Genomic DNA, 144179 nt, shown 5'->3' on the forward strand with positions numbered 1-144179 from the left:
TTATATCAGGACATTCAAGACTATTGAAATACAATCAGAACATTCTATATTTTTGGACTTGTGATAGGACATTTCAAATTACATGGGATTTAATTCACAAACTATAAGTGTATCTTGAAATTTCTCTTTGTATTGTTAAAATAAATATCTTGTTGAATTTAATTAAATTGTTTCACTTCTTTCTGTTACATATTTTAATACCTAGAGACATAACACTTTAATTATGAGCCCTTCAATGAGTTTAATTTACACCATTCCACATTATCTGTTGTTTCTTAAGGTTCTTTCATCCACATTATCATTGCCTGTTTTTTATAAGGTCCTTTTATCCACATTATTATTGCCTGTATGATTTTTAAGGCCCTTTCTTCCACATTATCATTGCCTGTTTTTTTTAATAAGGTCCTTTTATCCACATTATTATTGCCTGTATGATTTTTAAGGTCCTTTTATCCACATTATTATTGCCTGTTTTTTATAAGGTCCTTTTTATCTACATTATCATTGCCTATATGTTTTTTACAGTCATATTATCTACATTGTGGATAAAAGGACCTTAACATCTTAGCACGACTTGGTTGCTCTAGGAAGTTCATTAGGATGATCCGACTTTTCCATGATGGCATGATGGGACTCGTTCTCTACAACAGGGATGTCTTCAAACCATTCAATGTTTCTAACGGCGTTAAGTAGGGTTTCATTCTTGCCCTAGTATTATTCAACCTATTCTTCACATGTGTCCTGAACCATACTACACATGATCTCCAGAAAGGAGTGTGCATGAAGTACAAACTGGATGACTCTCTCTTCCACCTTCACTGACTGAATGCCCAGTACAAAACAATGGAGAAATTTATTCTTGAAGCACTTTTTGCGGATGACTCTGCTCACATGGCACACAGAAGCAGATCTCCAGATCATCATTACTCGCTTCGCATTAGCCTCGAGACTCTTCAGACTCACTATCAGTCTGAACAAGACAGAGGTACTTCTCCAACCTGTCCCAGGCACCATAGCTTGCCCCCCCTCCCATGATTGTGTCTATCGAAGACACCCAACTGAAAGCTGTTGATCACTTCAAGTACCTTGGAAGCATCATATTTTCGCTAGACAAAGAGATAACGGCATGCATCAGCAGCAACAGTCAATCATTAGGACATCTCCGCTCTCACGTGTTGAATGACAGGAATTTCAAACTGTCCACCAAGATAAATGTATATAAAGCAGTGGTGCTAACAAACCTCCTGTATGGATGTGACACCTGGACAACATACAAGAAGCACATCAAGCAACTTGAGCGCTTCCACAGAAAAGCCCTGCGCTGGATTATGGGCATAAGATGGCAAGACAGAGTGACAAACCTAGAAGTGCTGGATAGAGCACGCTTTACCAGTATTGAAGTGATGGTCATGACAGCCCAACTCCGGTGGATGGGTCATGTCATCCGTATGAAGGAGACTTGAATGCCACGTCAGATTTTGTATGGAGCTCTGTCCTTGATAGAGTCTTTGAATCTTTTCTTTGGACGACCTGAGATGCTGCTCTATATCTGTGACAAATCTAGAGTCCTGCACCAAGGATAGACTTGGTTGGCATGCAGCTGTTAGCATGGGTGCAAAATCTTTGAGGATGCCTGCACAACAAAAGTCGCTGACGCCAGGGAACTCAGGAAGGCCTCAGTGTCAGGAATCAAGCTATGCCTCCAGTGTACACACTGCTCCAGGACATACGCATCTTGTATCACACTCATCAACCACATGAGAATCCATCAGCATAGAGCAGCACAGGATTGATTTCATTGAGCCCAATGGTCAACCAATGATATGTTTTTTAAGGTCCTTTTATTCACATTATCATTGCCTGTATATTTTTTTAAGGTCCTTTTATCCACAATATCACTGCCTATTTGTTTTGTGTTTGTTTAAGGCCCTTTTGAACAAATTGTGAGGTCTTCTACTATGCATCCATTGTAAAATACATGTACTTCTATTTTGTTATAATTTCACTCTTTTGAACTACTCTAATAAATTCACAAATGATTACCAATCACATGACTAGCTTTGTAGCTTCACACATTCTGTCAAGAACTACTTTAAATGTGGGTAGGGCTGATTTATGAACATTACAAGTATCAGTGGCAAAGCTTTATTTCTTGACATTAGTGTTCATTCTTTGAAATTTAATAGATAACGATTTCATACTCATTAATAAATCTTTAATATTTACAGTTTGCACCACGTGTCCATTCCCTCAGTGCAGAAACAAATGATAAAAACAATCGTATTTTATTGATCAGGAAACAGATATGCAAATAAACAGAGTAATACATTTTTAGCAGCAGTTATGTTTAATAATTCACGGTTGTGTAAGATCAGAAAACTTTAGGCATTTCTGATTTATTAAGTTGTTCAAACAAAAAAGCACTCTCCATTACGGATTACTGCCATCTCACCTCTGTCTGCGTGGGTTTGAGTCTCCGATTTGGCCAATGTGGGTATGTGAGAAAGCTTGCCAGTAGCTTCTCGTGGATCGGTGGTTCTTTCCGGGATGTCCCCATGTTCTTCCTCCACCATTAATACTGGCCGCCATGTATAGCATATCGTGTGCTGAAAAATGGCATTAAAGCCAACAACAACAACATCAAATGCCGATAATAATCTTTAAAACAATTCATCAACAAAATTAAATTGTTTTTATAAGTGTATTGTCATCAGCTTTTGCATCACTAGAAGATGGCAAAAATCTCACAGTAAAACTGTCAAAAGGCCACAGTTCAACGTGACATGAATGAGTAAAAATTTTAAACTTCATTGATTTCTATATCATGAGACAAAATTAAGAAAGTCTTAAAAACAGATAAAATGCTTCACAAACTGGAAGAGGTATTATTTTCTTATATTTATAGTTCTGTATTTACAAAATACATGTGTATACATATAAAGCACCCAAATATGGGATATATTACTTACTTTCAAATCATTTTTGTACATCCAACTGATCCAGTGTTATACCTTCTTTAATAACTAACTTGATTTCAAGTGTAGTATATGAAAATATCAAATCTTCATCTATTTCTTATAAATAAAATGTACAGTCAAAGAAGCTTATCATTAAATCTGAGATATCAATATTTTAAATACCTTTACAATTCCATTGCCATGATTCCATAGCTGTTCACTTACAAAAAAAATTATAGAAAACTTATCTGACTTTATCACAGAAAATGCAGCATGGTTCCTTGTATTTAATACTCCTTGATTTCTGTATAATGTTTCCTTCATTGTAAATATAAAAAAATTGCTCTCATTGTTCATTTTGGTTTAACTTTAACATTATGCTTCTGCCACTTTGTGAATTTTGTTTATCCGCTGAATAATTTGGTTTTCCTTGTCTCTCAGTTTGGCAGCAACTTCACCCTGGAATGACAATGATAAAAAAATAGAATATATAATGACTTGATTCTCACTGAAAATTTTCAGTAGTAGCCAAAATTCCATCAATAATCTAAATTTTTGATGTTTAAAATTATTTAATTACATTAAACATACAGTTTAGAAAAAATACTTGAATAAATATTGGCCTTATTTCTAAAATAAGAAAATTGGCTTGTAGAAATTACAAATGAGTCTCAGTGACCTAATTATCAGAGACATATCCTTTGATTGGTGTGAAATAAACACATGACCTAATTATTAGAGGCATCCTTTCTTTGATGTGATATAAACACTGAGAAGTATACAGTCTAGTACAAAACAAGAGCTAGATGAGAACAGTTCTATGTCCTGTCATGAAGAGGAAATTTTCACTGTAACACATTTATAAAATAACATGTATATTAGTGAATTAGGTCACAGCAACACAAACATGACCACTGACTGAGTAGTCACTTGCAATGGATGGTTACATTCATAGAATTTAAATAAACTAGAGAAGATAGTTAGGTTCTAAGGTCAAAAACTTCACAACTTAAATAGTGTTTCCGTAAGAGACATAGAGGCTTTGACATGTCAAGTGAGTTATGTACATGCTGCCATGTGTGTGTTCAAGATCTACCAAATGAAAACTTCTTAGGTCTTGTCCTAAATGGTATGGAATTTATCAAAATGCAACAGAAGAACTATTGTTTCAAGTGGGCATTATTGTGCTCCTTTGTTTTATAAATGATTTAATATGGAAGTCTGAGGTTCTAGGCTTGAATGCTTTATGCTTTCACATTCGTACATCTTCATTCATCTCTTGAAATCAGAAAAAAATGTCAAAAAATAGAAGATTTACCTGCAGTCCTTCCAAAACCTCCTTGACCACACTCTCAATAACTTCCTTAACATCCTGGGGAGTAAGTTTGGAAAGCATTTCAGACTCTGCCAGAGACTGATCCAGTACCTTTGAAGGCTCGGGTGGTTCCTCCACTGGCTGTAATGATTGAACAAACAATGTAGTTTGCATAATGAGCTGGGCAAGACCAACCAGTCCTAATTTTTGAGAACTTAGTAACACTTAATTAATAACTTGCAGGAGAAATATTTATTTCTTGCAGCTTCTTCATTTTTTAAGACTATCATATGACCCTTACCATTTCCCAATATGCATCACTGTTAGCACAGCTTGTGTTTATATTCCTACCATCAAATAATTTTTGTAAAAATTTCTCTCTTCAGAATAAGATAAATATTTATGCACATACGTATGTAGTGGACAATTCAGATACATATACAAACAAAGAGATATATATCTTGGAGTAAAGAAAAGTTGATCTTAAAAAGCAAAATCTTAATCCTCTAAATGTACACTGCTAGTCAAATATAAGTCATACACTGATTGATAAATGTATCAAACTTGAGTTGGCATCATACACTGATATAAAACTTGAGATGGTATCATACACTAATGTAAAACTTGAGATGGCATCATACACTGACATAAAACTAGAGATTGCATCATACACTGATGTAAAATTACTCTGCATGGTACTAGGGATTTCATTAATAAGGAAAGTTTAGTATGTCTACAAAATATTCTATACACCAAAAATAACTTACTTCTGGATGTCCTACAGTACTGTATATTACTAAAGAACTTTGATCCACCATACTTTCCTATCTAACAAGATTTGAAATTTAATGTAATGGAAATAACAATCAACACACCAAGCTAGCTACCATGATTAGTCATCCAAAATTATATCCCTTAAACTGACCAGGTATTGCACAAGTAAGGTTGGATGGTGACCTAATTCCATACACAGGCATGTACCAATATTTATGGTTTTACCGTTACTAGTAATTATATTTAATGAAATTCTTGTAGTCTCATAAACAATGGCATCTTATCAGCTCTGTAATTTTTATCACCTGCTTGGTCTGTGTTTATGATGTAATTACTGTTAATTCTATTTACTAAAATTCTTGTACTGGTAGACTCATAAACACTGGATTTTATCAGCTCTATAATTATCACCTGATTTGTCTGTGTTTATGATGTAATTATTGCTAATTCTAATTAATGACATTCTTGTAGACTTGTAAACAATCATGTATTTTATCAGCTCTGTAATTTTCAACTGCTTGGTCTGTGTTTATGACATAATTACTGTTAATTCCGTTTAATGCAATTCTTGTAGACTTTTAAACACGCATGTATTTTATCAGCTTTAAAATTATCACTGCTTGGTCTGTGTTAATGTAATTACTATTAATTCTATTTAATGAAATTCTTGCAGACTCATAAACACTCGCATATTTTATCATATAGCTTTGTAATTATTACATGGCTGGTCTGTGTTAATGATGTCTTAAGTTATCAGTAAATATTTTTTTAGATTGATGAATGTCAATCTGTAAGCTGATTAACAACTAGACCTCTACAATCCTACCAAGTAGTAAAAACAGCATACTCAAACTGTTTTCTGAAATTGAAGAGTATCTGTCTACAAAGAGCATTACTGAAATGAAAGCTGAAGATAGGTCTGTGTTATCTCATTGACCTTTCTAATAGTACAAAGATGTCCTTCACCATTAATAATATTGCTCAACTAACAGAAGCTGAGAAAGAAAAAAGCGAGACTATTATCAGAAATTAAATTGTTAAGCTTCATGTTCTTTTAAATGCAAATTCTTGGCTAAAAGGTGAGGCTGCAGGATGATGTATTTATTAAGTAATTAATTTATTATTTTGTTTATTAATTTTTTCATTCATTCATTTGTTCCTGATGATGTTTCCCTGAATACACAGCAAAACTATCCTAAACCATTCACTGTTGGACTAAATTTGTGGCTGTCTTTCAGCAATGGGTAGTGTAAAGAGGTTTAATCTGTATATAGGATGGTCAATATACAGTGAAGGTAAATCAACAGAAGTGTTACTGTACTCATGTGACTGTAATGGCCTACGTACAGCGAAGCAAGTCTAAGGAAGTGTTACTGTACTCGTGTGACTGTACTGGCCTATCTACAATGAAAGCAACTCTAGAGAAGTGTTACTGTACTCGTGTGACTGTACTGGCCTACGTACAGCGAAGCAAGTCTAAGGAAGTGTTACTGTACTCATGTGACTGTACTGGCCTATCTACAATGAAAGCATGTCTAGAGAAGTGTTACTATACTTGTGTCACTATAATGGTTTCTAATGCAAGTTTATAAAGTATAAGAAAAAAAACATAAGTAAGAAGCTAGTTCCCAGAGAAAATTGTAAGCTTTTCTTTTCTTGATTATTTCTTGCTTTTAGAGAGATGATTTCCATTCAATTAATGATGTTTTCATTTTATTTTGCTTTTTTCTTTTTCAAAGCTGCAGTAGATCTTTGAGCCTTGAGCTCAATGTTATGAAGGTAGGATGGCAAATATGTTTATCTATTATGTGTGATAATCATAGCATACAAGTTTCTGGGCAATATTCCTTTGGAAAATCTTGTAATTTTACATGTGAAGAAAACAATAAATACTTTTTACATGTGAGAATTACACAAAATAAATAATTTTCAATACATGATCAATCCATAAAAATTGTAAATATTTTCTGCCCTCTAATTGAAAGTCTGACATTGTAAATCCCTAATAAAGTTATCATCTACAATTATTTTACCTGTAATCAAATAATTGCTAAATAAAAGGTGAAATAAAAATTAGTCACCATGGTAATGAGATTATTACTGTACTCTGTACTACACTTCCATATGACGGTAATGTGTATAGTACTGCACTTGCATATGACAGAAATGTGTATAGTACACTTGCATATGACAGTAATGTGTATAGTACTACACTTGCATATGACAGTAATGTGTATAGTACACTTGCATATGACAGTAATGTGTATAGTACTACACTTGCATATGACAGTAATGTGTATAGTACACTTGCATATGACAGTAATGTGTATAGTACACTTGCATATGACAGTAATGTGTATAGTACTACACTTGCATATGACAGTAATGTGTATAGTACACTTGCATATGACAGTAATGTGTATAGTACACTTACATATGATAGTAATGTGTATAGTACTACACTTGCATATGACAGTAATGTGTATAGTACACTTGCATATGACAGTAATGTGTATACTACACTTGCATATGATAGTAATGTGTATAGTACTACACTTGCATATGACAGTAATGTGTATAGTACTACACTTGCATATGATAGTAATGTGTATAGTACTACACTTGCATATGATAGTAATGTGTATAGTACTACACTTGCATATGATAGTAATGTGTATAGTACTACACTTGCATATGATAGTAATGTGTATAGTACTACACTTGCATATGACAGTAATGTGTATAGTACACTTGCATATGACAGTAATGTGTATACTACACTTGCATATGATAGTAATGTGTATAGTACACTTGCATATGATAGTAATGTGTATAGTACTACACTTGCATATGATAGTAATGTGTATAGTACTACACTTGCATATGATAGTAATGTGTATAGTACTACACTTGCATATGACAGTAATGTCTATAGTACACTTGCATATGACAGTAATGTGTATACTACACTTGCATATGATAGTAATGTGTATAGTACACTTGCATATGACAGTAATGTGTATACTACACTTGCATATGATAGTAATGTGTATAGTACACTTGCATATGACAGTAATGTGTATAGTACACTTGCATATGACAGTAATGTGTATAGTACACTTGCATATGACAGAAATTTGTATAGTACACTTGCATATGACAGTAATGTGTATAGTACTACACTTGCATATGACAGTAATGTGTATAGTACACTTGCATATGACAGTAATGTGTATAGTACACTTGCATATGACAGTAATGTGTATAGTACACTTGCGTATGACAGTAATGTGTATAGTACACTTGCATATGACAGTTATGTGTATACTACACTTGCATATGATAGTAATGTGTATAGTACACTTGCATATGACAGTAATGTGTATAGTACACTTGCATATGACTAATGTGTATAGTACACTTGCATATGACAGTAATGTGTATAGTACTACACTTGCATATGACAGTAATGTGTATAGTACACTTGCATATGACAGTAATGTGTATAGTACACTTGCATATGACAGTAATGTGTATAGTACTACACTTGCATATGACAGAAATGTGTATAGTACACTTGCATATGACAGTAATGTGTATAGTACTACACTTGCATATGACAGTAATGTGTATAGTACACTTGCATATGACAGTAATGTGTATAGTACACTTGCATATGACAGTAATGTGTATAGTACACTTGCATATGACAGTAATGTGTATAGTACTACACTTGCATATGACAGTAATGTGTATAGTACACTTGCATATGACAGTAATGTGTATAGTACACTTGCATATGACAGTAATGTGTATAGTACTACACTTGCATATGACAGTAATGTGTAAGTACACTTGCATATGACAGTAATGTGTATACTACACTTGCATATGACAGTAATGTGTATAGTACTACACTTGCATATGACAGTAATGTGTATAGTACTACACTTGCATATGACAGTAATGTGTATAGTACTACACTTGCATATGACAGTAATGTGTATAGTACTACACTTGCAAAAGACAGTAATGGGTATGGTACTACATCTACAAGAGACAGTAATGGATATAGTACTCAACTTGCAAATGTCAGTAATGTGTATAGTGCTCATTTTGCAAATGATGGTAATGTGTAATAGTACTCCACTTGCAAATGATGGTAATGTGTATAGTACTCCACTTGCAAATGATGGTAATGAAGACATTACTTACTTACAAAATGATAGTAATTTCATGGTTATGGTGATGATAATGGAAAAAAATATTGGTTTATTAGAGATACAGCACTTGCACACAACAGGGCCTTTCATTACAACACATTACTTGTTACAAGGCAATTAGACCGCTCCCGTGGCCTTAACGGTTTGAGCATCTGCCTAAGATATGGGAGGTTGTGGGTTTGAACCCCAACAGAGTCATACCAAAGACTTGTAAAAATGGTACTAACAGCTGCCTCACTTGGCACTTAGCAATAAGAGGTTAGTGATAGGACTGGTCGGCCTGGTGTCAGGATAATGTGACTGGGTGGGACATGATGCTACATGTCTTCGGCATGATGTCCCAGTGCTAGACATCACTATAAACTGCCACACAGCAGACATCATAGCGATATAAAAAAGTTTAAAGCTATGTTAAAAATCAAAATCACACACACATACTCTGTGACTCCCATGAACAGCTTTGTTGCTGTGGGTTAAACACCATTTTTCAGCACATGATAGGCTATACATGGCAGCCAGTATAACTGGTGGAGGGAGAACCCTGAACATAAGAAAACCCTGCTAAGAAACACCGACCCATGGGAAGCTACTGGCAAAGTTTCTCACATACCTACATTGGCTGAGCCCGAGACCTGAACCCACGCAGACAGAGATAAGATGGCAGTGATCTACAACAGTGGGCATTCTGGACCAGAGCCCCAAAAAGCATTGTAAGCATGTTGTATACAGATTAGAGATTGAAATCATATATGAAAAAGATTAAGCATATAGCAAAATGGACGCGCACTTTTTACTGGATCTCCTGTACCACAAAATATTTTTAGGGCGACTCAGTCGGGAATGAATCCGAATAAAAGCTACCTTTGCAACACTCTAAGCTAATAACATAACTAATGTTAAAGAATCAATCTAAAACAGTGTAATTTTGAAACTGGTTTATCATAAGGGAACAACCTATATACTGTAAAGCTTTTGGAACGAGTGCATGACTAACAAGTTTTTGAGGAAGAATGATAATATGCAAGTGTGGACACTTCAGTGTAGATACAGACTAGAGTTAGTCAGCTAGACTGTTATTAGTACCCTTTACTAGAAGAATTTTTTTTACTCTGACAAGTTTCAATCTTACCACACCTTTGGGGTGGGGGAAGTGTGCTTGGGAGTTGAAATTGTGCTTGGAGAGATTCGAGGAGACGTGGATGATTCGACAGTAGTCTCCAATATTTTTTCAACATGCTGAAAGTCAGACTGATTACATGTACAAATATTGCAATGATATAAAATTGACTAAAATTCTAGACTCACTGATGACAAATGCTAATATAGGTTACTGTACACGTTTGGATGATACATGTACAAATTATTTTGCTAACATTAGCTACTGTACACTTGTGGATGATATACATGTATCGATTATTTTACTAACACAATAAGTTACTGTTCTCCTGTGAATTATACATGTACAATCTGTTTTACTTATAATAAGTAGATAAATGTACATAATACTAAATAATGGATTATTTTGATGCTTTAATTGTTTATGGAGGAAGAAATTTTTTATGCTAGTTCATAAATTATTGCATTTTCCAAGAGAAAATTCTTTGATAATTCACTGGAGTGAATTGTCGGTTAAAATTTTTCATTTTAGACAAAAAACACTGACATTGAGAAGGCCTTATTTCTCATGCACACTGTTCTCAGTGGTATCAGGAAATCAACAAGTATATTTTTATTCCATTATTTTGCTATTACACATCCATACATATTGCACATCTATCTTTCACATCTAACTAAATCTTATCTCTCTTATACCTCAATCTCTTCTACCCCCAGTCCTAGTGACGCTGCCTTCTCATCTCAGATCATACCTCCATTAGATCCATAATTAACATGGGTCTGGGGCTCTGTGATATTGTTAAGATTATAACCAAAAAATTTCACCCCTCATGTTGTTAATTGTTTAGTCTAATGGTAATCACAGCAACCTGTCATGCAGAAGTACTGAGCCAATCAACACTAATTTTATTTTGTATTTTTTTAAAATGTTCTTTCCTTTATACCTTGAATTAGGAAAGATAATTATTTCACTACTCATATTTTCTGTACACATAACACAACATAAAATAAATGGCAAACAGAAGACATTACCATACAAAAACAATAATTCAGTCTGTTAAACATTTTAGCTAGCAATATGTTTGAGCATAAAATAAAAAGAAAATGGCTTGTTCTGAGCAAATAATGTATACTTCATGTTGAGGGTGATTAACTATAGTATTTTCATCAGATCAATGAAATATGGCTATTATTAACTCTGTATAGGCAAATGCACTCTAATTTTTACATGTCAATTTTTACATGTTAAGGGATTAAGCATTCATGGATCATGATGCATGTAAATGGGGGGATCCATACAGAAAGACTAAATGTATACAAATGTGAAGACTATGTAAATACTCCAATAATGATCTGTCATTATAACATAAATGTATGACAACTACAGAACTTTCATCAATCAAATTACAATCTAGTCCTATCCATTAAAAACCATCCCAGCTTGAGCCACAGGATCATGACCATATGGTGTGAAATAAACAGGTAGAATTTTGAATCATTTGTAATCATTGTATAACAGCTATTTCCATGAAACAATCATAAAAGATGGGAGGGTATAACCCCTATGCAATAACAAAAAAAAGGCAAGGATTGGAAAGGCTTTACCTCTGTATACATATTACAAAAGCAATAAAGCAATGTTAAGGGCTAGGAGGGCTTTACTCTTGTGTACAGATTACAAAAACAATGGTACGGGCTAGGAGGACTTTACTCTTGTGTACAGATTACAAAAACAATGGTACGGGTCGGAGGGATTTATCCCTGTACCAATTACAAAAACATAGTTATATGCTGGAAGGGCTTTACCCCAGTTTACAAAATAAAAAACAACGATAAGGATTATATGGGCTTTACTTCTGTGTACCAATTAGAAAAGCAATGGTACGGTTGAGAGGATTTTACCCTATGTACAAATGACAGAAACAGGCAAGGGTTGTAATTGCATTACCCATGTACAAATTACAAAAACCGATAATAATTGGGATGGATTTACCTCTGGAAATTAAAAAAAATGAAGCCCAAGTTTTTTTGTGTGTTTTTTTTTGACGCTGCCACAATTAGCCTTATACTGTCTGGTATAAATGCAATAGCAGAAATACATAATCAACATTAATGAGAGGGAACTGTACAAATATTTATCTTCACTGTACAAGCCAAACTGAGGTAAACATATAAACTGTACTTGTATGCAATCAGTATTTTCACTGTACAAGTCAAATTAAGCTAAATATATCAACTGACCTGCATAATCTGCAAGATATTTTTAAATTTTGGTTGAGAATTACTTTGGTCAACACTTGCAACAAAAAAGTATTATTGTGTTTTATTTTACTTTGCGTTATAATCAAAGAAAATAGGACACAATGATAAGAAAACTGTCAGACCTTACAGATTGTATCATTGTGAATTGTAGATTGTATCAATGTGTATCTTTAGAATGTATCATGATTGTCTTTAGATTGTTACATATCTTTAGATTATATCATTGCATATCTTAAGACTTTATCATTGTCTTTAGACTGTATCATTGTGTATCTTGGAAATCCAGACAATACAACTTGATAATCTTAAGGAGTTATGTGTTATGCAAAGCATTCATATCCATACATACCTCTGGTGTTGGAGTGGGAGGAGGAGTAGCTATGTAAAAGTTGTAGATTTCCTCTGCGACTCCCTCATCCAGCGGAGGGGGGAATGGAACTTCTGCTGCTTTTGCAACCTCAATTTGAAGCTATTCAAAAGAGTCTAAACTGTTGGATTTAAGCATTCCAAAACGAATATGTATATATTTAATATTGAAATTGCACACTCAACATATTTCAGTAGATAACAAATTGATATTACAACACAGCTGCACATGTGATGCGCTTTGAATAATCATGTGACATGCTTTGATTGTTCATGTGATATGCTTTGAATGGTCATGTGATATCCTTTGATTGTTCAAATATCAAAATTTACAGCAATAAAATCCAGTACAGACTTATGAAATATTGATGTCATTTTAGTTTATGGACTGCCTTTGATATGTAGCGCCATACATAATATCATTTTCACTTATCTTCTGACAAAAATGTTTAAACACGTGTTAGAACATGTACACCAGACTTATGTGTGAGGATTTGAGGATCTCAATGCAATAACAATATTTCTAATATCCATTCTACCAGCTCCACTAATGAGGACCTAATGTGATAAGACTGTTTCTAATATACATTATACCAGCTCCACTAATGAGGGCCTTAATGATGATTAGATTGTTTCTAATATCCATTCTACCATATCTACTAATGAGGACCTTAATTATGATAAGGTTGTTACTAATGTCTGCACTACCAGCTCCACTAATGAGAACCTTAATGGTAAAGAGATTATTCCTAATATCCATTATACCAGCTCTACTAATGACGACCTTAATGGTGAATAGATTTTTCCTAATATTAGTTCTACCAGCTCCACTAATGAGGACCATAATGGTGATGAGGTTGTTCTAATATTCTACAGCTCCACTAATGAGGACCATAATGGTGATGAGGTTGTTCTAATATTCTACAGCTCCACTAATGAGGACCATAATGGTGATGAAGTTGTTCTAATATTCTACAGCTCCACTAATGAGGACCATAATGGTGATGAGGTTGTTCTAATATTCTACAGCTCCACTAAAGAGGACCTTAATGGTGACAGGATTATTCCTAATATTCATTCTACCAGCTCCATTAATGAGGATCATAATGGTAATATGATTTGTTCCTGATATCCATTCTACCAGCCACACCAATGAATACCTTAATGGTGATAAGATTGTTCTTACTATCCATTCTACAAGCCACACCAATGAAGACCATAATGGTGATATGATTTGTTCCTGATATCCATTCTACAAGCCAAACCAACGAGGACCTTAATGGTGATAAGATTGTTCTTACTATCCATTCTACCAGCTCCACTGATGACGACCTTACTGGTGATAAGATTGTTCCTGACATCCATTCTACAAGCCACACCAATGAGAACCTTAATGGTGATATGATTGTTCCTGATATCCATTCTACCAGCCAAACCAACAAGGACCTTAATGGCAATAATGAAAATTTAATAATGCTTAATGATAATGATGACTTACTTCAATTAGTATAGCATTGATTAACTGAATCAAAATTAACCTTTAAACAATGAAACCAATCTTACATCTGTTCCAATTATCTCTTCAGCTTGTGTTTTGGTGAACATATACTGGTACAGCTTGTAATGTTGGAAAAGGCTGAAAAGAAATGTACATGTTTACATGAGTGGTTATCATTCTATTCAAACATTACATGAAAGCACTAGGATAAATAGTTGCAACCAATCTGTAAAACCTTTCTGACTGGTTAATTGTCAAGCTGATGGATTTAGTAAACTTCAATGAACTGTCATAAAATGTTGTCATATACACCCTTCTTGTGATGCCATTGATGCATTTATATTTATTTCTGCATGAAACTAGTAAGGGCTGTCCAGTTTTAAAATATTTAGTTCCAAGGGAAGGGTGTTTGTTAAAAAAAATGTGTTGTTGTTGTCTTGGGTTTAATACCAATGCTCAGTTCAAGGTAGGCTATACATGGTGGCCAGTATAAATGGTGAAGGAAGAACACAAGAAAACCCCAGTAAGAATCCCAAACTCGTGGGAAACTACTGTCAAGCTTTCTCTCATACCTACATCATTACCAAGCCTGAGGCTCAAACCCACGTGGACACAGGTGAGATGGCAGTGATTAGTAAAGGTGAACACTTTAGACCACTTAGCTACCTGGGGTCCCTAGAAAATATATGCTAAGGTACTGTGATTATCAAAAAGTTTATATTAAAATAATACAAGATTCTGATTTGCATCTATGATCATTGGGTGACTACTCCATGTTAAAAGTGTCTTCCTTGGGTCCCAGACGGAACAGTCGTTACACTTGCAACAATGACAGTAACAGAGTTATATTTTAGAATATGAGAAAATGTTATGGCTGCTTTAACATTACAAGTATCATTTTTATCAGTAATATCTAAACAGTAATATCTAAATTTCTGTGAAAGAGTAAATCTGCCATTAACATCCTGCTTTCTTCAAAATATAAATAATTATTCATAGTATTCATTACCTTATTAAAACAAAATGACACGTTTGTTAATGAATGACACTTAAATGGGGAAAAGATCTGGTAAAAACAGTAAATAAGTCTTGAATATGAATTTTATCATGTCAGTATTGGTAACTTTACTGTTTAGTAAAATTTTGTACATTGTGTATTAGAGTTAAATGTTCCTATAAATATTATGATGTGACAAGATGTGTTGTGATGTGATTTGGATTTTTAACGTAGCTTTAACAATTTTTCAGTCATATGTGGCAGTTTATAGTGATGTCTAGCACTGGGGCATCATGCCGCAGACATGTAGCATGATGTCCCACCCAGTCACATTATCCTGACAGCAGGCCGGCCAGTCCTAACGCGAAGCTTTTGATGCTGAGCGCCAAGCAAGGCAGCTGTTAGTACCATTTTTGTAAGTCTTTGGTATGACTCTGCCGGGGATCGAACCCATGACCTCCCACATCCGGATATGACAAGAAGATGAATACCTACATGTATCTTGTGAGGGCATAGTTAGATATCATATATACCTATCTTGTGAGGGCATAGTTAGATTTCATGTATACCTATCTTGTGAGGGCATAGCTAGATATCATGTATACCTATCTTGTGAGGGCATAGATTTCATGTATACCTATCTTGTGATGGCATAGCTAGATATCATATATATATATATATATATATATATATATATATATATATATATATATATATATATATACCTTGTGAAGGCATAGATATCATGCACACCTACCTTGTGAAGACATAGTTAGATATCATGTATATATACCTTGTGAAGGGATATATATCATGTACACCTACCTTGTGAAGACATAGTTAGATATCATGCATATATACCTTGTGAAGGCACAGTTAGATATAATGTACACCAACCATGTGAAAGCATAGTTAGATATCACGTACACCTACCTTGTGAAGGCATACATGTAGTTATCATTTACACCTACCTTGTGAAGGCATAGTTAGATATTTTTGAAGCCTGTGCCACATTAAAACAGTCTAGACTGCCATCTTTGACATCATCTAGACCTATTCCAACCATCATCTTTTTAAATTCTCTTAAGTTTTCTACCATTGACATATTTTTATCTGAAATAAAGAGCAATAAAGTTTTCTGAACAACATCTACAAGCAAAACTAGCAGGAAAAAAAGGTGGTTAAAACAGGAATATTTTAAATTCAGAAAGCATTTAATTCAAATAATTATCTCTCACAGATGCTAAATTATGCTCAGATTATTTTATAAACAAGGTTTTATTTAATTAAGTTCAATTCTTTTAACTAATTAACCAACTACAATGGGAACAAATCATTGCAAATTTTTCCAAATTGTATTTGCTTCTTCTCACCATTGGCCGTCTAGTAAATACATGAAATAAGAACATAATACAAATAAAATAAGTTGAACTGTGTGCAACATATACTTTATTTATTACTCTTGGTCCATATACTTCATCTGAGTTTGTAAAAACCATGAATGAACCATTTGGTCAGCTTGAGTCTGCCGACAGGAGTTTTTCCAATAACATTATTTTAGACTCTTAGTGCTATTAACCTTCTTTAAGTTAATTTGTTATTTAAAAAAGAAAATAAAGAAGTATGAAACTGAGGATATTAATGAGTGTTTAATTCAACTGAAATTTATGAAATTTGTTGAGTAATTTGCATGAGCTAAGAAAAAAGGGCATTTAACAACAAAAAAATCTATGAGAAGCCCCATTTCAAGTTTATAAGATACTGCGTAGTTTTTCTAGTCATTGTAAATATACAGTAAGAATGTACCTGGTTTTATGCCAGTTGCAGAGAAATGAAAACAAGTCTATATTTATCAATTTTAAATTAATAAAATGCTAAATACACAGCATGTTCTGGTTCATTTTCTTTTATACTTAATAGAACTGACAAATGAATATGAAAATGAAATTTCTTTTACCTTATTTAGAACATGTAATGAGTGACTTGGCAAGAAATCAAATCTGTTGTTTTAACTGTCATTTAGATTGACTAGAAATCTGGTAACATGACTTTTGTCAAGATCCTTTATACATGCTTTTACGTTGGAATGGTTGATAGTAACCATGTGTGACACTTCAGTTAGAAACCACATGTGACACCAGTGTGTAACCACATGTGACACTTCACTGAAGAAAATAAATGGATCCTTAATATTCTTTAAATAATGAATCCTTTGCCTGAGTTATTCCTGAGGGTATGATAATCCTTTGCCTGAGTTATTATTGAGGTTATGATAAATCCTTTGCTTTAGTTATTATTTAGGGTATAATAATCTTTTGCCTGAGTTATTATTGAGGGTATGATAATCCTTTGCCTGAGTTATTATTTGGAATATGATAATCCTTTGCCCAAGTTATTATTTGGAATATGATAATCCTTTGCCCAAGTTATTCTTTGGAATATGATAATCCTTTGCCCGAGTTATTCTTTGGAACATGATAATCCTTTGCCCGAGTTATTATTTGGAATATGATAATCCTTTGCCCGAGTTATTATTTGGAATATGATAATCCTTTGCCTGATTTATTATTTAGAATATGATAATCCTTTGCCTGAGTTATTCTTTGGAATATGATAATCCTTTGCCTGGGTTATTATTGAAGGTATGGTAATCATTTGTCTGAGTTATTATTTAGGATATGATAATCCTTTTGCCCGAGTTATTATCAAGGGTATGATAATCCTTTTGCCTGGGTTGTTATTTAGTATATGATAATCCTTTGCCTGGGTTATTATTTAGGATGTGATAATCCTTTGCCTGGGTTAATATTATTTAGAGTATGATAATCCTTTGCCTGAGTTATTATTTAGGGTTTGGTAATCCTTTATCTAGGTTATTATTTAGGGCATGATAAATCCTTTGCCTGAGTTATTATTTGGAATATGATAATCCTTTTGGCTAAATTATTATTTAGGATATAATAATCATCTGCCTGAGTTATTATTAGGGCATAATAATGCTTTGCCTGAGTTATTATTGAGGGTACAATAATCCTTTGCCTGAGTTATTACTGTGGGTATGATAATCCTTTGCCTGAGTTATTATTTGGAATATGATAATCCTTTTCCTGAGTTATTCTTTGGAATATCATATCCTTTGCCTGATTTATTATTTGGAATATGATAATCCTTTGCCCAAGTTATTATTTGGAATATGATAATCCTTTGCCTGAGCTATTACTGAGAGTATGATAATCCTTTGCCTGACTTATTCCTTGGGATATGATAATCCTTTGCCTGGGTTATTATTTAGGGTATGATAATCATTTGTCTGAGTTATTATTGAGGGTATGATAATCCTTTGCCTGAGTTAATATTTGGAATATGATAATCCTTTGCCCGAGTTATTCTTTGGAATATGATAATCCTTTGCCTGAGTTATTCTTTGGAATATGATAATCTTTTGCCTGGGTTATTATTGAAGGTATGATAATCCTTTGCCTGAGTTATTATTGAGAGTATGATAATCCTTTGCCTGAGTTATTCCTTGGAATATGATAATCCTTTGCCTGGGTTATTATTTAGGGTACAATAATCATTTGTCTGAGTTATTATTTAGGATATGATAATCCTTTTGCCTGGGTTATTATTTAGTATATGATAATCCTTTGCCTGAGTTATTATTGAAGGTATGATATTCCTTTTACCTGGGTTTTTATTTAGAGTATGATAATCATTTGTCTGAGGTACTATTTAGGGTTTGGTAATCCTTTACCTGGGTTATTATTTAGGATATAATAATCATTTGCCTGAGTTATTATTAGGGCAAAATAATCCTTTGCCTGGGTTATTATTTAGTGTATGATAATCTTTTGCCTGGGTTATTTAGATATGATAATCCTTTGCTGGGTTATTATTTAAAGTATAATAATCCTTGGCCTGGGTTATTATTTAGGGTATGATAATCTTTTGCCTGGGTTATTTAGGTGTGAAAATAATTTGCCTGGGTTATTTTTTAGGGTATGATAATGATTTGTCTGAGTTATTCACCAACAAGTGAGACAGGGAACTTGAAAGGCAGTTCTAAACACAATGCATATGAGTAAGCTGACTGATAAGTGAAAAACACAAAAATACCATCAACAGTAACTTTTTTTTCATACTATTTAGAACAAAGTAAAGTATGTACATGTAGTCACACACACAGCAGGATATGAGTAATATGCCTATATGTGTGTATGTCATTTTATTACTACATATATGTATGCATGCATGCAAAAACATGTATGCAGTATGTACATTTGGCATATAGCAGCTCTCAGGAAATTAAAAATTGCCTGGCTTGGTTGTAATAGGTTGTATTAAAGAATGGAAGGCTGGAAGCTGTTATTCAGTACTTTTATATTCCCAGAAAATTTTAACCTTAAAAGTCTAAACAGTTTTAAAAAAATAAAATAAAAACTCTTTATATTCAATTATGTAACATCATAATCAATGCTTTTAGTCACCTGATTTCTCCAACCAATATTTAACTATTTTAAATAACTCATTCCTCTACTTAAGTCATATGAAATAAGTCCAAATGCGGTATAACTGATGATAAGATGGCATAATATACACATGTGATAGACATTTTAATGTGAATAAGACAAACTGTTATTACTAATATAACTGAAATGATTAAAATATGAGTACATGTAATATAATAAAGACACTTTTTCAAACCATAACACCATTTAAATGACCACTCTGAGAGATCATATCCATAATTAGAATAAGTCCATTTTGTGAAATATTAGGCTGTACAAAGACGTTCCATGGAGTCCAGCCCAAAAATGACAAACTGGATTGAATAACTGATGTTACATAGGTACATTGTATTTATTACTAAAAAATAGCTCACATACATAATTATCATGGGAAAAAAAAAACTGTGGTATTAGATTATTTGCATTTAACTTCACATGTAAATCCAACATGGCGGATAATATGTTCGTATCATATCTCATGTGAAACAGCAATGCATAAATTGTAAATATTAATACGATGTACTAATTTTAATGCTCCTAATGTCATATGACAACGTTTAGTCAAATGTTATGCTACAAACCTTTAATTTTTTCTAGGAGTGTGTACATGACAGTAAAAAAGGCTGAAATTTGTTGCGCTGTGTAGTTTTGCTGTGAGGCCCACCACAGTGCTGCTGTATAGTAATCCAGGATAGCTGCATCCTTGAGATCTGTGTCATCATTTTCTATCTTAAAAAACTCCTTCAGTTTTCTGAAATAAAGAACAGTATAAATCAAGACAAACTGCATATTTAAGTGAAATAATAATTTATAAAACTGATGATTCAATTTATTCAAATGCTTGACATTGCCTGAGCGATTTGTTTAGTCCCAGTGTAAATTACTTCTGTTGCCTCTGATTTTAAAAGACTCAAAACCAAACTCTAAGGCAAAATTTGAGCCCATATCTGCATAGAAACAAGTTTCCTAAATTCTGCTGTATTGAGATAATTGTTTTTCTTGACTACAGAAATATTTGAAATGGTAATGGATACAAATCAACCATGTAAGAAAACAACCTTCAAGCAAAAACTCACATTTTTCACATTCTATTTGAATGCGAAAAAACTTTCCTGAATATAATGCAGTTTATTTCACACAAATATCAAGCATATTAATTGAGAGACAAATGGTCTGAATGCATAATATGACCAATGTTAATGGTGTTAAACATTATTTTATTTAATATCAGTTTTTGACGATGATGTAATATTTCTGAAATGCTGTTTTAGTGAGAATGTGAATGAGATTGAGAAAAGAGTTATTCATTGTTCCTATACATCATGGGTCCAGGTAAAAAAAAACTCTGTGGTAATTTCACTTTATTTCAACTTAAAACTGACAGGCACTTCATGTATAGTTCAACATCTAAAGAATTTTCATATCTAAATAACAACCTCTTATATCTTATAACAAACCATGTTTGATTTCACTTTTCTTAACTTATATGTATGTATTTAACCATTTAAACCATCTCACTACCTATTACCTGGACCAAATTTACCATTAGTGGTTGCTCAAATGTAAAGCATGATTACTTACAACTGCATCCCTTCCACCTGAAGTGTCATGATCTCCTGACACAGACTCTCTGATAGAATCTTAAATGCAAAGACCTCTCGTCCATCCTGTTCATCCTCCTACAAAGAAATATCACAGTAGGCCAAGCAAAAACATATATTTCTTGCAACCCAAACAGCCCTTCTAAAATCTAGCCAACTCCATTCTTTTTCTCGCATAGCATTTTGAGTGAATGTTATTTCCATACAGATCTGCATCTGGTCAGTTCTAGATTATGCAATAGTTAGTACTGACCACTCAAAATTAGTACTGACCACTCAAAATACTTTATAGTTCTTCAATCAGAACTAATCAAGAACATACATGTTCACATATTAAACAAATTCTTCTTAAAAACTGAATAATTTTTCAAGCAAAACAATAGTATTTGTATTTTGCTTAACTACATTAACATTTCTATCCAACTGAAACTGAAGGGCCTTTTGTAAAATGCTAAATAAAAAGTTACTAAAGCAATGGAGTTACTAATATTTAAAAATAATCCAAATTCAGTTATTTTTTTCTAAGTGAAATTCTCTTCAGAACAGGAGCCCTGTATCTTGCTTGAATATCATATGGTGTTGTTCATGTGCATCTGCAAATATTTTTTCTCAGGTGTAACATATGCATGTATGGATACATGGTATCTGATATCACAACAGCACAATCCTGGTCAAAGTGCCAAGCAAAAGCTAGTTATCAAAAGTGGTGAAGTCAAATATGTTGCCAGAATTACCAGGAAGACAAACCATTTCAAAACAAGAGTGATGTGTGTGATGTGGTTTTGGATTTTTAACGTAGCTTTAACAATTTTTCTGTCATATCGCTACGATGTCTGCAATGTGGCAGTTTATAGTGATGTCTAGCACTGAGGCATCATGCCACAGACATGTAGCATGATGTCCCACCCAGTCACATTATCCTGACACCAGGCCGACCAGTCCTAACACTAACCTCTTACTGCTGAGCACCAAGTGAGGCAGCTGTTAGTACCATTTTTGTAAGTCTTTGGTATGACTCGGCCGGGGATTGAACCCACGACCTGCTGCATCCAAGGCGGATGCTTGAACTACTAGGCCACCAGAGCGGTCAAAACAAGAGTAAACATCAAACAAGAAACAAAACAAAGAAAGAAAATATGTTGCAGAATTAACCAAAATGCATACAAAACAAAGATAAAAGCAAAGAAATGCAAAACCATTAACGGCAATGAATTGTAAAATAATATAATTGTCTTTTATTTTTTTACCATATAGAACAAAACCTTTTAAAAAGAGTGAGATAATAAGGCCTTTGCAATTGGGACAATATCACAGGATGCATCCCACAACAAGTTATCTCCATCCTCGATCCTTCGCCTCTTACATCACGTAGGGAGGCGTATCATTTCCCATTCTATACACCCACCCACCCCGACCTACATCAGATTTTGAGTTGGAAGTGAATCTATTCTATGTCACCACACCCACATTAGGTATTTTGAGGTGGAAATGAATTAAAAATTATTAACAAGACTTACTTTACACTGTGAAGATTCCAATCTTAAGGTGAAATATCAGCAATATAGAACAAAAATAAAATCATCAGAAATCAACTGGAAGTAAAAATGCGCGAAAACATATACCACAATATAGCGGAAAATCCTAAGCATATCTCTCTATTCAATATTAAGTTACATGTGATTTTCACCTCTAAGGTCACTTTCTTTTTCCCTCCTCTGCTATCGGACTTCGCTGACGACGCAGATGATGTTGCTTTACCAGATTTTCCAGAAAATTTAGACGAGCTTTTGGCAGACATGTTGATATAGTTGCTATGTTCACTTTCCTTACTTTCCTTTAAAGAGCACCTGCTTAGGGACAGTAACTCTTGTAATCTTTAATCTCGGTCCAATAGCCAGCAAATATCCAGTGCGCAACCTTAAAAGCCGAAATAATGCCGAGGCTACGAATCATCCACTTTGCACCGTAGCCGCAAGAAAGTGCATGTGCAATCTGGCGATTTACTATCCAATTTTGGATAATATCCCTACGCTGACCGACTCGGAGGACAAATATGTCTGTTAAGAGTAACAGAATAGTTCAAAACTCTTGGTCTCATTACGTATTTTCATTACCCGCTAAGGTGAACCTAATATATGTCTTGATCGAAATTTATCAAAGAAAAACTATCCGTATAAAAGGTGTTAACATGTCTTTATGGAAAATATAAAATAGCCCGTGCTGTACTGGAAAACTTTGGTTGTCAAATCTGCCGTTTCTAAGTTACAAGGGTGCGTAGTTTTGCACATTGTCAGTTTCAGAGATAAGTAAATCTTGGATTTAGTTCATAATCCCACAGTGCCTAAATAGAAGTATTCAGTTTTGAAAAACACCAAAATTTTGAAGTATGTCAAATCGTCTTGTGCAGGATAATCGGGACAGCTTTGGAATAATGATTGTAAAAAGAGTTGAAAACCCACGAGTTCCGATTCTTTGCAGGGAGATGGTTTTTACTCGGGATTCCAATTTAAGTTTGCAATTCACAGATTTTGATTGAGATAATTTATTTACAAATTGTATAAACAAGAGTGGTCGACTTTAATGCAGATAATAAAGATGTACATTTTCCTCAAACAATAATAATAAAGATGTACATTTTCCTCAAACAATTAAAGATTTAAAAGACGTAAGGTCCAAGTGGAACAATCAAGCCCGACATATAATTTGTACAAATTTTAGTTTTGATTCGCTATGTGCAGGTCCCACTGGACGTTAAGTGCCGTCACCATTAGATAAATAGAAGTAGAAGAAAACGGGGAAATTGCATAGCAATCTTTTTTATCATAATTTTTTTTTTTTTTTTTTACATATGTGAAATAAAAATATAGTTCGACTATATTAAACTTCCTTTGTGTTGGTAATCATTTATTTCATATTTTGTAAAATGAATGTCACACAGACATAAATACTATATATAAAATATATAGAATTCGTTTTTAATTTTTTGAACATCTGTATCATATATGTGAGAAAAAGCATACATATGTGAAATAAGTACTTTATTCAACATAGGAAAAAGACTTATGCACAATTATGGGAAAACGAATTTCACAAGTCAATAAATCTTTATTTTACATATAAAAAATATGTTTCACATATTTAAAATGTATGGAGCTTTTTCACATGTATGAATCAGCATTTCACATATGTGAGAGAAAAAAATTATTGTTAAATAAAAAGGCCCGTTTTGATAAAATGTGAATACGTACAGAATGCATTATAAAACAATATATTATTTGTATGAGACTACGTAGACAATATTGCGTAAAACTGTATACATTTATATGCATGCACAAAATACCCATTCCATTTATATGTGAATACGTACAAAATACAGCATATAAACCAATACATTTATATGAATACGTACAAAATAGAGTATAAACCCTATACATTTATATGAATACGTACAAAATACAGTATAAACCCTATTCATCTATTTCATTGTTGAATTTAATCTTAAGTATGTTGCCTCATTGCAGCATTCTATTCAACGAGCTTACCTTTTGAGATCCTTTACCTTTACGTGGCTGAAAAAAAGAAATACAGAAAGTAAATATCAGTGAAGCATAAAATATAATGTTGAACATTAACATTATCGTGCATTTTGGCCCATGCAGTGAACATGTAAGTACAGCTATACTGACATTATCATACATTTGAGTCCATGCAGTGAATAGGTACATACAGAAATATTGCCATTATCATACATTTAGGTCCATGCAGTGAATAGGCATGTACAGATAAATTGACATTATCACATGTCTGGGTCCATGCAGTGAATAGGTGCGTACTGGTAAATGGTCATTATCACATATTTGGGTCCATGGAGTGAATAGGTATGTACAAAAATACTGCCATTATCATACATTTGGATCCATGCAGTGAATAGGTGCGTACAGATAAACTGACATTATCACACAATATTAGGTCCACGCAGTGAATAGGTATGTACAGAGCTATTGCCATTATGATACATTTGGGTCCATGCAGTGAATAGGTGCGTACAGAGATAGTAACATTTTGGACCATATCGTGAATAGATACGTATAAACCTAATACGGTGTATTCTGCAGGTCTCGACGCTGACAGGACTTTGTTAATGGATGATGTACATTAATACTCGTAGGTTAGGTATTGTTATTCAATTATCCGCACACGTGTAAATGGAGAGAAGGATGAGGGAAGAGTGGGAGGGGTGGATATGGGGGAAGAAAGGTTAACTTTGTGTTCTGTGTGTTTTGACATGTAAAACATAAAATTAGAGTTATTATGTCTCCTGACTTGAATAAAAATGGATGGTACTGATTATGAGCTTTAGGATAGGTACATGTCTTATGTAGTGGATATGTTGAAGATTCAACGTTCTCTCTCTCTCTCTCTCTCTCTCTCTCTCTCTCTCTCTCTCTCTCACACACACACACATACACACACACAGAGGTCAAAAAAGAGTTAAAAATTAGGCTTATCAGTAGACAGAGGCGATCACTGCCGTCCCACCCTACCTTCGGCTATTTTACATCTTAACCACAGAAATGAAGCGATGGAGGGGGATTAGAGGTAGATTGGAGGTAGATTAGAGGTAGATTAGAGGTAGATTAGATTCGATGTCTTTCTTTCGGCATGACAAATGGTTCTAATATCACTAAACGTTTGCTTTCAGACTTTTTGTTACCGTAAACAAAACTCTATATACTTCCATCTGACTAAACCAAACCAGTCCCAATGGCATTCAATTGTAGATTCGTTAAAATTTCTAATAGACGATAGTGCCAATTTCAAAGGAGGTGGGGGTGAGAAATGTGAGTAGGCAGCGTAATAGGAAATGACAGTTGATAAAGCAGACTATTGTCATATCTTGCCAATAGATTAGAGTTACCGAAGATTAAACCCGGAATGCCAGATAACAAAGCAAGTACGTTTGCAGCTCTCTTTGCGAAAGTTTCACTCCTTATTTCAAATTCGGTTGAACTATCCTTAATAGTCTCATAACATTTTTTTTTAAATCAAACTTTACGCTGAGAGCATGGTTGGATTAATATTGTCTATGTTTCACAAACAAACGGTTCAATAGTTTTAGTTACTGTGACCCATGAATAGTTTAAAATACCATGACACGTGAACAGTTTCAAATACAATGACCCATGAAAAGTCAAAATACCATGACCATAAATAGTTTAAAATACCACGACCCGTAAATAGTTCCAATATTATGGCCATGTATAGTTTGAAATACAATCACCCATGAATATTTAAAAATACCATGACCCGTGAATAGTTCCAATATTATGACCATGAATAGTTTCCAATACGGTGACCCATGAATAGTTTGAAATGCCATGAGACATGGATAGTCTGAGATACCAGGATCCGTGAATAGTTTGAAATACCATGACCCATGATTAGTTAGAAATACCATGACCCGTGAATAGTTCCAATATTATGTCCATGTATAGTTTAAAATACCGTCACCCATGAATATTTTTAAATACCATGACCTATGAATAGTTTGAAATACCATGACCTATGAATAGCTTGAAATACCATGACCCATGAATAGTTCAAATATTGTGACCATGAATAGTTTGAAATACCATGACCTATGAATAGTTTAAAATGCCATGACCCATGAAACAGTTCAAATATTGTGACCATGAATAGTTTGAAATACCATGACCCATGAATAGTTCAAATATTGTGACCATGAATAGTTTTAAATGCCATGATCCATGAATAGTTTGAAATACCATGAACCATGAATAGTTCAAATACTGTGACCAAAAATAGTTGAATAAGGGTATGATCCATGAATAGTTTGAAATACCATGACTCTTGAATAGTTCAGAATGCAGTACATGACTGGGAATCTTTTTAAAATGGTGGAGACACCATTGTACGAATATAATACATGAAGTAAATAAACCCTAACATCAGGGTTATTCCAACACCTCATCAGCATTATTATGATTACAGGTATTGCACCTTTTTTTTAAAGAATATTAAATAAGTGTTTGCAGTTAAATTTTTAAAAAATTATATTTTAAAAAATTAACCATCCCTCATAAAGCAAAATATATAATTATATCAAACCTTAGACATGCTTAATCCACATATAGCTTGCGTCTTCAGAAAATGATACACACATCCTATTTGCAAGGTGCCCGGTCTAAACCAACATACATGTATGTTGATAGAAACCTATTCATTCGCGGCTTGCATATTAATAAAGCATTGTTCAATTTCCGTGCTGTAAATCAACATAGCATTGATTCATGTGGTCGTTCAATAGGCACTGCGAAGCCTTCATTGTACCCGACAAAGATACCTCCCTAGCTACTCATTGAAAGAATGTCATTCAACTTGAAACACTGAGATACTACTGATCATAAAAACAGCAATAATTGGTACACCTTTGTAGCATAACAATTACCGTGTACGGCATGAGAAAGAACAGTAATTACTGAGTCACAAATGGAGTTTCGAAGATACAGGATCTAAGCACAGGCACAAACAGATCATGATAATGATGACGACGATTATGGTGATGATGACAATGATGACGATTACGTTGACAACCGCGGCTGGGTGAGATGTTGACGACGACGATGTCAATGATGTGGTAATGATGACTGCCACGGAGATGAAATGGCTGAAACTATTGGCCATTATGTAGGAGATATGTTTGAGAAATGAATGTTATCCAGAGAAAATGGATATCAATATTCCTAAGTGATTAGATTTTGCGGTTTCGTGAGTTGAACGCCACTTATCAGCACATTATAGGCTATACATGTCGGCCAGTATATTCGATGGAGAATAAACCAAGTAAAACCCTTTGATGAATCACCGACCCGCGGAAAGTTACTGGCAAGCATTTTCACATCACCACTTTGGCCGAGCTGAGACTCGAACCCACACGGACAGAGGCGAGCGCCTTAGACCACACGGGAGTCCTAAATGAGTACAAATGATACATAAACATAAAATTAAATATTTAAAGCTTCCTTCGCCATCCTTCACTGCTTGCGAAACTATATTTAAATTATCAATGCTGTTAGCAGTGTAAGGCTTTTGGCAGTGTCAATGAAATTTATTTATATATTACTGTTTACACATTAGCACAACTATTCTTTTAAAATGTTGTTTTGTTTCTTGTTTTTATTTTTAATTTATTTTAATACAAAAAAATCTTTTCAAATCAAACGGTAGCCTTTAGCATACAGACAAAATTTCATGAAAAAATAATATTTTAAAAATTTGATAATAAATGTTAAAGCTGTATAAATCTGAAATTGCACGTATATTGTGCAAGCCACATAGGTATCTCCATCGCTCTTTCGTCTACAACCCTTGCTCTTCTAATCTGATGATATTATGCTATTTTCACCTTACAGTAGAGATTCGATAGGTACACGGTCCAATAGAATTTGTAATATTCAATAGTTGATCGACAACCGCGGCATGCGGCATATAAGTTAAAGTACAAAAATGTTTATTTTTTATATACAGCAATTCAGATGAATATCTTCCAAACTGTTCAAAATTCTTGTGAAATATTCTTTAGTCTGTTGCTATCTCTTGTGTAGACATAACTTCATTTTTTATTGACTTCCAGAGGAATGCGATCCATCCCAGCATTTTAATTATTCTTGGATACGTTCTATTCTTTTCCTTCAATGACCCGCATTAGCTCAATTGGAGGAGCGTCGTATTCGTAACCTGAGGATCGCAGTTTAACGCTGTTTAATTCAATACACGCCCAAGCCAGCTCGAGTCGACTGCATCGGTGTGATTGTTATCCCCATATGTTAGTGATGTCGCCTTACAGTACTGTAGCAGTTGTGGTATTCTGGTACGGCTCGAGATTTATTATTATTAATAAAAGTTTTGTTTTCTTCTGCTCTGTGTCCTTGGGAAAAGTATTTAGCTACCATTCCTCTGTATGATGTAGCCAATAATGTGCGAAAAGTGGCGCTAAAAGATTTTTTTAAGGTGCTTCAGTATTTGGTTTATTCCTCAAAAACCGTTCCGGTGGCCTAGTGGTTAGAGCGTCCGCCTCGGATGCGGGAGGTCGCGGGTTCGAACCCTCCGGCCGACTCATATCAGTGGCGCTCAGCAGTCTTGTGTCAGGATAATGTGAATGGGTGTGACATGATGCTACATATCTGCAGCATGATGCCCCAGTGCTAAACATCACTATAAACTGCCACATATCGTAGCGATATGACCGAAAAGTTGCTTAAGCTACGTTAAAATTCCAAATCACACACACACAAACACACATTGTTCTTCAATAATTCACACGTCTGCCCTTTCGAGGAGTTACAACGAATGTGTTCTCAATAGATTAAATCACCGATGTACAAGATGTGCTTGGCATCTACCCTAGTCTGGTTCCCTGCTTCGTATACTCTCTGCGCTGCATTCCGCTATAACGACAGGAGCATACGAACATAATAAACTACATCTACTCTATTATGGTTCCCTGCTTCGTATCCTCTCTGCGTTCTAATCCGCTATTTAATGCCTGGAGCATGCAAACCAGACTACATATGCCCAAGGCTATTTAGCTAGTCATTATATCACCGTAGTGCTGCCCAAGACACTCCACTAAATCACCTACGGTGATTGCACGATAACTGTTATTACAGATGAGGTAATCACTGCTATTGGGCGGTTATTTTTCTATAGACAACCAGCTTTGATAGAGGCAAGTGAAAATGATGATAAAGAACAAAATTCTGAATTTCAGAAATAAACTAAGTCTCGGATATCATAGTTCGTACTTATGATTAAACTCAAATCAGCTTGAAAGTTTAAAGATTTGTTTTGAGATTTGCATGCCATTGCCAGTCGAGGCAGAACATAGAGACGAAACGATCATCAGACAATAGCAAAAATATAGCCATAAAAGAAAGAACAAAGAGACCAGACAATCACCAGACAATAACAATTTTATTGCCATAAAAGACAGAACAAAGAAACGAAACGATCACCAGACAATAGCAATTTTATTGCCATAAAAGTCAGAACAAAGAGACGAGACAATCAGTTAGACAATACCAGCTGTAGATGTCAAAATAGTTGTGGATTTTAACTATGTTAATGACAAAGGTGTGCAACAATAACACCATTAACAACTACTAACATAACGGTGGCTGAGTGGTCATAGGCTCGCCTTACTGATCACTGCTATGATCTCATCTCCGTCCGTGGGTTCCAATCTCAAGCTCGGCCAATATTGGCGCGTGAGACAGCATGCCCTTAGCTTCCTGTGGGTCGGTTTTTCTTACCGGAGCTTTCCAGGGTTCTTCCTTCACCAGTTACACTGGCGGCCATATAAAGCCAATCAAATGGTGTTAAACCCAAAACAATAACATAAATAACATAAGGTAAAATACCGACACTGTTGCCGTTAACGTCTTATTGCATAAATAAATTAAAAACTGAGAAAACAAACAAGGTTAAACGCGATATTAATGCAAGTATGTATATCGATGAAAAATCGCTAGAACGTTCAATACTAAATTTGTAAAGGAACCATAATGAGCCCAAAGCGTATTGCAGACAGACAAATAACCGACACACGACACCGGTCGACGGTAATTCATGCAGTAAATTGCATGCAAACAAGTCCATTTATTTTAAATCTTATGAGGGATATTTGCAGTCGGTCTGTGGAATATAGATCCTCAGTATCATCATCGGAAAGAATAAAAGAAATTTCTAAAATCGTAGGATGATTGTATAGAAATAGCAAACAACAAAATCCATATTTATCGTGGAAGTAGATACCCTTAAAGTGACTTTTGATTAGAAAAGAAAAACATAATGTGAAAGAAATTGGCCCGCGTTTACCTGAGTGTGAGAGGATTTTTTGTTCTTATTTTTCGACATCTTCCTTATAATAGTAAACTATTAAGTTCTTCCTTGATACTAATAACGTCATAAATGACGTTGTGCAACTTTGTTGACGTTGCGTGGTTACCTTGCAACGTCATAGGTTCTTTCAAACGTTCGAGTCGTACAAATCTACGCCGTGAAGAAGCATCAAGTTATACTGATAATTCGGGGTTAGTGGACGTATTTAATGAAAAATTCAATATAATCAGCATTTATAAGCGATAAAGTTCAAAGATGCCGAAGATTAAGCGGTCAAAATCAACAAGTTCTGATAATCCCAAGGACACCGTCACAGAGTTCAAGGAGAAATTCAAGTCCGATGGAGAATACTTGCTGAAAAATGTGTTTCCTCAAAAAATTATGGAATTAGAGGAATACTGCCAACTACTCTGCCAGAGCAAAGTCTCCGAAATAAACTGTGAATTAAATATTCCAGTCCCTGACCCTATCTTGTATGGCTATGGTGCAGGAGGACTGCAATCCCCAGCTATGAAGAGAAAACTGGATGCAATTACTGGTGTTGGAAGCAGAGATATTCCAGGATCCAAAGTAATGGTGCTTCCAAGTGGAACAGTTCCTTGCAACACCAAAATAATTGAGATTGCTGAGAAATTGAAGCCATACATCAGGGATCTAATCGATCACTCCAACACACTGAAAATGTGGATAGCATTTCTCATTCCCAAAATAGAGGATGGAAACAATTTTGGTGTTGCCATTCAGGAGGAGACGCTGTCTGAGGTCGGGGCAGTAGAAGGTGAAGTTGAAGAATACATGAACCTAATATCGCGATATTTCATCTCGCGTGGAAAATTGATATCAAAGGTCGCGAAGTACCCACACATCGATGACTACAGGCAGTGCATCAAGGAGCTAGATGAGCAAGAATTCATGAGCCTGAGACTTATGTGTTGTGAACTGAGGAATAACTATGCCAGTCTCTATGACATGATCATCAAGAACATTGACAAGATCAAGAAACCAAGGTCAGCCAATGCTGAAAATCTGTACTGAGAAAGGGAGGCAACTTTGCATATTTATAAACGGAAAATCACATGCCCATTATTCAACATATTCAATCCTCTCATTATTGGCGTTACATGTATAGTATAAAAAACTAATATTTTGAATATTTTTCTTTGTTTTAAATTCAATATAGAAAATATAGACTGAGAAAATAATATTTAATAATTAACAAACTTCTCCATAAACACGTTATTGACACTCATGGAAACTGATGTGCAGCTGAGATATTAAAACAACTTAATGAAACTTTAAAATGGTTCCTTTTTCTATTTACTGTATCTATCTATACCCCACCATGTCGGCCAGTTCTGCGCATCGGGTAATTCTGCGCAAAGATAAGACATTCCTGTAAACATTAGATCACTTGTCGATTTTGTCGACTATCCAATCCGTATCAAGAAAGAACGATCGTCCTTCAATTGAGGAAGTGATATTCATAACGTACAAAAATAACCCACATTTCTACCCTAAATGCATTTGAAAATGTGATTTATAAGTGTCAACATGAAGACCCACTCCATGGCCTTGTTGAACTTGTAACCCAGAAAATCATATTTACTCTGTATCTTTTATAATCATACAAATAAATACATTATATAAAAGATGGAAATTTTATACCTTAAAATAATACTGCATTTTAATACAAGTTTCCAGTTTTGCAAGAAGTTGTCCCACACGTACAAAATCGTCTGCTATCCAAAATATCCACTTGCCGCTAGAACGGGATTCTCAAGAAATTCCCCGTCGTATAGTCTGTTTCTCAATTCTATATTATTTTTTCCTCATAAACGAGGCGTTGTAATCACATTACATCGTATTTATTGTTGTTTCTCTTCAACACAAAAGCTTTTTTTAAATATAAAATGTTACTAATTTTTTACAAGATCGGTTTAGTTTGCTTAATATCAATTGCCATTTATTGGCATTGTTAACTTAAATTTTGTAAAACCAGCTATAAACCTGACCTAACTACTCGAATGAAATGCTGACAGAAACAGTCCAAAGTAATGTATTTCATTTCCATAGCCATATGGGTAAACATTACATCTTTTCAAAGCTATGCGCAGAATAGGCCGACATATCGCAAGTCATGAAAACTCAGGGGAGGTATTCCGTGTGTCCAAAGCTATTATTATTCTAACAGAATATTCTGGTGACAATGGCATCTTTTCAAATGGTAAACATTGCAGTATTTTATTTTCGTCAATTGGTCGAATTCGGTATACGTTTTGCTTCAATATTGGTGACGTAAGCCTTATGTGCGCAGAAATGCCCGACAGCAGTGTATCTAAGTCTAACTTCCAATAGGTATGCTGTTCAAATTTTAAGAATACAAAACCAGATGTTTTTTAAAAAAGAGTACGGTCAATTGGAGCAGATAAATGAATATTAGTTTCATTAAAAAAAATATTTTTTGGGAGACGAACTTATATATATATACATAGTCGAACATGTATAAAAAGGTTAACAATAACAGTGTAAGATTTGCTAGCTAAAGCTTTATCATATTAACTTTTTGACAATCATATGCAAATTTATTTTAAAACTAGAGCAGGTGCTTCTGCAAGAAATTGATTTTAACGTTTGGAGGCAGTGGTGTTTCGAAAGAAGTGACTATTCAGCCTTGAGAGTGGTATGATGACTAGATATAATATATTCAAAGATCACTTTCAATTCCTTGATTTCGGACAGTACTGACCTCCGAAATTGAAGAGCTTGACATGGAGCCAAAACTACTCACCTCCGAAATTGAAGATTTTGACATGGAACCAAAACAACTTACCTCCGAAATTGTAGCGCTAGACATGGAGCAAAAACTACTTTCGTACGAAGCTAAAGATTTTACCACTGGAATGCTCCAGTGAGGATAGACAATTTTTCGTTTTGCAAAAACACATGTTGACATATTTCAACTTAGTTCAGATTGCAATCAATAAATATTATTATAAGTCCCCAAAACACAATACATAAAAGGGATAAGTGTTCAGAACTACTTTGTTAGACTCTAAACATGCATACTTGTCCGCCCAGCTTGGAATGTAAATCGCTACATAGGCATTTATTTAGCGGCGATAGTGCAAAGGGGTGTTATGTTAACATCAGATACATTTTCCTCGCCATACCACGGAAAACCTAAAGACGTTTTGATTGCAATTAAAAGTAAAACTGTACCCACAAGTTGAAATCAGTCACATTCTTGAAGAAACGTATGTTTGTTTGTTTTTTAACTTGCAAAAAGTCACGGAAATAATTAAATTTGAACAATAAAACTGTGCTTGATAACTTCGTCCGTTTTCCGTCATAATTTAACAAAATTATAAAAACCGATTGAACTAAAAATGGTGCTGACTCCTGGTCAAATGGTGTCTGAAGGTAGTAGCGAGTGTTTTCTGTTGGTAATCACCTTGCGTTTTTCTGCAGTTGCAAAAAATCCACATCAGACGTAACTGAAAAAATGTTCATATAAATGAGGCTACTTAGTACATTATGTGTGTTTTGGGCTATGTTGTGTTAGGTAAACGCAACTGTTTGAAACAGTAATAAATAGTTCAATCATGTAACATTTAACAATATGAACGAATGTATAAGCATGTACAAGAAATGCCGCGTTGATACAAGAAATCGGAACAACGATCGCTTCTTAACGTGACGTAAGAATTTACATTTTGACGTAACTGCTGCGTCATCTTAGACCGGTTTGACAACCATATATAAATGACATTCGGAACATCTCTGTGTTTAGTGAAGTAGCCGAAATTCGCCTCAGATATATTTGGTGAACTATTTGTTATTTTCGTGCAAATGTGTTTTTTTCTCTCAATACTCTCTGCAGCATTCATTATGCGAAGATAACACATATTACTGGGATCTCGCCGTTATCATTGAGCACCCTAGCAATATTTTATCATGACAGTTATGAATTTAAAAATTTTTGATATCAAACAACATGAATGAAGGCTTGAATCTGAATTAGGAACGCAGCTTTGATATCAGACATCCAAACAGCGACCGTTTCATAATGTAAGATCACAAGTAAAATTGTGCCGCATCTAATGCGTTGTCTTAGGACGGTTCGTTTCGCATATGCAAATAATAGATTTCTTATAGCTGGTTATAAGTAATCATATAACGTGTTTTTTCTGTGATAAAATGTACATGAGCTATTATGTTGCTGAGAAATGAAAACAACATACATATAGTGAAAGTCACTTGGGTCATGTATGCGCATTTACTCATTTTAAATTAAATATAAATTGTTCTTTTAAAATTTAACAACAATTTTTTTTAAAAACCAAAGTCTATTCAGTCCTGATTTCTGAATGCTCTACACCATAACTGTCATCAAGAGACTCCTTGACGAAAATTATTGATCTCTCTGGTCTTTTACAATGGTGGCCATGTATTAAACTTGGGTCAAGTAAAGAGCATGTCGAGTGGAATCATCACACTATATGGTAGTAAGAATTTGCTCATCAATATGCACAGCTTTCATTGTGACATCACAGTGGAAACATTCTATCCGGATTGTACTGGATCGCACCTTCAGGTTCATTTCGTCCAAAACTGTCTACGTACTCTAACATTGCCTTTGCCGCATGCACTTCTCGGGGCTTTTAAATAATGACCTTCCAAAGGAATCCAAATGAAGTGAATATTTGCCACATTAAGGTGTGTAGAAACAAAACCTAAAAATTGACGCCCATTACTGAAATGGTCGGTGTTGAATGCGTACACGACCTGTGTGGCCTTTACTATAGGTAGCATCAACCATTCAACCTATTCGCAAATTAATAACTTGGAAAAAGTTGGCTTGGTAGGATTAGACGATGTTTTTAAAGTCTGCGAAAAGTACAATGATAACAGATCGAACCCATGTTGGCCTGCATGGTGTGTTCTTGTTGCATTGCTTCGCTATGACGTGTTTTGTTCTCGCCATCTCAAGTAACTCTCTAAACAACTCTGCCTCATCATCATCATCAAGTAAGCAGCTATTGCTACCTTGGCGGACATGTGTGTATGCGAAAAGTCTAACAAAATAGTCCAAACATTTGGCCCCGTTGCTTATTTTGTGTCACTACTTACTAAGGTTATTGTGCAGTACAGTCATTTTCAGCATTATGTTTGAGGTGGGGCAGGGCGGAGGGGGTGGAGGGAGTTCGGTGAGAGATTGCGCAATTGTATACTTGTGTCAGAGATGCTTTACTGAAATTGAAGTTTAATCGATTTTGTTTTACTGTTATTTTATATTAAGTTTCAATATTTTCTGATATACCAACTTTCAAGTCATGTAACATGAGTGCATTTTAAAATGCATTAATAGAAACACATTGGGTGGGCGGGATAAGATTAGCAATGCAATAGATACATTATATGCGATTTTTGGAGATTTTTAGTTTTACCTTTTTCTCAGACCTTTTAGAAAAATAATATTTTGCTAGTTAGGATGTAATATCCACGACTGGAAATTTTGATCGGTCAAGTGTTAATATTAGTATTACATGAAATACATGCTCAGAGATTAGATGTATATCATAAATCACTGATTCGTTTTGACATACATTTTTTATGCAGCTATTAACTAAGTGATGTTAACATGAATAGGGTCTGCTGTTACGTAGGCGTACCTAGCCGCTGTTTTTTCCCCATAACTCATCTAAGACATTAACGTTTTTCTTCGTATAGTAGGGCATTAATGTTATTTTGACTTCAGGATAGATCTTACTTGATGCAAAGCAATATTAATATTTGTATGTAGTCTTGTAAACAGAAAATGCTGTGTATTGTAGACAGACAACCAAAATTCAAAATGCATCTTATTTTTAGTTACAACTTTCTTAAACACACACACACACACACACACACACACACCTCGTAGTGCAAATTTATAAATTGCTATTTAATAAGTTGCAACATAAATGTATCAATTGAAGTAACTCAGCATGCGTGGAAATAATGTGCAATTTTTAAAGAAATGTTCAGGTTTTTACCTTCTGTTTGCTTTTAACTTTCGTCAATTGTGCAGGAATCTTAACTGCTGAATAAACTCGCGCAGCTGAGAATTTTGAAAGACTTGCAACTACTATCTAACAAACAGGTCCGGCCTTAGGCCGATTGGACCGATCGGGCCCTGCGCTCACTTGGGACACGCGCGTTAGTAATTTTTAAAAATATATATATAGAGAGAAAGTAATTTTAAAGCGATGGAAGAAAATTTTAAGTTCAATATCACATAAACTTGTTCAAAAGTTTATTTCCAAATGCCAGGCTCACAGGGGGCCCCGCGCGTAAATCCAGGAGGCCCTGCCAAAATGATCCAAATCGGGCCCCGCGTTTGCTAAGGCCGTTCCTGCTTAGATATTGCTTATTGCTAAAGAAAGTAGTCAGTCTTTATGGAACTATTGATAAATATATATACACAAAAAAGAGAAGAAAAAAGATTGCTATCAACAAACAGAGTATTCTGTTGTCATGGTGACTATTAATATTCTGTTTCTATGTTATCAAAATCAAATTACACGAATCAATTGCACAATTTTACAGGCGCGACACTTTACCTAGATAAACACAGATATCATGCCAAAATATAAACAAATATACCCATATATTACCAAAATATAACATTGTTACTACTAAGTGTAGCTATAAGGTTACAGAGTTCTGTTAATGATTTATGATTGTTATCTCTTCGGGGTATGTGACCGTATGTCGTATAGGAAGTAAATGTGTTTGAAACTGAACCGCTGTTCGACTTTTTAAAGCATTAATAATATTCTTATTTTATCACGTATAACCTTGTTAATTCTTGTCAGCGAAGATTCTGACCAATAATTCTGCTCCAAAAATAACATTTTATAAATAGGTATATATTGTATTGCCAACCTAATTCCAGCAACCAGACCCATTATCTGTTCCATTTATGCAATCTAAAATACACATATCCGCAATGGCACGAAAATCGGTTTATTATAAAATGTTGGAACTGAAACGATTAAAAATTTTCATTCAAAAAAATGTATCTCTCAAACACACACACACACACACACACACACACACACATGCGCGCGCGCGAAAAGAACAACCATACGACTTTGCAATCTTCACCGTGAAACTCAATCATAATAGCTGAATATGACTGTAGTACACAGTGACACTTAAAATAAACACTCAGTACTGCTTTAACTGACACAAATGGGATTAATACGACGAAAATGCTAGTGGTGACACAGCTTGAAATAACTGACTGAATGCTATTTATTTATTGCCAACATATTTTTGTTTTACTTCCGCCATGTTTAGTGTTTCCATCAATATCTGTTATTCAACGGTGCGTGTCCTGTTTAATACGCGGAGCATCATGGGAGGTCAGGGTAAACATAGACTTTCAAAATATGGCCGATTTGTACAGAAATTTCTGCGCCTACTGTCTGCACGCTCCCGTACTCCAGCGATGCAAGAAAAGATTTTCTTACGCTTTCATCCTATTTATGTGCTAAATAAAAATCAAGGTTTTATATATGATGCTTGGAATGAAAAGTAGATACATTTTATAAACTACTGCGTAACCATGCGTTTGATATAGTGTGTATTTGTGAGTGCGTGTATGTGTGTGTGTGAGTGAGACATACAGACAAAAACAGAGACTTATTTTTAATATTGCCTGTCAAAGAAGACCCTAAAATTTAAATCTTAACCCTCCCTCTACAGGCCCGTCCTTTATGCATCATTTGACTTCGGATTCATGAACCGAACATACTCGAGTCCAGCGCTAGGCGTCAACAATTCCATTAGGTTATGGATTTATGGTTGTCAGTAATTTTACTCATTAAATAGTTCAAAAGATTAGAAGTCATTAAGACTAAACAGTATCCATTTATCCACGAACTATAAGACTTAAGAAGGAATTTTGAGTTACACGTGTCAATAATGCAGATAAGTTATATAAAAGTTTATGTATATTGTAAATTGAAACCAGACAGATCATTGGAGCTTTGTTATTTTTTTCCGTAAATAATTTACTCCAGTAACAAATAAGAATGAATTTGAGAATAGTAAAGTTCTACCCCGAATGCCTTCTGACTTTACGAAAGGGACATAACAAGAAATGTGTCAATAGGTCTATTGTGGGGCGTTGTTTGTGTCAAAAGACCTGTCCTTATATAGCAAACGAGTTTGGAATTAAAATGTTTAACCCAGCATGGCACATACCCGCACATAGATAGTGAACTAGTGTGTGTGTGTGTGTGTGTGTGAGAGAGAGAGAGAGAGAGCATATTAAATTCAGCCTAAATTGATTAAACAAATTTCCACACCTTTTCAGGGACAATAGCACAATAAATATTTTTATAACTTAAGTAATGACCTGATCTGTTCTGTTTAACCTCCTTGTTGACACTTTTCTACACTTCATTCACCATCTGGTTCACAACGAACTTCAATCACGATACCATGACTAACTCTTACCTCGAATCTACAGCATTTGTCCAAAACGTTGCCCTTCCAAGTTTTAAATCACGCGCTAACTTGAACTACTCTGATTGGCTATTCTGAATAAAACCCCGACGAGAGAATTATATGCACGGTGGGGTAAATATCGATAAATAATCAAACTTCATTTTAAATTGCGAGGTCTGACGAAACCCTTACGGCGAATGTTAGTAATAAATAAATCATACCCATCAGGAGTCAATTATTGCAGATAACCACGAATGTTGTGAGATCAAGGGTTTTTAGAAGTGACAAACATCGGCGCCCGCAGCATAGGTCAAGGGGGTCGGGTGACCCTTCCCACCCCCGAAGTCATACCGCAAATATAAATATAAATTCCGACAAGTTTATTCATGTAAATGAAGCTCACTGCCCCCCCCCCCTTAAAAATCATGAGGGCGCCCATGGTGACAAAGATAAATACCGACTAACGAGGAGGCAAAGACAGACGCCATTTTTAAGAAATCATGGGCTTATTGAGTTATCAAGAGTATTAATTATTGGCTCTCACACAATAGGTGTTTTTCAAGGACAATTTACACCGGATGGGTGTGATTTTGTTCTTAAATTTTCCTGCGAACGTTAGATACGAAGATCTCGCGTACTTATGCTACATGTAGATTTCCATTTATTATACATTTCATAGTGAGATATTCAAATGGGGAAAAAATGTGGTGATATCACTTTTGGAACTACATCTTCCCATTTAGGAATATATATATATATATATATATATATATATATATATATATATATATATATATATATATATATATATATATATATATATATATATATATATATATGTTATTTAAACTTATAACTTGTAGTTCCATATTTAGGCCTTTTTCATGTTTCTTCTTCCTTTTTTTCAGCTTCTTCCACCACCACCACCACCCCACCCTCACCACCCCACCCTCTCTCTCTCTCTCTCTCTCTCTCTCTCTCTCTTCTACATCTGGATGTACAGCTCTTAACACGTGTCAGATGTAGACCCTCTATAGTGTGCATTTATGTAATCAGTGTGGTGCCATCAAGAAATGTCTAAAAGGGAACTCTAAAACAACAAAAGTGGATTAAAGTAAAATTAACTTTAATTATTATTTTTCCACGTGAATCATGGAAATTGTTAGCGACTGAACTTACATGACCTGTTGCGATGTGTCACCATACACTATCGTATACCTGCAATACCTTAAGACAAACCGTACATATTTCTGAGAGGGGAAAAACCCTCGTGATTAAATATAGTAATACAAATTTTTAAGTAGAACTTTTTAACTCGTACGATAATCGTGTTGTCAAACGAATGACAAATCAGGCGTTGATTAGTATTGACTGCAAACCGAAACTAAGCGTCAGTAGTATATGGGGTCACCCTAGCGTCAAGTGGACTTACCATGCAAAAACAGTCGATTCACTCTGGCGTCAAGGGGAATTTAACATGGGAAATTTTAACATGGATGGAACTGTAGAGCGTCAAGGGGAATTGAACATGGAAATTGAACAGGACCGGTACTTTAACGTCAATGGGACTTTAACGTTAAAATATGGGGTTTGCACTTTGTCGTAAATGGAAATTGAACATGGGAATGTCACCTGGATGTCAATGGGAATTGATCTTTGGGTGACGTCATGAGGTTTATAGGGTCAAAACATTTTATAGGGATTTTAATGTATTTGTAAGGACAAAGGGTAGATAGGGACAAACATACAAATACACATTTAAACACACAGAAAAGACGACAGAAATGTTCTAAAACAAACCTCACAGAGAGAATAATGGCTCAAAAAAGAAAAGTCTATTGTATGGGTTCAAAACATTTATTCAAGTATATACATGGGCTCTCTGGCCTGTGCTTTGGTCTAAGCACTATCCATTTAATACATAAACATTTCTACATCAAACAAACCTATTTACTAGTTATTTAGTTCTTGGCTCTAGTAAACCTGTTTACATTTAATGTTCATTTATAAGAAAAAGCTAACACAAAACAAGTAACATGCAATCAAATAGGACAAAGTTCATGTTTCTCTCTCTCTATTCGTCTCACACGTTGTTAAAAATCTGGTCAGCTAGCACTTGTGTCCCAGCCTAGATATTTCCCATCACTTAATCCGTTTCATTCATAAATCGGCTGTTATATCCATCGTGCTAGGTACACTTATCAGTAAGCAGATCAAGTGCAGTCATCGTCTTCTTCCCATGGAGGTACAATGTATACCATATGAATGGTTACTTTTCCTTCGTTGATGTCAAATTTTCCTCTCATCGACTGCACGTCTTCAATAGCCCTAAAAAGTTTGGACGAAGTTATTTCTGCAGGTGTGCTAAATCCGAGACATACAGGTGAGTTCAAACTGTCGCGATACATAGATAGGCTCAAACGACCTCGATCTTTGACTTGGCAATGACATTTGAGTTCCTCTAACAGTGAGTCAAGTAGGTCCGTAATGAAACCTGCTACTTCCTCGGCTGAAATGTCAGACGCGAAGTCTCCAAATTTCACCGTGTAGGTGTAAGTTGTCGTTCTAAATTTTCTTGAGGTCGCTGTCTGAGTCATTTGGATGCTAAAATACTCCTGTAGGTCTACTGAATCCTTTCCCTTCTTGGACGCACTTTGCTGTGACGGTATGGTAGTGAAAGAGGTCAGTGATGTTTGTTCCTTCTCTTTTTTTATCTGCGTAGAGTGATTCATCTTTCTCGTTGCTTGTCCTCACAATGAAGTGTCGTTCTTGGAAGTCGTCCCTTTTTATACTGGGTGATATCAGTATGTCCATAAGGTAAAGTTTTGTGGTCTGGAAGTTTCACTAGCTGCACGTAGTTTGTCATGGCGTTAGTACATAAATAACTAAGATGTGTTACTGCATTGGTGATGTGATAGTGAGGCAAAGAATCACATCCGAGTTTCTCATTGGACTTGAGTCTTACGCTCTATACTTGCTGTTTGAAGGGATTCATTTTTTCTCAATTGGTCTTAGTAGTGACAATGAACTGTTGGTCTTGGACGTTGTCCTTTTTTATATGCTGACCAATATTGATGTGACCGTACGGCAAAGTAAAGTGGTTGGGAAGTCGCACTCGCTTCTGGTACACGATTTGATAGACTTTTTCCAAGGGTCGACTGACGATGTGGTGAGTGGGTAAACGTACAATCTTGTTCGGCTGGTAGGTGGTCACTTTAAAGTTTGCATCCTCTCCAGACTGCAATGCTTCTTTCAATACGCCAAAGTTGACCACACGACTGGTACGATAATTCAGAGTCAATCCTTTCACTTTACACTCTGTGTGCACTTCTCCTTGTGGGTCCCGGTATTCGTAGCCGTAATTTTTAGGACCGCCACTCGCGAAACTTAGAATCTTATCGTCAGGATGTTCGTCTGTCCAGGCTCCTAAACGGTCTCCTTCGATGTTAGGGTGTTGCTGACCCGGTCGATCGATATAGATGCAACTGTCCGTGTCAAAGTACAGGACGCGATCCCCTAACAGTTCTAAAGCTTCGTACAATTTTAAGCGAGCATGAGCTGTCACGTAAGCCGCAATGATGACATTTCCAAAAGGGTCGTCTTGTACAAAGTCCAGATCTTCTTCGTAATTGACCAAGATTAAATTCTCTCGAACGACGTCCACGTGTTTCATGTATTTGGTTTTGTCGTGAATCATCTGGAAGTAGCGGGAAGGTTCTGTCAAATATTCCGTCTTGGGTAAACACGGTCGTTGTGCCATTTTACCCCACAAGCAATTTAACATCACTTTGGCAAACGATCGCCTGCCTTCGTTTTTCTCGATGTGGTCTAAAGTGATGCCTTCTTGTTCCCGGTATTTCTCTTTGAATTTTATTTGGTCTTCGGGAGTGTGACACCAGGAAGGATAGCCGCTGGCTTCTTGCTTCAGTTTCAAAAAGGCATCCACGTAGTCTGCGAAAATGCCTTTCTGAGTAGGGTCACCCTTGTGGTATTGTTGTGTCTTGGGAAAGTGGCAAATTTCGTACACTTCTAACAGTTGGTATCCCATGTCCATAGCTTTGAACAATTCTATGCTGACCCAGGTTCCCGTCAAGGCCCGTTCTTCCTGGGTGTGCTGACAAGGCTGATCTTGGTTGCACGTTTCGGCACAAGTACGGCACAATGGAAACATCAGTTTGCCTTGACAATGGTGAGGTAAGACGGGATGGTATAGGTTCATGGGAGGCAAAACTTTGCACTTGATCAAGCCTTCGTATTGTCGAATGTTGACCAGGTCGATGTGTTCCGTCAGCAATCGCGGGTGCCCTGTAGGAAAGTGACAATATTTGCACACGTAGGGATACAGCGAACACACATCCAAGTATTTGATTTCTTCTCCTTTCTCTTCGTCGGCTTGGTACAGCAAACAGGTGGCATTGGTCCTTCCTCCGTACAAACTATCCCTCGGGTTCAGGGGGTCCATCAGCTTGTAACTTTCCACGACACGTTTAAACTCGGGATCGATTTTCAAACGGTGATCGTATTCGTGTTCCCACATTTCCACCACTTGGTATCCTTGCTGTTCTAACTTCAAGCGTCGCTGACAAGTGTCCTCGTACAGGTCTTCCATGGTCCGTTGTAAAAACTGATTTTTAGTGTCACGGTCAGGGTAGCAGACGGGACATCCGTGAAATAAGCAACCGTTAAACTCATACACGATCTTGGGGTTTTCTAAGTCCCAGCCATCGACCGAATACGTTCCGATGGTCCTTTCGCCTCCTCCGTTGCGGGCATGCTGAATCCATTTGCCTTCCTTGTCGCACAAGTAATGTAACCAGCATAGGGCTTTGACCGAGTATTGACGCTTGACATAGTTGGTCGTTTGAGGACTGATGACAGCCACGGTCTTTTGAGGCATGAATCGTTGGCGGTACACTAAGGAACACGCTTTGGCAATGGTGCAAGCTTCTTTCAAAGGATCGACCCCTCCGTGTTCCATGAACAGTTCTCGAAATTTTCCACAGCAACGCCGTAAAATGTCCACGTCGGAACGACAATACTTTAACATTTCTTCCTGAAAGTCGAAGGGGTCAGAGGCATGAGCCTGGTACCAAGCGTAGAAATCTTCTCGTTGTTCGGTACGCATGTTGTCGGGGTCGTAATAGTGAGCCTCAGGCAAATGGGGTAGAACGGCATGTTGATTGGCTTCCGTATTGAAAAAGTGTGGAAAGTACCCTTTAGCCATTTCTGTCATTCCAAACGTTTTAGGCATTCGACTCAAAGGCATGGCCAAGTAACTCATCGAATCTTTAAACTGCACTTGTCCCACTTGCATGAAGATGATTTTGGCTCCGTTCAAAGTGACTTTAGGACGTTCGGTGCCATGTTCCGTATAGTACCTCAAAAGAAACTGTCCATCGTATCCGGAGAAATTGTGAGCCATCACTGTGGCATGGCGATGACAATCTCGGTAACGTTCGATGTCCTCTTTGCTCCATGTCTTGTCGATAGGGTCTAAGACCCATTTGGCAAAATCGTCTAGCGTCTTTGGTCCTCGAAAGATTTTTTCACGCCCTCCAGGAATTTTGCTGCAGTGAGGGCAATAACTGAAGATAGGTTCTTGAATACACTTCTCGCACGCTCGATGAGCCACGCAGAAATTAGGAATGTGAATGCCAGTCTCTTGCATGCATTCGAAATCGAAAAAGATGAAATTGCCTTTCTTCTTGTGACCGTCCTCTTTCTCTGGTGGGGGTTGGTATTTTTGCACGTAACATTGGTGTTCCAAGTCCACGATGTGGTGACAAATGTGACATTTTTTCTTTCCTGAACATACGTGTGCCTTGACACTATTGGTACGTATGCCTTGTCCACACGCGGGGCACAATCTCAGCAGTTGACAAGCGCATTTCTTCTGTGAACCTTGCGTCTTCAAATGTTGTTGGTAACAGGTAGGGCTGACAAACGTGCGCAGACAAGTTGAACAAGGCACTGGTTTTTCGCTCAGACAGGGTGGAGAGGCCAAACATCCTGAGCATTTCCATCCACAATGTTTGTGTTGCTCTCGATTATTATAACCATAGTCACATTTCTCACAATAATAAACATATCCCAGGAATCCGGTGATACTGGTAATGGTATCGAAATGTTCATCGTGATGATAAAGGTGAATGTATTTTCCGTCCTTAAAATGTTGGCCTCGAAACAACAGAGGCCCGCGCATTTCTTGAGGGTGCACTTTCAAGGTGTAGCGTGGAGCTAGGGCATCTTGCAATTTTTGCATCTCAGGAATGCCACAGGGTGTGTCTTTGGACAGTCCGGCTTGTTGTAACAGGAGTTCTGCTTCATTTCGTTGTTTGGCTCGGTCGGATTGTTGAATAGTTTTCCAGGTTCTTTTCCATTCTACCGTGTCGTTCTTGTTGGCATAGGTTCGTCCCACCACGATGGCACGGGCTAAACACATCTGGTCATGAGGGTTGTTAATTCGGACGAGACTTGTTTTGGTGTTGCGAAGGTCGTCCACCAATAAGACCTTTTTGCGTCCTGTCCCTTGAGGAAGAGAGACGTGAGCCATTTTCAGTGTGGCTTTACCATCGGTGATGTCAAACTTGTCATTGGATTGTTGCACCTGTTGTATCTTGTCCATGACTTTGGAAGGGGTCAGTTCTGCAGGTCTGCTAAACTCGATCCAAACAGGGGATTTCAAGCTGTCGTGTTGTATGGATAGTGTCAAGCGATCGTCTTCTTTGGGTTGACATTGTCGCTTGAGTGTGGTGAGCAAAGAATCCCACATCTCGGTGATGAACCCTTCTGCTTTCTCCAACGGTACGTCGGACTTGAAATATTTAAACTTCACCGTGTAGGTGTAAGCCGTGGTTCTAAATTTTCTAGAGGAGCGCTTTTCCGTCTCTCGAATGTGATAGTACTTTTCAGGGTTGACTGGTGAACTTTGGTTTGGAGTAGACTCTCTCTGTCTGGTCGCAGACGTGGAAGGTGTTGGTTCAGGTTCGCTCATGTCTTCTATTTGAGCGAACACTTCTTTACGTGTGTGAGGCGATACGTCACTTCGCTGCCTCTTACGTTCTTCTTCTCTCTCACTGAAATCGTGCGATCGTTTCATCTCGATTGCTGATTCAGAAATGATTTAACCAAATTCATTCTTTCCATATATACCCTCTCTACCTCTCGTTGTGACAATGACTTGGTATATTTCACAAGGCAAGTGAAAGCCAAGCATATAGGAACCCAACGACAGCGTTGCGTCTTAAACACCTCATGCATCTTGACGACCCTTCGATTCAAACCCTACCACGAAAGAAAATAGTTGCAAGAAAAATAAAACAGACAGTTGGTGTCTTCAAGAGAGCTAGAGACGGCACTGTGTCGCTGGGACACGTACGTACGTACTCCAGAAAACTACGCTACTCGACAACGTGAGTGTGCTTGTCAAAATGTTTGAATAAGATTAAAAATGTTTGTCAGTTTCAAAACGCGAACCAGTACTGTGTCCGTTTAATATTTGATGTGGCAAGAAGAAATGGTACAATACGCAACAAAGGGTTTGTACGTTTACACTCCAATCTGTCTGTACTGCAATGGTAACAGCGCTCTTGCGTTGGCATTATTTTGCCACACTACCTTTTAAATAAAACAATGCATCACTCATCATAAACGATTTCATTGGCTATACTTATTTTCTTACCGCTTTCGCTTCGAATTGACTTCAGTACCTTTTCGCACAGCGACAAGATCGGACGTGTTTTTTTTATTCTGCGTCTGGTCGCTACACTACTTGCCCTGAATTTACAACCAAACAATGTGTTACACATTGTAATTGACTTCATTGGCTAACCGATATTTTACACTTCTGTCTCTGTTGATGTGAGTGTGCTTGTCAAAATGTTTGAGTAAGATTAAAAATGTTTGTTAGTTTCAAAACGCGAACCAGTACTGTGGCCGTTTAATATTTGATGTGGCAAGAAGAAATGGTACAGTACGCAACAAAGGGTTTGTATGTTTACACTCCAATCTGTCTGTACTGCAATGGTAACAGCGCTCTTGCGTTGGCATTATTTTGCCACACTACCTTACAAAAAACCCCAATGCATCACTCATCATAAACGATTTCATTGGCTAAACTTATTTTCTTACCGCTTTCGCTTCGAATTGACTTCAGTACCTTTTTGCACAGCGACAAGATCGGACGTGTTTTTTTTTTTTATTCTGCGGCTGGTCGCTACACTACTGTCAACAAGCCCTGAATTTACAACCAAACAATGTGTTACACATTGTAAGTGACTTCATTGGCTAACCGATATTTTACAATTCTGTCTCTATTGATGTGAGTGTGCTTGTCGAAATGTTTGAGTAAGATTAAAAATGTTTGTCAGTTTCAAAACGCGAACCAGTACTGTGGCCGTTTAACATTTGACGTGGCAAGAAGAAATGGTACAATACGCAACAAATGGTTTGTACGTTTACACTCCAATCTGTCTGCACTGCAATGGTAATAGCACACTTGCGTTGGTATTATTTTGCCACACTACCTTTAATAAAACCCCAATGCATCACTCATCATAAACGATTTCATTGGCTATACTTATTTTCTTACCGCTTTCGCTTCGAATTGACTTCAGTACCTTTTCGCACAGCGACAAGATCGGACGTGTTTTTTTTTATTCTGCGGCTGGTCGCTACTCTACTTGCCCTGAATTTACAATCAAACAATGTGTTACACACTGTAAGTGACTTCATTGGTCAGTCGATATTTTCCACCGCCTTAGCTTCAAATTGGTTTCACTTGTTATTCGCACCGTGAGATGATCAGACACGTTTTTCTGTACCTGACCATTAGTCACTTCACAAAGAATAAAACTAAAACACAAATGATCACGCCATGAGCGGCTCATGGAAATTATGTTAGTCATGTTACGAAATATAGCACGACTTGTTTGGATGTACTTTTCTGTGGTCACTCTTTAATTACATGCGTCTTCAGTTCACTCTTGTGATATTTTTTGTAAAGGGTGTATTTTTTCTATGGATGTGATTGTGTTATGTTCTATGTGTTCTTTTATGTTTTCAGTGATTTTACTTTATATCTATATTTTAATTTAGATGTATAGACTATGTAGTCTGAAATAAAGAATTCTTATCTTATCTTATGTAAATGGAATGAGTGTTTCTTTGAAACTTTCATAAGGAAAATGTGCCATAAAAACAAACGTACGTGTCGTCATATTTTTAAAGTAGGAATACATGATCTCTCTCTCTCTCTCTCTCTCATTGTAGTTTTGATTTATACCCTAATGGAATATGTTCCCGTTTGAAGATACCTCTCCAAAATTGTGATCAGTAGTCACCATAATTACGTGAACTGTTCGTCATGTCATTTTTTCAAAAGTTTACACTCTAAAAAATTGTAGAACGATTTTTTTTCTTCCATCAGTAAATCTTTGTATGAAATAAAAGCTTGAGTTTGCACAATTCTGGTATCTTAACTTTATCCGGTTTTGGAACTGCAATATGTCACGCAATTTTTTTTCTTTTAACGTTAGATTTACAGTTTTTCAGAAAAAGACAATCACACGGCTTTTTTAAGAATGAAACAAATGACATTGTACTGTATAACCCTGCCTATGGTTAACTCTGAATTCTAAAGTCAAAACATGGCTTCAGGAAAAAATGTAACAATGTTCGTCCTATATTCTCTCAGTTTACACTGAGGATAGGACGAACATTGTTACATTTTTTCCTGAAGCCATGTTTTGACTTTAGAATTCAGAGTTAACCATAGGCAGGGTTATACAGTACAATGTCATTTGTTTCATTCTTAAAAAAGCCGTGTGATTGTCTTTTTCTGAAAAACTGTAAATCTAACGTTAAAAGAAAAAAAATTGCGTGACATATTGCAGTTCCAAAACCGGATAAAGTTAAGATACCAGAATTGTGCAAACTCAAGCTTTTATTTCATACAAAGATTTACTGATGGAAGAAAAAAAATCGTTCCACAATGTTTTAGAGTGTAAACTTTTGAAAAAATGACATGACGAACAGTTCACGTAATTATGGTGACTACTGATCACAATTTTGGAGAGGTATCTTCAAACGGGAACATATTCCATTAGGGTATAAATCAAAACTACAATGAGAGAGAGAGAGAGAGAGAGAGAGATCATGTATTCCTACTTTAAAAATATGACGACACGTACGTTTGTTTTTATGGCACATTTTCCTTATGAAAGTTTCAAAGAAACACTCATTCCATTTACATAAGATAAGATAAGAATTCTTTATTTCAGACTACATAGTCTATACATCTAAATTAAAATATAGATATAAAGTAAAATCACTGAAAACATAAAAGAACACATAGAACATAACACAATCACATCCATAGAAAAAATACACCCTTTACAAAAAATATCACAAGAGTGAACTGAAGACGCATGTAATTAAAGAGTGACCACAGAAAAGTACATCCAAACAAGTCGTGCTATATTTCGTAACATGACTAACATAATTTCCATGAGCCGCTCATGGCGTGATCATTTGTGTTTTAGTTTTATTCTTTGTGAAGTGACTAATGGTCAGGTACAGAAAAACGTGTCTGATCATCTCACGGTGCGAATAACAAGTGAAACCAATTTGAAGCTAAGGCGGTGGAAAATATCGACTGACCAATGAAGTCACTTACAGTGTGTAACACATTGTTTGATTGTAAATTCAGGGCAAGTAGAGTAGCGACCAGCCGCAGAATAAAAAAAAACACGTCCGATCTTGTCGCTGTGCGAAAAGGTACTGAAGTCAATTCGAAGCGAAAGCGGTAAGAAAATAAGTATAGCCAATGAAATCGTTTATGATGAGTGATGCATTGGGGTTTTATTAAAGGTAGTGTGGCAAAATAATACCAACGCAAGTGTGCTATTACCATTGCAGTGCAGACAGATTGGAGTGTAAACGTACAAACCATTTGTTGCGTATTGTACCATTTCTTCTTGCCACGTCAAATGTTAAACGGCCACAGTACTGGTTCGCGTTTTGAAACTGACAAACATTTTTAATCTTACTCAAACATTTCGACAAGCACACTCACATCAATAGAGACAGAATTGTAAAATATCGGTTAGCCAATGAAGTCACTTACAATGTGTAACACATTGTTTGGTTGTAAATTCAGGGCTTGTTGACAGTAGTGTAGCGACCAGCCGCAGAATAAAAAAAAAAAACACGTCCGATCTTGTCGCTGTGCAAAAAGGTACTGAAGTCAATTCGAAGCGAAAGCGGTAAGAAAATAAGTTTAGCCAATGAAATCGTTTATGATGAGTGATGCATTGGGGTTTTTTGTAAGGTAGTGTGGCAAAATAATGCCAACGCAAGAGCGCTGTTACCATTGCAGTACAGACAGATTGGAGTGTAAACATACAAACCCTTTGTTGCGTACTGTACCATTTCTTCTTGCCACATCAAATATTAAACGGCCACAGTACTGGTTCGCGTTTTGAAACTAACAAACATTTTTAATCTTACTCAAACATTTTGACAAGCACACTCACATCAACAGAGACAGAAGTGTAAAATATCGGTTAGCCAATGAAGTCAATTACAATGTGTAACACATTGTTTGGTTGTAAATTCAGGGCAAGTAGTGTAGCGACCAGACGCAGAATAAAAAAACACGTCCGATCTTGTCGCTGTGCGAAAAGGTACTGAAGTCAATTCGAAGCGAAAGCGGTAAGAAAATAAGTATAGCCAATGAAATCGTTTATGATGAGTGATGCATTGTTTTATTTAAAAGGTAGTGTGGCAAAATAATGCCAACGCAAGAGCGCTGTTACCATTGCAGTACAGACAGATTGGAGTGTAAACGTACAAACCCTTTGTTGCGTATTGTACCATTTCTTCTTGCCACATCAAATATTAAACGGACACAGTACTGGTTCGCGTTTTGAAACTGACAAACATTTTTAATCTTATTCAAACATTTTGACAAGCACACTCACGTTGTCGAGTAGCGTAGTTTTCTGGAGTACGTACGTACGTGTCCCAGCGACACAGTGCCGTCTCTAGCTCTCTTGAAGACACCAACTGTCTGTTTTATTTTTCTTGCAACTATTTTCTTTCGTGGTAGGGTTTGAATCGAAGGGTCGTCAAGATGCATGAGGTGTTTAAGACGCAACGCTGTCGTTGGGTTCCTATATGCTTGGCTTTCACTTGCCTTGTGAAATATACCAAGTCATTGTCACAACGAGAGGTAGAGAGGGTATATATGGAAAGAATGAATTTGGTTAAATCATTTCTGAATCAGCAATCGAGATGAAACGATCGCACGATTTCAGTGAGAGAGAAGAAGAACGTAAGAGGCAGCGAAGTGACGTATCGCCTCACACACGTAAAGAAGTGTTCGCTCAAATAGAAGACATGAGCGAACCTGAACCAACACCTTCCACGTCTGCGACCAGACAGAGAGAGTCTACTCCAAACCAAAGTTCACCAGTCAACCCTGAAAAGTACTATCACATTCGAGAGACGGAAAAGCGCTCCTCTAGAAAATTTAGAACCACGGCTTACACCTACACGGTGAAGTTTAAATATTTCAAGTCCGACGTACCGTTGGAGAAAGCAGAAGGGTTCATCACCGAGATGTGGGATTCTTTGCTCACCACACTCAAGCGACAATGTCAACCCAAAGAAGACGATCGCTTGACACTATCCATACAACACGACAGCTTGAAATCCCCTGTTTGGATCGAGTTTAGCAGACCTGCAGAACTGACCCCTTCCAAAGTCATGGACAAGATACAACAGGTGCAACAATCCAATGACAAGTTTGACATCACCGATGGTAAAGCCACACTGAAAATGGCTCACGTCTCTCTTCCTCAAGGGACAGGACGCAAAAAGGTCTTATTGGTGGACGACCTTCGCAACACCAAAACAAGTCTCGTCCGAATTAACAACCCTCATGACCAGATGTGTTTAGCCCGTGCCATCGTGGTGGGACGAACCTATGCCAACAAGAACGACACGGTAGAATGGAAAAGAACCTGGAAAACTATTCAACAATCCGACCGAGCCAAACAACGAAATGAAGCAGAACTCCTGTTACAACAAGCCGGACTGTCCAAAGACACACCCTGTGGCATTCCTGAGATGCAAAAATTGCAAGATGCCCTAGCTCCACGCTACACCTTGAAAGTGCACCCTCAAGAAATGCGCGGGCCTCTGTTGTTTCGAGGCCAACATTTTAAGGACGGAAAATACATTCACCTTTATCATCACGATGAACATTTCGATACCATTACCAGTATCACCGGATTCCTGGGATATGTTTATTATTGTGAGAAATGTGACTATGGTTATAATAATCGAGAGCAACACAAACATTGTGGATGGAAATGCTCAGGATGTTTGGCCTCTCCACCCTGTCTGAGCGAAAAACCAGTGCCTTGTTCAACTTGTCTGCGCACGTTTGTCAGCCCTACCTGTTACCAACAACATTTGAAGACGCAAGGTTCACAGAAGAAATGCGCTTGTCAACTGCTGAGATTGTGCCCCGCGTGTGGACAAGGCATACGTACCAATAGTGTCAAGGCACACGTATGTTCAGGAAAGAAAAAATGTCACATTTGTCACCACATCGTGGACTTGGAACACCAATGTTACGTGCAAAAATACCAACCCCCACCAGAGAAAGAGGACGGTCACAAGAAGAAAGGCAATTTCATCTTTTTCGATTTCGAATGCATGCAAGAGACTGGCATTCACATTCCTAATTTCTGCGTGGCTCATCGAGCGTGCGAGAAGTGTATTCAAGAACCTATCTTCAGTTATTGCCCTCACTGCAGCAAAATTCCTGGAGGGCGTGAAAAAATCTTTCGAGGACCAAAGACGCTAGACGATTTTGCCAAATGGGTCTTAGACCCTATCGACAAGACATGGAGCAAAGAGGACATCGAACGTTACCGAGATTGTCATCGCCATGCCACAGTGATGGCTCACAATTTCTCCGGATACGATGGACAGTTTCTTTTGAGGTACTATACGGAACATGGCACCGAACGTCCTAAAGTCACTTTGAACGGAGCCAAAATCATCTTCATGCAAGTGGGACAAGTGCAGTTTAAAGATTCGATGAGTTACTTGGCCATGCCTTTGAGTCGAATGCCTAAAACGTTTGGAATGACAGAAATGGCTAAAGGGTACTTTCCACACTTTTTCAATACGGAAGCCAATCAACATGCCGTTCTACCCCATTTGCCTGAGGCTCACTATTACGACCCCGACAACATGCGTACCGAACAACGAGAAGATTTCTACGCTTGGTACCAGGCTCATGCCTCTGACCCCTTCGACTTTCAGGAAGAAATGTTAAAGTATTGTCGTTCCGACGTGGACATTTTACGGCGTTGCTGTGGAAAATTTCGAGAACTGTTCATGGAACACGGAGGGGTCGATCCTTTGAAAGAAGCTTGCACCATTGCCAAAGCGTGTTCCTTAGTGTACCGCCAACGATTCATGCCTCAAAAGACCGTGGCTGTCATCAGTCCTCAAACGACCAACTATGTCAAGCGTCAATACTCGGTCAAAGCCCTACGCTGGTTACATTACTTGTGCGACAAGGAAGGCAAATGGATTCAGCATGCCCGCAACGGAGGAGGCGAAAGGACCATCGGAACGTATTCGGTCGATGGCTGGGACTTAGAAAACCCCAAGATCGTGTATGAGTTTAACGGTTGCTTATTTCACGGATGTCCCGTCTGCTACCCTGACCGTGACACTAAAAATCAGTTTTTACAACGGACCATGGAAGACCTGTACGAGGACACTTGTCAGCGACGCTTGAAGTTAGAACAGCAAGGATACCAAGTGGTGGAAATGTGGGAACACGAATACGATCACCGTTTGAAAATCGATCCCGAGTTTAAACGTGTCGTGGAAAGTTACAAGCTGATGGACCCCCTGAACCCGAGGGATAGTTTGTACGGAGGAAGGACCAATGCCACCTGTTTGCTGTACCAAGCCGACGAAGAGAAAGGAGAAGAAATCAAATACTTGGATGTGTGTTCGCTGTATCCCTACGTGTGCAAATATTGTCACTTTCCTACAGGGCACCCGCGATTGCTGACGGAACACATCGACCTGGTCAACATTCGACAATACGAAGGCTTGATCAAGTGCAAAGTTTTGCCTCCCATGAACCTATACCATCCCGTCTTACCTCACCATTGTCAAGGCAAACTGATGTTTCCATTGTGCCGTACTTGTGCCGAAACGTGCAACCAAGATCAGCCTTGTCAGCACACCCAGGAAGAACGGGCCTTGACGGGAACCTGGGTCAGCATAGAATTGTTCAAAGCTATGGACATGGGATACCAACTGTTAGAAGTGTACGAAATTTGCCACTTTCCCAAGACACAACAATACCACAAGGGTGACCCTACTCAGAAAGGCATTTTCGCAGACTACGTGGATGCCTTTTTGAAACTGAAGCAAGAAGCCAGCGGCTATCCTTCCTGGTGTCACACTCCCGAAGACCAAATAAAATTCAAAGAGAAATACCGGGAACAAGAAGGCATCACTTTAGACCACATCGAGAAAAACGAAGGCAGGCGATCGTTTGCCAAAGTGATGTTAAATTGCTTGTGGGGTAAAATGGCACAACGACCGTGTTTACCCAAGACGGAATATTTGACAGAACCTTCCCGCTACTTCCAGATGATTCACGACAAAACCAAATACATGAAACACGTGGACGTCGTTCGAGAGAATTTAATCTTGGTCAATTACGAAGAAGATCTGGACTTTGTACAAGACGACCCTTTTGGAAATGTCATCATTGCGGCTTACGTGACAGCTCATGCTCGCTTAAAATTGTACGAAGCTTTAGAACTGTTAGGGGATCGCGTCCTGTACTTTGACACGGACAGTTGCATCTATATCGATCGACCGGGTCAGCAACACCCTAACATCGAAGGAGACCGTTTAGGAGCCTGGACAGACGAACATCCTGACGATAAGATTCTAAGTTTCGCGAGTGGCGGTCCTAAAAATTACGGCTACGAATACCGGGACCCACAAGGAGAAGTGCACACAGAGTGTAAAGTGAAAGGATTGACTCTGAATTATCGTACCAGTCGTGTGGTCAACTTTGGCGTATTGAAAGAAGCATTGCAGTCTGGAGAGGATGCAAACTTTAAAGTGACCACCTACCAGCCGAACAAGATTGTACGTTTACCCACTCACCACATCGTCAGTCGACCCTTGGAAAAAGTCTATCAAATCGTGTACCAGAAGCGAGTGCGACTTCCCAACCACTTTACTTTGCCGTACGGTCACATCAATATTGGTCAGCATATAAAAAAGGACAACGTCCAAGACCAACAGTTCATTGTCACTACTAAGACCAATTGAGAAAAAATGAATCCCTTCAAACAGCAAGTATAGAGCGTAAGACTCAAGTCCAATGAGAAACTCGGATGTGATTCTTTGCCTCACTATCACATCACCAATGCAGTAACACATCTTAGTTATTTATGTACTAACGCCATGACAAACTACGTGCAGCTAGTGAAACTTCCAGACCACAAAACTTTACCTTATGGACATACTGATATCACCCAGTATAAAAAGGGACGACTTCCAAGAACGACACTTCATTGTGAGGACAAGCAACGAGAAAGATGAATCACTCTACGCAGATAAAAAAAGAGAAGGAACAAACATCACTGACCTCTTTCACTACCATACCGTCACAGCAAAGTGCGTCCAAGAAGGGAAAGGATTCAGTAGACCTACAGGAGTATTTTAGCATCCAAATGACTCAGACAGCGACCTCAAGAAAATTTAGAACGACAACTTACACCTACACGGTGAAATTTGGAGACTTCGCGTCTGACATTTCAGCCGAGGAAGTAGCAGGTTTCATTACGGACCTACTTGACTCACTGTTAGAGGAACTCAAATGTCATTGCCAAGTCAAAGATCGAGGTCGTTTGAGCCTATCTATGTATCGCGACAGTTTGAACTCACCTGTATGTCTCGGATTTAGCACACCTGCAGAAATAACTTCGTCCAAACTTTTTAGGGCTATTGAAGACGTGCAGTCGATGAGAGGAAAATTTGACATCAACGAAGGAAAAGTAACCATTCATATGGTATACATTGTACCTCCATGGGAAGAAGACGATGACTGCACTTGATCTGCTTACTGATAAGTGTACCTAGCACGATGGATATAACAGCCGATTTATGAATGAAACGGATTAAGTGATGGGAAATATCTAGGCTGGGACACAAGTGCTAGCTGACCAGATTTTTAACAACGTGTGAGACGAATAGAGAGAGAGAAACATGAACTTTGTCCTATTTGATTGCATGTTACTTGTTTTGTGTTAGCTTTTTCTTATAAATGAACATTAAATGTAAACAGGTTTACTAGAGCCAAGAACTAAATAACTAGTAAATAGGTTTGTTTGATGTAGAAATGTTTATGTATTAAATGGATAGTGCTTAGACCAAAGCACAGGCCAGAGAGCCCATGTATATACTTGAATAAATGTTTTGAACCCATACAATAGACTTTTCTTTTTTGAGCCATTATTCTCTCTGTGAGGTTTGTTTTAGAACATTTCTGTCGTCTTTTCTGTGTGTTTAAATGTGTATTTGTATGTTTGTCCCTATCTACCCTTTGTCCTTACAAATACATTAAAATCCCTATAAAATGTTTTGACCCTATAAACCTCATGACGTCACCCAAAGATCAATTCCCATTGACATCCAGGTGACATTCCCATGTTCAATTTCCATTTACGACAAAGTGCAAACCCCATATTTTAACGTTAAAGTCCCATTGACGTTAAAGTACCGGTCCTGTTCAATTTCCATGTTCAATTCCCCTTGACGCTCTACAGTTCCATCCATGTTAAAATTTCCCATGTTAAATTCCCCTTGACGCCAGAGTGAATCGACTGTTTTTGCATGGTAAGTCCACTTGACGCTAGGGTGACCCCATATACTACTAGCGTCATTGGATAATTAAATAAAGCGACTGCTACTGAGCTACACCGTAAGTTTCTAAGACCACACAAAATGTTAAGTCTGAATGTAGAGGTAAAGAAAATGAAAAACGAAAATCGTTAAAAGTAAACTCACAATAATTAGAATCGGTGCTGTGCATTAAAAAGATTTCATTCCATCGGCGATAGAAGTAGACAATCTTATAGTGCCTCCTAAATTAACGCGAAATAAAAATATCATTGTTAAATTCCTTTAAAGCATGCAGTAATCTTTAAAACTGCTGGCTGATTACGTTTTCGCCGAATCCACCCTTCTGGGGTCTAGAAAAGTACAGCGGTAACAGGCTCACTTTAATTTGTACACAAATTATCTTGGGTTTCCCCCTCCCCCTCCGCAGTTGAAATACATACGATGGGAATTGATAAGTCATACACCACCTCAAATGTAACATCATACCTACAGCTTACGTATTGTTGCCTCCATGCAAAAAATGGAGTCTAAATCAGATTCAGCGCTTTCCTGCTTTTAAAGTATGGACGGGTACCTGAAAAACCGAGTTGTTCATCATTCTATGTGAATCGACAGATGAGGTATTTCAAAATAAAGGATACTATGATCATATCTTTATTTGTCTTCCGAATATACGTTCTAGTACGTATAAGAACGTGTGGTAGTCTATATATATATATATATATATATATATATATATATATATATATATATATATATATATATATATATATATATATATATATATATATATACACACACATACCATAATACCATACACGGAGAACTAAATTTGTGTAACTCACGCATTTAGATTTATAAAGGTACATGCAAATTGCGTCGAGCACATATTCAGAGAGAGAAGAAGAGAGGGTCCTTTTTGCTAATGTTAATAATACTTCAGTATTCCCTTTTAAACCCTTGAACTAAAGAAAATCGTTGGTTCTGGTAAATTACTTCCAAAGAATGTGTGTCCGACGAAATATACTCTGTATAATTACTATTACAAAAGCCTTAAATATTCGGATATGATGTAAATTATCCAGTTATATTTTATTTCTTACTACACTCTTTCGAAAGATAAAGATTCTGTTCTGGAAAAGAAAAAATTGTCACGAAACAACAATTATAATAAATATTTTACAAAAAATATTGTTCGATCCATTGTTTCTTGTATACTAAAGCACAATCATAAGCCGTACCAAGCCGGCTTACTACCCCTCTCCAGGCAAAGAAATGTTTAGGGTTTGGGTTTGTTTGTTTGTTTCAATTTTCTCGATAGAATCTTCTCAAAATAGAAAAATTATCTAAACAGTAGAAATCTTGTCGTTATTACTAAATGTAAGTTTTCAAAATTAGAAATATAACGAAAACATTTTTTTAAATAAAATTAAGATCTTGTTTTTACTAAGAAGCACACTTTTCTTGATAATGTTTTCGTTATTTCGAAATGATCTTTTAACAATAGCGAAATTATTTGTACGATAATTACACGACTTTTTTAAATGACGAAAATATATTGGTTACATCAAAAATATGAAATTTGTTACTTTCCCCCCCCCAAAAAAAACAAAAAACATTTTAGAAATAACAAACTTTCCCTTATTGCCAAAACATCCTTTCGAAACATGGGTTCCCCATCCGTAATAATCTCTTTCGTGAAAGGATAGTTAGAAATCATGACCAATTTATAAATAATTTAGATGGAATGAAAATGTTTTCCTCTACCCATCCAGCCACCAGGTAATTCATTCATTCATTCATTCACTCATTCATTCATTCATTCATTCATTCATTCGTTCGTTCGTTCGTTCGTTCGTTCGTTCGTTCGTTCGTTCGCTCGCTCGCTCGCTCGTTCATTCATTCATTCATTCATTCATTCATTCATTCATTCATTCATTCATTCATTCATTCATTCATATTTAATCTCTCTGTTAGTATTTCGTGATGCCTGGCAAGGGTAAGTTTCGTTCGTGGGAATGCTGTATTCTTCGTTATAAAATGATGGCAAACCTTTGCATCTTATCATTAATTGTTCAGTCATTTACTTATTCTAGTTTAATTTATTTTATAATTCTATGTTATGCATTCTTTTTATAGTGTGCTCATACTCAATTGCAATTTACAAATATTTACTGAAATTATAAAAATAGGGAAGGGTGGTGTATGGTCAGTCAGTGATACACAAACTTCAAATGAACAGGTAAAACTTAAAACCCGAATGAAAAGAGCGCTTTGGATTTATCGTATCAGATACTCGCGCACGCACGCACGCACGCACGCAAGTACACGTATATAAACACAGAAACGGTAAGAAAACTTGCGTTTGAGAACACGAATCGCTATCTTGTGACAGAATCCACAATACATACTTATATATATATATATATATATATATATATATATATATATATATATATATATATATATATATATATATATATATATATATATATATATATATATATATATATATATATATATATATATATATATATATATATATATATATATATATATATATATATAAGCTTAATTAAAATATAGGTGTTACACCTGTCTTATTTAAATTACTTATAGTTTCGGTTCAAGATAAACTTTAATATAACTCACTATAAATATATCGACGCTATCGCCTGTGACCAGAATTATAAACTTACGAGCAGATATAAAATCAATTTATTTATCGCTGATCAATACCGACTGCTACAGTGATATTCGTATAACTACTGTTGTTTATATTCGTCACCTGATTGCTGGAAAGTAAACATTAAAGAAACTAAATATAGTATTAAGTCTTTACGTTATGTATTGTTGTTACAAACTGAAACCTTTCCTGTTACTGGCCCATTATATATATATATATATATATATATATATATATATATATATATATATATATATATATATATATATATATATATATATATATATATATATATATATATATATATATATATATATATATATATATATATATATATATATATATATATATATATATATATATATATATGTATATGATACACATACACAAAGAAGAGTTATTAGATTTTGTTATTTATAAAGTCATCTGAGTAATGCCTTGACCCAAAAAAGAAAATAGTAAATAATGATTTATGTTTGAAGAGAAATTTCAAAAATATTTTAATTACTAGAATTTGACTACGAATATTTTTCATCCGATACCCTCACTCACAACCCGCCGCCACCATCACAAACAACGACCACCACCAACCCAACTGTGGCGGATCTAGGCCTATAACATTGTGCGCACACATCGGTGTAAGCGGTCAACATCTTACATTCCTTATGCGTGTACATGGCGAGTAACCATATTCCTCATAAAATAAAATTAAAATAATAGCACAAGAAACGTAAATATTGGATATTTGGAAAGCCAAGTCTAATGTAGTTCGAAAGAATACACATTATTTATCTTAGATTGTCAATTTTGCAAAGAAGGATGCAAAAGCATCAACAGTTACAGCAAAAAAAGTAGAAGGTTAACCTCTTTGCTAAAAAAGTGCACAAAGGTGTATGTGAAGAGATTTTGCAACATTTTCAACAGTATCCCTCCTTGCAACAGCTCATAGTGTATCTTACGTTGCAAACGAATCATGATAGAAAAATGACTTTTATACATGCAAACCGAAAAAGAAATGATGTAGAATTAATAAAAAAAGAAATTTAAAATTATTTTGATATGTATGCACTTGTAACAATAAAATTCTTTTCGATGCTAGAAAATATTTGTTCTCCTCTCTTGATGGCGGAAGTATATATTGTTTCCATATGTTGCAGAAAGTTCACCTAGAATAGCATGCCTGCTTTATCATTTAAGTTCTATGCTTAGCGAAGAGGTGTGTGTGTGTGTGTGTGTGTGTGTGTGTGTGTGTGTGTGTGATTTGGATTTTTAACATAGCTTTAACGATTTTTCAGTTATATCGCTACAATGTCTTAAATGTGAAAGTTTTTAGTAATGTCTAGCACTGGGATGTCATGTGACATGATGTCTCATCTAGTCACATTATCCTGACACCAGGCCGACAAGTCCTAACACTAACCTTTTAATGCTGAGCGTGAATCGAGACAGTTGTTAGTACCTTTTTCTATATGTCTTTGATATGACTCAGCATGGGTTCGAACCCGAGACCTCCGACATCCGAGACGGACGCTCTAACCACTTAGGCCACGGGAGGGGTTGCGAAGAGATGTTTCGGGCAAAGTTGTGCCTCGTTATTTGCGTTCATTGTATCTGGTCCAAAAATTACCGAAACCAACTGGATAAGTTCTTACCCAGTGTTAATTGGATCAAAACCTGCTTGATACATTTTTATCGTGTGTCAATTGGACCAAAACTTGCTGTATACCTTTTTCCCCGTGTTAATTCGATCAAAACCTATACCTACCGGACACCTTCTAACCCAGTGTGTAATGGACCAAAATATAATGTATGCGTTGTTAACTCAGTTTTATTTGGACCAAAACCTACAGGACACGTTCTTGCACAGTGGTAAATGTACAAAAAACTTATTAGAAAACGTTTTACCCAATGTTTATTGGACCAAAACCTACTCGATGCGTTCTTACTCAGTGTTAGTTGATCCAAAACCTACTGGATACGTTCTTACTCAGTGCTAACTGAACAGGTAATCACAGCTGGAAATGATCTTATCTAGTGTTAAGTGAAACAAAACAAACCGGACACGTTCTAACCCAGTGTTAACTGGAATAAAACCTACTGTATATGCTTGTTATTTTGTGTTATCTAGATCAAAACCCACTGGACAAGCTCATACACAGCATTAATAGGACCAAATCCTGCTGCACACGTTCTTACCCAGCATTAATAGGACCAAATCCTACTGAACACGTTCTTACCTAGCATTAATAGGACCAAAACCTACTGCACACGTTCTTACCCAGCATTAATAGGACCAAAACCTACTGCACACGTTCTTACCCAGCATTAATAGGACCAAATCCTACTGCACACGTTCTTATCCAGCATTAATAGGACCAAAACCTACTGCACACGTTCTTACCCAGCATTAATAGGACCAAAACCTACTGCACACGTTCTTACCCGACGTAATATAGTTGACCAGAACATATTGGACACGTTCTAACTCAGTGTTAAGTCTACTAAAATTTCACAGGATACGTTAACTGGACTAAAACCTACTGCACACGTTCTTATCCAGCATTAATAGGACCAAAACCTACTGCACACATTCTTACCCAGCGTAATATAGTTGACCAGAACATATTGGACACGTTCTAACTCAGTCTTACTGGACACGTTCTAACTCAGTGTTAAGTCTGCTAAAAATTCACTGGATACGTTCTTATCCAGTGTTAATTGGACTAAAACCTACTGTACACGTGCTTACCCAGTTTTAAATGGACTAAAAGCCTACTAGATGTTCTTACCTGGTGTTAATTGAGTATATATTAACATGCCTTGAATTTTGCTTGAAAAGTTTGTAATGAGATTATCGTGTAACTAAACTGGTTTTGTATGCAAGAGAGAGAGAGAGAGAGAGAGAGAGAGAGAGAGAGAGAGAGAGAGAGAGAGAGAGAGAGAGAGAGATGGATGTCAACAGAGTACATAAAGTTCATAGCTAATCTATCATGTTAAATAATTACCAAACTTTTAGAATCCATGTCTTCTTTGAATTGTCATCATTTGTGTGTCAGTTTTTCTGCATCTATTCCAATTCAAGATCGGTCTTTACTTGGTCTTAGTTTTCTTAGCACAATGCACGGGCTTAAGATCATTCGGAGACAGGTTATCACACCTTTTGGCGCGAATGTATTTACAGGTGGGTATCAGGCAATTGTGACAGGTGCACTTGTTTGTTATCAACAAGTACACGTTTACTGCGGTATTTATTTTTACTTGCGTTCTACGGATACGTAAATCACTACCTTCAGACCTTTCAATGAAAAGAAATGTTAAGTTTACGATTGCTAGCTAGGAACCTTGATGGTGTAAATAAAAGTTCGTGCAACATATAAAGTACACCTGTACATACATCTTCAGCTGGATAATAGTTATTTTTACGGCTTTTGTCTAGAATTATGCTAAGACAATAATCTGGGTAGCTTCCCTTTTCAGAAAGACTATCGTTAGTGCCATATTGTATATAATAAAATGCTCAGTTTTACTTTAATCACGACCTATCCTCCTTAAATTTTTCTAATCTTGACGAATTGAAGGTCTTGTATTTTTTCCCGTTAGTACGAATTTTTCCGCGAATCATTACAACTTAATGTTCATTCCCAGTAGATGAAAAAGTGCAATTCTGAGGCCAACCTGGATAACCTATTTCCATGACAAGGACCTTTAGGTTAGCAGACCAGCCATATTTCTTTCCCGCTATTGCACGACTAGTCGCGGTGGACGCACCAAAGGGCGACAGTATTGAAGGAACTCACGTGCCCTGAAAAGATACATGACACCAAAAGCAATTACCGCTGACACAGAGACTCTGAATGTCAAGTAAAGCTGGATTAGCCATCACAGCGTGGCCTAGTGAACGAACTCTAGTTTCAAGTTGCATGAAGCTAGTTCCATGCCTGTACACAAGATTGATATATGGTCCACAACCTGAACTTTGAGCAACACACCAACCAGTGAATGAGCGTAACCAAGGTCTATCAGGCGCTGAAGTTTGATTAGCGTACATGCAACTTAATACAGACTTCATCAAGCTAAAGAACAATTCCGTCTTCGGAAACACAATGGAAAACATGCGGAAACGGATGTGTTATTATGGTGAGGCCAGAATGTAAGGAAAACAAGCTGCGTCGTCTTATTGCAGACCCAGCCATTGAAATATATTTGACGGCAACCTTGTGATGAACATTCTAAGAATGTCAACACGAAGCTTTACCGCCTCATCTATACTGACATCATTATATTGGATTTGAGTAGGATGCTGATTTATGACTTTTACTACAATATCATTAGGACCCGCTGTTGTGACAAAGCAAACATGTTCTACAAAGATATCGACAGCCTGATATTGTTTATCCCGACATGGCTGAAGATGACAACCTCTACGGCAGGACTGGATCTCCCTGTGAGCATCAGCTACATAACACGGCAACATAGAAGGTGGTAGGCAAGTTTTAAGATTAGCATACCGGACAGGTAATTACAGAGTTCGTGGGCCTTTGTCCCAAGATAAAGGTATTCTGACGGCTGACAGCTCAGATGCGTAACTATAAGGGCATTGCGCAGACTGCATTAAGAGCCTGCCTTCTGCATAGCTTCTACCTGAAAAGCCTCCAGGAGAGAAAAGAGTTTATCATAACAACGACACCCACACGATGTGTCTACAATAATATGAGAATATACTGCATAAAAAGAACAAGACTGAGCTCGCAAGACACCAGAAAATCAACGACCCAGATGGAATCGTAACGCGAACATATGACCACTATCACATTGTATAACTGGATCAGCAACAATATTCCTTGGTAGAGTAGTACTTTGACGAGCTTTTCAGTCTTGGGTGAAGTTACCTCCCTTAGTGGGTGGTAGTTGACTCTCTTCGTAAACAATTTGCAGTTCCTCGCGAATAATGTTTCTACGCTCTGGGGATGTCAAACACATCAGCAAGGGTAAACACCCAAAGGGGCCACACGGAATCAGCGGCACGGCATTGCTCCCACCCCTCCGCATCCTTACAGCTTTCGAATTGCATATAAGTATCGTATAAGCGCATTCGAGGAAAGGGTTTGGCATTCAAAAGTCAAGCGGCAGGTACGGGCTGCACCAACTTAACACCGAATTAGCATGAATGGCATCAATCGGCCCTCGTTACCTCACTGTCTGGGACTGCCTCAGTGTCGGAGAGCCTATGAACCCACTCGGTCCTACGCTATGCAGACGTTATCGCCGTTTAGGCCGCGAACAACATTTCCTGTTCGTATTGGTGGTCATAAAATCGCGATGTGGACACTCAGCTCCCCTTGCCTTATACCAGTTTCGTGCCAGGGCAAGAGCTTCGACACATGGCCCATAAACAACATAGATAGCGACAATAACAATGTTGTCGTAGAAAACGAAGTGATGCAGGATGGGCAAAAGGCCGATGTGTAATCCTTGGCTCAGCGCAACTCCCACACACTGAAGTGATCCACGACAACTTGGTTGTTCTATTCCACGGGACTGATGTTCACGTCCTGCGAAAATCCATACAACTTGGAACGCAGCCGACATGGGCTGGATGAGTTTCGGTGTTTCTTTGGAACATGCCGAGTGCGCACCGGGTAGCGAAGGAAGAAGCAATCTAAGAATTCAAAGAAACTTTAGATTCTCTCATCCAGGTAACAGAGGTAGACACAAAGAGGCAACGTGGTTGGTGTCGAAAAAGTGCAAATGGTCATTAAGCGGGTCCGTGAGGAGCCGGCTCAAGATGCAGATGCGCATGAGTCTCTGGGCTCTGCCAGACTTTTCGAGCTGCCGACGCAGTCCCACCTAAACATCGTCTTCATCTTTAATGAAGAAGGCGCTACCCATATTCGGTCTTTCAAAACGTCCTAAGAAGGTGCAGCGAACTTTCAATCCGATTTCGAAACAATGGTGAAAGTGTTATAAAAAAGCATGGCGCGTGAGACTGGGAATGCAAAAATTGCCAATACGGCTTTACGGTCATGCAAAGGGTAAAGGTTTAGCACCAACAAAGGACAAAAATATAGATACGATAAAAGAAGAAGAGACTCCGCCATCCAAATATTGATACATCAACTAACACAACTGCAAGACCACGTACACCATTTCCACTTTGAAAGGTCTTCGACCAAGGCCCCTAAGGAGGAAACAAATAAAACCTTATGGTGAATCAAACAGAAAAAAGAAGCATTCACACTGACGCCGTAGGCTCCGGAGAAACGACTGGCAGTGGTTTGCGGGAAAATTGAGATTATTGGTTGTCTCTGAAACCTAATTGGGGCCCACGTAAAGGCGACGTAAATTTAAAGGCGAGGTAATAAACAAAGACTAAATTAGGATGTGTATGGTTGAGTTATATAACAAGCTGTACTACACACCCTAGTGAGAGGAAGTGTTAGCTAACACACTGAGCCAGCTGTGTGTGGAGAGTTGAATCAGTCTGCTGACTATCAAAGACAATGCCCATCAATGCAAAACGCAGATGGTGTCGATTAGCTCGAAGCAGCCAGAACTTTTCGTTAACTTCTGGTGCCCATTGTAGCCCCCGAGAGCGGCAGCCTCGAGATGACACTATCGTTATGGCACGTCTATTTCATTTGGCCCAACATCTGCCCTCAGCCGTTCGGCGGCACTCCGGCCAACACCTTTTTTTCTCCACTAACGGCGGCCACACCTACAAACTTGCAAGTCTACCAACGGCTGCCTACAAAACGAATGCCATTAATCAGAAAGTACAGCAGCAGATTAAAGCCAATCAGGCAACGTCACCAAAATCAAAATACTTTCCAACGAGCCAAACCTTTCCATGGCGATATAGTTTGGTTCCGCCACATGCTGTGCCGACATCGCGAGTGGTTTACTTTCAAATATTGGGGTGGTAAATCGATGATAGCCGGGATAACACTGTTCTCAGCCTGGGATACAAACTTGGGCTGAATATCATGCTGATCACGATTACCATCTTGGTGTTTTTCACGTGCGACACTGTAATGACATTCCATGTGGACCCTACCAGCTTTACCATCAATCAAATAATTGGAATGTTTCTGTCGTTTGCGCCAGTACGGAAGGTTTATTTGCCATGTTCAACCCCTCTCAGTAATAAACTACAATTTAGACCTAAGCAACGATACGCCCACCGGCCTGTCTATCGTGGTTCATTACACCCAAGGGCTCGGCGATAATTTTAGGCTTTAAAGACTGCTGTACTGGCAGTCACTGGGGCCAAGGTTAGAGCCTTAGCTCCTACTCAAAAGCAGTTGCTTTGCATATGGTGGACACTAGTAATACCATCATAGTAAAACACGCTTTACCTGCGTAGTGTGCGGCCCGTGAGGAATGAGTCATGCTTGATAGTTTCAGGAAGTTGGTTTTTCAAGCCACTAAAACGATGCCACCGCAAAAACCCGCTCTGTCTTGAACGAGATGGATAGGCAGAAGATTGCCTCCCTTTTTAAACCAGCTGCTATTCCGGGCCTCCTGTGTGCAGAAAATGTCACGCACGAGGCCAGAAAAGCTGATGGCACCCTGTTGGCAAATCTAATAAGACAGTCAGATCTTTGCCTCTCTAGTAACGACCTGGCATCTAAAATGTGATTACTTTCAGGAGCTTTCAGGATAATCCAAGATTCCAATGCACACATGCAGCATTGTTGCTAGCAAAATGTGGCATGTTTCAAAGACGCGTAAGACCCCGTTTTGGTGTACCCTGTGCTCCGTGACCTGCAGTAATTACCCGTACAAAGCTTGCGCCCCATATCAAAAGGGCACGCTTTGTGACGCAGGTGAATGATACTACGCAGTATTTTCTTCCATTGGAAACTTTTATTGAGGTTGTCGGCAATTTAAAAAGCAGATGAGAGGGCTAACCCCTGCCGAACAAAGCTGCATTTCTTAAAATCGGCGTGATACCGCTGTTTGACAGTACCCACTACCACATTCATGGCCTGACCAGCTGTAGCCACGACAGTAGTGTAGTGGAACGATTCAGCGACAAGGGGACTTTAATGTTAAAATAGGGGGTTTGCACTTTGGCGACAATGGGAATTTAACATGGGGAACACAGGATATGCACTATAGCGACAAGGGGAACTTAACATGGGAATACAGGACCGGCACTATAGCGACAAGGGGAATTTAACATGGGAAAATTTAACATGGATGGGTCTGTATAGGGGCAATGGGAATTGAACATGGGTGATTTATGTAATATAGACAAGACTTACATTATACATATACCCCATTTAAAAAATTGTTGAAGGGGTTAGGCATGAAAATCAATTTCTTTTCGAGATATAGGAGGGGCCCTGAAAAGGGCCCTTGTGTTCTTCTATGTTCTTAAATTCTTCAACCATATGCTGACTTTCTCCATGATTCCTTTCTTCTTTTTCTTTATCTCTGTCTCTGGCATCCATTCCGGATGGCCCATGGCTCTAAATTTCTCCTGTATCCTTATCAAATTGTTATTCAATTTTTCAAAGGCCTCTTTTGTCTTTAAGTTTTCCTTATCCTTTCTTTTTTTACTCCATTTTTCTTTGATCTTCTTGACTTCTACCTCCATCACTTTTCTCAGAAGTTCTTCAGCTTTCTTCAGTTTGTCCAGGCCCCTTTTGACAAATGACCAATCTGACCATTTCACCATGCCTTCCAAAAACACCTCACTTTAATAACATTATCCAGAGCCTGTTTTAAAGTTCCAACTCTGACATAGGGTGGATTAATGAACCCTCTCAACTTCTTCACTTCTTCTTCTATTATCTCCTATATCTTCTCTCTGGCTACTTTTAGTTTGTTAGCAAAGTCCAGAATGTTTCTTATCCTTCATTTTCTTTCAATTCTTTCCACTACATATTCACTATCTATCATCCAGTAGTATGTTTCCTTTAAATTGTTGAACAGGTCTGAAGCTGCTGCCATCTTCTTCTTTTAGTTATTCCGTAGAACGACGAACGCTATGAGTTCTTATATGTAAAGCACGGACGTGAAGGAAAACATCCCCTACTTTTCTCTTCTCATATTATCTACTATTCACACAAACGTAATGAGACAGTAAAAACAAACCCAAATATACTATCCACACACGGGAAGCAGCTAAAAATAAACAAAAATATACTATCCACAAAAGGTAAGCAGCATAAACATAACCATAATACACTATCCACACACGCGAAGTAGCTAAAAACAAACCCAAATATACTATCCACACGCTCGAAGAAGCCAAATCAAACCCAAACATACCATCCACACAGAAGGGAAGGTTTAATAACCACACACTATACTATCCACACTAACCTACTTGAGAGCTTACAAACCCAATAATCTACTATTCACACAAACCTACGTTAGCGCTTACAAACACAAACACACTCACAGATACACACACACACACACACACACAAAAGCACAAACACAAACACACACAATCATACCAGGAAACGAGTGAATGTTTATATTCACACTACTCCACATTCACACATTGGCAAATTGAACAGTTTGTCTTTTCTAGAGTTTTGGTGAGCCCTGAAAAGGGCTGGGTTTTTTTAAACTTCAGAGGCACCTGACTAATGTCTACATCTCCCTGGCCTGGCACCGCAGGCACATCTAAGCCTCCAATCGTTCTCCCAGTTTACTTTTGTGGCTGGGAGCGCAGAGGGAGGATGATTCGCTTCAGCACCCCAATCTTCTATCTCTGGAATATTGTAGGCTCCCCTCTCTCTTCTTCTATTCCACACTCTTGGATGTTGAATTTGTGGTGCAGCTATTGGTTGTAGCATCCTTGCCTCCTGTGCACGCAGCTGTACTGGTATTGGTTGTGGTGCTGGTAGAGGCTGCGGCACTGGTAGTGGTTGTGGTGTCCTTGTCTCTGGCTTAACCTCACACACAGGTTTTACCATGACGTGAGGCAGGATTCCTTTTTTATTTTCCCCCTCTTCTTCCTTCTTCTTCTTTTCTTCCTCTTCTTCTATTCTTGCTGCCTCTTCTACAGCCTCCATGGCCAGCTCGTCCAGTATGCGCCTGGCATATTCCAGGTGCATCTGAAGTTCTATAAGTTTTGTTAGTCTGGTGTTCATTTTTTGTTGTTAACGAATCAACAAGGGTAGCCAGACTGCCGAGTGTTTTCTTATTTATATCAAAAGCACGGACGTGAAGGAAAACATCCCCTAAGACCCAAAACTTATATTACCTAGATTATTACCAAAAACGCGCGGACCTAAAAGAAACACTCACTCACTTCTTTACTACCCATTACTATTTTAAAAATTTTTGACAAGCCACTTAAAAAAAATGCTTATACACACAATTTCTAACCAAGATAAAGAATTCATGTGCTTATATACACACTTCTATTGTTTTCTAACTTATCATAGGCAGTGGAGTGTTATTTCTTTTCTAGAATATGGGGTAGCCCTGAAAAGGGCTGTTTTTTTTGTGTGAACGAGGAGCTATAGCAATCTTTTAGGTTCTAAGATTGCGGCCTCCTCTGACGACAGGCTTTCTCACAGGATAAGGTCTGCTTCTTCGGAAAGAGAAGGAGAACTCTTTGGTGTCGACATGACAGTCGACAAAGCCTCTGTCAGGTTCAGATTGCTGCTGCTGCTGTTGTTGTTGCTGCTCTCTCTGCTCTCTCTACTGTTTCTGAAGTCTGTACTTCTCCGTCCATTCTTCTTTCTCCCTGTTAATTTCTTCTCTGAAGAGCTCTTCTATCAGGTCTTCAGTGGCTTTTAACATTCTGACATTCTCTATCTCTTCAGGCTTCGGTATCAGACTTTGTCTGACACGATGCAAATTGACGTAGGCTTCTTTCAACTTGGCTAATCTTGAGCACATCTTCGTAGGAGGATGAGTCAACAATGGATGGTCAGACTTACTTAGTTGGATTAAAGTGATTTTCGCTCCAATGGAACATGTATCACTGTTTTATGCACGCACAGCGTGCTATTTAATTACTCCTGGGGGAAGGAAGGAGAGCCACATCCCCCAGGCTTTTATGTGTTCATGGAACACTTATTAATTAGGCCGTCAGATCGATGCACTATTTAGTTCCTAGCGATCTGGATGTATGGCCGAGGTGAGTGGGATTGGACCCAGCACGCACTCATTGCTTAGGTTGCATTGCTTTGCTGATTTGAGACGAGTGGGATTGGACCCAACGCGCACTCGTGTATACTGCTATGGGGGCATGCACTGCACGCGTGGTGTTTGACGTCCTGTCGTGGCAGAGGAGGAAGAGGCTTATGGATCTGGAGGCGGTTGATGGCACAGTTTTATCTGGAGATACCCCGTTTTTATGGTCAAAGCGCGGACGTGAAGGAAAACATCCCTACGCGGTTTTCGAGTCGGAACGCTAAATTAGTGTGATGTGAGGGACAGAGAGAAGTCAAAGAGCATGAATCATGATACCTATAGCAAAACAAACGACAAAGTCATTTTTTTTTCAAAACACAACATTTTTATTCAAATAACTCATAACTAACAAGTAACATTTTTTTTTCAACATTAACCATTCAATTTAACCAACAAACATTTTTTCAAATAACACTCTATTTTGGACATGGCTGACAACGTTGTGAATGAAATTGTGATTTCCACTGTTGGAAGTCATTGGGCCATTGATGTACACTACGTTTCCTAGCTAGAGACAAAAGATAAGCATAACGGTCACAAAACCATCGATCTACATTCTCATCGTTTCTAGGAGAATGACGATCAAAATAAGTCACTAAATGTTCTAAAGAATATTCCCGGCTGCGATGATGCAGAAAATACACACAATATTGTCCACACACCAAGGAATCTGTGCCTTATAATTTCACATTATTTAATCGTGTGGTCTGAGCATTTCTTCTCATAAAGTCAATGATATCGTCTTCCAAAGGGGGCAATCCATACGAATCGAAATATTCCACACATCCTTCTTGAGGAAAGTAGACGGCTACCCAGTGGGTTCCTGGGAGATGACTTTCGTCCGTGTTGATCACATAAGCTTGATGAACTTGAGGTTTGCGATGAGGGAATTCATCTTTAGCACATACGACAGGATTCCAAGAAGCAGTATACGAACTGTGGTTCCAAAGGTAATAAAGTTCCCAGGTATCGATTTTTTGTGGTTTTTTTTCTTTCTTCACAGGTGATAATAAGTGATCAATTCGATCCTGACTTTCTCTTGGAAAATGTCCGACAAGTAAATGGGTATTAGCTTCGACTTTGTACCCTGGTCCAAGAGAGTTTCGATGCGACGGATCTCCAGAGGCGTTAATGGAGGACAAGAATATTTACGCAAGCCTTTATACCACTGATCAAACACGAATTCTTCCGAGATGATACTCCAAGCTTTTTCCAGATACTAGTCCAATTTTTCTTCTTTGTGGGCTATCACCGTGGCATGGCGATGACAATCTCCGTAAAGTACGATGTCCTCTTGACTCCACGTCTAAGACCCATTGGGCAAAATCGGCTAACGTGTTCGGTCCCCGAAAGATTTTTTCACGTCCTCCATGAATCTTGCTGTAGTGATGGCAATGACTAAAGATAGGTTCTTGAATGCACTTTTCACACGCTCGATGAGCCACACAGAAATTAGGAATGTGAATGCCGGTCTCTTGCATGCATTCAAAATCGAAAAAGATGAAATTCCCTTTCTTCTTGTGGTCATCATTTTCCTCTTGTTGGGGTTGGTATTTTTGCATGTAGCATACGTGTTCCAAGTCCACGATTTGGTGACAAATGTGACATCGTTTCTTTCCTGAACATACGTGTGCCTTGGCATTATTGGTACGTATTCCTTATCCACAAGTAGGGCACAATCTCAGCAGCTGACAAGCACATTTTTGTTGTGAACCTTGCGTCTTTAGATGTTGTTGGTAACAAGTAGGACTGACAAACGTGCGCAGACAAGCTGGACAATGCACTCGTCATTGTCCTTGGTCCAGAGAGGGTTGAGAGGCCAAACATCCTGAGCATTTCGATCCACAATGTTTGTGTTGCTCTCGATTGTTATAGCCATAGTCACATTTCTCACAGTAATAACCGTATCCCAGGAATACGGTGATACTGGTAATGGTATCGAAATGTTCAGCGTGATGATAGACATGAATGTATTTTCCGTCCTTAAAGTCTTGGCCTCGAAACAACAGAGGGCCGTGCACTTCTTGAGGGTGCACTTTCAAGGTGTAGCTTGGAGCTAGGATATCTTGCAATTTTTGCATTTCAGGAATGCCACAAGGTGTGTCTTTGGACAGACCGGCTTGTTGTAACAGGAGTTCTGCTTCATTTCGTTGTTTGGCTCGGTCTGATTTTTGAATAGTTTTCCAGGCTCTTTTCCATTTTGACGTGTCGTTCTTGTTGGCATAGGTTCGTGACACCACGATAGCCCAGGCTAAACACATCTGGTCTTGAGGGTTGTTAATTTGGACGAAGCTCTTTTTAGTGCTGCGAAGGTCGTCCACCAATAACACTTTTCTGCGTTGTCCGGTCCCTTGAGGAGGAGAGACGTGGGTCATAAACAGTGTCGCTTTTCCATCGGTGATGTCAAACTGGTCATTGGATTGTTACACGTGTTGAATCTTGTCCATGACTTTGGAAGGTGTCAATTCTGCGGGGCTGCTAAACTCGATCCAAACAGGGGATTTCAAACCGTTGTGCTGTATGGAAAGTCTCAAGAGATCGCCTTCTTTGGCTTGACATTGTCGCTTTAGTGTGGTTAGCAAAGAATTCCACATTTCGGTGATGAACCCTTCTGCTTTCTCCAACGGTACGTCGGACTTGAAATCGTTAAACTTCACCCTGTAAGTGTAAGCCGTGGTTCTAAATTTTCGAGAGGAGCGCTTTTCCGTCTCTCGAATGTGATAGTACTTTTCAGGGTTTACTAAGCGTGGTGAATCTGGTCAGGTGAAGACTCTCTGGGTCTGGATTCTGGTTCACTCATGTCATCTTCAAAATCACTGGCATGAATTTGTGCCAAGACTTCAGCGATGGTACGAGGCGATAGATCACGTTTCTGCCTCTTGCTTTCTTCTTCTTTCTTCTCGAATTGATTCGATCGTTTCATCTTGACTGCAAAAAGTCAAATGACTACATGTTAAACATCATGAGTCACTTTATATCCATGACAGAGTGTATATATAAAGGGTGTGTGACTTGCCTTCCATTATTCATTTCACTCTCAAACTGAGCAGAAAGATGGAAGAACCTACACAGATCGAACTTTTCATCAGAGCTTTGCGAGGGGTCATCAGAAAATTTTCTTCACACAAGCCGACGGACTACTCACCTTCCTTTCGAGATAAATGTCAAGATACTTGCTATATCTGTAAGAATAAAGGGTATTGGTCTTCAGAGTGTCCAGACCGTCATAAAAGCAAAACGGGTTAGAAGAGACAAAAGTCAAAATACTTGTTATCATTGTCAAGAAAAAGGACACTGGTCTCCAGATTGCCATAAGAAAAAACAGGAGCAAGAAGAAGAAGAGGGCAGTTATGAAGAGGAAGAAGAGGAAGAAAGCAGACAGGTGAAGGAACAGAAACAGGAGAAAGAAAAGAAGGGAAGAAAGAGAGGATGAAGAGGAGGAAAAGCTGTGAAAGTGAAGAAATTTAAAAAACAGAGAGAGTGAACAAAGACGGAGAAGAAGCCTATGAACTTTTTAATGTGTTATGTTGTGAATTGGATTGTAAAATTTGTACGAGAATAGACAGTCTATAAAACGTAAGTGTCTCTTGGTTTTGATTTTTAGAATAAGAATCTACACTCACGCACATACACAAACAAAAACACACACACACACACATAAATACATACCATAGGGGTAAAAAGTTTTTTTTTTTAGGTTTAATTGATATTGGCAGTTGAAATAGTATCTCTTTTCGAGAGAAATGGGTGGCCCTGAAAAGGACCTTTGTGTATTTGTTGATTCAAACAATTAACTTTAACTGTCTTAAACCTTTGCCACGGCCAAGGCCTACTTCTGGAATGCGTACTGTCGATGATGATTTGGTAGAAATAACTAAGGGTGGTATGGTAGGTGTAGTCACAGGGTTGGGTTGTTTAGCTCGGGAAGGTCTTTTTCACTTCGGTCGTAATAAAGAATTCTTCTACATTTGTTTCAGACTTCTTAACTCCGCTAAAATGTCTAACAGTACTGTGACCGTTTGACTTTCACACCCTTGTTTCTTTGCTGCATCTTCTTGTTGTTTCTTTCTTACCTCTTCTTCTTGCTGCTGTTGCTGTAGAAGAAAAACTTGTTCTGCTTCCTTTTGCTGCTGTATAAATTTCTCCAATTCTTCTTTCTGTCTCTGTTTAAAATTATCCACGTGTGGTAAAGAAGGAGAAGGTGGCGAATGTACTGGTCCAGGAACAAATTCTTGTGAGGTAAGAAAATCCACAAAATCCCAATTTAAATTCACCTCTTCTGGAAGTAAATCCGGGTTCACTTAGGATGCTATTCCATCGCTTTTCGTTGCCACGGCCGGTGCACCCCAATTCATCGTCTTCTGAGTTTCAATTGACTGTGCACAGACGCTAGCGACTCTATATAGGGAATGTGACGTCACAGACTTCTCTCTTCGGATTGGACGTGTGGTGAATGAATTTTGTAACGTATGTTTGGATTGGTCAATGAACTCAATCCGTTTCGATCCTCCCTTCCCCTATAAATAGTCGCAGTTCACTGCATTCCTTCACCTGTTCTCGTCACCAAGATGTGGACCAACGTGGAATCCTCTACTCTAGTCTCTTCAATGCTGTTTCGTACGGACTTACCGATGTATGTCCGATCATCGTGGACTATTGTCAGGATGACAGATGCAAGCATTTGGAAGAGAAAAATATACTTGGAGAGGCAAGGATGTTTAAAGAGGGTTTTAATTTATGGTCCAGAAGTGAGACAGAGTTTGAGGAAAAGAAGAAGACCTAAGCGATGTCCTCTATGTTAACATGGAATAAGGTTAACATAAATCCAAAGGCCCTTTTCAGGGCCATTCATAGTTCTGGAAAAGAAATTGATTTCCATGCCTAACCCTTCAGTAATATTTTTTAAAATGGGGTATATGTATAATGTAAGTCTTGTCTATATTACATAAATCACCCATGTTCAATTCCCATTGTCCCTATACAGACCCATCCATGTTAAATTTCCCCATGTTAAATTCCCCTTGTCGCTATAGTGCATATCCTGTGCTCCCCATGTTAAATTCCCCTTGTCGCTATAATGCATATCCTGTGCTCCCATGTTAAATTCCCATTGTCGCCAAAGTGCAAACCCCCTATTGTAACATTAAAGTCCCCTTGTCGCTGAATCGTCCCACTACACTACTCACGACCATCATGGCCTGACCCGCTAAAGTGGCCACTACGTCTGCAGGTCTAGCCCGTCGATGATGTTTGTAAAAGGAGCAACAGACAACCCTGAAGATTCTCAGCATATGACAAATCAGCTTATGCAGGCCTCGTTTATTGCTCCAGAACCTGCTGGTATGCCCGTTTGACCTTGGTTTCCCGATGCGAAGAGCAATGTTGGGTGGGGACGATGACTTTTTTTGTTTTGTGCTATGTCGCTAATTAAGTTTTGGTTTTTGCCAAGACGTTCGCAAGGTAATCTTTGGATCCAAGTACAACGTCACGCTAACCTGCACACAGTGCCAAAAACGATGCCATTTGGCATGTTGCCCGAGCGGACCAAGACCCATTCTCGGTTATACTCTCGCAACTCTCCGTTTGGATGTCAGTTGGAACTCTGCCGCTTGAGACTGAGACGAGGTTAATTTGTTTCATGGGTGGATACATTTATTTGCTTCGTAGGTGAAGGCATGAGCACTATTTATCCCGTCCATATCCACATGCAATGTTACAAGGGTGGAAAATGGCCAGTTATCTTAGCAGATAAGTACTCGGAAAGGCTTCACATCTTCAAAAGTACGTCACTATAGCACTTTGAGGCACAACACGTCTTAATACCCAAGTGCGTAACCCGACTGTGTTTGACAAACTTGGCATGAAGGAGTTGAAGCTGTCCGTGAACATCTCTCTAGACTACGCTCAGAATAACACAGAGCATGGCCTGTCCACTTAACATGTGGGCAATAAAATAATGTCGTTGGCAGACCTATCCAAGCCACAAGATGCAGAAACCCGAAATATGTGGGCGACTCGGCATTGCAAGCTGCGACCAAACTGATTTAGTTCTAAACGCTGGTGAAACAATGTTTGGCAACCTAAACATGGATGCCAACAAGATAGTTTCCTTGTAAGGTTCAGCAGAGAGAAAAATCGCAACAACAAAGATTACGTAGATACTGATATTAAGTATGTATACCGTACTGTACTTCGCCAAAGCGCTGCATCTTTTGTTTCCATAGCTGGTCGTATCATAACCAGCAATCTCAACATGGGTTCCAAGAAAATCGTGTCTTTGGCACATCATCTTATTTCAGGACGTGTCCAACAAAAAGTATATGGACGATTCGAAAGGTGGGATGTAAAATCACATCGACCTCAACAATTCTATCAAATTTAACAATTAGTGGCGACACTATACACGGTGTCCTTAATATGGATTCCAACTAAATGGCGTCTTTTACAGATCCAGTCTAACCGCAAGACACGGCCACCAGAATATGTAGACGACTCAGCGTGGCAAGCCGTGCCAGCTGGACGCAATCAGAATGATTGGGTTCTTGTCTTACTATGAGTTTCGGCATCATCATGGGTTCTAATAAATTCAGGGCTTGGCAGTCCCAGCTAAGGCCAAAGATGCAGCCACAAAATATTGCGTCGAAGTAGATGTTAATAATGCAGATAACGCTGTACTTTCCCCAAGAGCTAGATGTTTTGTTTTCAAGTCTAGTGACACCGTATCGAGCGCCCTCGGCAAGGATTCAGTCATAATCAGGGGCTTGGTGCAGCCATTCATAGCCACAAGACACTGCCACTGAAACAACATTGATGACAACTGATCAAAAGCAACATTGGGCTTATACCAACAACGTTTAAGAAAAGTAACCAATATGCACCCGGTTTTCTTTTTCATATGAGGTTTGTCGAGGAATACAAAACTTACAACATATTTAACAGCATGCAAAATGATGAATATTCTTTTGGAAATGTTCCTGGCGGTTTTGGTGGCAAAGTTGCCTAGTTTTCCATAAAACTGCCTTCTGCTTTTAAAACGTCGATGTTTTCCCTTAGAGAAATAAGTAACACAAACATGATTACAAAATTTGTATTATCTAGGTCGAAACCCTCCTTGACAACACAATGCCACGTATAAACGATTCCAAAAAATTAAGGAATAAAGATTTTTTTTTTGCTGCTGACGCACTCGTCCAAGATTTCAAGATATGCGGATTTATCAATTGCCAATGAACTTGTTTGGCTTCTCTGTAAAGTACATACCTCGTTACCAAGTAATTTTCCAAATTTGCAACAAAGGCCGACATCTCAGTGTCCCCAGCACAGTATTTAAGCTTCGTTACAGCCATTTTGAGAGCTATATTAATTTGCCTGTTTTCCTAATAGTAAAAAAAACTCGCATTGAATTTTCATACGAATGGAAGACATTAATATCTCTCAAATTGGGGCTCCACTAAATCGAGGGTCACCAAGCGCGAGACCCCAAAATTCGGCCCGAACGTGGTACCATTACTGGATATGATTTTGGTATCCCCTGCTGTTGTTAAATAAGGCCTTTTTCTCTGTCCCTGCTTTTTATATTTTTTAACCAGACGTCTATATTTATACATTTATACGCATTAGAACTATAAGATACGAGATAATATATGATTGATACAAATTTGGTTTGGACGCTTCGAAATACTACTATTCGTTAAAGACATACCAAAGGCCAATATTTATCGATAAAGGGCCATGAAAATAAGTACTTGTCCCCACTCTTTTGAACAAGAATCTCGCCATCGTAATATATATGCCTGTGAGAGCAAAGTTTGGGATCATGCCCTTTGCATTCCAATCCGGACCTTTGCCGAAAATACCCATGTTTGTTGGACTTAGGTGTAAATATTAGCATCAAATATTCTCAATTAGAAACAACATTTCAGAGATAGCGCAAGAAAGGAAATTAACGGATCGAATTGTATTCTCAGATGTTTGAAAATTGATTCTTGAAACTAATTACACGTTGTGTAAAGATATTTTTGGAAAGTTGTGACGAGGTCATTTTCGGAAAAAAGCTAGCTGTTATTAAAATTAGAAGTTTCTATAATGCCAACCAGTGGACTGTCCATGTGTGGCAAATGACCGAGAAGGACCAATGATTTCTGCAATCCATGCGGAAGAAGAATGGATAATTTTAATTTCCGTCACTTTCGTGCCATTTACCAGAAACAACATCTGCAATTTCTCAATTTTGCAAATTGCTTGGAGAAAAAAAAATCACACCTCCTCACTCCCGCTTGCCAACATTTTTTTGGTGCCATTTGGATACTCAGCTATGTTGTGTCTCTTGTATTGTAATCTCTGACTTTGGTTTGTTTTTGGGGTGGAAATTTCCTGTTGGTCAATTTTACACATACATTTGTTCGAGAATTATTCTTTTTAACTCGACGTTACACTTTGTCTGCGGACTTTGTGTTCTCTCTTATTTATAAACAGGCACGTCCATTTCATGTTCTTTTGTTGACACTCCTTAGCTCCATCCCAGCATGTCTTGCTGGTTAAAACTTAGAAGTGACACCCTGTGTTCTAAAAGTGTGTTTTGGTGTGGGTTTCCCCTGTCTACCCCATCAGTGTAGTAGTTTCCTTGTATGAAAACAGTAATGCAGATAATATAAATTTAGTCAGGGATGCTCTCTGTTTTGTTCATCAAGTCTACGAGTTAGATTTATCCCAATATGAAGCTCAGTTGGTGTACTCTCTTCCCTTTGCCTGGGCTGACAGTGGGCCTGATTTCCACCAACCTTGCTTGCACTACCCTTGAGTCTATCAAGGCTTTGGATTGGGTTCCAGTCCTATATCCCCCAGTTGTTTTTCTTTTTAGGTAGTGGCTTTGCCAGAGTCAATGTGTTGTTGTTGTTGTTGCTGTGGGGTTTAACGCTATTTTTCAGCACACGATAGGCTATACACGGCGGCCAGTATTAATGGTGGAGGAAGAACCCGGGAAAGCCCTGGAAAGAATCACCGACCCACGAGAAGCTACCGGCAAGCTTTCTCACGTACCCACACTGGCTGAATCCGAGACTCGAACCAGCGCAGATAGAAATGAGATGGCACTGATCCATAACAGAGAGTGCTTTATACCACTCGGGGCCCCCCGAGTCAATGTGTCCTTTTGTTGCGTTATTGTGACTGTAGTATTGTCGCGTGATGCATGTGAGAGATTGATGGCAGATTTACAGTGTTTTTTTTTTTCATTGGTGACCATAATGGGTAGGTAGATGAAACTACCAAGACAATAATTCCTCACATAGAAATTCTAGACCTATTGCAACATTGTATCAACTGTGAAGTAGAATACAGCATCAATTGTAGATGACATGTAACTTCAAAAAATTTAACAAAAAGCATTTTTTACAGTTATGAACAAAGCTGAAACTGAATGTTTAAGATGGTGAGGCAAGCAAAACACGAACTGATGGCAATCATAGGTCCATATAAACATTATTCTACATTTTCAGTTCTTGCAGCCACTGACGATAAAAACATATGTGACTTTCAACAAACAACAGCAACAACAAAATTAAATACTAATTAACGTACCGTGATGCTTGAACAGGGGAGACAAGCATGATCGTAACACTGTGTGTGTGTGTGTGTGTGTGATTTGAATTTTTAACGTAGCTTTCACAATGTTTGAGTCATATTGCTACGATGTCTGCAGTGTGGTAATTTGTAGTGATGGCTACCACTGGGGCAACATGCCGCAAATATGTAGCATGATGTATCATCCAGTCACATTATTCTGACACAAGGCTGACCAGTCCTAACATTAACCTCTTATTGCCGAGCAACAAACAATGCAGCTGCTAGTATCATTTTTATATGTCTTTGGCATGACTCGGCCGGGGTTTTAACCCGCGACCTCCCGCGTTTGAAGTGGACGGCCTAACCACTTAAGCCACCAGAGCGGTTAGGAACACTTAAAACTCTGACGCAAAACTTTAACATCGTTGACGTCACTGGGAAAGGAGACTATTTAATCTCACAACGCCTACGCAAGTGAGACAACACCACTTAAATAATATTAGAAACTGAAAGAAAAGATACAAATACAATTCAGATTCGAGTTGTTTAATTAGTCACTGACTGTAGTACACCAATGAAGACATTGCACATAAATTCATGTACGAATTTTTACAACACACACAGACACACACACAGACACAAATGCGCGCGCATACAAAATATGCATCCAAAACACATTGTATGATTCGAGTCGCGGGTCGGAATTACAAGTACATTTCTATACAGAAGGGAAGAAAAACAAAAAAAGTTTTTTGGATATTTTGGAAACGTTATTAAGAGAATGAAACGAAATATTTAATCGATTCAGCAAAAAAACACAAAACAAAACAAGAATAACAGAAAACAGCGGTCGTAGAAGTAATAGTAGTAAAGAATACTAATACTAATACTACTAATAATAATAATTAACGGTAGTCGTCACAGTAGTCGGCGTCGTATTATTACTACTAATAATAATAATACTAATAAAGGGGCAATTTTCGTGATCGTCGTCAAACTAGTATTAGTAATAATAAATGCAAAATTTCCGTATTTTCCATTTTTGTCTTTAATAGCTTTTTCTCTTTTCTCTTCGAAAACTCTGACAATTGCATAATGTTTTATAATTTGTGTATCTTTCTTTTGCACCTGCTGAGTAATGTCAGAAGTAGTTTGCCATTCTGTTTCAAGGGTACATATGCTCACCTTAGGCTGTATATTCTGTGCTTTGAGAGATAGAGAGAACAATAGATGGACTGACGGACAGAGAGGTAGAAATAGAAAGTTAGCTACATATATATTTAGATGCATTCAAGGATGATTTTGATATACACTGTTCGTAACTGGTCAGAAATATACACGCATAATGCGGTAAGTTAATGCAGTCGTACAATTTACGATAGTGGCTGAGGTTAGTTTCATCACTATTTTATCCTTATGCCTATAATCACGTGTGATGTCATGATATCACACACACGCATTAATTATAGAATATCACATTAGCCTGTGAAATAACATATCAATAATACCATATAATAAAATCTCCAAATAATAACATTATAAATGAAAATTACCACAATGACTTTGACGAGACACAAGCATCTACGTCAAATAACAACAATAACCACGCGCATTCCTTTGGCAAATTTACACATAACATGCATATTTATTTGTAATATGTACATCGATCACACTATACTGTTATAGGCTTAACACATTTATGTTATATGTACATAGATCACACTATGCTGTTATAGGCTTAACACATTTATGTTATATGTACATAGATCACACTATGCTGTTAGAGTGTTAACACATTTTAGAAAGATATTCCAACATCGAAACGTACATCAAACTGCATCACTACACCACTTTACACATATTCTTCTTTACAATTCAGAAGGATGCCATTTATTATTTTTGGGAGACATACACAGCACACCTAATCGCTACACTACAAAGTTTACAGTGTATATGATCTAGTTATAAAGCATAGCATTTGCTTTCAATGAAGTTATTGTATTTCGAATTTTTTCTCAAACAATGAAACCTAGTTGAAACTGTTTATAAGGAAATTGGGTTTTAACACACACACACACACACACACATACACAAAAACAACACGCACACACACACACACGGGCGCGCGCATTTTTCTCTATTGCAGACAAAATGATGATGCACGAAACAAATCCAGGGTACTCTGCTTTCTGTTTCAAAAGGGTTTCAGTGTAATTTGATATACTCATTGAAAGTATCAGTATACATTACTTATTTAAGAAATTTCTATACATATGAGACGCAGGCATAAAATAGTATTCAGAACTATATCCTAATTTTCGAAATATATGAATTTACCTTGAATGAGACAAATTTATTTCGAATAAGTCATGAAATAAACTGAAATAGTTCTCTTTTTTAACAACTTTAATCTAAAATTTTAATTGGGAAGGAAATAACTTCTCGTGTATTATTCTGCAACATACATACAAACATACATACATACATACATACATACATACATACATACATGTTATATTTTTAATTATATAATACTATAATTTATGTTGAATACATTAGCTAGTAAAATATATTATACAGGATATCCGGAACATGCAGACGCAGCCTCAGTAGTCATCCATGGGATCATCATCAGATACAGGATTGCTGCGCGTGGTCTGGTTATACGTCACATATGACACAGGACATTTTTCATTCATGATCAGACTCTGAAATAAACGTTAACTTACGTAAACTAACATAAATAACAAGAGATCCAAGTAGGCCTAAGAGAACTCATCTGGTATACTTTGGTCTAAAAGGTAAATACCGCAGTAATTAGATAACTTGGCTTGAAAGACACCTGTGTCATCAAAATTTCTAGTTATTCGTTTGAAAATGGCAGTACCTATCACGTTACTTTTAATTATATATTTAACCATAAAGTGTATCTTCTTCTATTTGTCAGGTGTGTTTTTAAAAATATTTTTTCTTATTTGTTCACATTTTGAATATCATTACTGTTTTAACCAATTGATCGTTGACTTCATTTTCGACAATGATAAATATACCATCTTTTCTTCCTTTCCTGGTGGATTTCTGAGTATCATCATCAGAGGAGAATACATGATACAGATAATTCCGATAATCCACAGCATCCTGTGGATAATAAAAAATAATCTTAGATTGACATATATACCCAGTACAAATTCTCTTTTTCCTAATCCCTTAAACTACGTGAACAGTCGGAACGCATAGATCATTGGCGCATAATCCCAAGAGTGTTATTAGTATATTGCAATATTTTAGGGATATACGGGACTCCCATGTAAGACAGGATCAAAACCTTATAGACCAAAGCAGGAAATGAACATTAGGCCGCCATTCTGAAACATATCTTGTAACAATTTAACATTATGGGTCTGTCTGGTTTCGAATATAAGTCAGATTGTGTTATAAGTTTCACATGATGGTTCTGCTTGTTTGCAGCTTGTTCTTTCTATCTTGGAGGGAAACGTACCAGGTTAGAGTGTATCATATGTAGCGTTCTCTGACCAACAACAAGAAAAGTAAAGACAAAACCTACGGTTATGTAGTGAGAGAAATGAGTTAGATTTTGGATTTTTAACGTACCTTGAACAAGTTTTCAGTCATATCGCTACGATGTCTACAGTGTGGCAGTTTATAAATAGTGATGGTTAGCACTGGGGCATCATGCCGCAGACATGTAGCATCATGACCCACCCAGTCACATTATCCTGACATCAGGCCCACCAGTCCTAACACTAACCTATTAATGATGTGCGCCTAGCGAGGCATATGTTAGTACCATTATTTAAAAAAATAAGTCTTTGGTATGAGTCGGCCGGGTTTCGAAACCGCGACCTCCAGCATCCGAGGTGGATGCTTTAACCATTTAGGTCACCAGAGCGGTCCTACGGTCTTTCATGAAAATCTCTCTCTCTCTCTCTCCAAGACACATCATATAAAACTATTAATATTATTGATGATGATGATGTAGAAGACGCAGTTTTTTTAAGTAAATAAGGTTAAGTTAGTCACCAGAATGTTACTCGTTTTTTATTTTTTATTAAAGTCATAAATGTTTCTAGTGTTGAATATTTAGTTACAAAGAATGTAAAATAAATTCTTCAGATCTCCCCATACAGCAGACAAAGAGTAATCAAATGCAATTAGTTTTTGAAATTAACATGATAAACTTGGCACAATCGTTCTTCATAATAAATATTTTAATATCTTCCCGTGTTACTTCTGATTTGCAAATTACCCTCTCTAAGCATATTAATTTGTGCAATAAAGTCTTTATATTATTATTTATATTTTTTTGACAAGTGAAGTCTATTCTCAATGACCTATAGTAACGCAGTCTTTCCATTGCTTTAATCTCATCCTGAAGATTCTGTCCAAAAATATCTTCACATCTCTTACTAGATGTTTAAGAAACGTATTTTCATCATTCATACCCTAAATAGACCAAACATTGCCAAATCAATACATAAATAAAATTGTTCTAAAATTGTTAGCTCAGCAATCACGAGTTTTCTTTTCTTAGTTGTCAATTGTAACATTGTTTAGGAATTCTGTCTTCTGGCATTTTTATACATCTGAGCCAACATTTGAACAATCGTCTGTATTTTATGTTTTGTATAATAATTCTTCCTAATTCATTAAATATGAACGCAATTGGAGTAGACTTAGATATACCAAAATTATATTTACAAAACGACACATGAACTTTTTTCAATATCGTTGGCGTAATAAAACCTCCAACTTCAAACCCGTAGTTAGGAAGGGGAATTATATTTGAGTCAAACAGACGAAACAATCCAGTTACAGGGCTCTTCCATTCAATGCAAGCACATATCTCAATTTTATAGTTTAATTAATGTATGTTTATCCTTCCATTTCTTTCCCCGATTTTCAGGCAAACCATAAAACAATAAATTTCTCTAAGGGAGTGAGTCTTCTGTTGTTCTATATTTTTTCGTTCGCTAGCAACCGTGTTTCCATTTCGTTAACTGCTTTAGACGAGTTCTCAGTTTTGTTACATATGATCATATTCTGATTTGTCTGCAGTTCCTTTTTATTTTTCAGTTCATCTAAGAAACATTATATGGAAATAAATCATTCATTACGTTCCTCACATCATTGCTTTTTTCTAGCATTCAAGTTCTCATGCTTGAATTCATTATTTCGGCTGTCTCTGTACAGGCTTCATCATTCATGTCTCCTCTTTCCGTTATATCGCGTGCTGCGAATGGGGATTACAGAAACACTAGCCCGAATTTTACTCATCTGGTTATCTTGAGTTACCTACCCATGTGATTTTGTCACACTTACCTCGATAAGTTGATGTGGTCTGGCGTTAGTGAGAGGACTATACGATAATCCCGGACCATGTGGATGAATTCTATAATCTTGATTGGTTTTGGAGAGTTTTGGCTTGGTACCTGTATTGGTCTCTACTCCGTTGCGAACAATAAGAAGGAAAAAAAGAGACACACTCCACTTTCAAAGATTCATCTATGATTTACAGTTTTGGAGCTTTTTTTCATTAGATTTATGAGATTTTGTCTTGCTGAAAGAAACATCCAATCCGGCATTTCCACTGTCCAACGCTAATACTTATCGTCAAAGCTTAACAAATGGAGACACAATATATATTTCATCTCAGTGAAGTCTGACATCAATCCACCTCTACAAGGATTTGCTGTTGTTTTTAACATTTGTGTTTAACGCAATTTCCCAGCGTAAGACAGGCTGGATATACATGAAAGAACCCGGAGAAACCTCGGTAGGAGCCATGGGAAGCTACTGGTAAGCTTTCTCACATACCCAGATTAGAAGAGCCCGAGACTCGAACTTAGGCAGACAGAATTGAGCTGACAGTGATCGGTAAAGTGAGCGCTTTGGACCACTCGGCCGTCAGGGGCATAATAATAATAATAATAATAATAATAATAATAATAATAATAATATTACTGATGAGTAATGCCTGCTTTCTCTCTCTCTCTCTCTCTCTCTCTCTTACTCCCTCTCTCATTTTTTCACTCACACACATAGACATAAAACATTTGTATAATCTCTCTTAGAGACTGAAAGAAACTTAATAATAATAATAATAATAATAATAATAATAATAATAATAATAATAGATTTTTATCGTTTGCAGCCTGTTGAGTAAGGCCTGCTCCAGTTAGAGAACAGACACATAATGTTAAACTATTACATCATACATTTCAAAATGGCGGCTTAAATTTAATTTCCAGTTTGGTTCTATGAGTAGTCGACCTTCTTTAACATGGGAGTCCCGTTTGTCCCTAAAACCTCGTACTATACCACTAAACTGCTCATGTTCCTATTTCTAACTGTACACGAGAGATACCTTGCTTTAACGCTTTTTTGTGTGACCATTTTAGTATCACCTAAGTGTTCATCTGCGACATTTCAAGATTCACAAGAATCTGTACCATCGTCAGTTGGGCCTGTTTTGCACAAATGTGAACAGTATCCATCTTCTCAGGTTTTGTTATTGAATCAATTCACCACTTACGCGCATCAGCATGTAACAGAATATTGCAATATTACAAGAATCTGACTCATTCAGAACAGCTTTTAGAGATGAAGAAACATTAAAACTGAAACGTTTATTTTCAGCTGCGTCTGCTAACTTTATCGTGCCAAAAGACAGTATCGTTGTCAACAAGATGAAATAGATTTATATAATTTAACGCATTTATTTGAAAATAATTGACTGCACATATGGCGTAGTTTGATTTATAAATATAAACCAATCTCACTTGTTTAATTTTTAAATACAGGGTCGGATCAGTTAACATGGATCAAACATCCGATGTACAGCCAATCGAGGAAGATACTGGTAAGGAATCAAAGTACAATTTATTAAACAAAAGTAAAGTTTTATTTTTGCATGTTGATCATCAAATACAAATGAAGAAAAAGGTTTTACGTCTTTAATGACTTAAATATTTCACAAACACAGTTAAGAAAAATTGTGGGGGCGTAATAATTATCGGTTATAAATGGTATTACTTTGTTTAAAGGGATTGTTTCTTTTTTTCTTCACTCGTGTCATTTTCTTTAGAAAGAAGAAGAACGATCCCCTCAACTTACATATTTATACAGATTCACAGCAATTCTGAAGCTTAAGAACACTAAATTTCCAATAATTAATCTATCTACAATAAATATATCAATCATCAACCATATTCTTAAGCTATATGCTTTACCAGATCACCTTATCTGGCTGAAAAAAAACTTGAATATTTATCAAACAAGGTTGTTGTTGTTGTTGTAGGGTTTAACGCCATTTTTCAGCACACGATGGGCTATTCATGGCGGCCAGTATTAATGGTGGAGGAAGAACCCAGGAAAACCCCGGAAAGAACCATCGACCCACGAGAAGCTACTGGATTAATTTTCGCGTATTTATTTGGAAATAATAGATAACACGAATCGATGGTACGTGTTTATTGGGAAAGAATCGATAGTACATATTTATTTGGAAATAATCAGTAATATGTATTTATTTAGCAGTAATCGTTAGTACGTATTTATTTGGAAATAATCGAAAATACGTATTTATTTGGAAATAATCGATAATAAGTTTTTTTGGGAAACAATCGATAATATATATTAATTTGGAAATAATCTATAATACGTATTTATTTCGAAACAATCGATAATACATATTTATTTGGAAATAATCGATAGTACGCATTGCATCCAATACTCTGTATACTCGTCTCCCTCTTACACAAGGGAAACACACTCCATTAGAACAATCAGAAGCGGATTACCTCAAATATCTCCCGATATACTGAAATTATGCTTTGTAATGGCTTCAAATTTATTGAAATGATGCTCATTATTGGCTTCAACTTTATTTCCACCCCCACCCCACCATCAAATATTAGTTGAATTAAACTGTTATACCTTTGAACACACACACACACACACACACACACACACACACACACACACACATATATATATATATATATATATATATATATATATATATATATATATATATATATATATATATATATATATATATATATATATATATATATATATATATATATATATATATATATATATATATATATATAACATGTAGTACAAGATGTTTGTGTACTCTTTCCACTACAATTCTGATATCAAAGAAATAATATAAATATCATTCAGTGTTAGAAAAGGTGCTAAAATTATTGTTTGCCCAATCTGCACAGTTAATACTCTTTTCCACTGTACTGAAATCATGGAAACGTGAGTCTCAATTCAACACCTATGAATCATCATATTTATTGAGCTATCAGTTATTGAACTATCAGCAGAGTGGTTTTACTCACCAGTGAAATCCTATACTCTTCACAATGGAACCGCTTAGCATAGGACCTGTAAAGGAATACAACGCAAGCCATTTGAGTGCCGGAAGCAACCTTGCATGAGATTACGCATTGCTGTTAAAATATCTGAAGCCGTGCATTTAATGTCATTACATTTGACTATGATCTCAGGGTTTTCATATGTCTCATTTGATTTACCGCTAGAACATCCATATACAGAAGGAATTATTTAAGCCAGTACAGTGTGTGTGTGTGTGTGTGTGATTTGGATTTTTAACAAATTTCAGTCATATCGCTACGATGTCTGCATTGTGACAGTTTACAGTTATGTCTAGCACTGGGGCATCATGCCGCAGCAGACATGTAGCATCATGTCCCCACCCCACCCCAGTCATATTATCCTGACACCAGGCCAACCCGCACTAGCACTAACCTCTTAATGCTGAGCGCCAAGCGAGCGAGGCAGCTGCTAGTACCATTTTTATAAGACTTTGGTATGACTTGCCCGGGGTTCGAACCAGCGACCTCCCGCATCCGAGGCGGACGCTCTAACCACTAGGCCACCGGATCGGTCGTGTTGAGTACAAGTTTGGGTTTCATTCCTGAACTATGTGCATTCTTAGTTTTTCGAAAGAATTTCAATGCGGATCTATTGCAGATTGGTGAATATTGACCGCGATTTACTTTCTTATCATATATCTATTTTTAACTGATACTAATGCTTTTTTTTAAACTTCTAAAATATCGTAATAAACAATATGTTGAACTTAACTTTGATAAAATATTACTTTGTCCATGCATGGTTCAGATACGATATTAGCTTGTTGCATGCATGTTCAGATAGACATCCGACGTGGATATGAAATTTGAACATATGAATTATCCCGATTTATTTTAATAATTAACGGAAAAGCACGAGAATACGCCATTGCATCTAATGCACATATTGTTCCATTCAATGCACACTTTTGGCGGATCGGGTCGAGCTTTCAACGTTGGGTAAAACCCCAGCTCAAATTGTGCTAGGCAGGTGTTTCTTAACTAAAAGAGGACACTTAAATTAAAAAATATGCTTGAAACCATGGCGGTTATTGGGGTCTTCACGTTACAATGCTGATCATAAATATGTATTTTTACAAATATTACACAATGGCCACATTTTGAATTGAATAAGTAATCAATTGTAAAAATTATGCAATCATAGCCTGGTTTGCTAAGGAAAAGAACCGCAATCTAATCTGTATTACATGTATGAAATATCATAGTATTACCATTTATGTGGTTGTGTAATTATCTAAACCCTGTGGTGGGTGTTTTTTATTTGTGTGTTTTTAGGCTTTCTGTATAATTCGAAATAGATACACCTTCCACAGAAGACTGAGTATTAAGAAAATACGCAGAAATATCGCTAACGCAAAGCTGGCATTTATTGATGAAGAAAAATGGCTTGGGATAGATTTAAAGACCGTATTTTTTTCTTTCTAGACCTGACGATTCTTTTTTTTTTATTCATGGCAATAGGCAAATCGCAAATTAAAGATGTAAGTAATAGAAACATAATTAATATTATCTAATTTTTATTTACGTAAGACAAATAAGGTGACGATTATTGGTTGTTATATATTGTCTTGACTGTTACATATTGTCTTGATTGTTATATAGTCTTAGTTGCTATATAAGTCTTGGTTGTTATATATTGTCTTGGTTGTTATGTATTGTCTTGGTTGTTATATATTGTCTTGGTTGTTATGTATTATATTGATTATGTATTGTTTTGTTTGTTAGGTATTGTTTTGGTTGTTATATATTGTATTCGTTGTTAAATATTGCCTTGGTTGTTATGTATTTTCTTGGTTGTTATGTATTGACTTGGTTGTTATGTATTGTCTTGGTTCTTATGTACTGACTTGGTTGTTATATATTATCTTGGTTGTTAAATATTGTCTATCTTCGTAGCATATTTTTGATCTGTCATGGGTTTCGTAAAGACGTGTAAAAATGCACCTTGGTACAAAATGGGAGTGACTTTTATCTGCTCTGCAACTAAATATACAGCGCATTTTCAAGTACAGGATATTATGTTACGTAGATAATGTAGCAATACTGTTGAACTTATTGGCCCATTGGAGTGGCTCCTAGGCGTTTCTCTGGATCTTTAAATTGCCGTCTGTTACTGCACACATAATTATTGAAGTACAACACAATTTAACACAAATTTATGAGAAAATCAATGTATGTCATAGACAAGAGAAATACAGCTGGCATATTTTTGTAATCATAAGTGGTAATTAAACATACTTCAAACATTTCCTGGATCCTTTGAAGATCGAGAGTCGGCGACTGTAAATGGATTATTAGTCATAATCCTATTGAAATTAGAATGACAGGTTTAGTAAACTTTGACGTCATTTTGTAGTCGATAATTTTTTTTATTTTACACTGTGTATCATTTAGATTGTAATCAGTACTTGGCGGACATTGATGGAATGCTATACACTAAACAAAACTTTGCTAATTTTACTCACCAACAGCGAAGCCCATTGCAAAAGCTACGTCTGCGATAGCGTAGACGTTGCCGTAAACGGAGACGTGACGTAGATCTACTAAGTAACCCATATGTGGCATCATGGATGAGTCTACCATACCTGTGATACAAAAAGTGAACAGTTCCCAAAATAAGTTCTAAAATATACGGATTTCGCATAATCATTCTATGCTCAAGTGATGACCATACTTATATATTTTCTTTTTTTCTTTCCTTCATTCTTCATTATATATCTTTCTCTATATTATTTATGCTCGTGTGTCTTTTTCTCGCTCATCCTTTCGACCTACGTAAATAAAGACAAAAGGATAAATAGACCGATGGACGGACTGATATAATGATGTTATTGTTTACTTACAGTTCATATCGTTGTCTAAAATTAATAAGCCTTAAAAATGGAGAATTCACTTAACTGCTCTTGTGGTAATGATCTTTCTGACACAGAGCCGTTACGAAATATGCGAATTTCGTGACTCTATTTAATGAACGAAATGTTCGTCATAAACATCTGTTCATTTGTTTTACTGATGGGCTGGACTCGACCCTAATATACAATATTTGCTCACCAATTGAAAATCCTAGGCCGAACATTGGTAGAACTAGTACCCCAACATGTCTACAGAATGGTATCTGAAAAGAGAATCTTCATGATTTAGACAGAAAGATTAGTGTAATAAGTTAGTATATCAAACCTTTTTTTCCAAATCTAAATAATATTCCCTGCAAAAATAATAAACGATTGAAGTATACATTTCTGTCCATTACTTTTCTACTATTTTCGAACATAAATTGATCAACGTACATGGAATGTTTACTTACTACTGGTACCACACGGAAAGTATAACTTCGAATGTGCTGTTTGCTTTCCTTACAAACTAATTAGTTTATACATTAATTAATGATCGATTGTTGGAAACAACTTATGTTTCATACATAATATTGCTTTTAAATGATATAATAAGATCTATGATAATACCCGCCTTATAAATGAAACCGCTTATATTGATGCGCGTTGTAGTCAGGGAGCATTGTATTACACTCTGTGTATGCTACTCGTGGCGTTCAACTCGTGTGATAAATTTCATAATGATATAAGTTCATTTATATATACAGCCTTATATACAGTATTGCTATTAAATAATGAAATGAGACATGTGACCATAACCACCTTATAGTAGTGTCTTGTAGTGAAGCGCCTTATTGCAAAAGAGCATTTAATACACTCAGTGCACACTGGCATATTAGCTCGTTTCATAAATTTTATATGAATGCAAGAACCTCTATAAATATAGCTCTTGTCATGAATTTCATATGGAAGTAACTCAAGAAAGCACCTTTATATACAGAGCTCTATATAAACTTCGTATTGAAGCAAGTTCGTTTATACATACCGATATAAGACATACGCCGATGACTAATATCCCTATCATTGTACTCAGCCACCTGTAACAGAATGTAGTACAGAGCATCAATCTAATTATGTCTAGCTTAAACTAATATAAAATAGGATATATTGATTTTTATACTGTACGTGTACAAAGTTTCCAATAGTGTTCACTTCGTGCGTTGTTATAGTGACAGTTATAAATGTAGACCAAAACTCATTCAAGGTTATAAGTCCTTGCATAAAAATGAAATAGAAAAATAAACAAAAACTGTACTATCAACACTATACGACTAAATTCTGATTTCATTCAAGTCCTAGTAATGCAAGGTCCCTACGATAAAAATGGCCCTGATAGTAGTATACGATATGTATGTATGTATGTATGTATGTATGTATGTATGTATGTATGTGTATGTATGTATGTATGCGCGTGCGTGCGTGCGTGCGTACGTGTGTGTAACATTTACCTGCCAATCTTGTGAGCTATTGGACCAAATATATTTGTTCCTATCATATAAGAAACACTTGCTGGTAGGAAGGCGACACCTGAAAACAAACGTTTGGAAGAAATAGGAAAAAATATTTTTTTTTTAAAAAGTCAGATTAAAATACTGTAATAAGTTAGTTTATCAAACCTTTTTACTAAATAAAATTCTCTTCGAAACATGAATTAAATACACAAAGTTTCACATATGTAATTATAGTTTATGCAGCAAAAGCTATTTTTAAATGCATGCTTTCGTGCAAATAATGTCGTACGATCTTACCAAGCCGTAATGGCTATGATGGTATGTTATTTCAACATCATTATGTAGTATAATCATGAAAAACAGGTAGCATGAAATTTCTGTTAAAATATGGAGGCAACAAAGACTAATAACCTCACGACAAATGGTAATAATAATTAAGCTGTTCCGAATTCAAGTTTTCGTTATATCTCAAAAAATTTACCTTTCATACAGTAACTTACGATATCAGTTTTCTCAAAATGGAATGTTTAGTTTCTTCTTAATAAATAATTTAAATCTTTCAATTCCGGTGAAAATGTGGGCAATTATTAATTGAAACTGTCGAAAGGAAAGTTAGAGATTTTGGACATTTTAAATCATAACAATATGAGTACCTTGTTCCCACTCAGGCGAGTGCATCGTCTTTCTCATCCAGATTGGTAAAGAAGGCTCCATCATTGCGATACCCATGTTTGCAAAAGTAATCGAGCCTATCCAAAAGCAACAAAATGTAACCACATAACATATATGATATTCATTTCCCTATTATCTTTAACAGAATTCGTTGGATGGAATGTTTCAAATGTTTCACAAATATTGAGAGAAAAAGATGTTTAAAAGTAGCTGTCCATCTTTGCTTGTGTCCGCTGACACACTTGCGACACATTGCCTGATAAAATATTGTGACTCAAGTATAAATATTGCTTCAAGATACAGATTTGATTAATTCACGGTTCATGTATAACGATTAAGGCTCAGGTGTTAAGAAAGTTAACATTGTCTCGTAAGGACGACAATTTGAGGATCTCACGGTGATTTTCTAAAGACTATTAGGATTTCATTATGAAACAGAAGTGCTGATGATTGTCGTGAATGACTCTCTAAAACCATAACTCCAGAGTGGAATTTAATGTGCGACATTCCAAAACCGTAGATTCAGAATGAATTGAGTTGACTGATACTCCAAAACTGCTACTTCAGAGCCAAGCTTAACTATTAGATGAAAAAATTATTTTTTCCCAACAGACTTTAATTTGTAAATTGCTTAGAATCTAAAATATCATGAAAACAAGTTTTCTGACCAGCATCATATAAAAAGTATCATCACCATCTTTCCCACAAATGGACTTTCATAGTTGTGTCTCCCTATTAAACTCACCCGCCGCTATCAGGATGTAGGGGTCCCTGAGCAACTTGAATAATGATGTTCCCTTCTGTGACTCCGGCTCGTAGGAGGGCTGGAGAACAAATAACTGCAAGGCTGCAACAAAAGAGTCATTTAGAGATGACAAATCCGCCAGGTCCTACGCTAATGTGGAGAGAAATGAAAGTATAAAGTGGCCCGTCTCTCTTAATTTGTATACTACTTTTACTAGTATTTGTGGTGAAACACTCCCAATTTATCCAGCACTTAAAAATTATAATGAATACTGATATTTAAGAGTATCAAAAAGTATCAAAAGTATCACAATTTAGCTTGACATGTGTACTAGCTTTGGTTGAACAAGGTCGAGCCGTTTAAGAATTATGCTCTGAAAACCAAAAAGGTTTATGTACAGACTGATATAGCGATAGCTAATCCACCTACATCGGCTCATTTTTGCAGATCAAGGGGATAAAAATCCAAGAAGAAGTAGCCATTAATATTCTTCACCCTGCAAGGATACATAATGATTTTACAATGATTTGAATTATTGGAAATTACGAGTTTTACTCCGAAAATTAAAGGACAAAATGATTTTTAATTTTTACTGAAACTGAACACCAGTCACTAGACATGACACATCTACATCACTACGTCAACATATGTATAACAACAGTTCATGGATATATTTTGCATGGTTTTGGAGTTTTGATGCGGAAAGCAAAGTGAATGATCAATAAATGAACAGGCAAATAGATGAGAACAAAATATTTTCTTCTTTTATTTTTTAACAAAGAAGCTTGTGAAAAGCAGAAGTCAGGTCTTCACAACAAGTTAAATCCGTGTGCCGTTTTTCGTAGAGATATGTAAAAAAAAAATTAAAAGAAATTTGGCCATAGAAATAAGAATATTGATAATAGATGGACAGACAACAAAAAACAAACAGGTAAAAACATTAAAATTATTGAAACTAAGAAATTGTGAGTAGAAAAAGGCGAATCTACACATTTAGCATAATATGTGTGCCCAAACTACTTGGAGATATCTGGAAAAGTTTTGAAGTTTTTCCCGATAATTAAAGTATGGATAATGCATGGATGGATGGATGGATGAACAGATAAAATTATTACAAGTTAAAATTTCTGAAACTAAAAAATTGTGAAAACAAACTGTACATTCGTATTAGTAGTTTAACACGTATATCAAATACATATGTGCTTATAATTTAACACTTCTATACATCTGTACTACTAATTTAACGCGTGTTTCAGGTACATCGTTTTACATATTTAGCAAGTGTATCAAGTACATCTGTACTACTGATTGATCACGTGCATTTAGGTACATCGTACAACTAATTTAACACGTGTATCAGGTACATCGTATTACTAATTTAACACGGGTATCAGGTAATTTGTACTACTAATTAACACGTGTATCAGGTACATCGTGCTAATTTAACACGTTTATCAGGTACATCTGTACTACTAATTTAACACTTGTATCAGGTACATCGTAATACTAATTTAACATGCGTATCAGTTACATCTGTACCATTGATTTAACACGTGTATCAGGTACATACGTTTTACTGGTTTAACACGTGTATCAGGTACATGTTATTACGACTCTATGGTCTTAAGCTAGGTAAAATGAAAGAGCGAAAAAGACAACAAGCTTTGTAAAATTCAACAAATAATTTATTTCCCTGGCTGAAAATTTGAAGGAAAAAAACTTCTAGTATTGCGAATTAAATCCCAAATTGTCCAAAAAGTTTTATTATCAATTCTAACGAATAAAGTTCTAATTAAAGTCCAGTGATATTCTAACTAAAATCCAACACTGAATGTGTTGATGGGCCTGTAGTCTTGAATGTGGTAATGTTCCAATAGCCTGAAGTGTAATGATTTGCCAAGAGTCTTTTAATAAATAACGATAATATAATCCGAATTGTTCTCTTCTAAAAAACTATAATTCCAAATTAATGTTTCTTTCGAAGTATTTCTGAAATAACTATAATTCCAAATTAATGTCTGTTTCCAGGTATTTCTGAAATAACTAAAATTCCAAATTAATGTTTCTTTCCAAGTATTTTTGAAATAACTATAATTCCAAATCAATGTTTCTTTCCAAGTATTTCTGAATAACTATAGTTCCAAATTAATGTTTCTTTCCAAGTATTTCTGAAATAACTATAATTCCAAATTAATTTGAAGAAATAATTATACCCAAATCAAAACCTGAACACAACAATACAAATGATTTTTGCTGCAGATATTATCGCAGGAATGGATAATTTTTCAACTAAACAAGATTATATTGAGAAGGAAAAAAGTCACAAAAGAAGAGTCATGATGTAGGATCAAAGTTCAATTCTAGAAAATTCTAAGTTGTAAACAGATAAAATCTGTTACTAAATTTATAATAAGGAATGTGGTACAAAATGTTATTCCATGGGAAACACCAATGTTCTCGACCCTGACCCAAATAAATATGTTGACCTGTGTTAATAATGATTTTACCATTAACCCACACTCCACGGGAATATTAACTATTTATTATTTGTTTACAGAATGACGGGCTCTAGTTAGATACACACTGAACTTGATTTTGGACAAGATCATGTCCAAAATTCTATTATATTTACATATAATCAAGGAGAATAATAACTAGCAAAATTAATATACACAACAATATGTACTTCTAATTTAACACGTGTATCAAGTACACATCTACTACTAGTTTAAAACGTGCGCCAGGTACAACTGTACTACTAATTTAACACGCGTATCAGGTACACATGCACTGCTAGTTTAGCACGTGTATCAGGTACGTAAGTACTACGAGAGTAACACTTGTATCAGATACATCTGTACCACTAATTTAATACAAGTATCGGGTATATTTGTAATACTAGTTAAACACTGGTATCAGGTTTATAGTGTTATGTTAATGTATTGTACTTCGGGAACTAAAATAGTGTTTTTTTTCGACAGACGAACGGACATAGCGATATATATATATATATATATATATATATATATATATATATATATATATATATATATATATATATATATATATATATATATATATATATATATTACATTACAAACTAGGGGTATAAAAAATGAGACAAGTACAACGATAGAGATTATACGTGTGACGTCATATGTAACACAGTAACAGCTTGGATAGATGCACGATACGCTGTATGTAACACAGTCTCGATAGATCCAAGAGACGCCATATGTAAACACAGTCTGGACAGATGCACGAGACACCCTAGGTAACACAGTCTGGACTGACGCACGAGACGCCATATGTAAACACAGTCTGGATATATGCACGCGGATATTTAAAAGTTCTGAATATCGGTGTGCGGCACAACAAAGTTCTTTACTAGTGAACTGTACGTCAGTGTACCCATTCGAAGTACTCTTCATGCACTTCTACACACTTTCTCCGTCCCTTTATCCACTTATTAAATGCTATTGTGCATTCACTATGTGGTGTGTTGTACATACACTTAACAACTACACGGCTTCCCAATGGTCTACCCCTTATTAACTCTTGATAACGGGATTCAGGCAAAATTTTCACTGGGAGTTAAATCCGGACTGTATGGAGGACTTGGCAAAGTTTAGATTACACTGGACAACAAATTTTTACAAAAGTCATGTTACTGAAATAAAATTAGTCAATTCTTATCAATTTTTATGTGCTGAACACGAATATGACAGTCAAATTGCAAAATTGGCTCTAGTTTTTTTGTAATCTGCAAGAAATTAATGTTTACATAACGAAATGCATTCCAATAGTAAAAGGTCAACTGTAATAGCCTACCTATAAAAAATCAAGTCATTGACTACATCTTAGATTTCTTCGCCTGTCTCTTGTACAGCTGTTCGGGAGCATCTCTGAGGAGTGTCCAGCAGTAGTCAGCCAGCATTGTAGTGGACCATTTTCCCTGGTATCTTTGTTCCATTGTTGCGATATCTTGATGAAAACGTTCGCCGTGTTCATCACTAACAATACCACAGTTGCTAGGAAAGAAATCCAAATGGGAATGAAGGAAGTGAATCTTTAGAGACATATTGCAGCCAAGTTTCTTATACTTCATCAACATGTCTTCTACTAGTTCCTTATAGTTTTCTGCCCTAACATTTCCGAGGAAGTTTGTAGAAACTAGGCGAAAAGCATTCCATGCTTGTTTCGCGTCACCTTCCAGCAAGTTGTTGAACCGGTCATCTTTGAAAAGCTCTCGAATCTGAGGACCCACAAAAACTCCCTCTTTAATCTTTGCTTCGCTGAGTCGAGGGAATTTTTCATGCAGGTATCGGAATGCTGGCAAAGTCCGGTCAATGGCTTTCACGAAGTTCTTCATCAAACCTAGTTTGATGTGAAGGGGTGGTAGCAAGATTTTCTGAGCCTCAACCAGAGCTGGGTGTTGGATATTCTTCTCTCCAATGGCTACATTCTGCCTGTGAGTCCATTCCTTCCTCATGTAGTGCATTTCCCTTGCTCGGCTATCCCACTCGCATAAGAAACACATGTATTTTGTATATCCTTGCTGCAGTCCCATTAAAAGGGCAACTACCTTCAAATCACCACAGAGGTGCCAGCTGTACTTGTTATACTCAATGGAATTCAGTAGCTGCCTTAAGTTATCGTATGTCTCTTTCATGTGGACAGCATACGCTACTGGAATAGATGGAAGAATGTTTCCATTGTGCAAAAGCACAGCCTTGAGACTCAGTTTCGAAGAGTCCACAAATAGTCTCCATTCTTGTGGGTCATGAGTGATTTTTAAAGCATTCATGAGGCCCTCAATATCGGAACAGAATATCAGATTACTTTCCTTTCTGAAGAAAGGCTCCAATTGCTGGTGGCGCTTTCGATATGCAGTAATTGTGACATCTTCTTCTAGAAGATTCCATTTTTGGAGTCTTGATCCTAGCAATTCTGCCTTGTTCTTTGATAAGTCCAAATCACGAATCAGGTCATTTAGTTCTTCCTGTGTTATTCTGTGTGGGGTTGATGATGCACCACAGTGAAAATCTGGATCACTGCATGCTGATGGACCAGGAGAAGAACAGGTCGACTCACCTTTGTCTTCGTCAGATGAATCAAGAGAATATTCTGCTGGAGGTTCTGGAATAGGAAGTCCCTCACCATGTGGAACTGGTCTCAATGCAGACGGAATGTTTGGGTAGACTATTCTCGACTTCTTTCGCTTCGTTATTCCGCCGGAAAGAGGAGGAACCAAGCAGAAGTAACAGTCATTTAGGTGGTTGCTTGGCTCTCTCCACACCATTGGGACTGCAAACGGCATTGATGACCTTTTGCAATTCAACCACTGTGAAAGCTGTGTTGTACATGTAGCACAGCATATATGCGGAGCCCAAGGCTTGTCTTGGTCACCAACCTTGCATCCGAAGTAAAGATGATATGCCTTCTTCACTTGAGAATTGATACTTTTCTTCTGGTTGGCAAATGTCACTTCCCCACAAATATAGCAAAAATTGTCCGCGGTATTAACACACTTTCGAGGCATTACTGTTCTTTATTGTACGTAAATGGATAAAATAATAAGTTTTATGTAACAGTAGCTTGAACTGTCTCGCACAACGTCTAAAATATTTTAAATGCTGAACCTATCTGATTGGGCTTTATATAGTACACTGCTTACGTCAGCTTCAGCAGCCGCCTGGCATGAGTATAATAGGCCTACACATGTATAGTACACTGCTGACGTCAACTTACTTCAGCAGCCGCATGGCATTAGTATTGCATTGCATCAGAAAATGATGCAATCAACTGTGGATGATGTGAGCATGATGGTATTATGCAATGTTACATCATTATTCCGGATGTTGCTGCAGTCCTACTGGAGAAATTTACACAGTGAAACATAGAAAATGAGGTATATGAATATCTTCAAAACGAGAGCCAATACAAATTTTTCACGGTTATATTCGTGTTCGGCACACCAAAATACTACAGATTAGGGCCTTTTCAAGTCAGTAATGATTTCACTGTTGACCAGTGTTATGTGTACCTTGGAGGCATATACATGTCCAGTCATGCCAGCAGTCAGGCACGGGTACCTCGACAACAGGGTCTTTTGCATCGACATATAATGCTTGTAAAACATAACAATCCGACTAAATCGAGCTATATGCCGTCTCTCCTCTTTTTCTCCGATCTATTTTTTTCCAAGAAAAGTAAATCCATGTTTCATCACCTGATACAATATCATTCCTATCAATCGGTATTTAATTTATTAACAGGTTAAATGAAACAAAAGGTAAAAAATAAATAAATATGCAAAACATTTGAAATACCTCTCGTATTTTAATAAGCAATGAGACATTCTACAGTGTGTATGAGCAGGAGAGGGAAAACTGTTCCGTGGTGATAAGACAGTGCAACTTCCCACGATGGTCACCTCACTTAAGCAAAAGCCTCTCGTACCAGTCAAGCTCTAAATTTACATTCTCCCCATTCTATATACACATGTTACCTTTCCTCAGCAGCTACCTTCCATCCATTCCCAACCAGTTTTGTTTTCCCCATCCCGTCCGTTGCCGCTTGAGACATGTCGTTCTGTACATGTGTAAAGAACGAGGCAAATCGAGTCGCAAACACAGATCATATTCCGCAACGGGTCAGTTTTTCTATCCTAATTTTTTTCAAAATCCATATTTCCCAAAGCGTCAACAACATGCACACATACACAATGGGGAAAATCGATTGTTTAGCCCTGAATTTCAATGCACAAGTTTTCCAGAATATGATAAATTCATACGTACATTTGCGCATCATATTGCACGTGTAATGCATGATATCATATAGCGTTCTTGAAATAAATGGCCTCTTGGTCACGATAGCTGTCAGTTATATCACAGTCGGTTTACACAATTTTGTCTGGCTAAATATAGTTTTGCGGTACGCAACTTTCTCACCACAAATCGGGTAAAAGGCTTACACCATTCGTCAAAAAGGTGAGGAAATTACTTACCTCCATCGAACATGGCCAGTGCAGCTAGAATTAGGAAAGGAGCCTCCTTTCCGGCGAACTGGTACAGAATTCCGCCAAACGGTGGACCAACTGTAGAATATATATATATATATATATATATATATATATATATATATATATATATATATATATATATATATATATATATATATATATATATATATATATATATATATATATATAAAGACAACATGCCTAGATATGGAATAGAGGTTAATGAAGACAAACAAGGCTATCAACGTACTAGAGGTTTATAAAGACAAATAAGGCTATCTACGTACTAGAGGTTTATAAAACTACAGGGCTAGATCAATGGACTAGAAGTTTATTAAGACAACAAGGCTATAAATGGACTAGAGGGTTATAAAGACAAAAGGGCTACTATGAAGAGTTGTTGTTGTTGTTGTTGTTGTAGGATTTAACGCCATTTTCAGCACAAGATAGGCTATATATGGTGGCCAGTATTAATGGGGAAAACCCCGGAAAGAACCACTGACCCACGAGAAGCTAGTGGCAAGCTTTCTCACATACCCACATTGGCAGAACCCGAGACTCGAACCCATGCAGACAGAGGTGAGATGGCAGTGATCCGTAACGGTGAGCGCTTTAGACCACTCGGCCACTCGGGGCCCCACTATAAAGAGACTAGATGTTTATAGCGACAAATAAGGCCAATCAACGTACTAGAGGTTTATAAAGACGACAGGGCTATATCAATGGACTAGAGGTTTATTAAGACAACAAGGCTATAAATGGACGAGAGAGTTATAAAGACAACAAGGCCACTATAAAGAGACTAGAGGTTTATAAAGACTACAGGGCTACTGTATAGAGACAGAAGGTTTATAAAGATAACAGGGCTACTATAAAGAGGCTAGAGATTTATAAAGACATCTGGGCTACTATAAAGAGACTAGAGGTTTATAAAGACATAAGGGATACTATAAAGAGACTAGAGGTTTATAAAGACAAATAATGCTATCAACGTACTAGAGCTTTGTAAAGACGACAGGGCTATATCAATGGACTAGAGGTTTATTAAGAGAACAAGGCTATAAACAGTCTAGAGGGTTATAAAGACAAAAGGGCTACTATAAAGAAAAAGAACGTTTATAAGAACAACATGGCTCTATAACGAGGCTAAATGTTTCTAAAGACACCAGGGCTACTATAAAGAGTCTAGAGGTTTATAAAGACATAAGGAATACTATAAAGAGACTAGAGGTTTATAAAGACAAATAATGCTATCAACGTACTAGAGGTTTATAAAGACGACAGGGCTATATCAATGGACTAGAGGTTTATTAAGAGAACAAGGCTATAAATGGACTCGAGGGTTATAAAGACAACATGGCTACTATAACGAGACAGAAAGTTTCTAACAACAGCAGGGCTACTATATAGTGGCTAGAGGTTTATAAAGGCAACATGGCTACTGTAAAGAAACTAGAGGTTTATAAAGGCAACAGGGCTACTATAAAGGGACAGAAGGTTTATAAAAACAACAGGGCTATTATAAAGAGACTAGAGGTTTATAAAGACAACAGGGCTACTATAAAGAGACTAGAAGTTTATAAAGACAACAGGGCTACTATAAAGAGACTAGAGGTTTATAAAGACAACATGGTTACTATAACGAGACTTGAGGGTTATAAAGACAAACGAGGCTATCAACGTTCTAGAGGTATATAAAGACGACAGGCCTATATCAATTTACTAGAGGTTTATTAAGAAAACTAGGCTATAAATGGACTAGAGGGTTATAAAGACAAACGAGCTATCAGTGGGATAGAGGTTTATAAAGACAACAAGGCTTTAAATGGAAAATACGGCAAAATTTCTACAGTTCGCTGTATGTTAGATGTAAAAAAAGTCTCTCTTTTCCCTAAAAAAGTCCAATATACAATGAAGATAAATTCTTCAACACCAAAAGCAAATCTTCTCATGGATTTCATATTAAATCATATACGCTGCAAAGTACGCCGTTTGCATCAACTCTCATCATTTAATATTCTAGAAATGGGTTCCAGTTCAAAATAAACAAATAAGAAAATAATTTCGAAAGTTAATAATAATAATAATAATAATATGAAGAAGAAGAATTAAATTTTTACAGCGCACGCCGAAGACCCAGATCGACCACTGCAAAATGCGGCTGCAGATAAGGGTTAATGTTATTTTGTTTGAAAGTAGTAGTAAAACTTTCCTTGATCTGCCGACGCACAACCTACTGTCACATCTGGTTGTGTGATGTTACACGCCAGAAATACGGTAATCAAAGTACTGTAATTTTACCAAGCACTCCGAGCGCCAGTCCACCGAGGGCAATCCCCATAGCCTTTCCTCTCTCATCGTCATCAGGGTAACGCACTGCCAGCATTCCCATGCCTGAATAAGAGGGAAAACATGAATCGACACGGAACAAATAAATCATCAACATTGAACTTATAAATTATGAAAAAAGAAAATGCCTTTTAGCACTTTAACTTCAATAAGGTATGTATATTTCAACATGTTCCAGTCATTCCAACTTAACATGTCGATAATTTCTCTAAAAGGATTTTATTTTCATTAATCACAATAAAAATTATAATCATTGATGATACTAAAACATGTGGGTTGCTAGCTTCAAATTTACATTTATAAAATTAGTGCAAAATCTACAAAAATGAAAAACAGCTAACCATTGATTGAAAATGAAAGAAATTTTAATGGGAAAAAAGAAAGAAAGAATGGAATAGGTCGAGTTGACTTGTCCCGAAAGTGACAGAGTGTTCAAAACGTAAATCATGTAAATGTTTAGTGATTCTTGTTTCTTCAAACATGTTAAGGTATCCGTTAAGTGTAGATATTTCGCGGGTACAATTTGAAGACCGGCTCCATGCATTCCCTTGAGTAATATCTTTCATATGTGAAATGTACGATGCATATATTTGTCTTCCTTCCAGAAACAGACGACGTGACCTTTGGTGTCGGCATTTAAACAAACTTTATTATAATTTCGTTTAAGTGAAGAAATAAAAACATTACAATTCTCTGTCGTCTATACGTTTAATTCGAGACGACATTCGAGGTTGAACATAGAAGGCCACGTCACTAGGATGTCAGAAGATCCACTAACGAAAGAACATCTGTCAAGGCGAGCTGAAAGACGGAAAGCTATCTCAGGGTGGTAAGAAGAAACGCTTCAAAGATTCCTTCTAGTCATCTCTGAATTACTTCAATATTGATCCAGAGTCTTGGGAAGATCACACACAGGATCGCTCCACCTGGCGGAGTTTTATCCAAACTGGAGCTACAGACTTTTGAACGGAGAAGAATTGCAGAGGCAGCGCATAAGCGCGAACAGCAGAAGTATCAGAACTACAGCACGTCATCAATTGTTTAAGAAAACCCAAGCGGCATCTCCTGTCAAGGGTGGCATAGACAGTTCAGGCAACAAATTGGCATGATCAGATGCTCACGTACTCAGAGAAACCAAACTAGTAAGTGTTGGCATGGTCATCTTCGAACTCAAAGGACGAACAACATAACCCCTGCACATATTCTATTTGTGAGCAAGTTTTCAGTGTTGACTATATTTTGAGGAAAATCACGCATTGCACTGTATGTGAAAATTCGAGGGATATATCTAAATTAAGTGACAGAAGGCCTTGCATTATGAACATCTTGCCTCATGAACACCTGGACTATTCCTATCCTTTTGTTGCATTCGTTCCCAAGTCTAGTACTCATTGGAAATTAGAACTTGTCATAGCTATAAACACAATCTTACTTCCGAAATCAGACAAGATCTTCCTTAAGTGTGTATCTAAGTGTTTATCTAAGTGTGTATCTAAGTGTGTATATTAGTAAGTGAAAAACGCTACGATGCAATTAATGGTATTTCAAAGTTAGCGACGGACGTCAACAGTAAAATTTGACGTGTAGGGCAAGTCCCTTAACGCATGTATAGCTAGCTCAATAAATTATCATCAGCACGTGCCACAGTAATTCATCCCAGCAAACATGAGACCTTGAAGAAGAATCAGCAAAATGTTTATAATAGTTTCATTCCATATAATATTTTTTAATATTTTATCAGCTTGCCATTTACATCTTTCAGCTTTAAAATTTTTGTAGCCGATCACGTGACGTTTATAGCGCGTTTTCGTCATTTCTTTTAAACCATCGACCCACAGAGTATCTTGTTATCTAATTCGATAATTTCAAATAAAATTTTTTTCTCAAAACTCTTTAAAAAATTGTTTTGTTAAAAGGGAGTTAAATATTTGTATTATAGGCGACTTTTAAAAGAACAGATTTTTGGAAATTAAAAAATACCATATTATCCTCAATAAAAGCCTTTCACAGCTATTAGTGAACATGACTCATAATCGATCTAAAATTTAATGGCAGATTACAGAGTATGAAATAATTAAACATCTTTCATAAAATTCGTTTGATTTTTCCTTACTTATTCCTTTAAACAGAAGCATCTGAATCTGAGAAAAAAGTCGATAAAAATATAGCGTTAAGAAATGTTTATCCACCTGACACAATAATGGCTTTATTATAAACAATTTTTATCATTATTCCACTGGAGACCAATAAAACGACCGACTAATTCACTTTTCTTGTTAATACGACTAAATTATCGATGTCTTTAATCTGATCGGCATTACGTGCTGACATGATCTGCAGCTTTTTCATCACTGTAGATATTTAATTTTAGAATCGATAAGATATTTTATCGTTACAAATAAAACACAACCTGATTCGTAACTAGAAAGCCATAGAAATTAATTATACCCAGGCACCGGTTGAAAATAAACGGATTTCCTACGTTATCAAGAACCTTGGTAATGATCCTGCTTCAAAGTGGTTTTCTTCACCAAAGCCTGAAACGCATTGTCATCGAAATCAATATATTTAAAATATAAGATTTAACCTAATTTAAAACAACAGTGGCCTATTTAATTTATCTTCAAAGCGGAGCCCAGTATACTTTGTAAACTTTGTTATTCTTTTTTTTTCCTGGTATTCAAAGTCTTCCACGGTTCTAATTGTTTCTCAGATTATATTTTACTTTCAGGTTCTCAGATCGTACATATACACATCTTTGTTTTATATTTTTATTTTTTTAATAAACTTTTCCAGAATTAAATTCAGTCGGTAGGTTAAACAAGATTCTAATGGTGCCTTCTTTCTTTTTGTTGAAAAGTTCGCATGTTAGCATATCATATAAATTATGATTTTAATTATTTAAACGGTTTGCTGTTACGAGCTCTTCATAGTTGTTTTTCAGTTTTTGACACAAACCTCGATCAATGAAAATGAATTTTGTATATTAAAACTTTCCTGGAAGAAACAATGACTTCGTGGCTAGCGTACCAGATCACGACCGGAAGGACGAGGGATCGAATTATACCATCGAATCAACCAGGGTCAGGGTAATGTGCTCGAACTGCCTTGGCACAATATAAACTACCTTTGCAAACACCCCCACCCCCAATCAAACCAAATTCTATCCTTAGAGGTCTCAAGTCAACTGTTTGAAATGTTTTTAAAATTCAGATTTTGCTTTTTCTTTTCATTTGATTTTTTGCAGTTTCGTTGGAGATGCCCACAATTTTCATATCAGAAAATTATTAAAACATTTTCTAGAGAACCTTGAAAAGTAAATCGGCTCACCGAAATCGAGTCTAACATGTAGTTTGATAGCAAGAACGTCAAAATGTGTCTATCAGTTTTACAAGACTGGAGGATGGGTGGGCAGGGAATTAAATTTGCAACAAAACACGATTGTTACTAAACGTAAAAGTGAGTTAAATTTATACTGCAAGTCTTAAAGAGGTTATTAATCGGCGTAACATATTGGTGATTCATAACGATAAATGCAGAGTTTGTTTTGTTTCTTTTGTGGAAATAGCTATTTGTTTACAAATGCTAATCTATTTTGTCATCTTTCCTTCGGATAATATTTGTTACATTCTGCCTTTTGACTTTGTTGTCTTTGTGTGCGTTTGTTGTTCTTATTGTTGTTGCTGGTGGTGGTGGTGGTGGTGGTGGTGGTGGTGTGTGTGTGTGTGTGTGCGTGCGTGTGTGTGTGTGTGTGCGTGTGTGTGTGTATTTGCGTGTGCGTGTGTGCGTGCGTGTGTGTGTATATGTGTGTGTGCGTGTGTGCGTGCGTGTGTAAATACTTACCCGCCACACTAGAGCACGATGAACCTATACCTTGCAACGTTCTCGCCACAAAAAGCACACTGTATGTCTGACCAAAGGCAAAGACTGTGTGGAGAAGAAAAAAATATTTTAATATATCTAAATTATGGATTCGAATAGAACCATTTGAAATATACTTGATCAAAAGGAATATAGGTTTCCCGTTCGAAATCCACAATATAATATTACCCATAGCTTACGATAGATAAAATTTTAGGTTGAAGGTTACTCAAAGAATATAGATAAACGCAAGGAGAAACTGGCACTTTGCAACTATCAGTAAATAATGTATTCACTGAAATAATCTAATGTATGCACATAAATACCAAACGCTTTTATTCTAAAGGTACAACAAATTTATACAGTCATCATCACCATCCTTAGAATACTGTATTGAAAACTTCAAATGGGTTTGGCAACAGGCACAGACTTTTCATTTAATTAATGAAAGTTTTACGCACGTGTAAGCATAGTTCATAAATTTCCTTACATGAAGTATTTATAATTACCATACATGGTATATGTGAATTCAATGTATGTAAAAGTAAAATACGAACAGATTTACTAACTTCTTTATGTCTAAGATACAGCCATATAAATACAGTATTTTTGATTAACATAATTATTTTAGAAGACCACCATCGTACAGAATTATAATTGAAACCCTCCGTTACATAACAAATAAATTTATTAACTGCGCATCGGCATGGTTACAAATCACAACGATAAAAATAAAACAGCACTTACTAATTGTAGATATACTCATGATGATGAAACCAACAAACATTGGAATGGTGTAACCAATCCTGCAAGAAAGGGAAATTACTCTTGTACATGTTTAGAGGCTTTGTGCAATAATTGTCAAATCATATTTAAATGGGTTAACGGACTGATAACAGCATGTTGGATTAACACATGTACCTGGGGACTAGACTAGTTGATAATGTAGTGCTCTGTTTTAAAGAAACCTAATTGTGCCTAATCTGCACAGAGGATTGACAATGAGCATCAAATCTTATGATTGTGTACAGATTATTATTGCCGCATTAAAACGAAAGATGGACAAATATTGTGGAATAAATTATTTGGCGATGAAATGCGCGAAGTTTATGAGATGGCGTAATGAGAGAAACTATGAATTTTAGGAAAATACATTGATTTGGCGTTGGGAACGAGACAAAATATCTAAAGAAAAACATAGCTTCATCCTCAGTTGTAAATAATTCATGAAAATGTTTATCTTTAATTTGTAATTTATTCGGTATAAGCAAAATGTTTATGATTATCTTGCATTTCTAAAGATTGTTGTAATTATTCTCGATAAATATGACGAGGTGACAAGAGACAAGAAGTGAAGGAACTGGACTGAAATGAAGGAATAGGAAGTCACACACACACACACACACACACACACACACACACACACAGATATATATTTATAAGTATGTGTGTGTATGTATGAAGTCATAAGTGTGTGCAATAAACATCTGATTATAATTCATCACGAGATTATTTGCCAAGACAAGATGTGACATCCAATATGCTAATCAGAACTAAAACTACTTCTTACCACGATTTATATTATAATAAATAATACTACATATAGAATATTTTCACTCACTGTAGTATTTTTGTATATATATATATATATATATATATATATATATATATATATATATATATATATATATATATATATATATATATATATATATATATATAATAAATCTACTCTCGATGTTTATGTGACGCCGCCATTTGAAAATGTGATCGTATGACTCCTATGGGAATCTAAATCTAAAGACCTATAAAGAATTAACTGTCATGGGAATTTAACATTACGGTGATTATGCAAATTTAATAATTTGGCTGCGAACACCATGGGTGGGTGGGTAGAGGATTTTAGATATTACTGACCAATATCCAGTTCAGTCGCCAAAATACCCATCTTGACTGGCCAGAACTGATACCCAGTGACCAACACCTAAACGACACAGTCTTAATGACCAGAATTCAGATAAACTGACAAAATTGGAAATAGCTTAGGTCACTAACATTCTTACTGATCAGCACCTAGGCCTATTTTCAAAATCTTTACTTCCTAACCACCACAGTCCTACTGACCGTCACCAACAAAATTACTGACCAACCAGCTCACTGAAATATCACCTATACATGCCATACCGACCCATAATGGTAAAAGTATTGAGCAAAGCACGTTACTCCGGCTGCCTCTACAATAAATAACTACTTGCAAAGCACAGTATCAAATCAACCCCACAACATCAAAAATTAACCCCATCAAATAACCGCCATAGTGTTATTTACAGCCCGTTACACTACTCAGATGGTTTGTTTGCATGTATCTTTTGAAAGGTTTAGGGAAACGTACTCTTAAAGTTAAAATATAATCATATATCTTACCTATTAGTTATTGGTCCTACAAAAGGGTTTGCTATCATTTGGACCAAAGCCTTCGAACCAAACATGAGGCCGGCTTTCACATTGGCATTTCCATATTCGATGTACTTTTCTTGAAGTTCTTCTTCAGGCGTGAGAAAAGTTGAATTCTTTATAACTCTCTCCATGGTCTCATTCCTACACAACATTGGTTCGGGGTACTTTTGAATGTAGTATGTTGATAGATAGCGCATGGCCGCGAATGATGTACCGTTTTCCAGATCGGTATCCAGCTCCAAACTCGAATTAAAACACACAACTTTACTAACAATTTCCGTCAGATTTCCGCCGGAAGAGTTAAAATTCCTTTTTAACTCTTCTGCTCTACTCAGTTCCTCCATATCTAAAATGAAATTTGGAACAATGGGCACTGAAAATAAAGGAATAAACTAACGTTAATTTCTATTAAAATCATTTATATAAGTCATATACAGTTTTATTCAGCGTCAGACATCTGAAATATTTTGAATTAAATATGTATTCAGGCAAAACGTCTGCCAGAAATAAATATGGACGGACTAGGAAAACAACATTTAATGTAAGCACGTCACACATACGAGCGGAGACATTACTCTAGACCAGGGGTCTCAAACACGGGGCCCGTGGAATCATTTCTTGCGGTCCTCAAAAAAACACCCGGAATTTGTAAAATAATTTATAATGCAAATGTTTGTCTTCACAGCCAGCCAGTTTTGATAAAAATTTGATTGTTACTTCGTCTACTTTTCGTTTCCAACGTTTCAACTTTCTACCTTTGTTAAGAGCCTATTTTGATGTATGAAAAGGTTTCAGTGATGCGGACCTCGGGACAACGTTCTATTCCTCGTGTGCCCCACGTGGCGATTTGAGTTTGCGGTCCCTGCTCTTGAATGATGCACACACATTTCAAGAAAAATATACCAGGCATTATAAAATAGTTTATATTATTATATACTTAAGTGTGCAATATGGAGACTTATTGGCGAAATGATTTACTATTTTCATTCCTATATTTTCACATGTGAAAAGTATATCCTTATATTTTAAGATTTCCCATAATGCCATGCGACGCTGGACTGTGTGTGCCTACAAGAGATGTACATGCAACAACAATAACGAGTACTTTGTGAGCTAGAGATTTTGTTAGAAATTGCCTCACGTTTACGACATGGTAATTAATCTTTGATAAAGTAATTTTACACTGTTCGTTTCTCTCTGAAGCTGTATCCACTTTTTCCCTGACAACAACAACAAACCCGCTGTGATGTATTGCTGAATCGGACTTGCTTTGTTTTCAGATATGATCAAAAATAGTTTACAAAATGACAAAAATATAATTTACTGCGAAAGATTAGGTCAACCACCGCTTTATTAGGGCACATATATTTATATGATCAGGTTACGACAGTGGTGTGAATTTTTGAAAAGGGGGTGGGGGTAAGAAAGTTGTGCCAAAGAGTGAGTTTAATTTTCTGCACTTTGATTCTGGAGCAGGCTTGGTATATAATAAAAAAGAAAATATTCTTCTCCTACGTCAATAGGAATACACGATTTGGGCATTCTGTATAGTATAGTGAATGTTTCAAAATAATTTCCAAATGTTTTGGAATTGATCAATTTTGAGTAAAGTTTTTTCTTTTACTGGCATTTTATTTAATACCTGTACCGGCTATCAATAACCACCTATATACGATTGACAGTTATACACTGGCAAGCGTTTTCCCGTACTCACAATGAGACTCGAACACACATGGACATAGGTGAGATGACAAAAACTTATAAAGGCAAGTGCTTTAGACCAATTGGCCACCGGGGGCCCCAAACCTTCAGGTAATGAATGCTATTTAAGCATAGAAAGTGATCGAGAAGTAACATCGATCAAAAGCTCCTTATGAGAGGAAATCGTCTTTTCTTTTTATACTATTTGTGCAGGATATTTTTGATTGGCTTGGGGATTATAAAAACATTGGCGTAAACAATGGTCCATAGACATGTTATATTATTATATCTGTTTGGAAAAAACCAACGTGGGACAGCTTAAAAAAATTTGTAAGGAAGAAGTGTGAACATGCCAAGTTCTACACTTTATGATCAAGATGCAAGCATTATTTATGTCAAAGAAAGTTCAGTTCGAAATCTTTTTAACCAGAATATACTGAACGATTACGCAACTTGCCTCAGTGAAGTTTATATTGATCTCCAGCCGCGATTGCTAACATAAATGCAAAAATTAAATCGCAGGTTAAGTGATCCTGATAATGAAACGTCGATAGCACAAAAAAAAAGCCATGATATAAAAAGAACATTATTTTATATGATATCGATGTAGAGGTACTATAATGAGTAGATATAAAACCAGAGATGACTGGTTTTTCTTTTCTTTCTTAAAAACCTGCTTCAGAAGCTGTTATTATTGTCCATCCGTAGAAGTCACATTTAACCGCGTGAAAGTCAAAGGCGTTAATTGGTAGTAGCCTTGGTGTGAAAACCAGTATGCATGTCCACTATTAAAAGCATAATTTATGCATCATTGATTACCCTGGTTACCCATTAAATTTAAGGCCTCACACGAACTATGTGCTGCCCATTCTCATATACATTGCACAGTCAGTTTGTTACATTGTACAATATGCTGTTGTTATTAGTTTATTGTTGAATAAACGTATTTATTATTGCTTCTAATTTCAGTGGTCAGGTTCCGTGTAGACTAGGCTGCACATAATATCGAAAATCTATATTTGGTTTGGTTTTGTGGGGTTTAAGACCATTTTTCAGCACATGACAAGCTATGCATGGCGGCCATTATGTTATCAGGAGAAATATCGCATGAAAAGCCATCGACCAAGGGGAAGAAACTGGCAAGCTTTCTCAAATGTCCACGTTGGTCGAGCCGAGACCTGAACTCATGCGGATTGAGGTCAGACGTGAGAGTAATGTGTAAAGATAAACGCCTTAGGTCAATCAGCCACCGACCCACCCCAAAATATGAGGCCATGAGCTAAACAAATGCTTAATCTATGTTACCATATAATAAAAGGAGGGTCATTGTGACCTTGTTCTGTTTTAATGGTGTATTACTAAGAGATATGCACCCAAATACGTGTTTTCAGGCTTCTAACACACACAGTGCCAAATAAATGAACTTTAAACACCACATTTCAACAAAGTTACTGAAGCGTGAAACAAAAGTCACAAATGCCAATGTTGCAATGAGGTTGTAATAGTTGTTGAAATGCATCCTTCACCATGTTTTTGTTGTATTACTTCTTGGATATGTGGAAATGGCAATATTAATCAAAACCAGTCAGAGATAAAATATAGGTCAAGGGCGGTCCAAGAATAGCTGTCAGCAACTGGGCATTCTAGGCGAGCAATGCAGTTGGCCTCTCCCCCTTCCATTGTAATTTACCTTCAACTTTGGCGCCCCATTTAACTTGGCGCCCCAGGCAATGGCATAGTTCGCCTATAAGGACGGCCCGCCCCGGTGTAAGTCACGATGAGTTTCTTTTGTTGTAAGGTTGTGGTACAAAAGCAGATATGGATATAATTATTAATTTCAATGTTTTAGCATGAACACTGCCTGAGAAACACGAAATTTAATCCCAACGAGTGAAACATATTACGCCAAAGTAAACTACTTCTGAAAAAAGAGAGAAGTGGCTGATCAATATGGATCTCATAAACAGCAAGAAATATGTGACAGCGTTAAAAACTTTATGATGTAGATAGAACTCATGTAGTTGTATCGTTTCGCAAAGTTTCATGGTTCAAGGCAATATATCTCCACGATGTACAAATTCTAACTTAATGTAAAAACCTTACCTTAGAATTTTTTTGCACCCTGGACATGTAAATGTATGTAGAAAAGTTATCTCCTGAACCTTTTCCCCTTCGGTGTAAGAGCAATGAAACCCACCCAAAGCTGTTGGCTAAGGCCATGGGAAAAATATATTGGTGAGAGACAGTGAGACTGAACGTAAGCGTACAATTGTATATGGGCAAACGCCGACGTTTGGGTTACTAAGAACCTTTGCATCATCACATCTCCATGCACAAAATAATAATAAAGTTTCACAGCCAAACAAACAAATATGATTTTTAGGACTTATCGAGTTAAAACACAGCTGGAATAATACGACTTTATTTGATTTTCCTTTAATGAATCTTGAAAAACAAGAAACCGTTTACATTACTTAAGGAGGTAGCTTCAGTATTTAAAGTGTAATTCTTATAGACTGTGATTAATAAATCACGCGATTAAACCTCATTGCGAAATTAAGGGCAGTATTTAGCTTCGAAGAGCACTGGATATATTTGATATATTAATGGAAGTTTTAAATGTAGAACCGGCTTTAACACGGCATAAACAGTGAGACGCTTAGAAAGTTCAGCAATTATTCTGACACTCAATCTGACTGTGAACCAGTCTGAAATCCCAGACACATTTGTGCCGAGTCGGCGCGAAAATTTCAGTAAAAAGTACCATATTAGGTCAGAGAAAACAATGCACGACCTCATTCTAAATACCTAATAATCATGCATAGCAAAAAGTCCATAAGGACTCGTCATATTTTTTTAGTATCGTATTATTGCCGTTAAACATATACAAAGCACCTGCAGCTTGCAGAAACATTTGCTGTATTAATTAAATCGAAGACGAGATGCAATTTATCATGGACTGTGTTGTGTAGAAACACAAGACAATTTTTTTTGCGAGATATAGTTCCTAATGATGAATATAATTTATAACAAGACAACAGAATCTCAGCATTTGTTTCCTTAAACGAGACACTTTTTTTCTTTCAATTCATTTTGTCTTGTATCATTATCATATTACAGTAGTGGCAATTGAATAACTGAATACAACTGAACTGAATGTAATATCTAACAGGGTTTACATATCTCGTTGCGAAGACCAACAGGAGAGAAAGAACTCAGTACGTTTCAGCAGGGAGCAAAGATCTCAATGTCAGAACCGACAGAGATATTATGTGTCGATGTGAGATCCAACAGGATATTAAGATCCCAATGTCAGACCAGACATGGATATATGTGTTAATAGAAGATTCAACAGGGGGCAAATATCCCAATGTCAGACCGGTTAGGGGTACATGTGTCGATGCAAGATAAAACAGGGGGTTAAAATCCCGATTTCAGACCCGGCATTGGTATATGTATCGATATAAGGATCCAATTTGGGGACAAAGATCCCAATGTCAGACTGGGTAGGGGTATATGCATCGATGTAAGATCCAGCGGGGGTTTAGATACCAAAGTCAGATCGGACATAGGTATATGTATCGATATAAGATCCAACCGGGGGAGGAGGTGAAGAACCCAAAGTCAGACTGGGTAGGGGAATATGTATCGATGTAGAATCCAACAGGGGGTTAAGATCTTGATGGGTATGGAAAGTACCATAGTTGACCTTTGTTACCACGTACTCTACAATTGCAAGGCTATTCACAAAAGCTTGAGCACAACGGATGTGGGTACTAATGGTGGGGATACTAACGGTGTGGATATTAATGATGTGGATACTAATGATGTGGATAATAATGGTGTGGATACGAATGATGTGGATACTAATGGTGTGGATACTAATGATGTGGATACTAATGGTGTGGATACTAATGATGTGGATACTAATGGTGTGGATACTAACGATGTGGATACTAATGATGTGGATACTAACGGTGTGGATACTGATAGTGTAGATAAGAATGGTGTGGATACTAATAAATTTAAAATGTAAGTATGTACACTTACCCACTGTAGTAAGTAGCATATTATCCAAGAAAATCGCAATAAACACAATAATTAGAATAAGTTTCCTGGATCCTCTACAGCTTCCGAGAAAACCTACGAATTTCTTCCACGGTGATGTCACAGCCGTCATGTTGGCAGCTCAGTGTCAGGTGAGTACAGATGTACCCTAAAAGTAAAAATAAATGAGACAATTGGGTCAGCCATGAGTAATAATCCTTCATCCTGCACGGTGTGTGTGTGTGTGTGTGTGTGTGTGTGTGTGTGTGTGTTGTTTGTGTGTGATTTGGATTCTTAACGTAGCTTTAACAATTGTTTAGTCATATCGCTACGATGTCTGCAGTGTAGCAGTGTACAGTGATGTCTGGCACTGGGGGCATCATGCCGCAGAGATGTAGCATGATGTCCCACCCAGTCACATTATCCTGACACCAGGCCGACCAGTCCTAACACTAACCTCTTAATGCTGAGCGCCAAGCGAGGCAGCTGTTAGTACCATTTTTGTAAGTCTTTGGTATGACTCGGCCGGGGATCGAACCCACGACCTCCCGCATCCGAGGTGGACGCACAAACTACTAGACCACCGGAGCGGTTTGCACCGTAGGTGCTTAACATATATCATCAGCTGAATTATTTACAAACATAGTAATTACATGTTCCATCAAATAAATTGTCAGAATGTAGAGAGGAAATTTTAAAATTGGAATTATGCAACTGAAAATGGTGATGTGTGTAACAGCTATCGAAAGACATGCATAAAGAACCGCATGGAATGTGAAGATATGAAAATGAAGTATTCCAATATCACACAAATCAGATTTGTATTCCAATGTCACACATATCAAAATGATATTACATTATCACGCGAAATTAATTTTTATTCTAATATGACATATCAAATTATTGGCTATATTCCAATATCGCACATATCAAATTTATATTCCATTATTACACATATCAAATGTATATTCCAATATCACACATTTATATTCGATTATGGCTTGCAAATTATTGGCAATGCTCCAATATCACACATATCATGTGTATATTCCAGTTTGACATATCAAATTATAGGCAATATCCCAATATCACATATATCAAATTTATATTCCAGTGTCACGCATGTTAAATTTATATTCCAATATAACATATCAAATTATTGGCAATATTCCAATATGCCACCTACAACGACAACTGTGCCAGAATCCCAACAAGTAGAATTTCGTCCTGTAACATCCTTAAACACTACATCAGTCCCTGTCAAATTTGAAAGCAATGGACAAACCTAAAAATTACACCCATCTGAATAATGACATGAGCAGGATTGTGGTACTTGCTGGCTAAAGATGGGTTTGATTTGCTTTTTATTGTTGCTGCTGTTGCACCTCGATAAATAAACCACTGTTCAAAACCAAACCTTTCTCCAGAAAGACTTTCAAATTTCTTTTCTTCACCGTTATTAGCATGTTGTATCCATTTATTTTCACTTTTATACACGTAATGGAGGATGGCAAAGCTAAGGCGGAATATCGACAGTTGATTTAGAGATAGGATTGAAGGGGTATGACGGGTAGTTTGTTCTCACGCGTGAACTTCTTTCGAACGACTAATCCAAAGAATCTATGCCTCCGGGATCCAGAAATACTTGTTGAAACGTTCTACAACATCGTTGCAAAATGGCCATATCAGATCAGCAACATTTGAGCCTTTCTTCTTGAAAGTCAAACGTGTTTGAACAGTGAGTTTGATACCAAACGCAAAATGGTCTGTGTTCTGTTCTGTGTGCATGCTATTGGGGTCGCAGTAGCGAACATGAGGAAAATGCGTGAGTACAACGTGTTGATTAGCTTTGGTATTTTAAAAAGTGTGGAAATTAATCTTTGCCCATTTCTGTCCTTCCACACCTGTGACTGCTAACTTTTTAGGCGTTCTGCTTAAAGGCATGGCTAAATAACTTATTATATCTTTAAACTGAATTTGTTCCACTTTTATGAAGATTAGTTTGGCTCCGTTCGTGGTCACTCTGTGACATTCGTATTTGGTGCCTTGTTCTGAATAATATTTCAAACGACAATGTGCGTCGTATCCTGGGATATTGTGAAGTATCACTGAAACATAAAGATGACAGTCCCAGTTGTCGTTTTCGCTCCAAGGGTCGTCGATAGGGTGTAAAATTAGTTTGGCAAAATTGTGAAGAGTATGAACGTCACGAAAGATTCTGTCACGTCCTCCTCGAGTCCTACAACAAATTAGGACAATGAAAAAATATCGGTTTTTGCATACACTTTTCCTAAGCACAATAAGCTACACAAAATGTAGGGATTCGACTGCCAGTTCCATGTGTGCAAAAAAATAAAATCCACTTGTTTCTGTTTCTTCTTCTGGTCTTCCTTTAATTCTCATTCAGGTTTATTCTCATAGTTTTGGCTGTAACACTGATGTCTGAAGTCTACAATTTGGTCACATTAAAGGCATTTTCTCTTTCCTGGGCAAAAGTGTGATTTTGAATTATTGGCGTGAATAAGATGTCCAGGAGTGGAGCAAAATTTCAATAATTCGCAAGTACTTTTCTCTTTAATTTAATTTTGACTGACCGTTTCGTTTTCGCTCCCTTCCTTTAAGACTGAAGGTTTTCTTCCTCTTCTTCTCGCTTTCACTTTCATCTTTTTGTTGTCGTTCTTGACCCAATTCTACTATTCTTCGTTTTGTTTCTCTCTGAAATCATCCAGCAATGGTAATGATGAAGAAGGGGGTGAAGTAATATTACAGTAACCAAGAACAAATTTTTGGGGAGACAATTGGAAATCAGCTAAAGCTCATCTAAAGACATACTCTTCCGGAAAAATACTAGCTATACTCGCATGAGTACTCACAGTACTCTCACTCCGAGTCAACGATGTATCCACAGAGTGCGCACCATAAGAGATCGTCTTTGTTTTCTCAGCCATAAGTATTGTACTTGTCCTGTTTCTTCCTGGCTAACTGTAGGAACGCTTGTACGCCTATATATTGATAGTGACGTCACGCGTCTACTCTCTTCTGATTGGAAGAGAGACCTCGTGCTCTGAATGAATTTTGCAACATGCATTGTCATTGGTGGAACAATTCAGTCCATTTCAATTTGCTCCTAATAAAGTGCATTCTTCTCTGGTATCGCCTGTTCGCAATACAATTCAAGCAAGATGTGGGCAAGAGTTTTTTCATGAAGCCGTCCACTTTATGAATGGCTTCCTGAACAAAACAAAAGCATGCAATGCAAAATAACTTAAAGCTGGACCAGCCCAACCAAGCCAGCTATATATATATATATATATATATATATATATATATATATATATATATATATATATATATATATATATATATATATATATATATATATATATATATATATATATATATAGATATATACATACATACATACACATATATATATATATATATATATATATATATATATATATATATATATATATATATATATATATATATATATATATATATATATATATATATATATATATATATATATATATATATATTAATTTGCCAAAGATTTATGTTTGTGTATGAATCATTGTATGTATATGTCTTTCACAAGAAAAATAAAATTAAAATACCTTACTCCTCTTTTCTGTGTGACAGTATGTGTGAGCAGGTATAATATTGTCTTTATAAACACTTCCTACGCTTGTGCTATTGTACGTTTCTATTTTTACTTGAGAGTGTGTGTCTGTTTCATCTCCTTTGTTTTACATCATACCCCTTCTTGTGATAGTGTGTGTGTCAGTTAGTGTGTGTGTGTGTGTGTGTGTGTGTTGGTCTAATGAAAAACGATTGCTGGATTGTCAACTGTTTTTGTATAGTAAAAGAAGTGTTGGGTAGTGGAGGATGTGTTTGGACTGAAATAAAAAAACGGTTGCTGGATAATGGGAGAAGGGGTGTTTGTATTAAAATCAAAAAGAGGCGGTTCAATAGTGGGGTGTATGTTTGGAATGTAATTACAAAATATTTGTTGGATTTTAGAGAGAGAGAGAGAGAGAGTGTGTGTGTGTGTGTGTGTGTGTGTGTGATTGCAAAGGTGTGTGCTGCATTGTACGTAACAATTTAAAAGTACCATTCCTGCTTGTCTCTATAAACAAATTTGAACCCACATTACCATCTCAGTGTTAAAACTAAGGACAGTTTTAAAACAGGATTTTTCCCGTATGACCCCATATCGCAACTCACATGTTAATCTACAACGTAATGTTAATTCCCGTTTGACACCCCCCCCCCTTTGCCTCATACAACTACTTGGGTAATTGGTGCGGTGTATATTCATTCTATTTATGAACAAATCGATTTTAGAAGTGAAAAATTGTTTATTATTGAATATAATAATGTGCAAAAATATACGTTCTATTTTTGATCTATTTTGAAATTGTTTTCAAATTCGAACAACTTATTAACACATTTCGTGATAGTCTAATCAAATAAAAAACGAAGCTAAAGAAGATTATAAACAAAAAGGAAACAAAGTGTCAAATATAGTTGCAATTATATGGATTGCTTCAGGTACGGTTTACTGTAATTTGTTCATACTTTGAGTAAATGCATCCAACCAGTGTAAAGCTGCTAAACTGTGGCATCATTCAAGTTCAGGGAGGGGCTTTAAATTCAGTCAAAATAAAAACAAAAGATGTCTTAACTATATAAGTATTTCGTATTTAATTCTTATGACAAAATTATTAGGTGAACATTTCGAAAACAAAAGAGAATAAGTTCGATGACACGTCAGGTTTATAACATAATCTATCCTAAAATATCGAGCAATAACTATAAAATGAGAGAAATTACTCTTTAAAGAAGTTGCAAAACAAAAACTGATGAACTTTTGTCTAAAAACGCGTCAGGTCCTCCATGTAAATTTGTTGGGTACGAAAGCCAGAAACAAATGAAATCATTAACATTGTTGGTTAGATACATATTCTGTGAAAAAGAGACGGGAGAAGTAAACTGACATAGAAACATGACAATAAAGGCATGGAGTAGAAATCTTGTCTTCATTAGTCATTGTCACTGATGGCATCAAGGTCTAGGAAAGAAGTGAAATATTCTGGCTCTAAATGACATTTATAGAACAAGTCACCAAGTCCCTGAAAAAAATCAATACATTTAGACACCAGGCCGAAAAATGCTAGAATTATCTAAGAAAAACGGAAGCTTTTACTTTAAAAAGAAATAGAAAAACTTCGGATGTCTGAATAAGAGAAAGGGGCAATTTCCAAGTTTTACATACTTCATAGGCAATTATTACTTACTGTTCTATTATTATCTTTGTTATCTATTGTGAATTCGACACTTTGACGTACGACACATTCAAATGAATAGCAGTAAAATCAAAGGAATATAAGAAGACAATCAAAATCTGAAAATTTATTACGATCACCTTTTGGTGTGTAATATTTTAAAATAGTTTTTGAAGTTGAATATATTGTTGTTTTATCCAATTATACAACACTTTTGCCTACATTTTAAGTGCAAGTTAAAACCGCCAAATATGGGTTATTATTTTTGATATACTAGTTAATGAATGTTTTATCAATATTGGGCGGGAGATGATGCAAAAATTCTGAATCAAGTCTGCGTTATACAACATTGGTTTAGTCATATATACGTCGTCATAAATATTCCTATACATTGTTGTTGTTGCTTGCGACATGGTTTTGATTTCTACTCGGAATAGTGTATGTGTGTGTATGTGTCTGTCTGTCTGTGTGTGTTTTTTGTATTTTTAACGTAGCTTTAAAAAATGTCAGTCATATCGCTACGACATCTGCAGTGTAGTCAGTTTATAGTGATGTCTAGCACTGGGCATCATGCCACATACACGTAGCACGATGTCCAACCCAGGCACATTATCCTGACACCAGGCCAACAAGTCCTAACACTAACCTCCTAATGCCGACCATCAAGATATGCAGCTGTTAGTACCATTTTTATAAGTCTCTGCTTTGACTTGGCCGGGAATAATTTTTATATTGGTGTTGCTCAATGTAATTTCAATAATCATGCATAATTAAAAAGTATACGAGATGCAGAATCAAACGCAATACTACTTGTTATTTTATTATTATTATTATTTGCATGTATACCTTTCATTTCTAACTGTAACTTTTTGGTAAAATGTGGAGATGCATATAGATGAGTAATTTCAGTTTGACACGTGATACTGAGAGTGTTTCCGTCACTGTTACATTTTAGCTTCCACCTTCTTCCGTCCTTATAATCGAACTGAGCATAAATCCAAGTGCACATTACGATAATGCACCGGAGCGAGTTGACATAGATATGACTATGTATTCATATTAACTGAAAATTCTCACTAACATATACGCAGGAAGATATCGCTGAAAAATATCCATTTCTGGTACAGAAAAGCGATTAAAACTAATCCAGAAATATTTAAAATCAAGAATTAAAATATTTTAGGTGTAAAAGCGAAAATCCGTTAAACATTTCTAATTGTCAGGTACAGATGATAATGATGCATTTGTTTATCTATATTTCAATACCTATTCAATACTCAGGTAATATATTCAACGACAGTAATATTTCAATACCTAATCAATACTCACATCGTATATTCAGTGACGGTTATATTTTAATTCCTACTCAATGCTCACATAGTATATTATGTGACAGTAATATTTCAATACCTACTCAAAATCACGTAGCATATTCAGTGACGGTAATATTCAATACCTACTCAGTACTCAGATAGTATATTCAATGGCGGTAATATTTCATACCTAATCAATGCTCACATAGTATATTCTATGACGGTAATTTTTAATGCCTACTCAATATTATCATAGTATATAGAATGACGGAAATATTTCAATACCTACTCAATACTAACATCGTATATTTAATAACGGTAATATTTCAATACCTACAAAATATTCCCATAGTATATAGAATGACGGAAATATTTCAATATCTGCTCAAACTCGCGTAGGATATTCAACATCGGTGATTTTTCAATACTTAGTAGTATATCAAATGACGGTGATATTTCAATACCTATTAAATATTCACATAGTATATTTAATAACGGTAATATTTCAATACCTACTCAAACTCACCTTGTATATTAAATGACGGCGATATTTCAAGACCTACTCAGTTTTCACATAGTATATTCAATGACGGTGATATTTCAATGCCTACTCAATTCTCACATAGTATATTCAATGATGGTGATATTTCAATACCTGCTAAATATTTCCATCGTATATTAAATGATAGTAATAATTAAGTACCTACTCAGTATTCAAGTAGTATTTTCAATGACAGTACTATTTCAATAACTACTCAATACTCACATCGTATCTTCAATGACGGTAATATCCATACCTACTCAATACTCATAAAGTATATTCAATGGCGGTACTATTTAAATACCTACTCAATATTCCCATAGTATATTCAGTGACGGTAATATTTCAATCTCTACTCAATACTCCCATAGTGTATTCAATGACGGCAATATTTCAATACCTACTAGGTATGTTCAATGACGGTAAGGTTTCAGAACTTACTTAAAACATTTAACTAAAGTAATATTTCAGTACTTACTCACTATATTCAATGTCTCTGATTATTCAGCATGACCCTTCATTGACACTGTTCTATTTATTTTGTAGTCATCATCACTCTTTGCATGTTAGTTCCTTAATACAGTATCCATCATCATAAATAAAATATCTCCTCTTTACGTCAGCAGCGTAAGTACTCTTGACGCTGCATTTTGCCAAGTAATTCACTCAGAAGATCCCGAAACCCCAATAAAGTAACCTAATAGATTGACGTACACGATACAGTTAACTGGGTATTTTAAAACGCTTCCTAAATGAGTAACCTCTTCTTCAAATGTATCTGTCATTTAGGAAATGAAGACATCACTGCCTGTTTGCTTCTTTTTGTTATTTCATAGCAAGAGTCGCGTCGATTGAAGAGCCAATAAAAACTTACCTATCATTTGCCGATGGATTCAAGAGCCAATAAAATTACCTTACCTTTCACGTGCCGATCTGTTAACATCAAAAATGCAAGTGGCTTTTAATTCTCAATCCAAGTGGCGCTATGAATTTTACAGGGCAAAGAGGTTAGCCGTTCTGAGTGCTGAGTACAGTAGTTTTGTTCGAATTCTAAAATGCCGTCTGAAATATTCAAAATGCTGTAAGAAATTTCCAGAGGTATAGAATAAAAATGTATGTTACTCGTCAAGGTATTGTGTACTTTGAAAATCGCAAGTCCAAGTTCAGTAATTTTCATCTTGTTTCGCGTGCTTTTAGCATATTGTATTGGCGCATTGCCGATTAGAGAGAATCTTGTAATAAGAGAATGTCGATGAGTCGATTAAATCAACAAACATTACTTAAGCCCGCTATTCATCAGCAACGACTGCTTTCTGTCAATTGATACAGAAGCAGAACTGCGGAATACAAGAGCCGTACGTTGCTAACAATATTACGACAGTGTAGGAAGAGCCATAGAGAGGAACGGGGAATAACGAGTGAAATGGTGCAAATAAGTATCATGTAACAAGCTTTTAGTTAGTGATAGCATCGGACTAGTGTATGTTGTCTAATTATTCATCAACAACTGCGAGTAAATATGTTACAGACGCCAAACTGTAGATAGTGAACGTGACTGAAACCACGGATCCAATAAAACGTGAGCATTAGTATTATGTATGCAAAAATTATTCCGAAGTTGATGCGGTCATTTAGGAAAAGGATAGTTTAAATATATCGTTGAATTTGTTGAGCCAAGTGTAAAAAGCGATCATACGCAAAATAAGAGACTTGAAAACTAGTGTCGCATAATGTACCAAATGTATCGATGCGAAGTGCAATGAAGAAAGGCTCAGTATTAGAGATAACCAAGTAGTTTTGTTTTTCTAGAGCATGCAGCGAGTAACGGTACAGTGAAAATCGACATTGTGCTCTTTGTACAATATTTGTCACCTGCAAAATTATGGAAAGACATGTCAGGAGTAGCTAATAATTAGAGCCAGTATTGGCTACATCAGAGCTGAACGTTAATTTTATTAGACAATGATAAAAATTAAGGTAGAAACATATAGCAAAGATCCATCCAATGTTCGAATGAAAGTCGTAAAGTCGCCTTTGATGAGAAACACACACACACACACACACACACACACACACACACATATATATATATGAGAGAGAGAGAGAGACATACATACATACATACACACACACACACACACACACACACATATATATATATATATATATATATATATATATATATATATATATATATATATATATATATATATATATATATATATATATATATATATATATATATATATATATATATGACACCTGCTGATCAATGGATAGCTTATAGTTACGGAAAAATGAAACAAAATAATTCGGAGTACCAAATAAAGGACACGGTGGGTCTAGAGGGGATAAGGAAATAAAGTTGCTTTTCGCATAAAAGGTTACATCCGTGATATATATAGCTATAAGCATGATTAACATTGTTCAACATCTGCCTAGTTTAAGGTCGTTATTGTAGTAATTGCTGATCTTACACAAGTGCTCATTTCATACAAAATTTACGACTTGAATAATTCTAGATCTTGCAAATTTTGGCGAACAAACGATTGCAATTATTCTACGAGTTTTATAAATTTCATTTCATTTTGAATTAAGGAGGACTGTAATGTATAATTTACTCTTGAAATCAACTTCATTGCGGAAGGGGAAAAAGCAATCTGAAAGTGTACAACAGAAAAATTACTTGTCTTTGAAATCATAAATAGTTTTCACTTTCTGAGAGGACTTGAAAGGGAAAATGTTAAAAGAAGCATATGTCACTGAGTACGGTAGTTTTCATTTGTTTCTCGTTTCAGTCTAAATGTACCACTACAATAATCTGAACACTTTGCCTGATCACCTTCACGGGCATATAAAGCAAAGCCATTACTTTGTCTGTGGAGTAATTTCAGTCGGAAGTAGACCAATAGTGCCGCATCACGCTATGCCACATTTATATAACTCCGCGTTTCGTGACAGGAAGCTGTGGGATAAAATTAAAGAATGTAAAGTAAAATCGATAAGTGTATCGAGGAATTAAAAACAAATACACGAATCAGGAGTTCAAAAGATGTTGTTAGAACCTCGAGTGTTGTTTATACCATCATTTCCTGAACTTCTAAGTTCTTTTCATATTTGGGTTTTCTTTTTCCGTTGTGATTTATAAATATGACTGTAACTTGATTACCTCTGACGAGTACACATGTGTGAAACAATCACACTCATAGATGATTTCACGTAACCGCCGCATCATGGCGTCAAGAGAATATTGTTGTGGGAAAAATCAGTTAAGTTTAAATGTTTTTTTTTTATTGAAAAATGACAAAAGGGTCAGGTCACAATTTTTACCAGATTAGTGGAAAATATACTTGATAATATTTTACACCTCGTGCGGAAAATATAGGAGTGTAAATTTTCAACAAAATTGCTTAAATACTTTCTTTCATCTTCTCTGAAGATGAAGACGAAAAAAAGTGAAATTTGTCTTCACTAAGACAAAAATAGCTAAATAAAAAAGCTTTTCTTCCAATAAGTTCAAAATAACGAAATGAACTTTGAAGTTTTCTCTGTTAAAGCCAAAACCAAAATCTACAAATGAAGCTGAAGGTTTCCCATTAAGAAAAAGGTAACTAAATGAAGCTTTTCTTCATTTCGATCAAATAAACCAAAATATTTTTTTTCTTCTGCATTACTAATAAAACAACCAAATGAAGCGTATCTCCATTGAGAAAAATATAACCAAATCAAGCTCTCCTCCATTCCGACCAAACTAACAAAATGAAGTTTTTCTCCTTAACGGATTGACGTGTACATTATACAATGTGAAATCCATTTTGTATAACATAAGTAAGCATTCTTTAGCCGATTTTGTGTGACCCTCTTATAAAATCTTTAATCTTGCATCTGCAATGTTTCCAATTTATTTATTTATTTATTTATTTATTTGCATGACTGCGTTAGTTTAATTAAGAACCGACGTTCCTTTTGCCTGATTTGGTGTGACTTTAATAAAATCGTGGTTAAACGACTGACATCCATAAATAGATAACGCCAGCTAAACAGACCCAGCATAATAATGTAAACAAACACGGCGAAAATATAAAGTTACGAGAATGAAAATGATTAGAATACATAGTCACTTGACGCAAATAACAACTGATATAAAAAATATATCTATCGTTTGGCTGCAGTGTATCTTACCTTACACGAGCTGGCGTTCACGGAGGTTGGAGATAATCACGAATTCATAAACAAAGAGTATACAATTAAAATGAAGTGGGACCCTTTCAAGTTCAGGGCTACTGCCATACTTAACTCAGCTTCCATTTTGTAATAATTCGGAATATTTTTCTTAGAACAGAACAAGCAAACAAAATATTAAAACAACACGAGAGAAGCCCATACAATCATACCCACAGATAGGATTTTGTTCAGGTCTATAATACATAAATTTGTTGCAATTGGAAGAAGTTAGTTCTGAGACCAAAAAACATCCCCATTGCATCATTTTCACAGAATCTTGCAATAGAACGTAAAGACGTTTACTCTCTTTAAACTTCACATAATATATGTCGCCATTGCTTTGAGCATATCTTTGAATTACACGAGTGGCCATGTTATTTGATTACGGTTTCAATTTGTTGCGTACTGACATTATTTAATGAGACTTGATATAAGCAATCTATTTACGTTAACAAAGCCATTAAGAGCATCCGCATATTTACGCTGCTACGACGGAAATAACTTGTGTATAATGTCATTGTTGTTGATTTTCTGTAATTTAGTAGAATCGTGCAATTTATTGTAGTTAGGGTCGTATTTTGAGCACTGACATCTGTGAGAATAGGTTTATATTAAAAAACTATAGCTGATATCGAATACCATATGCCGTCTAGTCATTTTTAATTTGAAACGAAGTCGATCTACTCTTGAGACCATTAAAACAGTTTCACCAAGAGGGTCACGATTCTTAAATACTCTGGCAAAATGTGTCTGTACATTTTTGAGTCTGAAAGGTAACATCAGCATTTGAATTCCTTAATTCAAAAACAAACATTAAAAATTAAAACAAATATCTTTTGTGATAAGTACTACTATTACTACTCCTACTGCTGCTGCGGCTGTTGCTACTACTACCACTACCACTACTACTACTACTACTACTACTAACAATAACAATCACCTGATCAGTGAGTGTAGCAAGCTAGCCCATTGTTAATACATACATGTGCATGAAAAATTTGCTTTAGCGGTACCCTGGGAGGTGGGGCCCCGAGTGGCCGAGTGGCCGTTTTGGATCACTGTCATCTCACCTCTGTCTGTGTGGGTCGAGTCTCGGGTTCGGCCAAATGTGGGTATGTGAGAAAGCTCGCCAGTAGCTTCTCGTAAGTCGGTGGTTCTTTCAGGGGTTTTCTCGGGTTCTTCCTCCACCATTATACTGGCCGCAATGTATAGCCTATCCTGTGACAAATGGCATTAACCCTGGGAGGTGTCTACGAAACCACCAAACGGTACGATCGCAATCGAGAAAAATGGCGTAGAATAGTTGGGTAAATATCCTTAGAGATGTCTCATCCAGATCGACAAGATGATGCCTCGCAGAAGGCGAGACACTGATGACAAGACGCGGGGCTTGACCTACATTAGCTACGATGTCGTAGCCTCAGCTTGATTTGTTGTGGTTGAGGCTACAAACTGATCCCATATCATGTAATGGAGCACAAATAAAATCATCACTAAAGTCAGAAAAACAAACAGTGTAGAAATCTACTACATAAGTATAATCATGTTGTGAAAGAAGTTTGGCTTATTTTGAATTTATTAAGCCCTTACACGATAAAATAAATTGGTATGGTTACACTAACCTTACCGTGTTTGCCATGACAGATAACTCGAGACTCTCGCCGTGACCCCTTTTCTACGTAAGGCTTGCCAGACCATATTTAGATATTCTACGCTATGTTAAAAAACCACTTGATTGATAATCAAGTGGAAAATAATCGCTTCTTGGTGGAATTTCAAAGTTACCGATAAACCGTATTTACTTTTAATATGCAGAATTTCTGACTCAAACCGCGCCAAATTTTTACTACGATTTGTTTACGTTTCCAAATAAGGCCTCAGTGTCCTTATATGGCACACAAACAAACGAGGATGAGAACGGATGTAATCATTATTTGAACGAATATGGCGGACGATTTAAACGAAAATATCGGATTAAAAAGCAAACGAGATTTTACAACTATTTCTACAATAATTTTCCATATTTCCGGTAACAAATAAGAGGACTACTCAATTTATTGGATTATATGCAAGGAATATGTTCAAACTGTTGATATTAGGCTACAAGAGCGCCGGGTGTGAATCACACCCGGCTTGCTCCATTGACACGTATATGCTCATGTTAGTACCCTGTCCACGAGTTAGGAGTAAGGGTACTAATATTAGTACTAGACCTACATCAGAGACACAGCAGTACCAGAGAACCTCCATGTCCCAAGAAAAGAACAAGAAGAAAAAAAGACCAAATACTGTGACTTGGAGCGCTAAAGCCAGGCATATTACATAAAGGGTCACTTGTCGGAACAGCATGGATATTATACAAGGGCACTGAAAGTGTCCCAATCCCATGTGCCAGCAAACTAGAGAAACACCATTAACTGACTAAGGAATAGAGAAATAATAATAATAATAATAATAATAATAATAATAATAATAATAATAATAAATACTGCTTTAATGTGTTTCGTCCCCAGCAGTATCAAATAAGAATAATTTCTCTTTTTTCTAAAATATGGCTATGTGTCCCAAAATCCTTTGTGGGTTCCAGTCACCATAGAATGGCAGAATTAGCAATTATTGCTCTGTGGTACGTATATTCAAAATTGTAGTTTTTGACTGGGGAAAATTCTCGGTCATCTGAAAATCTCTGGTTAAGAGTTTGATTAAAGCAGTATGTTTTACCTTTAGTCCTAAACCATCTGAGATATCGATATTGTTCGTATCCTTGTGTATACACCTCCATCCATCCTCACACATCCAATCGGTTCTAAGGCAAGCCCATGGTAATTTGAAAATCTTCATTAAGTTGTATCTCACTTTATATCTATAGTGCCACGAATGCCGATCATCGGTGACAATATGATTCCACACTTTGAATTGATACTTCTTTCATTATTTGTTGTTACAGAAATTGTGCATGGCATCTGAAATCTACCGGCTAGCAGGAGAGATTTATAATTCCTAGGAATTCTTGTGTTTAAAATCAGCGCTGTTTTCAGCGTGCTCGACTCAGCTTATCTGACTAATGTGGCTCTTATTTGGGTTTACTTTTGTCACCCGCTTAATGAATAATGTGCAACCCATGTTATACGTTTCTCTGTCTGTCCCAGTGTATGTACGTATGTTAGCGCATGTGTGCATGTGTATTGTCGGTTAGTTCCTTTAAAATAATATTTAAACACAGACCACAAACATCAAGATACAACTGGGGATGGTTTGTACATTTGCACACCGTTCTGATAATCTTGGGCTTTGCACCCGTGAGTGGGGTGGGTGGGTGAGGGAAATATAAGAAACTGACTCAGTTTGATCGAAACAGATCATTAGCTTAGTGAAAGCGTAAGAAAAAATGTTGCTTAGCTGCAGATTTCTAGTAAGCATTTTCAACAAATAATTCATAAAGAGATACAGCGATACGAGAACTTAAATATGTATTAGGACTCTATAGGACTCTGTACGAAAGTGATACAATACACTATTGTATCAAGACTATATAAAAGTGATACCACAACATAATATTGTATCAGGACTATATGAAAGTGATAAAACAACAAAGAATGGTACTGGGACAATGCAAGTATGTTGTCGTAATATAACTTCAAATAGCACTTCAACATAGCTGGGAGTAACTACACAATAAATTCTGCTGTATTATGACTGTATTGTTATATCATGGCATTATGCCCTTACATGTTTACTCCATCGATAATATTTACACAATGCTGCCCAGTATTTACACATTCCTTAAAAGTCGATCAGAACACGAGTGCGTGACACAGCAAGAAATTCTTCGACTATTAGGCCTAGAACACGAAGCGCGATTTCATTTGTCAAACAATTCTAACTCTTAGTTATATTAATTTTAATATAGTGTATATCACCGTATATGACATGTGAATGATTCCATTTTCTCTTAGATATATTTACAAACTATGCGTCATTCGATTAGCAATTCTTTTATACTGATAGAACCAATCTCATCGTATGATACAGCGACTAACTGAACTCAGATTCCCGGTATGACAACATCACCTGGTGCTTCCGGTTTTTTCCAAATTACTGCTGGTGATAGGTCGGCGTTTTCTTCTCTAATTCGTTCTCTCTGTTTAGCCTCTTCAGATAATAAACCTCTCGGTTGCAGACTGCTCTTTTTCCCACTATGCAATACAGGTATGGAGCTATTTTCTTTCCATGTGCCTTATTTAAGATTAGCACCTCCATATTAAGTGGAATACATCTCTTTTTCGTGTCCCTCACTTTCCTACACGCCTCCTTAGAAAAATCCTATATTTCCTGGATTAAAAGATTGACTCTCTCAGAACTTTGATTAATTTCACGAGGGGAATTATTTTAAGACTCCGAATTCCGTCTGGGAACACATACACCCTCGTTTAGCTTAGACAGTCAGGATTACTTCTTTACTTGCCAAAAATATGTACCACTCCCAGTGAAATCAGAATAATCATCTACATTCAAAATAAATAATAACAATTCTGGAAAATATAATTTCATGACACCTTTTTCAAATGGACAACTTCCTAAAGTTTATCTGCTTTATTTCAACTCTTGACATGTTACCGCTATGACCTCACGTTGACATGTCACTCTTATCCGGCTCTAACCGTTAGCCATACGAGCCCTAATTTAAATGTATGTCCCAAGCAGAACATATTCCATCCCTCGCAGTCAATAATTTATGGCGAGTCTAACCCACACGTCAAACTTCATGCTTACGTGTCACGCTAACAACGGCAGAATGTACATCGAAATTATCTACAGAAACTATTCTACAAAATTTTGCACCATTACAGCGTTTCAAATGGATGTATACATTTGAATGTGATAGACATGAACACATGGTTGTGTAAGTTCTACCAAAGTAAAAATAAATACGGCGATAGAATGAGCCTAATTATGAAACACAAAACTTTACGCAGCGATATGCAAGAGGACATCAACTGACACAGATTCATTATTCATTTTAGTCGAGATAGACAACTTTTAAGGATGCCTTTAACTTGTAAAACACTAGTGCCCATCGCAATGTAATGTGACCGGCACTCCCAAGGTGAGCTAAAAAAAAAAAAGCGCTCTCATTCTTCAAATAGGAGTCAACCAAACGGCGTACCAACAACCAGAGTGTTATGTGGGGTAAGGGAAAATTTACATTCCAACAGGATTTGCAAATATTAAAAGAACGTAAACGAAGGAATGTAAAATAATTTATAACTTGAGGTATACGAAAAGTGCTTGTTCAATCACGATGAAAATTATAAGGAATGAACTGGATCAGTTCATGCAATCACTATATATGCATCATCACGATGAACAAAGTAGTGTTGTTACTGTACGATGACAAGGTGTGTTGCTTGACAACGTAAACACAATGCCTTACGGTCCCATTAAATTCAGCGAACTGAAACGGAAACTCAGATCTCACCAATAGTTCATTGTTGGCGTTTGGTAATAAATATTGGTATCTCTGAAGTCATTTCATTTCCAATAAAAACAGCTTGTTCATTGCCTTCTTGTACTGGATGAAAACAAGAGATATATTCTCTCTGAAATCACAAATATGTAATTTGCGCAATCACTCATACAGACTTTTAAAATGTCTGCAACTAAAAGCTAGCTATGTTAAATGAGATATTGCTACAGTCTGCCTTACGACACAAAGTATTGATTCCTTGATATATATCAACCAGTAACTCTAGCCCCTTGTGTATGGTATGTGCAGGTTCTATCACGATTACCTTTTCATATTTAAATACGTTTTTGTCGTGGGTCTTTATGCAGAGAAACGTTCGACAATTTATAACAAATTAAGTACAAATGTTTGACCTCAATTATTTATCTCCAAACGATCATGTCATGGGGGTACATTCAAGTTCATTTAGTATTTCACAACAGAGATTTGATCAAAGCCATTTATGTTAACTGTTAACCTGGTCAACAGAAATAAGTAGATATAAATGTTATAAGCATCAATATTTTCTTTGCGTTTAATTTTACTTACTTGTTGCGCATTGGTTAATTTAAGACCGCTACAATGTTATCTAAAATACTTCATAAAGCAAACCAGATGCAATGAAGTTCAGTGTACTAATTACTGGCCTTCATGTTGGTAATTTCGGTGTCCTTTTTGTCTTTGAAGAAATATTAAGTGACTTTTGTAAATTGTTGCCTTACTTGAAAGCCATAGGAATGAACCCTGTTGTTTAGCAGACATTCTAAAGTTGCATAGATCTTCTCCATTCCAGAGTTTTGTACAATCTTTTGGGATCACTTGTAGCAGTCTAGGTGAACTAGGTAATGTTAGTTAAGGGTGTATTTGTTAAGATATATATATATATATATATATATAATTCTCTCACTCAAGTGATGCAGTTGTAAATGAAAACTAATCAGTTTATGTACTCGTCATTTATCGATTGAGCAATTGATTCAAAAGTAATGGTATTGCACCTGAGACATGTTTCGAGCTGGTAGTCCGGTTTACCATTTTATATTACTTCGTACGCTTTGGCGAGTGTAAAGTTAAATTAATACTCTCGTGGAAGAGCATTGCAACCACTTTACTCGAGTGTCGTTTTATTCACTTCTGTTTGATTGTTAAATATAATCTTGTGGAAGAGAAATGCTACCGCTTGAAAATCATTTGTAGCCACTTCTGTTTTGAATGCATGAGTAGCTAATGTTTAATCAAACAAATCTCTACTACTTCACCTCTGCATTGTTTTTGTCGAATGCATCAATATTACCTAGAGGCACCCCGAGTGGCCGATTGTCTAAAGCGCTCACCGTTCCTGATCAATGCCTCACCTCTGGCTGCGTGGGTTCGAGTCTCGAACTCAGCTAACGTGGGCACGTGAGAAAGCCTGCCAGTAGCTTGTCCTGGATCGGTGGTTCTCCCCGGGGTTTTCCAGAGTTCTTCTTCCACCAGTTATACTGACCGCCTATCTTGTGCTGAAAAATGTCGTCAAATCCCAAGCAACAACAACATAAACATTAATTTGCACCACGTCTATATTACCGACCATTTCTTCATTAAGATACTGTTTTGAATGTTCAGTCACTGCGTGTTTGTAAACGTCCATAACTGTAAACCTAGGAGAATGTAACATAATTTATCGTTTTGATTCTATCATTCAAGTGTGTAATTCATAGATCGTAAAATGATCATAATACTTTCTTTCACAATAATTTTGTGTATTATTGTTATTTGTGTTATCTCTCAAATCATTTTTGTGTACAACTCTGGCAATGGATTAGAGTTAGATATGATCTTGTCTTTCAGGCCTGTAACCTTTGTGATAAAATCATTTCTTAGCATTATAAATTCCAGATTGATCTGTTTGATTTCGCTATCCAGGTCTCAGTGCGACTTCTCCAAATACGATTTAGAGTATCATAGTTGTCCAGAGATTTCTTTCACAATGTCACTTTGAAGACGTCAATTACACTATTGATCCTTTGTTCGATTAATTGTAAAGCATCATTTCCACTTACTGACTGCAATTCTTGTACGGCAGTACACACCAAACTGACTCTCGTTTAACAAGTCTTCAGCGTCTAAAGTAATTTTCTTCTGCTATCCTCAAAATGTTTCTGTAACTGTGATTATGCTAATTCTTTCATTGCCTTTTTGTTTAGAAGATAATCTCTTCTCAAAATGTCCCTTGCACGTCTTTATGTTCTTCGTGTGATTTTCATAAAATATTTGTATTGCCTGGTTATACTCTACATTGTTCATGACTAAGTCACTGTCAACCATCTGCCGTAGAATAATCCCATATTTTGCACGGGTATTTGACTGTGTACATGTTCCTTTTCACCTCGAAGTGATATTCTTGCAATCACTATATATCTAATCCTATTACTTTACGTACTAAATATATATTCCATGTACACTGTTATAAGATATTCCTTTGCCATCAATATCTCGCATGCTTGTACTCGATTTGTAGTTTCCCTCTGTATTTGCTTGCAAATGCAGCAAGCATCGTGCAAAAGAAAATCTCATGGAAACACATATCCAGCTAATCAAGGCTCTTGTAGATATGAATAATTGTCGTTAGTGTAATTTTTATGTTATTGATTTGATGAATGAATATTTATTGATTATTTTGTTCGTCTTAATTATGTCAGATTTGCATAGTTCATTAGCTATTAAATCCTGGCTTCTGACCATTTCAAAGCTTTATAGATCTTTCTGTATTTTTGTGCTTATTTTTCTTGCTTTTGTAGCGTTAGATCTCCTTCTCTCTATCTCTCTCTCTCTCTCTCACACACACACACACACACACACACACACACACACATGCATACATATATATATATATATATATATATATATATATATATATATATATATATATATATATATATATATATATATATATATATATATATATATATATATATGAGAGAGAGAGAGAGAGAGAACTTGAAAAATGTTGCAGTCTCCATTGATGATGAAGAACCAACTGCAAACTTCAGTAGCAGTTTAAAAGCATCTTGTATGCAACAGTAGGTGAAGAGTAATGTCTGGTGGTAAATTGTGATAACCAATTGTGATAACTTTTCGTGGCTAGACACGTTGTTATTATGTAGCGAAAAAGTTAGCGATGTGTATTTGATTTGCATTGATTGTTCGATGTTGTACATTTTGTCTGGTGAAATTCTATGTATTGTCAAGTGGTCACTTCTGAACTGACTGAATATAAATGGGAGCAACAACTTTAATATTTGTTAAAAATTTTCCATTGTTGTTATAGGAAGATTGCGAATTTCAATAGCTTTTCTAAAACCACATTGTATGCAGTTGTGAGAACAGTTTTGAGGACAACGTGATCAACAGAGCTAATTCTGCTCTTGGGTTCGCTCAATATGTTGTTATTTATTGCCTGTACAAGTTAGCTAACTGGAGAACAAAGCTACCTGTATTGGGAAGTGCAAATTGGTGGTTTTATCTAGTTTACTGGTATCTTTAACAATGTCTACCATTGCGTATTTAGAGACAACTTTACGTTTTGACCAAAGTAACGTTTCTAAAAATAGATACTCACCCACAGAGTAATTAATAGATTGTGTTGCTTTAGCTCGTTTCGTTTATTTTTATATTGTGTTGCATCAGGTAATGTGATTTCATGGCCTTGTGACATTAACTTTAAACGTTCGGCTTTGGCTTGTAGTAGTTCAGCTCCACGTGGATCGTTTGTTCTTTGCGAAACAATAACTGTAGGCTCTGTTTCAGTTTGGTTTCGAACCTTGTTTTCATTTGGTGATTTTGTTTTGGTCTTACATTCCATTGATCTTGTCGTTTGCGAACCAGTAATAATAGGCTCTGTCCCAGGTTGTTTTCGGAACTTGTTTTCATCTTGGTTGTTCTTTTCAAACTCACATTCCATTGTTATTTTGAAGATAGATGAACACCATTTAAAGATGGTATAAAGGTGTATTTGTAATATGACTTCCAATGTACATACAAACTGCAATATATATATATATATATATATATATATATATATATATATATATATATATATATATATATATATATATATATATATATATATATATATATATATATATATATATGTATATATATATATATATATATATATATATATATATATATATATATATATATATATATATATATATATATATATATATATATATATATATATATATCTGTGTGTGTGTTTGTGTGTGTATTGCTCTTCGTTTGTATAATTCAAATCTTGATTAATGCTGAAAGTCTGTTCTAGTCATCAAATGTAATTTGTAAACCTGGATCTTTCCTTGCAGTAGATTTGTTTTATCTTATAAATATCAACATATGCATTTTCCTGAATATTTGTTTTATTCACAAATAACCTTTACCACATTTTAAACCCATTCACAAGTGTACAGTAACATACGTTATCTTTTTTGATACCGAGATTGCTGCTTTTATGTTAAACTCATTGACTATTTCCATAACCTCTCCTAAAACTGTTTCGTTTATTACAATGTAGTTTTGCTCCATCGTTTATAATGTGCAATGGTTTTAACATTATGTTTTTGCTGTAATGTGTTAGTAGCGGGATATTAGATAGTTGAGTACTTCCGGAGAAGTTATTTTTAGGGTTTAGTGAAGGGCATTCACCGATTTTACTAATATTTTCTACATATCTTGTGATGTCAAATAATTCAGATTACATCAAGGCTATATTTAAAAACCAGCGAACGATCTTCACCAACTGTGCAACCGTATTTAATATGTGTCATGTAGCTTATGGTGTCAGATCATACAATTTAATTCAATTCACATCACTGCAAAGAGTTTCCAACAAGCAAACATATATTTTTCCTACCCTCCCCCAATCTTGTTGACAAGTCATTAAGCTATTTTGTAATAGATGAGCTATTTATTTATTGCAGTGATATGTCATTTAAATTAAGAATTTGCTGCCAGTATATACACCGTTTATTACGTCGTGCTCTCGATAAATAAACTAACGCGTTACGACTGATTATCGGCCATTTTTAAACTTTTTTACTCAATTATTTGCTGTATTTAGATGTAATATTTTTCAAGTACATACACGGGAAGCTTGGTTTTTATTGCAAGCTATCGCTTTATTAAAAGCTTTTGTTTAGTTTTGTCAATCATGTATGTTGTTTTATTTCTTACTTACGTATCCTGCCCGCAGTTTTTATTTTTGTCTTATGTGTCTTTTTCTTGCGCCAATAATTTCATTGGAATATGACTCTGTATAGTTGATTCTCATTATTCTTTTTGGTGTTAAAGTGTACGTTTTTACTTAGATTTTGTGTTTGATTTATATTATATTATATTATATTATATTATATTATATTATATTATATATATATATATATATATATATATATATATATATATATATATATATATATATATATATATATATATATATATATATATTGATTGCAAAAGTCTTTCTTAAGGTAATAGCACATCTTCAATAAAGTCTATTTTTAAATCAGATTTATTTAATTATATATCTATTTTGTTTCGACTATTATTTGGTTCTATCAGCCTAAACAACATGTTTGTCATGATACACAAAGAGGCGGAGGATTTCCTGTGATACTGATTTAAGATCGTTAATGATTCAAAATCAGCATCGAAAGTAACTGAGACTTTAAAACAACACAACTGATGAAGAACCATATATCAAAGGAAAGACGATATTCAAAATGTGTGGCTGACTGCGATGAGACAAAATTATTACGGATTTAACATGACATGTTCATCATGCTTTAATGTGCAATTATTAGATCTCAACATGAAACGTTTCTTTTTCTCACGTCTGTATGCCTCATCAAAGACCTGTTTTCAACTTTCATGTAAATAAGCATATATATTTTAAAATAATCAACTTTTGGGTTATTGGAATTTAAAACATTTGAAATAACGCCCTAGGACTTAGGATATGAATGAAACATTTGCAATGAGACAATGGGACTTGGAATATGAAACATTTAAACCTTTGATAAGACTAATGTTATTTTTTGAGTATATGGGAGGAATACTGTTTGTTCCTAACTTAATAAATTTCAACAGAAGTTTACTTACGTCTGTATTCCATCATTACTTACTTACACAACCGGCCTTAGCATAAAACGCAGGGCCCAGTCTGGATCATTTTAGCGGGGCCCCCTTGGCTTTACGCGTGGGGCCCCCTGTAAGCACAACATTTGGAAATAAACTTTTAAACAAGCTTATATGATACTGAACTTAAAATTTCCTTCCAAAGGCCTAAGGCCTGCCCTGCTTCCTTACTCGACATATCTAGCATTGTTTTAGTTTCAATGGTGCTCAATGCAATGGAAGCTCTATAATATATAGGGTGCTTCTACATTTTCATCTATATACAGACACCAAAGATGCTGACAATTTATATATCTCCAAGACAGCAGCAAATATGCATATAAGAGTGAGAGACAGAGGGAATAATTTAGTTTTGTTCTTCGTTTGTGAAGTTCGAATACGTTGTGCAATTCCAATAAATAAATCAGTTATACATTCATTAAACATTCAGACCCCAAGTAAAGGAATTACTTAATATTCATGATGTGATTACGAACATTGGCTTAGTTGAAATTTTTGCTTGACATGCTCCTACGCAACGACGGCAAACATATTGTAATGAAAACTAGAGGATTATAATTGGATATTAGCTGGGCACTTCCTGAAGTCGTCAAATCAAGCCATCATAATTGTGAATCCGTCCAGGCTTTAGCAAATCAGATGAGAGAATTTCCTGGCCAAACTGAATGCTTATTTGAAGTTCGTTCATGAATACAAAATCGAAATTCATTTATTACTCTGCTTATACAAATATAAGGCAAACCCCTTAACAGAACTACATCCTTTATTCAGGTTTATGAAGAACTACACAAAGCCGTCAGCTCACAAGCAAGCCTTTTGTGACTAATAAGTCGATAAACATTTAATAATATACGCGTACCGAAGAGTGCACAGAAATCTTATGGTAGAAAATAATTCCTATACCTAGAGTTCCCAAAGCAGAAATATTTGTTTGGAAACCAATCCACCCATCCGACTAGCATGCGAAGCACAAATATGTATGAAAACCCATCCACCTATCCGAATATTTTGCAAAGCATAAATATGTTTGAAAACCCATCCACCTATCCAAATATTTTCTTCATTCATAATCAATCATGAAAACTAAACCTTCTTTTGGATTTCGCGACTCCATACATTGAGGACGGCATGGCACAATGGCTGCCTTCCTTTGGCAGAGTATGTGAACCTCCAGATGACATGTCAAGCGCACTTATCAATGGCAAACCTGATTTCGTACCGTTAAAAGATGTTTGTCTACAAGGTGCAAGTTTAAATTTGTGTGTGTGTTCATCAAGTAAATACACAAATATAGAAAATAGAACATATCAGCAAAGCCCGACACAGGGTATACTCGGAATAAAATTCAAGGAAGATCCTGGAATTTTCATAATATTAGATTTTTTCCATACAACAATGAAGTTAATGACGGGAGGGACAATTATGTTTAGGTGAATACGTATTTTCGTGTATTTTTCTATTGAGAATATGCGTTCCCAATTTTTTGTTGTTGCGAGTTTCTAATCATTCCTTCAAATTCGCAAAAATCAAGAGACCTAGATATCATATGTAAACGTCTTGTCGCAGAATTGTTCAAATACCAGAAAAATACTGTATAATGTGAGTTGACAACTTTCAAAAGTGTATACATTTTGAGAAAATGAATGTGAAACCGAATGTGCGAGATTTTCATTTTTATTCAATGCATCGTAGTGCGCATAAATGGGCATTGGTGCTTCAGTAATGGCGAGTATCTTTGGTGATCAAATAATTAATTTAGTAACTTTACGAATATTAAATGACATAAAAACAGTATGCATTATAAAGGTTGTGAATCTGACCTTTGTATGTGTCTCTTGGATCTCGTCCGACTATCCTGGCATAGTGGTATGCAATTCCAAAGTAGAAGAGACGCTGTACATTTGTTTTGATGGCTGTAAAAGAAATGATGGAAAAGGTAACTCATCACTGGCTATCTAAAGTAACACACCAACTTCCGGCTGAATGGATATTGAACAAAAGCTGAAAAGTGCTTGAAACGGAACAGTGTTCGAGGAAGTAGAGAACGTTACGTATTCCTATTGTCTGCTGAAATCCGACAAATTAAAGCAAGCACGGAAAAATGTCATTTGTTTTTAGTAATTTGCTTTGCTAGCTTTATTTGATGTTACTTTTATCTGATTGTCACGACATGGAAGTATATGCATATATTTCCACGATTACCGGAGTCATCGCGTAAACATTAGGTATTTTCATTCCGGTCTATGTTCAATATGATTTTCACTTTAAAACACGTTATATTTCACGGGTCGGTCTGGAACGAAATGGATGGGTGACGCTTGTCTAACAAAGATGATTGCTATGTACTTTCTCTGTTTGGAACTGCAGCCATCATCAAGTGTTTTCTCTTGTTCGCGAAAAGCAATGATTATTTGACTATTCGGCACTGCACGTATAACATCATGGAACTTGTCTTCAGAAAATAGAGATGGCAACCTGAGAATCAGGGATGTGAGGGAATAAAATAAATGTTCTTTTTATAATTTCAAAAAATGGCCATGATGTTTATAGTGAATATATAATTATAATGCCATATTTCTATGTCGCTCATAGAATCAAGACCAACATTTTTAGCAAACCTGTAAACTCAATAAAGCAATAGTTCGTCGTCAATCCTAGCAATGACAGTCCCAAGGTCGAATCTAAGTAGTCCTTGTACGTGATCAACCTCAGCAATGGCATCCAAGGTCAATTTCAATAACTCACTGCTAGAAATTTTAAAGAGGACAGATATCTTCACGTAAATAGCAGAATTATTAGATGGAGCATAAACCAACAAATATTTGTTATTGAAACAGTCAAGAAGGGTAAAATATTCTCCGGTAAAAGATAGTAGATTGGTGTGCTACAACAACTTGATGCGCTGTCTTGATACAATCTAAATCTGATTAGTGAGAGTTGAATTGCTTTAATGCATTGAACAAACATTTATATCGCCCAGAAACAACAGTCCTGAGATGATACCTTGTGATTTCTCACTTTCCACTCGACTCTCTGATTAAATTTGCTTATGTCCAATTCTTTCTTATGGTTGTCTCGTGTATAAAGTGACCTCAACTCCAGCACTAGACAGCAAATGATCATGCAAAAAAGCAATTGCTGGAATCCATATCCATTCTGTAGAATACAGAAGAGAATATCCCATATGAATACCTATAAATGGGGGGGTGGGGCAGCGGGGGGAGGGGATAGCAGCAGGAAACATTCACGTTATTTGCATGATGTTGTTTATTAAAAACGTCCATAACGAAATGCACTTGCAGGAGAAGTTGATAGCCCTTGACGTATTGAAATCTCTAAGATTTATTCTTCCAGTTACATGAATCCCTAATTAGAGCTTTCTAACGAGCGATACACATCGCGAACTGAATCATGCAAATTAAACTCCAGCGTCGTCAGAGCGTGTTATAGTTAAGTTTACTGGTATTGCATTTTCGCTGTTATTTTAATTGATTTTCCTCGCCAGGAATGCAAATGCTCGTAAGCGGTGGACTTCCGACATTGGCAACTAAGTTTCCCGTAGGGTATGAGGAGGTGTGTGTGTGTGTGTGTGTGTGTGTGTGTGTGTGTGTGTGAAATATTTTTCAGTCGCACTGGTCGAAGAGAGGAATAGGAACAGCCTCTGGAGGAAAGAAAAACAGTAACAAGCATTACAAAAGTAAGAAAGAACAAAATTAAATAATCAATCAGAGAATTGAAGAAAGAAAGCGAAAGAAAGAAAAGAAAAGACGGTATTTGTCAAAGTCTGAGAGGAATTGTTGTAGCAAAAACGGTATTAGGATAATGCAAATTTCTCGTTACAACATTTGATCTGTTTAAGAAAGATCTTAGTTGTTACAAATTAAACAACACTAATTTTGCATACAAATAAGGGATAATTTGAGGCAGGCAGGACAGACATAAACACACACACACACACAAAATATGTATATATATATATATATATATATATATATATATATATATATATATATATATATATATATATATATATATATATATATATATATATATATATATATATATATATATATATATATA

At 36.4% G+C, this 144179-nt stretch overlaps 2 protein-coding genes and 1 pseudogene across 7 annotated transcripts; 1 reads left to right on the forward strand and 2 right to left on the reverse strand.

Moving 5' to 3' along the window:
- Positions 1-2131: 2131 nt before the first annotated feature.
- LOC149795039 (ciliary-associated calcium-binding coiled-coil protein 1-like) lies at positions 2132-63806 on the reverse strand. 5 transcript variants are annotated; one of them, XM_089964715.1, is made up of 10 exons: positions 63696-63806; positions 25160-25186; positions 21598-21695; positions 20598-20767; positions 16480-16621; positions 14577-14649; positions 12997-13116; positions 10404-10505; positions 4276-4413; positions 2132-3416 (listed from the first exon to the last, which is right to left on the reverse strand). In XM_089964715.1, the coding sequence occupies exons 1-10, from the start codon at positions 63711-63713 to the stop codon at positions 3333-3335; spliced, it is 972 nt and encodes a 323-aa protein (XP_089820841.1). In that variant the 5' UTR covers positions 63714-63806; the 3' UTR covers positions 2132-3332. The 5 variants fall into 5 exon arrangements, with proteins under 5 accessions (XP_089820841.1, XP_089820840.1, XP_089820842.1 ...); XM_089964714.1 differs by lacking the exon at positions 63696-63806 and adding an exon at positions 31515-31568; XM_089964716.1 differs by lacking the exon at positions 63696-63806 and adding an exon at positions 27747-27942.
- On the forward strand, positions 31688-32779 carry LOC149795040 (proteasome activator complex subunit 3 pseudogene; annotated as a pseudogene).
- An 18144-nt stretch (positions 63807-81950) lies between the features above and the next one.
- Positions 81951-125317, reverse strand: LOC149795041 (synaptic vesicular amine transporter-like). Of its 2 annotated transcripts, none has more exons than XM_089964718.1 (16): positions 125114-125317; positions 117054-117219; positions 111270-111675; positions 109593-109651; positions 108828-108911; positions 104937-105029; positions 102621-102710; positions 95612-95713; positions 94848-94943; positions 94192-94270; positions 93729-93780; positions 92904-92967; positions 92318-92437; positions 89796-89841; positions 84471-84558; positions 81951-84128 (listed from the first exon to the last, which is right to left on the reverse strand). In XM_089964718.1, exons 2-16 carry the CDS (start codon positions 117181-117183, stop codon positions 84027-84029), a joined length of 1611 nt encoding a protein of 536 aa, XP_089820844.1. In that variant the 5' UTR covers positions 117184-117219; positions 125114-125317; the 3' UTR covers positions 81951-84026. The 2 variants fall into 2 exon arrangements, with proteins under 2 accessions (XP_089820844.1, XP_089820845.1); XM_089964719.1 differs by lacking the exon at positions 125114-125317 and adding an exon at positions 124674-124980.
- Between the last annotated feature and the right edge of the window lie 18862 nt (positions 125318-144179).

Source organism: Sinohyriopsis cumingii, chromosome 7, assembly GCF_028554795.1.
Source record: "Sinohyriopsis cumingii isolate HCF-2022 chromosome 7, ASM2855479v2, whole genome shotgun sequence".
NCBI classification, from domain to species: Eukaryota; Metazoa; Mollusca; class Bivalvia; order Unionida; family Unionidae; genus Sinohyriopsis; species Sinohyriopsis cumingii.

Excerpts from the sequence above, each read along its gene's own strand:
- LOC149795041 (XM_089964718.1), bottom strand. The coding sequence starts at position 117,183 with ATGACGGCTGTGACATCACCGTGGAAGAAATTCGTAGGTTTTCTCGGA. Across the intron at positions 89,842-92,317 it reads TGCAATGGGCTTCGCTGTTG|GTCCTATGCTAAGCGGTTCC; the intron begins GTGAGTAAAATT and ends ATTCCTTTACAG. Across the intron at positions 84,559-89,795 it reads AAGAGTATAGGATTTCACTG|GATGCTGTGGATTATCGGAA; the intron begins GTGAGTAAAACC and ends TATTATCCACAG.
- LOC149795039 (XM_089964713.1), bottom strand. The coding sequence starts at position 23,415 with ATGTCTGCCAAAAGCTCGTCTAAATTTTCTGGAAAATCTGGTAAAGCA. Across the intron at positions 14,650-16,479 it reads TCTAACTATGCCTTCACAAG|CCTTTTCCAACATTACAAGC; the intron begins GTAGGTGTAAAT and ends ATTTCTTTTCAG. Across the intron at positions 13,117-14,576 it reads AAGAGATAATTGGAACAGAT|CTTCAAATTGAGGTTGCAAA; the intron begins GTAAGATTGGTT and ends TCTTTTGAATAG.